The 118,677-nt window shown below is 38.2% G+C and overlaps 4 protein-coding genes across 6 annotated transcripts; 2 read left to right on the top strand and 2 right to left on the bottom strand.

Annotated features, from left to right (window-relative positions):
* Positions 1-1,083: 1,083 nt before the first annotated feature.
* On the top strand, positions 1,084-4,488 carry LOC111193447 (uncharacterized). Its single transcript, XM_049467024.1, has 12 exons — positions 1,084-1,395; positions 1,515-1,556; positions 2,081-2,170; positions 2,305-2,381; positions 2,568-2,646; positions 2,890-2,948; positions 3,043-3,139; positions 3,256-3,321; positions 3,469-3,527; positions 3,641-3,698; positions 4,019-4,084; positions 4,337-4,488. Exons 1-12 carry the CDS (start codon positions 1,357-1,359, stop codon positions 4,442-4,444), a joined length of 840 nt encoding a protein of 279 aa, XP_049322981.1. The 5' UTR covers positions 1,084-1,356; the 3' UTR covers positions 4,445-4,488.
* A 2,375-nt stretch (positions 4,489-6,863) lies between these two features.
* Positions 6,864-45,373, top strand: frrs1a (ferric-chelate reductase 1a). Its single transcript, XM_049467022.1, has 16 exons — positions 6,864-6,946; positions 7,713-7,922; positions 10,639-10,778; positions 11,252-11,346; positions 21,108-21,252; positions 22,370-22,552; positions 23,186-23,284; positions 24,337-24,484; positions 31,203-31,316; positions 34,175-34,290; positions 34,760-34,846; positions 38,242-38,339; positions 40,289-40,347; positions 41,718-41,861; positions 43,048-43,106; positions 44,945-45,373. Exons 1-16 carry the CDS (start codon positions 6,883-6,885, stop codon positions 45,035-45,037), a joined length of 1,854 nt encoding a protein of 617 aa, XP_049322979.1. The 5' UTR covers positions 6,864-6,882; the 3' UTR covers positions 45,038-45,373.
* Positions 45,374-48,090: 2,717 nt separating this feature from the next.
* LOC103028436 (midasin) lies at positions 48,091-61,984 on the bottom strand. The gene is made up of 4 exons (XM_049467021.1): positions 61,679-61,984; positions 51,730-54,484; positions 50,135-50,223; positions 48,091-48,507 (listed from the first exon to the last, which is right to left on the bottom strand). Exons 1-4 carry the CDS (start codon positions 61,793-61,795, stop codon positions 48,415-48,417), a joined length of 3,054 nt encoding a protein of 1,017 aa, XP_049322978.1. The 5' UTR covers positions 61,796-61,984; the 3' UTR covers positions 48,091-48,414.
* A 10,983-nt stretch (positions 61,985-72,967) lies between these two features.
* On the bottom strand, positions 72,968-114,815 carry palmda (palmdelphin a). Of its 3 annotated transcripts, none has more exons than XM_022674557.2 (10): positions 114,739-114,815; positions 102,911-102,962; positions 100,886-100,966; positions 100,127-100,245; positions 93,139-93,253; positions 91,071-91,095; positions 90,823-90,939; positions 88,223-88,734; positions 85,702-86,074; positions 72,968-76,400 (listed from the first exon to the last, which is right to left on the bottom strand). In XM_022674557.2, exons 2-10 carry the CDS (start codon positions 102,953-102,955, stop codon positions 76,357-76,359), a joined length of 1,431 nt encoding a protein of 476 aa, XP_022530278.2. In that variant the 5' UTR covers positions 102,956-102,962; positions 114,739-114,815; the 3' UTR covers positions 72,968-76,356. The 3 variants fall into 3 exon arrangements, with proteins under 3 accessions (XP_022530278.2, XP_049323139.1, XP_049323138.1); XM_049467182.1 differs by lacking the exon at positions 72,968-76,400 and adding an exon at positions 107,997-108,072 and having other exon boundaries at positions 85,203-86,074; positions 114,739-114,803; XM_049467181.1 differs by lacking the exon at positions 72,968-76,400 and having other exon boundaries at positions 85,203-86,074.
* Positions 114,816-118,677: the final 3,862 nt, after the last annotated feature.

The raw sequence follows: 118,677 nt of genomic DNA, 5'->3' as shown, positions 1-118,677 counted from the left end.
TGAACAAGTGTCCTATTCTTTTATCCCAAAATATAAATTATACTATGAAATGTGGAACAAGAGAGTTGACTATTTAAATCTCATTGACTTGCAGCTATGTAACATTCCATCTACTCCTGCATTGATTGCTTTATTTGTTTTATATAATCTGTTTAATTAAACTTTTGTTTATTCTCCTTGGTATGCTATCAATTAATGTTTATTTGTTGAGATATGGTGCAATTTGATGTACATTGCAATTACTTAAAATTAATAAAACAGTTAATAGTAATGTTAGGGGAAAAAACGGCATCAAAGACAAAAGCATAATGATAAATGATGATGATAAATTTGGGATGCAATAGGCTCCCTGTTTCAGCTGTATATATGCCCATTGAAAATGAATGTATTTTAGTACAGTGTACATATATTTAAAAAAAAAACACAATCAGATTTACTCTGGATGGATGGAGAGATTTATCTGGATAGAGGATTTATTGAACAACAATATTTTTATTGGCCCTAAAACACCGCAAAAATGCATTACACAAGTTAATAATAATAAAAACAGAAAATCTCTAATAGAGAGGAGAATACCCACTTTAGAATGGCTCCCGTTTTTTGTGAATTCCAAATGAATAAGTGTATAATGAGAAATTAAGCAAAATCAGATTTTAAAAAGTTTCTTTATTTATTTACTAAAATGTACGAATTTCCTCTGAACAGTAAAATATGTCCAAAGACATATATTAAAAAATTGATGTTTACTATTATTAATTTCTTTTTTAGCCGTTTAGCTCCATTAACCCCAATTCATTTTAGACTCACTCGCGGGCTCCCTCTAGCGGTCATCAGTGATTTTCTGATATAACAGGGGAGACAGGAAGTGGGTAGGCTCTTCATAAAACGGCTCTGGTTCTAATAATTTTTTTTTATATGATATAATTATATATATATTTATATGTTTGTTTTGTTTTTACATTATCAAAAAATGAAGCTGCAGTGAAAATAAAATATTATAAAATATAATAATAATAATAATAATAATAATAATAATAATAATAATAATAATAATAATATGTTTTTTTTTCAGCGCGTGTCCTTTAGCATGAAGATTCGATTTTTGTTTTTATTTGAACTCTTCTGAGCTCGTGAGTGGCAGCGGCAGCAGCAGCGGCAACTCTTCGACGGAAGGACCCTCTACAACTCCTAAACACCAGTTTTCTGTTTTATATTCACTGTTTTAATATCTGTTTTATCTTTAAGTTTCTGTATAATTGTATTATATTTACTGTTTTTCACGTTTTACTAATTAATTGTATTTTATTTTCAGGTGACTGTAGCCGCTGAGGGAGCTCACCCCCATACCGGTCAGGTATGGATCCCTGGTGGAGGAGCAGACCTCTTCCAACGGTGGTGAGTAAACTGGAAACTTCTCACATTTTACACCAAATTCACCCTCAATAAAACTCAGAAAAAAAAACAGAGCTGGATTAGGACTGAAGTTTAAATCAGGGCTTTGTTTTGTTTTTCAGGCGCAAGGAGACTTTTCTTTCAGGACTCGTCCTGTGTCTCCGGTGAGTCTCTATAACTGTTACACCTGCAACCTAAAACTAACTAACTAACTAGCTAACTATTTACCTATCAGTCCCAGTATACTTTACTGTAACCCTTTCAGACCCGCTCAGAGCGCTTATTATAAAACCTCAGATTTACTGATACACACACATTACACAACATTCAACTAAACCAGCTTTAGACTGGGTCAACGCTCATTTCTGAAGAGCCCTAACCTAGGTTATAAGTTAGGGTTAGATAGACAGAGTATATTGTAAAGGACCTAGTGAAATCATTTAACACTTATTTCTATTGTGTATTTTCTTGTTCTTTTTGGATTTAGACTTGAAGGGAAGGTTAGATAAGAAAACTTCTCTCAAAAATATATGTTTTTGATGACCCTATATTTGATCACAAGAAGAGATTCATAACAAATGTGGTTATAATTTTAGGTAAATATTATACATACAATATGAAATTTGGTAATAATAATACTATAAAAATCGAGGCAGTGATGAGCTGACTGACACACAATTGTCTGCAGTGGGAGGGTGAAGAGCCAGCCGCCTGGGAGGAGCCCCCACCGTGTCAGCCCGGGTCCCTCGAGATGCAGCGGAGGGCCCGCATTAAAATGGTGAGAAAAGCACAATAAACAATTAAAGTGTGGTCAAGTATCACAGTCATACATCTCTGTTTTAGCAGCATCACTAATACGTACAGCTCTGCTTTCACTGAATCTCTATTAACATGAAATTTTATTGTTAACAGTGGATAGAAGGTCAGCCGGAGGGACTCCTGCCCACCTCCCACCCAGAGTCTTCATTGCTTTCGACTACACCTGCAAGGTATCACAGCCTCCTTACCTGCCCCTGTACCACCCTGACACCTCCCATTCCCTCTTTCTGATTCTGATTTACCACCCTGACACCTCCCATTCCCTCTTTCTGATTCTGATTTACCACCCTGACACCTCCCATTCCCTCTTTCTGATTCTGATTTACCACCCTGACACCTCCCATTCCCTCTTTCAGGTATGGCTGCAAGACTCTGGTGGCGATTGCGGAGGCAGAACCCTGGAACAGGTTGGACACTACTGGTCCAGTTGCACAGGTAAGAGTTTCTGGTTTATTCTGTATCCTCTCTACCATCTTCCAACGATTGGAGATTTAAAGTTTTTAGGACACACACATACAGTATTCCCTTACACACACACACACACACACACACACACTATACACTTAAAGTATTCAGCTTTCTGCTTCTGTGTGTCTTGCTATCGCTTTACTACTGTAATACTGTTAACTTCCCCACTTTTGGACTCATAAGCAAATATCTTTATCTGTTTTTGGACAGTATCAGGAAGCCCGGATCACGTCCCTCACCACCACCCACCACCCGAAGACATTCAGCCAGTAAGACACTAAACCTTCAGCCACCATCAACACTCAAATAGTCTCTTAAACACCTCACCACCAACAGTAGGACCTCTGTTTTTTCTCATTTCAGGTCAGACGGCCCGATGCTGGTGGCAGAGGCGGATCCTTTTTACAGGCTCGACACCACTGGACCAGTGGCCAGGATTATCCCAGGTCCAGCTGCACAGGTAAGAGTTTGCAGTTAGCTCTATATCCTCTCTATCTCTCTACTATCTTCACACTATTGAATATCTAAAGGTTTTAGGAAACCCATTCGGTTTTTCACCTCTTCCCCTTCTTCTAGGCTGTGGCTGACTTGGAGGATGACAGTGAAGAGGAGGAGTTTCTGGAGCTAGCTCCTATAGCACAGGTCAGTCTGTAATTGTCTTATATTGTTACCTCTTTCTGCTTAGGAATGCCTTGCTGTTCCCTTGCTGCTGTAATACTGTAAATTTTCCCACTGTTGGAATCATAAGCAATTATCTTATCTTATCTTGTTTTATCTATTTTTGGACAGTGGGAGGAAGCAGAGGTAGCATCCCTTACCGCCACCTGCCACACGGAGACATCCAGCCAGTAAGTCACTGCACTTATTAACACATATTAGTCACATCGCCCATCATTAACACGCACATTATTTCTTAACACCTCGCCACCAACATTAAGACCTCAATTTTCTTTCGTCTCAGGTCAGGTGTCGATGTCCTGGTGCTGGATGCAGAGTCTGAGCCAGTGCCAGTTGCACAGGTAATGTTGGGAATTAATCTTGCTGTCAGCTATAGAAGAAGTACCTGCAGTATCAGCTTGTTTAGATATTTTCCATGTATGACCCTGTATCTCATTTAGTAATAATACTTTTTATTTAGTGATATAACTAAACAAGCTTAAGCTTAAAAGTCTTAAGAAGAGGTTTTAAGTACCATTTATATTGTTTCACAAGTATTAAATATTTACGTAATTTCTGCAGTTAAATTATTACGAAGGTGTTTTCACCCTGTCTTTTAAACAGTTATAGGTCTACAGTTCTTTGGTAAACCCCTCTATTTTTTTGACTCTGTCTCTTATAGGCTGAGGGGGATCGGGGCAGCGTGGAGGTCGTGGTGGAGAGCATAGAAACAGCTCCCAAAAACAAGGTCAGAGTTTAGTTTTACCTAAAGCAGCAAACAAAACGAATTCACTTAAAAAAATGTTCAGCACAGAACCATAAATTATGTATACATTGTATGTACAACAAGACAATATTGTAGGCGTATTAATGGGATATTATAGCAATTATATTGTTTGTCTTGTATGTCTCCTGTTCTATTGCATGTCTATGGGATGTATATATCAGAGGGTTTTACACCATGTCTTACTTTATTCTGTATTGTTTGTTTTTTCTGCAGAGAGGATGGCTACAGCGCTGTCAGAGACTCTGGAGGAGCACAGCCTCTACCTTTCTTTCCTGCTGTCCTTACAGGGTCAATAGATATAACAAAAAATGGAGAGGATAGATAGATAAATGGACAGATTAATAGAAAGGGGAGGACAGATCAATAGAAAGGTGGGGGGGCAGATCAATAGAAAGGGAGGGGGTAGATCAATAGATCAATAAAAAGGGGGAGATCAGATCAATAGAAAGGGGGGACAGATCAATAGAAAAGGGAAGGACAAATCAATAGAAAGGGGGGACAGATCAATAGAAGGGGGTGGCAGATCAACAGAAAGGGGGGCAGATCAATGGATCAATAGAAAGGGGGAGGGCAGATCAATAGAAAGGGGGGGACAGATCAATAGAAGGGGGTGGCAGATCAACAGAAAGGGGGGCAGATCAATGGATCAATAGAAAGGGGGAGGGCAGATCAATAGAAAGGGGGGGACAGATCAATAGAAGGGGGTGGCAGATCAACAGAAAGGGGGGCAGATCAATGGATCAATAGAAAGGGGGAGGGCAGATCAATAGAAAGGGGGTGGGCAAATCAATAGATCAATAGAAAGGGGAAGAGCAGATCAATAGAAAGGGGGGGACAGATCAATAGAAGGGGGTGGCAGATCAACAGAAAGGGGGGCAGATCAATGGATCAATAGAAAGGGGGAGGGCAGATCAATAGAAAGGGGGGGACAGATCAATAGAAGGGGGTGGCAGATCAACAGAAAGGGGGGCAGATCAATGGATCAATAGAAAGGGGGAGGGCAGATCAATAGAAAGGGGGTGGGCAAGTCAATAGATCAATAGAAAGGGGAAGAGCAGATCAATAAAAAGGGGAGGGCAGATCAATAAAAATGGGGAGGACAGATCAATAGAAAGGGGTCGACAGATCAGGGCAAATCAATAGATCAATAGAAAGGGGGGAAGATCAATAGATCAATAGAAAGGGGGAGATCAGATCAATAGAAAGGGGGAGGACAGATCAATAGAAAGGGGGAGATCAGATCAATAGAAAGAGGGAGGGCAAATCAATAGAAAGGGGGAGATCAGATCAATAGAAAGGGGGAGGACAGATGAATAGAAAGGGGGAGGACAGATCAATAGAAAGGGGTGGACAGATCAATAGAAAGGGGTGGACAGATCAATAGAAAGGGGGGGACAGATCAATAGAAAGGGCGGGGCAGATCAATAGATCAATAGAAAGGGGGGGACAGATCAATAGAAAGGGGGGGGGCAGATCAATAGATCAATAGAAAGGGGGAGGGCAAATCAATAGAAAGGGGGGAGACAGATCAGTAGAAAGGGGGAGATCAATAGAAAAGGGAAGGAAAGATTGAAAGGGGGTAGATGGGTAGATAAAAAGGATGGATAGATGAATAGAAGGGGGGAGGATAGACAAATAAAAAGGGGGAGGATAGATAGATTACTTTTGCCCATTTTTTTTTTACAGATTTTTGAATAAAGTTTAATTTTAGTTAAAATTTTGAAAAGCTTGTATCATTTTTTCCCACTTCACTATAATGTGCTACTTTGTGTTGTATAAGAGTATAAGAGATCCGAGTCATCCTGTTCATCTTTACTGTAGAAATTTAGTTTTAGATATCCATTTATTACAATTTAATTGCTTAATAATAAATAACTGTGTCCCCAGAGAACAGACACACCTCTCTTCAAAAAATATAGTTAGAAAAATATACACATACATTTTAGATCCAGCATTTAAAATGTCCTTTCACTTCAGTATATAACTATAACATCTAGAAATATCAAATAATCTCAGACCACAGAATGACTAGGCCTACTACTACAAAAAGTATCTCAGCAAGGCAATAACTACAGATAAACAGATTTACAGTTTATTGTGACCTAAATAGGCATGCAATCAATAAGATAATATTTCTAATGTAATTCTATGAATAATCAAATAGTGAAAAGAGCAAATCAAACAAGCTAAGTCAGAAGTAATATGTAGTATATATGAATTAGATGTGGGAGCACCTTCAATCACAACAGGAGCAGAAAGAGTGTCCACCCTCTTTCAAAGTTAAGAAATATTACATTCAGGGTATCTTCAACATTTCTTCACTGAGACCAATAAAATGAAAATGAGCATGAACACGTTCACATTTTATATAAACTAGATACATTTCAGATTAAATTTAAAATGATGCTCTTTCAGTAGACCTGGCCAAAGGTGTAAACACAATGTAACCAGACCCATCTGTGAGGGTTCAGACTTAATTCACTTTAACTAAAGGTACATTCACCATGTCCAGGCTCCTTCATGACTGTGGAAAGATTATATTGTTCAAGGTGAGCAGTGGAGGTGTGTAGAGACAATTAGCATAACCCATAAAATAGACTTACTGTATATAATAATTAAATGATAAATACCTGGAAAAGACACCAACCCATGTGATCTGCTGCTCTTTGTCTCCCTCTTGTGATTATTCTCAGTAAAGGAGAAAAAACTAAGCCCCACCCCGTGCGCGCGCGCGCGCGTGTGTGTGTGTGTGTGACATCATGGTTATGTTCATTGAAGATCTTTACCTGTGCGGAAGAGTTGAGGAGACAGGTGAACATTCAGGTGAGTCCAGAACGCATCACTGCTGCTCTCTATCTTTTCTGTACAGCTAAATCTACAATTATGTTTAAAATATCCTACTTTCTCCACATTTTGCTTTGATCCATGAATTTCCTAGATTATCAACAGAAAGAAATTCATACTTGTTTTTTTTTTTTGTTTGTTTTTGTTTTTTTTCTGGTTCTGGATGCATAATTTCATTATAACAGAATATCATCCCAAGACATATTTGGTGAATATAACGTTTTTCACTATGTCAGTGTACACAGTCATACCAGAATATTATGACCGCTCATCATCTCCACTGATCATATAAGACAGACTGTAGTCCTGTATCTGTTTCTCTGTATATTTTATTATTATTATCCTCCTTTCACACTGAGAGGCTACCACAGAGCAGCTAGCATTATTATTATTATTATTATTATTATTATTATTATTATTATTATTATTATTATTATTATTATTTGGGTGTTGGGTGTTTTTTATTCTCAGCACTGCAGTGATTAGCACTGATTAGCATGGTGGTGGTGTATGAGGTGTTAGTGTGTGTTGAGCTGCTGGTACAGTGAGTGGATCAGATACAGCAGTGCTGCTGGAGTTTTTAAACACTGTGTTCTTCACTCACTCTCCTCCATTCTATTACACACTCTTACCTACAGCTGCTCCACCTTGTAGATGAGGTAATATCTGAATCTGATCAAAAATGATTCTGGCTGGACTGGGATTAATGGTCTTTTGCATCTTTATTCACTGTATTTATCCTCAGATTTCCAAATGGCCCGCACTCATCAAGCAGCAACAGTGCTCTGGACTGCTCTGCTGGTCAGCTGGACAGTCACTGGTTATAAAAATGGAAAAGTGGAGAAAGCCTGTGACACCATGGTCCCAGGACACGGCGGTCATCCCAACACAACCACCAGCCCATACACACTGAATGTGGGCACCAAGACATTCAAGTCTGGCGATCATATAAAAGGTAAATTCAGTAGAACTGAGCTCAAACCCATTTTATTATATACATTCAGCTACTTTAAGGTGCACCCAATGCTGATGTGCAAATGCACAAATACTCAGAGCTTTCTAGTCCCTGTAGAGATGTTTTGCAGGTAGAATGAGACTCTCTGGGCTCACAGTTAAACATGAACCTTTTGGCACTATGTCTAATACTGTTTATGGGCTACAGGGCTGTTAACTCCCTGGCATTAAGCTGTGGAACAGTGGAAGGACTGCGTTCTCTGAGATGATGAAGCGACATTCAATGTGTTTAGATCAGGGGTGTCCAAACTTTTTTTGTTGGGGGCCAGAAGGAGAAATATATTTGAAGTCATGGGCCACAGACTCTAATAAAACAAATAATGAAATACACCACTTTAAATAATACTTTTTTCCTGATTATTTTATTTACACACCATTTTACTTGACTTACTATCTTTATCTTTGACAGTGTTGTGTAAACTAAGATTTTTCAAATTGATGTTTCATTTCATGATGTCTCTTAACATTAAACTCCTTAATTATGGCAACTTTTAGACACTTTTGCCCCGTGTTTGTGCGCTAGAAATGCGCACCCTCTCCTCTTTTAGACTCTTTGGCCCGTTTTTCTGCTCTAGAAATGCGCACTCTCTCCGCTTTTAGACTCTTTGGCCCGTTTTTCTGCGCTAGAAATGCGCACCCTCTCCGCTTTTAGACACTTTTGCCCCTTTTCTGACACCTAGCGTTCAAACTTTGTATCTCACATTACAAAAACCTGCTTAACAGCGGGCCAACTTTCATTCTATTTCTAAAATACCTCACGGGCCGCTCCAAAAAAGAAAACGGGCCGCAAATGGCCCGCGGGCCGTAGTTTGGACACCCCTGGTTTAGATGGAGTGAGTTAGGGAGGCATGTTGCTGAATGCAGTCAAATCCTCACAGCAATGTTCTTAATGAAACTGAAACTGAAAGATCGAGTAGGTTTTATATAAACAGTACAGACAGTTACTCCAACAAAAGCAGGATACACTCTTTTTTTAATATCCTTAATTTTAGAACTAACTATGAATGAAAAAGTGTCCCAATACATTTGTCCATATAGTGCATCTGATGAGGTGCTGTGGTGATTGTCATTCAACACTCTGACTTCACTAACTCTAGCCCTTATCGCTGAAATGCAATCAAATCCTCACAGCAATGCTCACACCAGAGTCTACTAGGAAGCCTTTTATGGACATTAGAGACAGTTACTCAAAAACAGGATAAACTATTTTTAATACACTTGATTTCAGAAGAATGAGCAGGCATCTCAATACTTCTGTTCATTGTGCATTTCTCTTTAAATATTTAATGCATGATAAAGGGTCCAGTTCTTGTGAATGGGGATAGGTTGGGGAATTTTTGGTGAGGTGGGGTGGTGATTATTTATTCAACACTTTTCTTTTTGCTGTATGCAGTCAAATCCTCACAGCAATGCTGCTCAAAACAAAATAACAAAAGCAGAATGAACACTTTTTTATAACCTTGATTTGAGAAGAAACAATGAGCCAGCCTCCCAATTCTTTTGTCCATATACTGTAGCTATACTGGTAGGAAAACGTTTGGGCAAACCTGATGATTATCATGATTTGTTTTTTGCATAAATCATTGGTTGTTCGGATCAAAAGTTTCAGTTAAATATGTCATATAGCAGAAGAACACAGTGATATTTGAAAAGTGAAAATAAGTTCATAGGATTTACAGAAAGTGTGCAATAATTGTTTAAACTAAATTAGGCAGGTGCTTAAATTTTGGGCACCCCAACAGAAAAAAAATACATCAATTTTTATTAGATCCTCCTTTTGCAGAAATAACAGCCTCTAAACTCTTCCTATAGCTTCCACTGAGAGTCTGGCTTTTGGTTGAAGGTATTTTGGATCATTCTTCTTTACAAATCATCTCCAGTTCAGTCAGGTTTGATTCAGGTTTCTGATCATGAACAGCTGCTTTAAATCACACCACAGATTTATAATAATATTCAGGTCTGGGGACTGAGATGATCTGAGATGATCATTCCAGAACGTTGTTCTTGTTTCTCTGCATGAATGTTTTAGTAGATTGTGAGCAGTGTTTAGTGTTTAGTGTTTAGGGTCGTTGTCTTGTTGAAGTATCCAGCCCCGGCGCTTTAACTTTAACTTTCTCACTGATTCTTAAACATCGTTCTCAAGAATCTGCTGATATTGACTGAAATCCATGAGACTCTCAACTTTAACAAGACCATTATGTTGAACAATCTTTGTTTTCAGGTTATTGGAGAGTTTGTTTTGAGGCTCCCATGTTGCCACTTTTCAGAAAAGATGCAAAAAGGAGAAAAAATGGCAAAACTTGCAATTGGCCACCTTAACCCTTTCTCATAATTGGATTCACCTGTGTGAATGTAGGTCAAGGGTCAATGAGATTACCAAACAATTTTTTTGTTCCAGTAAAACGACACGGATGCCCCAAATTTTTGCACCTGCCTAATTTAGTTTACAGAATTATTTCACACGTTCTGTAAATCCTATAAACTTTATTTCGCTTCTCAAATATCACTGTGTTCTTCTGCTATATGATATATTTAACTGAAATTGCTGATCTGAACAACCAATGATTTAGAAAGAAAAATCAGGAAAATGATCAGGGGTGCCCAATCTTTTTTCATACCACTGTATATCTGACTACACAATACCCCAATGTTTCCAGTGAACCTGTCTGGACTTCAGCACTTTGAAGGCTTCCTGATTGAGGCCAGAGATACGGAGGATCCAGCTGGACTTGCTGTCGGCTCCTTCACTCTGATCAGCCCTGAGATCAGCCAGCTTCTGCAATGTCATAGCATCAAGGTTTGCATTACATCCATTTATTTGTATTGTTTACAGAGATTCATGCAATTGTGTAATTACATAATCATGTTGCAGCAGTGCAATGCCTAAAATCATGCAGGTAGCCAGTGTTCACATCAACCATATTACGCTCATGCGCTAAAGAGCATTGCTTCATGTTAAGTTTCGGTTTCATCTTCTCCAGCAACACAGGATCTATCAGGAAGTTCCAGTGGCTGCAGCTGGGCTGAACACTGGAAATGTGTTACAGCTCACTGTAAAAAGATACTTTATAAAAAGGACACTTTATTTGGCCACGGCTACTTTAGTGTGTGACCTTGGTGGAGACTAATGCTTACATTAATGTTCACGTGCTATAGAAACCCATAACACAGCACATTCACCCACTATAAAGCAGTTATTATACACCAGTTCATCAATACACAACAACAGATATCTATCCAGTGTTTGATACAGTCTGTATTTGTGTGAAGGGTTCTGCTGTTAGTCACACCAGCAACACCAAACTGACTGAGGTTGGTGTGGTATGGACCGCCCCCGCTGACGCTCCTCCAACTGTTCACTTCATGTGAGTACAGTAAGATACTACACTACCATCTATTCATAGTGTAAATCAGTCTTTACCAATGTTTAACCAAACCAACCAATTTAAGTGAACATATATGTATAAAATTGCTATCACAATGGTATATTTTGCGTTTTTCACCTTTTTTATATTTAAAAACTTTAAATGTTTTTCTTGTATATGTAAGCCCCCAAACCACTAGGCCCATACAATACCACCCTCTAATAATTCCCAAAGCAATTAAACAAACAACACTACTGCCTAGGGGTAGTAGGTAGTACCAACTGACTCGGTCCCCACTCAGGTTTGGATAAATAATGGTGGATTACCCAAGGTGAAATAAGAGAAAGATGATGACGTTTCACAATGTGTCTTTATTAGAAAATCTTAAAAAAAACAACAACTCGTTTGCTCACATGAATTGACCCAAATCCACAATTGGCAGTGTTAATAAAGGAATTAATTGCCTGGTATCTTGAACGTGGGAAAACTAGTAGTATAATACCCCAAAAGAAAATAAGCAAGAATTTACAAGAGTTTTAAGGGCTCAATTATAACCAAATACTTCAAAAAAATAATATAAATAAAATAGATAACACAACAAACTCAAAATCAAACAAATTCAAAATTAACTTAAAGAAAACACACTCCACCCCAAAAGAGAACCCTCACGACTTGTACCTCAGCTTAGTTAACACGAGATTATAATAATACCACCTCCCACCAGACCCCACACTGTCCAACTGGTTCAATTGAATGTGATGCAATTTTAATTTAAAACAGAATTGGCACTCAAGTCAATTAACGTTTACTACCTTTAAAACCCAATCTTTAATATATTTTACTATTAAAAGTTTCAAGGGGAAGGAAAGAACAATAATTAATTTTCACTGGCCAGGGATACTCCTAAAGAGGAGAAAGCACACCATTAGCACTTTACAGCTCTAAAACTTTTCTTTCATTAAAACTAATTTAAAACATGAACCTACCTATATTCTAAACATTCTATATATCTGCCTTGGAAGGGCTCCACTTCCCTTGTTACTACTGTCCACTACTGGATGTTACTGCTTTAAAACAAAAAAAACAGCCAAATAAGCATGCTGTATGATTTAATTTTACCTGCAGCTCACAAAATAATAAACAGAAACATCAGATACCTGTATCTGGACTTCCACAATGCACACTGGCTCACCGGCATACACAGGGCTGCAGTTCACTACAACATAGGCTCTTATTCCACACTGTAAAACAAGTGCATATTTTTAAAACTAGCCACAAAGGCATACTAGCTTAACTTCACAAAACAGGTTAAAACAATTATTAAATACCTGTATCTGGACTCCCACAATGTGTACCGGATTCACTGGTGCACAACGGCTGACTTCTCCAGCCCTACCACACTCCAAACCAACCGAATGAAGTACCAAAAACGCTGCTCTGAAGTTTCAGCCCTCCGTGCTACCTGCACATATCCCTGGCAGTGAGCCAAAAAGATCGCTGGGCAAGATCCCACGAGCTTTTTAAAAATGGCGGCTGCACGCTTCTAACCAAACGAGAGTTAAACAAAGTCTCACGAGACTTAAACCAAAGCCTGCACGCCTTAAGACATTTGTAGTGCACTACCTCCCTCTACTGGAGAGCCTCAAGAGTACACTGCCAGCTTCACTCACCATAACCCCATTACAGGTTACATCCACCCCCCCTTTAAATGGAACACCGTCCCGGTGTTAACCTATTCTTGCCATGGCCTAAAGTAAGCACCAACTGACAATGAAACTGCTGGGCGAGCTACAGTCCCACTCATTCCACTGTGTAGTCTCCCCACTGATCGAGGAACATTATAAGGATTGGAATGTAGGCCAGCTGTCTTTCTAGTGGTCCGTCTCACCTGAGGGGCTGGTGCATGGCCACCCGATATGCTTGATCTAAGGGGTACTGGCAACTCAGACTCTTCTCTGGATCTCAACCATTGTCCAGCAAGGGGATGCTCCTCCTCACTGCTAGTGCTATCACTCATTGGGGGATTCAAGTGAAGTTGACCTTCCTCCTCACCACTAATAGGGCTACTGCTCCTCAAAGGAAATATTTGACTCTGGCCTTCGTCCTCTTGTTCTGTCGGACAAATGACCAAAGGATGCCCAGGTACCACCTTCAGTTCAGAGCGGTGCAAGTTTTTCTCTGGGCCAGGACTCTCTACAGGGCGGATGGAATACACCCTCCCTTCTCCATCAAGGCTTCGAGTGACACAGTACTTTGTACTGGCCCATACATCTTGAATCTTATTACGACCTAGAAGATGATTCTTTCTGTAGACAACTGTTCCGATTGGAAGAATGTCACTTACTCCAACTTCGTTCTGACGTTTACGTTGAGCCACAGCATTCTCCAGTTGTTTCTTGGCATGAACATAGACAGTGCGAAGGCGTTCTTGGTGATTTTCAATCCACTCTTCTACAGTGCCTTCAGCAAGGTCTTCACCTACTCCTAAAAGGGAGTCTACAGGTAGTCGTGGCTGCCGGCCAAACATAAGCTCATAAGGGGAGTGAGCAGTTGTCTGGTGTACAGTGGTGTTGTATGCAAAAAGGAGTTGGGGTAGGTACTTAGGCCATCTTCTCTTTTGCTCAGATGGAAGGGTACGCAATAAATCATGCATGGTGCGATTAAAACGCTCGCACTGTCCATTTCCTTGCGGGTGATAAGGTGTAGTGCGGCTCTTCTTCACATCGTAGATCTTGCACAAACTCTTCAGAAGGTCGCTTTCGAAGTTTCGGCCCTGGTCAGAATGTATACGCTGGGGAACACCATACACATAAAACCATTTCTCCACTAAAATGTGGGCAACGGTGCTAGCTCGTTGGTCCTGTGTAGGAAAAGCCTGTGTAAACTTGGAAAAGACATCTGTGATCACAAGCACGTTTTCCCTCCCATCACTGGCCCGGTCCATCAAAGTAAAATCAATGGCTATAATCTCCAGCGGCTTGGAAGCTGATAAGTTGCCCATAAATGTTCGTATTTTGGGTTGCCCCATTTTTGCCACCACACAGCGGGAACACTCTTTGCACCAACGTTCAATCTTCTTCCACATATGCGGCCAGAAACACCTCTGTCTTACCAGACTTGCTGTTCTCTCGGCTCCTTGATGGCCATGGTTATCATGGAGGGCAGTCAGAACTTCCTTCTGCAGGCACTCTGGTAACACCAACTGCAAAAATTCTTCCACTCCATCAGGTGTTCTTGTTAGACGGTACAACACACCATCACACTCCCTGAGCTTATTCCATTGACGCACAAGTTCTAGGACTTCTTTTGATTCTTGTGCCCGCTCCCCAGCGGTTGGAAATTTCTGCCTATGCCAATACTGCAGGAATGGCCCAATCACAGGGTCTGCTGATTGTAACCTTTGCAGGTCTGCCTTGGGACGGAGAGGGACAGCATCTATAGTGGATATAGTAGCTTTGGTAGCACCCACCTGCAATGGAATAGAAATCCCAGAGACAGTTTCTTGAAAGGACTGTGGTGTGGGACAAGCTGGTAGTCGAGACAAAGCATCTGCATTGCGATTAGACAAGCCAGGTCGATACTTGATATTGAAATTAAACAAAGCCAATTGTGACACCCACCGTTGTTCCACAGCCCCAAGTTTGGCTGTCTGTAGGTAACTCAGGGGGTTGTTATCTGTGTACACTGTGAACTGTGCACCCAATAAGTACTCTCGGAACTTTTCAGTGACAGCCCACTTCAGGCCAAGCAATTCTAGTTTCATTGAGCTGTAGTTAGACATATTTCTCTCACTGTCCCGCAACCCCCGACTGGCATAAGCTATAGGTCTGCGACCACCCTCTTGATCTTGAGATAACACAGCCCCAAGTCCTCCATGGCTAGCATCAATCTCCAATATAAAGGGTTTTGAAAAGTCAGCATAACCCAGGACAGGTGCACTCACCAGCTTTAGTTTCAGTGTTTCGAAAGCTTCTTCACAAGCATCACTCCAATGCCCCTCCACAGGCTTTGTCTTGACCCTTCTTTTCCCCCCTTGCAGCACTGCCACAAGTCGATGAAGTGGACTGGCATGTTTGGCAAAACCTTCCACAAACCTACGATAGTAGGAGGCAAAACCAAGAAAAGATCTGAGTTGTGTTACTGTCTGGGGACGCTCCCACTCGGACACAGCCTTAATTTTCTCAGGATCAGTTGCCACACCAGCTGACGAGATCACATGCCCCAGATATTTGACCTGAGATTGGAAAAAATGGCACTTAGACAATTTCAGCTTCAGATTATTTTGCTGCAACCGCTTGAGCACAACTTCAAGGCGCTGCAAATGCAAATCAAAAGTGGAGGAGAAAATGACAATGTCATCAAGATACAAAAGTAAGGATTGAAAGCGTTCGTCACCAAATATACGCTCCATCAATCGCTGAAACGTACTTGGAGCATTGCATAATCCAAACGGCATTCGATTAAATTCGAAAAGTCCAAAGGGTGTGCAGAAAGCAGTCTTAGATTTGTCATGTTCAGCCATAGGGACTTGATTATAGCCACTGGCTAAATCCAAAGTTGAAAAGAACCGGGCACCACCTAATGCATCCAATGATTCTTCAATACGGGGAAGGGGATAAGCATCCTTCCGTGTCTTTGAGTTAAGTTGTCTATAATCCACACACAGCCTGATTGTACCATCCCGCTTTTGTACTACCACCACAGGTGAAGAGTAGGGACTGCAACTCGCCCGAATTACCTTACGGTCTAAAAGCTCTTGAATATGACCCTTAACCAAATCATACTGGGAAGGGGGAAGGCGTCTGTATCGTTGTTTAACTGGGGTGTCGTCGATAAGAGGAATCTCATGTTCAATAAGATGGGTACAACCCAACTCTCCCTCATCCTGGCTAAACACAGAGCTATAACGCTGTAAGAGGTCTTTCCCCAGCTGTGACTGTTCAGGAGTAAGAGTAGGCCAAGAACCAACAGTCAAATCAGAAAAATCTTCAGCTACAGCCAAAGACTGCACTGCCACCACCTGTTCAGAACAATGAAAAAGTTCCTCTACCTTGCCAGTTGAAAAGGTAGGCTGCATCTCTACAGCAAACAGCTGACCCAAAGTAACCCTAGGGGGAAGCCAAATATCTCTATGTTCTACATTGACTACTGGGACTGCCACCGAACCTGAGTCAATGGAAAGAAGAGCACGAGACATAAGCAAACCATCTGGCAATGTATGAGCATGTGGCTCGAAAAATGCAGATGACAAAACTGCTCCAAAGTTGTTGTTACACGTTGCTACTACCAACTTAACTGAACCAGCTGGAACCCGCACCGCTGCTCGACCACGAACTGTCACCTGACCCAAACAGCCTGTAGGAGGTAAACACTCCAGGCGATGACACTCAGCCAGTGCTTGTTTCCAAGGCCCACCCACAGACTGGAGCGCAGAGCTCTGAAAGAAGGCAGACCCATGCTCAGAAAACAGTTCAGAATAACAATTATGAATGACATTCATACCCAACAACCCAGGTACCTTGGCTTTCTGCTGTTGGAATGGCAAATCTGTAGAATCCCTTACCACCAACACTCCCATACGTGGTAGCACTTTACCTAAAACTTCAATGTCCAATTCTAAATAGCCAAGATAAGGAATATCTAACCCATTTGCAGCCTTAAGCTGCAACCAATGACAAGCTTTTAATGCCCCACCACCCCTATCCTGGAAGTGTTCACGAAAGGCCTCCTCTGTTATGGTAGTGACCATCGACCCAGTATCTAATAGGCAAGACATAACTACCCCACCCATACTAACCTCAACTACTGGACAGGTGCCAACAAACTTACTAAAACAAGCTGAATTATTTCTAGAGCCCTGAACATTCCCGTCCGATGCCTGGCTCAGGACATCAGCGGGAATTAGTTTTCCGGAAAAGAAGCATCTCTAACTGTAGCCCTAGTCTGTCTGTCTGGTGTACCATTTACAGATGTATTAGATCCCCTATTGGATGCTGAACGTCTTAATCTTGTAGGGCAAGACCTTACCATATGACCAGGCTGTTGACAGTTCAAGCAAATAGGCCGACCATCAAGATGGAAAGGATATGGACGTGTATTTGAGGTCTGCCCCCTACCCACAAAAGCATTAGGCATACTGGGGGAATCTAAACGTTTTAAAATAGCATCAAGCTGAGCTTGCTGATTCTTAAGACACTCCTTTAACTCTAGCAATTCATTACTTTGATGTGCTGGGGCACCGTTATCCACTCTAGGACTATCCATGAACCTCACCTGAGAATCACAAGAATAGACCCTACTCCTTGGAACTACCAGTCGTTCCCCATCTTCCACCCAACGAATAGCCTCCCCACGAATGTCTAAAAGAGAAGCTTCAGGGTTAAGACGCACAAAACGCTTTAATTCTCTTCGAAGTAAACCGTCGCGAACATGTTCTACAAATTGATCCCGAACTAATGAATCAGAGTTTGGGAAACTTTCCGGGCTACTTCGCTTTATGGCCTCCATTAGTGACAGTAAACTATGAGAAAATTCACGAAGAGATTCCCCCTCCAATTGTTTACGCTGAAAGAATTGTTTTTGTAACCCGATGTAAGACTGTGAACACCCAAATATCTCTAACAGAATGGTGAGAATTTTCTCAGGATCGTTCCTGTCACTAACTGGGCGAAACTTAACCTCATTCTTTGCTTCCCCATCCAAATGGTCAAGTAGAAATAAGGCCTGTTCTGGGCGAGACATATAACGTGTTTCCAAGGACCTACGGGCTTCCTCTACCCATTCCTCCACTGGTAGAGAATCTCTGCTATTACCAGAAAATCGAGGACATTTTCTCTCTCTGGGTACATACACATAACGCTCTGGGCCTACTTCACGAATAGGAGGAACACTGCTAGTACTAGGTCCCCTAGGATTTTTAAGCTGATCATTTTCAGTCTGTAACTGTTGGATTTTCTCAGTTAACTGTCTTAACTGCTCTGCCATGTTACCTTCTGTGGTAGACATATGTATACAAAATGAACAAAATAAAATAATTAAACAAACAAAAAAAAATAAATGTGGAAAGGAAATAAGAGAAGAAAAAAAAAAAAAAAGGGTCTTCTTGATGGTCCAACGGCGGACTGCCAACCTTCCCAAAATCAACTACTGTTCCTTCCTTCCCCAAAGGAGTGCCAACTCAAAATATTTAGACCACAAAACTAAAAAAAAACAGTCATCAAATCTCAAATTCACCTTTAGAGACCCTGCCGACTACGCCAAAAATGTAAGCCCCCAAACCACTAGGCCCATACAATACCACCCTCTAATAATTCCCAAAGCAATTAAACAAACAACACTACTGCCTAGGGGTAGTAGGTAGTACCAACTGACTCGGTCCCCACTCAGGTTTGGATAAATAATGGTGGATTACCCAAGGTGAAATAAGAGAAAGATGATGACGTTTCACAATGTGTCTTTATTAGAAAATCTTAAAAAAAACAACAACTCGTTTGCTCACATGAATTGACCCAAATCCACAATTGGCAGTGTTAATAAAGGAATTAATTGCCTGGTATCTTGAACGTGGGAAAACTAGTAGTATAATACCCCAAAAGAAAATAAGCAAGAATTTACAAGAGTTTTAAGGGCTCAATTATAACCAAATACTTCAAAAAAATAATATAAATAAAATAGATAACACAACAAACTCAAAATCAAACAAATTCAAAATTAACTTAAAGAAAACACACTCCACCCCAAAAGAGAACCCTCACGACTTGTACCTCAGCTTAGTTAACACGAGATTATAATAATACCACCTCCCACCAGACCCCACACTGTCCAACTGGTTCAATTGAATGTGATGCAATTTTAATTTAAAACAGAATTGGCACTCAAGTCAATTAACGTTTACTACCTTTAAAACCCAATCTTTAATATATTTTACTATTAAAAGTTTCAAGGGGAAGGAAAGAACAATAATTAATTTTCACTGGCCAGGGATACTCCTAAAGAGGAGAAAGCACACCATTAGCACTTTACAGCTCTAAAACTTTTCTTTCATTAAAACTAATTTAAAACATGAACCTACCTATATTCTAAACATTCTATATATCTGCCTTGGAAGGGCTCCACTTCCCTTGTTACTACTGTCCACTACTGGATGTTACTGCTTTAAAACAAAAAAAACAGCCAAATAAGCATGCTGTATGATTTAATTTTACCTGCAGCTCACAAAATAATAAACAGAAACATCAGATACCTGTATCTGGACTTCCACAATGCACACTGGCTCACCGGCATACACAGGGCTGCAGTTCACTACAACATAGGCTCTTATTCCACACTGTAAAACAAGTGCATATTTTTAAAACTAGCCACAAAGGCATACTAGCTTAACTTCACAAAACAGGTTAAAACAATTATTAAATACCTGTATCTGGACTCCCACAATGTGTACCGGATTCACTGGTGCACAACGGCTGACTTCTCCAGCCCTACCACACTCCAAACCAACCGAATGAAGTACCAAAAACGCTGCTCTGAAGTTTCAGCCCTCCGTGCTACCTGCACATATCCCTGGCAGTGAGCCAAAAAGATCGCTGGGCAAGATCCCACGAGCTTTTTAAAAATGGCGGCTGCACGCTTCTAACCAAACGAGAGTTAAACAAAGTCTCACGAGACTTAAACCAAAGCCTGCACGCCTTAAGACATTTGTAGTGCACTACCTCCCTCTACTGGAGAGCCTCAAGAGTACACTGCCAGCTTCACTCACCATAACCCCATTACAGGTTACATATATCTGTGTGTGGATCTCATTTTTGTAGCTATTGTAAATCTGGCTGTGTACATTGTTTAAAAAATCCAAAATTACTTGGATTATTTTTTTTACATTGATATCCAATAAAAGTTAAGAATGTTTGTTTTTTCTTCTCTGCAGAACATAAGTAGATGGAGACAAAATTAATATCTAAAATTACAAGAGTGTCATGATGAATGAACCAATAGAAATGCTACAGAATTACATGGAATAAAAATCTTTTTTACAGAAACACTATATTACAAATATACTATTTTCCCAAAATATCCGTTCGTCTGCATATTGTTTGGTAGTATAAGGCTTGGATGGAGCTGCTCAGCCATGGAACACCATCCCATTATGCTCTCTAAACCTTACTGTTCTTGGTATAATCTGAAGCTACATGAAGTTTGGAGGTGTGTAGTGATGAACTAATCTGAAGCTACATGAAGTTTGGAGGTGTGTAGTGATGATCTAATCTGAAGCTACATGAAGTTTGGAGGTGTGTAGTGATGAACTAATCTGAAGCTACATGAAGTTTGGAGGTGTGTAGTGATGAACTAATCTGAAGCTACATGAAGTTTGGAGGTGTGTAGTGATGCAGTTTCTCTGCAGAATGTTGGTGAACTCTGTGCACTATACTCCTCAGCATCTACTGACCCCACTCTGTTATTTTACACTGACAGAGTTGTTTTGTTCCACTGTGTTATAATGTCACTGACAGTTGGCTGTGGAATATTTAGTAGTGAGTAGTGAAAGTTTACGACTGGACTTGTTGCACAGGTGCTGCATCCTATCACAGTACCACAGTTCTGAAGTCACTAAGCTCCTGAGAGAGACCCATTCTTTCACTAATGCATGTAGAATCAGTCTGCATGACTAGCTGCTTGATTTTATCCATCTGTGGCCATAGACGTGCTTGGAACCAATTACTTCCATGGTTCAGTGATTTCAGTGATCTTTGTATTTTCTGTGCATGCAGGGCTACAGTGGTGGCTCATTACAGCAACTTCTGGGTCAAGATCCCCAGTCCAGTCATCACTCAGGATGGAGTGACCCCAAATCCAACCACGCCCACTACCTTCACCAGCGCTTCAACTGAGACCACCGCAGTGTTACCCCAACCAGTGAGTCTATAGTTCATGTAGAGTATTTAATACTAAAAGTTAATGGGTATTACACCTCTGCTGATAAATCCAGCTCGATACTAGTTGCTGCTGCTAACTGGTTTTGGCATGTTTAAGCTGGTCTTTGAAGGCCAAGGTGGTAAAAAAGCTGGTTATCCAGGCAAAAACACCCCCTATACTGGTAAGCTAGCTAGTTATCCAGTTCTAGATATAGTGTATGTTGCATTTTATTTCAAATATGCTTGGTTTTGTTTGGTCAACCAGTATGATGTTGCTGGTTATGTAGGTAAAACTGGACGACTGTTGTTTTCTTGGTCACGTTGGTTACACAGGTTGAGCAGCTGGTTCTTCTGGTAATGCTGTTCAATTAACAAGCTTGGTTAAGCTTGGTCTTACTGGTTCTTTAAGTTGGTCAGGAGCTAAGCTGGTCATATAGAATGAATATACAGGGGTTGGACAATGAAACTCAAACACCTGTCATTTTAGCGTGGGAGGTTTAATGGCTAAATTGGAGCAGCCTGGTGGACAATCTTCATTAATTGCACATTGCACCAGTAAGAGCAGAGTGTGAAGGTTCAATTAGCAGGGTAAGAGCACAGTTCTGCTCAAAATATTGCAATGCACACAACATTATGGGTGACATACCAGAGTTCAAAAGAGGACAAATTGTTGGTGAACGTCTTGCTGGAGCATCTGTGACCAAGACAGCAAGTCTTTGTGATGCATCAAGAGCCACGGTATCCAGAGTAATGTCAGTGTACCACCAAAAAGGACGAACCACATCCAACAGGATTAACTGTGGATGCTGTAAGAGGAAGCTGTCTGAAAGGGATGTTCGGGCGCTAACCCGGATTGTATCCAAAAAACATAAAACCACGGCTGATCAAATCACGGCAGAATTCAATGTGCACTTCAACTCTCCTGTTTCCACCAGCCCCAACCCCTGTATATAGTGCAGAGTCAGTCCATATTTTAGAATGGGTATACACAATTCTGGACCAGTTTCCAGTACAATAGTGAATAAATACAGCATCAATAAGGTAATCTATTTGTATTTCATATGCAGTTCTGAATTAAGCTGAATAATGTGTTTTTTTCATTATTCTTTATTCATTAGTTCAGCTCGGACGGTTGTGGTCAGGAGAAATCTTGCCTGTTGGACCCGGTCCACTGCAACCCTGCCACAGATACACACTGCTTCTTCCTGTCCTACAGAACTGAGGGTTCCAGTGTGCAGTTTGAGCTGAGTGGGCCAGCGCCGGGATACGTCTCTTTCGCTCTCTCTGAGGATAAATGGATGGTGAGTGGAAAACAAGACCAAACAAATGTTTGGACACACCTTTTAATTCAGCATTTTTTTTTATTAATTTAAATGAACCCTGATGTCATCCATACTGTGCAGGAACCCATAAGGAATCATGTAGTAACTTAAAAGTGTTAAACAAATAAAAAAAAATACTCTGTGAAGCATTTAGTAGCTGTTTTTAACTTGCGGTTTCTGAGGCTGGTAACTCTGATGAACTTATCCTGTGCAACAAAGAAAACTCTTGCTATTCCTTTTCTGGGGCGGTCCTGATGAGTGCCAGTTCCATCATAACATTTTTGATGGTCTTTCAAAGTTCTTGACATTTATATACAAGTATTTTTTCTTTACTTAGTTAAGTAGTTCTTGCCATAATATGAATTATAACATTACTCAAATAGAGTTATTGACTGTATACCAACCTCTTCACAAATGTACAACTGATGCTCTCAAACACTCATAGTCGCAAAGTGTCTTAGAGTGTCTAGCAGTCAGCTATCTGTCTCCAGGAGGTACTCTATCCAAATGCAGCCTCTGAGATTATTTATATTTTGCGTGTGTACACCCTGCTTGTTACACACACTGTATGTGACACTGCTGTTCCTGTTCTCATGTGTGTTTCTTCTGCAGGGTAATGATGACGTTTATCTGTGTGTAAATGATGGAGGGCGTGTAAGTGTGGAAGCAGCATATGCGACAGGCCGCACTCACCCAGAGATTGCAGATAAGGTGTGTTTTCTACAGTATTTTCAGCTTTTTATGGGCAAATGTATTGAAACAGCTGCTCATGTATTGTTTCTTCTGAAGTTAAGGGTATTAAAAAGAGCTTATACTGATTTTGTTGGAGTAACTGTCTCTACTGTTCAGAGAAGACTTTTTATGTTTTTTTTTATGCTGCAAAATATTATATGTTCAAATGTCTTCAAATAAATGCTGCATTTATCTACAGTACTTTAACCCTCCTGTTATGTTCTGGGTCAAATTGACCCGTTTTAGATTTTAAAGATCTAGGAAATATAAGTAAAAGTATTTTTTCGGTTCGAAACGTTTTCTGCTTGTCTTAATTAGTCTAATAAATATATATGAAAATGGCACATATTTGCAACCACCCCCTGCAAAAACTAAAACTAAAACAACATTGAAGTGTTATGTTTCAATGTTATGTAAACCTATTGTGTTTTATATGCTGGTCTTTTAAAAGTATTTTTTTTTAATGAAAAACTAATTAATAATTCTAATTGAACCATTACGTGTTAGAGGTAAGGAACACCATTGCACAAAATATGAATAGAATTATTAGTAATGGAGTTAGTAATTAAATATTCACACTTGTGGATCACCCTGTGGATTGAATAAATATATTTTGTCATTTGGCACCATGCCTAATGCCAGGCTATAAAGAGGGGTAAATAGCCCCCAGTATTGAGCTGTGGAGCAGTGGAACTGTGTTCTCTGGAATTATGGTGCCGCTCCATTAAATACTTTTGGATAGGATGAGTTGGGGATTTGGGGATGACCTCACTGACCAAACAAAACCCTTATTACTGAATGCAATTAAATTGTCACAGCAATGTTCAACAATTGAATCTGGTAGAAAGTGGTCTCTGGACAGTAGAGCCAGTTACTCCAATAAAAACAGGATCTAGTACTCTTTTTAATCTCCTTGGTATCAGAAGAAGCAATGGATAAGCAGCTGTCCCAATATTTATGTCCATAGTTTAGGTTTAAAACGTGCTCCACATGTATTGAGCTGTGTCTGATGATTATTATGGTCTGTACAGGCTGAGCTGAGTGATGTGGGTTGGAGAGTGGCTGACGGGGTGATTCAGTGCAGGTTTCGTAGAGCCATCAGCATCCCTGAGGATCCACAGCGCTTTAGCCTCAACCACAGTTACTACCTGTTCATTGCACACGGCGCTGCTGAAGACGGTGAGTATAGCTCAGTTGAGGATGTTCTAAAGCAGTGGTTCTTAAAGATTTTAAACTAAAAAAAACGAATCAAATACCACCAAAATGTCATCCACAGGAACATATGCAAACCAACTTAGGGCTAAACGATATGCAGTGCAACAAAAAATGCAATGTGTAACAATGTTGGTCAATATTATTGGCCTGTAGCCTGCTTTTAACTCGGGCTAGCACTACTGGAGCATCATTAGCATTAGCCACTAAGCGCACTAAGAGCTAACTCTTTCACTATTCAGAGGGAAGTATATTGGACTATAGCCTGCGTGTTTACCATATTAAAACATGCTAGCTAATATCGCCCTGTCTTACCGAAACTCTCAGGGTTCTTCAGTGTAGCGCTGCTGGGCGGCATTTACTAGCACTAGCATCTCAAGTCAAGTCAAGTAGTTTTATTGTCAATACTGCATATGTACAGGACATACAGAGAATTGAAATTACGTTACTCTCCTTCCCAATTTTACAGCAAGTACAGATAATAGATATAATAAAGGAGAATGGGAGACACTATGTGTACAATACAGCAGGGACACAAATAGACATACATGAGACAAAAAACAAGGTGCAGTGGTGTGGGGGAGGAATAGATATATAAATATAAGTAAATAAGTAAAAATAGATATATAATTATAAAATAAAAGAGTGGGAGACACTATATGTTCAATACAGCAAGACACAATAAACATACGTAAGACAATAGTGCAATATTGATGGTGATTGAGATGGAATGACAGTAAAAATAGTAAATAACAGTAGTGCAAATACGGTATATGGTATATAGCTTAAGGCTAGTAAAGTGAATGAGTGCGTAAGTCCTTAAAGTTCACAGTTTAATTAAGTGGAATTAAAGTGCGTATTGACAGTGCAAGTATGTCAGTAGTGCAGGTGTTGTGTAGTGCAAGTCCGTTTGGAAGGGACCAGTACTTTGTGCATTGTAGTGCAGAGTTTCAGTACTTTATTAGTGGGGGGGTCAGGATGCTGAGTGAGTGTGTGCTGGGGGCAGGATTGGGATGGGGGGTAGAGCAGGAAGAGAGTTCAGCATCCTCACAGCCTGATGGATGGGGCTGTCTCGCAGTCTGCTGGTCCTCGCCCCGAGACTCCGCAGTCTCCTCCCTAATGGCAGCAGGCTGAAGAAGCTGTGTAGTGGGTGAGAGGGATCTCCTGCCAGACGGAGGGCTTTCCGTGTGAGGCGGGAGCTGTACAAGTCCTGAAGGGAGGGGAGAGAGGTGCCAACAATCTTCTCAGCTGCTCTCACGATGCGCTGGAGGGTCCTGCGGCAGGATGCTGTGCAGGCCCCGTACCACACGGTGAAACAGCTGGTCAGTATGCTCTCGATGGCCCCTCTGTAGAAGGTGGTCATGATGGGGGTGGGGGCTCCAGCTCTTCTCAGCTTGCGGAGAAAGTAGAGACGCTGATTTGCCTTCCTGGCCAGTGACGCTGAGTTGGTGCTCCAGGAGAGGTCCTCTGTGACGTGCACACCCAGTAACTTGGTGCTGCTCACCCTCTCCACAGCAGTTCCGTTGATGAACAGAGGGGTGTGCAGTGTGTGAGTTCTCCTGAAGTCCACAACAATCTCCTTGGTCTTCTCTGTGTTCAGAGAGAGATTGTTGTGTTTGCACCAGGAGGCCAGGCGGCTCACCTCGCTCCTGTAGTGTGACTCATCGTTGTTGCTGATGAGACCCACCACCGTCGTGGTGTCATCCGCAAACTTGACGAAGAGGTTGGAGGTGTGTGCTGGTGTGCAATCGTGGGTCAGCAGAGTGAACAGAAGGGGGCTCAGCACACATCCTTGGGGAGCCCCTGTGTTCAGTGTGGTGATGCTGGATGTGCTGCTGCCTGTGGTCTTCCAGTCAGGAAGTCTAACAGCCAGTTGCACAGTGAAGTGCTCAGCCCCAGACTGTCCAGTTTGTGTATGAGCTGTTGGGGGACGATTGTGTTGAATGCTGAGCTGAAGTCAACAAACAGCATTCTGACGTAGGTGTTCTTCTTGTCTAGGTGTGTGAGGGCTGAGTGGAGAACAGTGGAGATGGCATCATCGGTCGAGCGATTTGACCAATAAGCAAACTGGTAGGGGTCCAGGGAGGGGGGGAGCAAAGACTTGATGTGATGCATGACTAGTCGTTCGAAGCACTTCATGAGGATGGGGGTGAGTGCAACTGGACGATAGTCATTGAAACAGGATGTCGATGCCTTCTTTGGGACAGGGATGATGGTGGTGGCTTTGAAGCATGTGGGAACCACCGCCTGACTCAGAGAGGCTGCGGCTAGTGCTAGCAGTTAACCGCTAATGTTAATGCTAATGCTGCTGCACCCAGCCTTAGTGGAAATCTGGAAATTTAAGCGTAAATCTGTAAATAAATAGAAGCACTTTACTCACCCAAATAAACAATTTTCAGGAAAAATCTTTATAGATTAACATCCAGTGCTCATTTTAGTTTTAAAGAAAATTAGAAAAAAAGAATTACAGTTTTATTTACTTAGCTTAGCTTTATTTAACTTGGTTAGCCCCCCACCACCACCACCCAGTGGTGAGACCTGCTGAATAGAAGGAAAACATGGCTACACCACTGTTCCTTACTGATGTTGCATAATGAACTTTATAATTGTATAAAAATAGACCAGAAAATTGCCGTTCATTGATAGTGGACCTTATAATCCGGCGTGCGAAAAATAGCTAGTTTCATATGGTCTAACCTGGTCTTCAATGTGGGTAAAAAGCTCATCATCCAGATGTAAAAAACATACACTAGGCCAATTACTGTAGAACAATATATAGATACCACAAATATATTGTATCGCTTCGATCTTATCATTTCAATACGCCGTGTCAAACAAAAAATATCTTTATTACTCCACATGGTCACGCTAATCAAATAAATATTCTCTTAATGCGATGAAGAATATTGTCTGTTAAATTCTGACACCAATAAATCCATAACTCCTCACATTTGCTTCTTCAGGAGTGTTTTGTCTTCTTCAGAAACACAGATGCAGTAAAGTATATTAAAGAATCATCTTGTGATATATATTGAGTATCACAGAATCAAAGTATTGTGATATTATAATTAATGTCATTAATTTTGTATTTTGAGATGCTCTGTAAATATTTCAAAAACACTTGAGCTCATAGTTACCCACAATTCTATGCACATGTAACTTTATTATAATTTAAAATTACAATGTATTTTCATTAATAAGATTTTCTCCACAATTCAAAAAGAGTGTTATCTTTCTGTGGTGACATCACCACAAAGCATCTATAGACATTTCCATAGGTGTGGCCAGTAGGCTACTGAGAAGGGGTCTTTACAGAACAGTCCTACCAATGTCCCGCCCCCTTCCTCGACTGCAGCCTAGGCCTTGGAATGCTTCTAGAACCCACCCCTTTCTGCCAGACCAAGCTCATTGTCTCAGACCGCCTTCATTGACCCTTCACAAATGCCCTCTATGGCACCAGAAGCAGAGTGGATTTTTCCACTGGTGTGGCAGAGTTTGACCAACAGCACAATAACACCACATGATCAATAAGAGAGTTATTGATTAACTAGGAAGTGAATCTGACAACTCAGCTACTACTTAGCTACTCGATGTAATGCAGTTGACTGGTCAGTTTCAGCCAAGGCTCTCTGTCAATCATTTATTTCTTAAAGTAGCCCCATGATCTTATGATAATACAGCAGGATAGGGTTTAAAAACAGATCTCTGTGGGGAAAATAAAAATATGAGAATATTAGCACAGGGAGAACTGGTGGAATGGTTGAGACACTCGAGATAGAGGAGACAAATGAGATTAAAATGGATTGGACTGTTTTGCAATTGAAACCTGTGAGGATGGGTTGAGCTACACATCTTACAGGAAAGAGCTATCATAGGGATGCTCTCCTACACTTAAAGTTAACCAGCTCTTGATTTTGGGCATACTTGTTCATGTTAGTCATGCTGTTATACTAGTATTGTCTTGCTGATCATGCACGTCAACCATATTCCCACTTTCTCTTCTGTGGTTTCTATCTGGATAACATATAGGCTAGAAATCACCTTCATTCAGTCTTCTCAGTGAGTTCAGAGAGAGAAAGCCTGGCTGAGGTTAATGGATGAACATTACAGCCCTCCGTTTTAACTGAAGGCCCTGTTTTCATTGCTCAAAGTGTAATGTACGGGTCAGGCTGATCTGGACAGTAAACGTGTCATTTTTATGGCATCCAGCACTGATTACGCTACTGCGCTTCCCAAATGATTCTGAGGATCTGGAAAATTGAACTATATCAGCACATGCTGAGGATACACACCGGCATGCTGGTGATAAATGAGAGCCGGGTCAATGAGTGCACAGACTATAAAACAGTACAGCAATACAGCGCGTGAGCTTGGTTCTGTTTCCTCATACTTAAAGCAGCAGTAATTTGATAAAAATGGACATTTACACACTTTACTCTCTAGTGTAAGAGTTTATCAGTCAAGGTAGGCTTGCCTCTTTAGCTTTATCCTGTGTGCACACAGCAAGTGATAAAAGTGCTTGCTGTGAATGTATCTAACAAGCAGTGGTGTGCAGTGAAGCCCTTCTAACCCTTCAAGAAGGGGTGACAATATGTGCATGTAAATCATAACAAGGCATACATTGTATAAATTAACTAAAATAAAAAAACAGCAACTAATTCAAAAGATTTGTCTATATTTTTCAGTTGCTGCAGGACTCTTATCTGACTGACAGCGGTTCTAACCAATCAAAGCTTTTTAAAATAGTATCTGCCCCCTTGTGTCTGCGTCTATCATAGAATTGCGAAAAACAGATATTGGGTCACATCATATTAAGTAGTCTTTTTTAAAGGCTGTCCTTTAATGTGAAACTAATTCACAATAATAGGCCGTCTGACTGGTGAGTTTTAGTGTGTACTTAATGTTTTGGCTGCTCTGGCATACTGTAGGCATACAAATCACTGTACTTGTAGGAAGAAATGGAAGATAATCGCTACCCACCAATTAGCACGGTTCTAAATAATCACACAATCCCTTTAAACCATGTACTGGTAAATACATGTTAAAAAAATGGGCAAAAGATACACAGTAAATACTGTAGATAAACATATGTTGTCAACAATCAAATCAATATAAAAAATATATATATATTTTTTATTTTATTTTGTTTAATATGGAGATAGTCTTTAATTGCAGCTCTACCAACTGGTAGAAGGCTTGGGAAGGCTTTCTACAAGATTTCAGAGGGTAGGGGGGTTAATGTCAGAACTTCCCCTAAACCAAAGGTCACTAATAGATGGACCGCAGTCCGGGTCCAGGCCTAGGCGTTGTCCAATCCGGACACAAACCGATAAACTACTGAGAAGAATTTAATTCTAATTTTAAAGTTTATTTAAAGCGGCGGAACTTTTCTTGTCTTTACGGTAAATGGGCTTTGCGGCGCAGTGCAAACTCACAGACCAATCACGTGTGCTGTAAGATCACCAAACGCTCTCCTCAGCCAATCAGATCTGAATGCAGATGCGGGAGCGTGGAGCACACATAGGTGAAGTACACAGTGAGAAGCTGCAGCCTGAGAATAAAGCCAGAAAGACTAATTCAGATGGTGCGCACCAGAAAACGAACAGTAATAATATTAAATAAAATAAAACTGACTGTTTTTAAACAAAGCTGATATTCTGGCCAAGTTCAGCAAACATTTCTACATATATTGTACGATTTGTCATTCATGTAATTATCATGACAGGCAGGCTTAAATGTAATATTAATAAAATAAAATAAAATAAATATAGCATTTTAAAATTAAGTTGACATACAGATTCACATTAATAGACTCGATTAGTTGAATTATTGAGGGTGTTTCCATTTATTGTATGATAAGTCAAGAATGTAATTATTATGACAGGCCTATTTAAAATTGAAACATATTGAATAGTATTTGTAATTTGTTTTGCCTTTCAATTGTTCAGTAGACAGGATATAGCTCTGAATCACAACACAAGTTAAAAATGACAACGGTCCGGACCTTGGCCCGACGAAATTTTCTTTAACTAGACCGTCCTGAACTCTAATTAAATACCCCTGCCCTAAACTGTTTCCTCAAAGCTGAAATGCTGAAGCCTTAGGATATTCCTTCACTTTAAACTAGGTGTCTGTAGGAGGCTAAAATCTGAAAAACACCCTCATAACATTATCCCCCCTCAGCCAAATATAAGAGCAGTCAGGCAGGTAACATTGGCATTACTGCCATTCTCCAAACCCGTATTTATCCAACAGTGTCAGAAACCACATTATCAAGTCTAAGTTAACAGAATTTAAACATCATCTCCACATTCTTTGAGGTGGGAGTATGTTAGCACTATGCTAACTGGTGGGGTTTCAGTGTGTCTTAACTGTTAACTACCTTTTTAGCTGTTTTTTGTAATAATCCAGCTTCAGACATTGAACATGACTTGGCTGATTGAATGCATTTTGGATGCAGTGACAAAACTCTGTTTATATCCATAATTTCCTGATTGATGTTGGTTAGCGATTGAATATTCAATGAGATACTGATTTATGACCCAGTCACACAGCGTTTCTCCGGCGTTTAATTGTGCTTAAGTTTTAAACAGGAAATTATTATTGCTGCTGTAGTTATAGACTGTGGTAAAGCGTGCAATAAAACAGCATAACTGTACTAACCTACGTGCATTTCCTGCCTCAGGTCTGATCCATAAACATAAACGTCAGCCCCTCATATCAGCTCAGCGGCAGGCCATTACCGGTCCACCGGAGATAGCAACCGGATCCCGCTCTCCTTTAATGATGAAATATCACGGTAAGCATTTCTTCACCAGTGGAATACACAAACACATGTGCAGGTTTAGGTAGTGATGTAGTTTATAGCAGTTAATGTGTGACATTTGAAGGATTTTCAGCTGCAAAGCTCACATGGATGCATATATGGGATAAAAAAAAATATATATAGAAAAATAGCTTAGAAAAAAGATAAGCTTTATTCCTTTAAGTTAAATCTGGCAACATGTTACTATTCTATACTGAAATTTTAGTAATAATGTTTGCAAGGTATGATATAGGCATGTGCAAAATACATTTTTGTTTCCATAGAAGTGCACATATAATTTCTGGCAATAATTCATTCTAATGTTATTAATTAGATGCATTGGCGTGGGAACCGGGGGATATTAGAAACAGGTGGATTTGTCCCCCCCAAAAATGATATCATTTCGCTCAGCTCAGCTGTACCGCTGTGTATCTCTAAACGCCAATCGTGGAGCTGGTTCAGGGAGAAAGTTCCGCCTCTCAGGAGAAAGAGCCAATCAGCTTGCTGGTTTTGCGCCCCTCGCTGTGAGTTTTAGCAGCAGCTGATATTAAAACTAATCTGTATCTACGGAGATTTTTCTAAAAGAAAGGTAACACAGCTAACCATGTAAACTGTGATGAGATGTTTCTGATAGCTGGTTAAAAAGACGCGTCTCTGAATCAAAACACAGATTAAATCCTTAGTGTGCTTAATAAAATACAGCCTGTGAGTTGGTTAGCTTAATTTAGGAATTAGATAGATAGGGTGTCAGGGTTTAAGAAAAAAAAAACTATTAATGTTCAGCTTGCCCTGATGTGCCTGATCAGCTAATCACTATTTAGGAATGCAGGACTTACTGTAAACTATAATGAACAAAGCAACTAGTTAGCTAGAAGCTGGATGTAGTGGATGGCCAGAATTGAGTAAAGTACGGTGTCTGTAGTTTAAAGCAGTTTCTTAACCCTGGTCTCTGCCCTAAAAATGTGTGTTTTCCATCAGATCCAAGTGTTCAGCTAATAAACTCTTTACTGAGTTTACCTGTCCCTGAGCCCCTATGGAGCATAAATAAATCTTTTATATCCAGCAGTGTATTCGACACATCATATCACCACTTACTTTACTAAGTGCCTTTATATCAGCGAGAGCTCTAGAATATGCATAACAGTGGGAATATGCAGTAAAATATGCAGGAACAGGGTTGAGAAACACTGCTCTAACGTTACTTCTGCCAAAAATCTCTATGAATTGTATCATAAGACACCATCTTATGATACAATGACGGTTCGTTCCACACGCCGTCAGACTTTACAACACACCGCGCTCCCAGTAAACACTAGTTTACTATCTCAGGACTTCATACAAACCTACATACTACTCAGTGTAGCTGTAATGCTTACCGTGTGCAATATCCATCTCACTACGAGTACTGTGATCATCATTTGTGCAATTTATTTAATGTGCAATATTTTTTTTTTCTCACTTTTGTTTTTATCTATTATTTATTTGATATTTATTCACTGTTACTCTTGTGCAATAATACTGGTCCACCCTACCATAATCATATCTCTATGCACTAGATGTATATATATATTTTTTTCTTTTACTATATATAATTTTTTTTAATTCTTTATATATTTTCCTACAATAGGTTTTCTGTATATATAGATTTATCATTATTTGTATTTACCTTTTCCTGACCTGTTTCTCTGTCCTTTACTCTGCACTGCTGTAACATGGTAAATTTCCCCATTGTGGGATTAATAAAGGATTATCTTATCTTATCTTATCTTATCATAAGAAGTGCTTTCAGTAGAAAAAAAATTAAAAGCGCAGGACTCAATGCTAGTATGTTTTTTTAAAAGAGTGGAGAAAATGTAAATATAAAGAATTGACATGCCAATAATAATAATAACCAAATCTGTTATATTATTTTAAATATTAGGTGGTAACTGATCAGATTTTATCATATGTATATAATTTAGACACCGCACGAATATTTTTTTTCTAACAACAGTAAATGTAATGTGGGGTAACATGTTTAGGTTATAAAGTCACCTTTACTTGGATGTAACTAATAATAAACATAATGCAGAAAAAAGGGATTCCACAAATGTTGTTCTATGACACTATACTATAGGGTGGGCTTTGGCTCATATTAGCAAATGTGTCCCCCCAATATCAAACCCGCTTCTACGCCCTTGATTACATGTTACATGTTAAATACTAATATCATTACTAATTCTACAATTATTACTTCTACAATTACCGCAACCACTACTATTACTACTCTCACTACTGCTACTACTACTACTATTACTACTACCACTTTAGTTACTGCTGCTACTTGTACTACTATCATAAGCTACTGCTGCTACTACTACTCCTACTGCTATGACAACTACTACATGATTGCTACTACTACTTCTACCTTTACTACTTTTACTACTACTACTACCACTACTACTGCTCATAATGATCATAATATTTTGCTTCATTATCATTATAGTGGTACATTTGATATAATGTTTTAATACAGTGGTATGAAAAAGTTGGGCACCCCAGATCATTTTCATGATTTTGCTTTATAAATTATTGTTTTTTTTTTGGATCAGCAATTTCAGTGAAATATATAAAAATGATCAGCTTTGGACATCTGTTTCTATTAAAATGTTTGGTATTTAAAACTGAGATTTGAATAATGATATATACAGATATACATATATACAAAAAGATCATATAGTGCCATTAGTCCTCATTTCTCATATGTGTGCATTATTAATTAGTTCATCATAAATACTGTCTCTACACTGAAACCTCACTGATGCTGTCTGGCAGCTGTTCGCTGATCTGCTGTATATGGAAATGTACTGCAGGTGCTCTGATGCTGTTTGCGTGGATGGTGTTGGGAAGCACTGGTATCTTCATGGCAGGCTTCTTCAAACCAGACTGGCCTGAAAAGACCCTGTTTGGACAAAGAATCTGGTTTATGGTATTATATATATATATTTTTAAATATTGATCATATTTATTAGACAATAGACTACACAGGGATATTTTTTTCCAGCTTATTCTTTTGATATTTTTGCTTTTTATTTCCTGTCATGCATTAGTCCACTCTGTTATGGCAAGCTGTATTATTATATTATTAATTGCTGTGATGTCACTGATGTCAAACGTTACTTTCTTTGACAAAACTAATAATTAACAAGAGCTTAATATTTTTATGAAAACTTAAATAGTGTTATGTAACTTTTTAATCTTATAACTACTCAACTAAACCAGGCAGCACTAAAACGTGGCAAAAAAAAAAAAAAAACAGGTCAAAGAAAACTATAAAATGTGGGAAAATTCCTTTAACTGATTGTTAGCTTTCCTTTATATGTGTAATAATATCATTCTATCACATTATATTGATATTGCCCCCTTTATTAAATCTCCTAAAATACTTTCCATTCCAGGTGCATCATAGTCTGATGATGCTGACTGTGATTTTCACATTTGTGGGTTTCATTCTTCCTTTCATCTACAGAGGACACTGGAGTCGGGTAAGAGTTAAAAATATTGTGTCAATCAATAAAAAAATATCTAATTAAGTACATGGTCTGTGATTTATTAAAAATGTGATTTATTAAAAATCTAAATTCATCATATTCATCGCTTTTTGCTAAGAACGTTTTTTAATCCTTTGATGCGCAACAAGGGTCAAAAGTGAACTGGCTAAATTATAATTTTATATATTTTTGCACTAAATTAATTAAATCATTCAGTATTCCTCAATTAACCTGTTTTTAATTATAGTACATCCTTATTTTATTTTATCTTTTTTATTTTTTTAATAAAAGCCCTTTTTTTATCTCAACCCCTCTAATGCACAACATGGGTCAAAAATAACCCATATTCATTTTCTACGGAACTGCATGTATAGCAATAAATTAATTCAGTCCATAGACTGTGTATAACTGGACAGAGCATCGTCTCTTAAAAGTGAAGCCACCACAGGTCGGGCGCCCCCTGCTGTTCGGCTGCAGAAAGCCGTGTAACCCCACCCATCCCCATAGGTTTCAATGGCAAAACAGACAACTTTCAATCACGTTTTTTTCTAATATACTGTAATTCTACCTCCATTATTTTAATGCAACAGCAAGTGTAACCTCTGCTTATATTGTCAAATTTTTATATCCCCACAGAATTCGGTTTTTAAAACTTTATTCGGCTCTATTCAAAAAAGGTGTGGTTATGGTAAAAGGGCTGCTTATGGGCGGGACCAATAACAGACCGTCAGCTCTGCTCCGCCCCGCTCTGCAGTCTGTGACCGCGAGGCAGCCCTCAGGGGCGGGGTTATTCAAATGAGTAGGCGGTCTCTCCACAGCCTTTCTCCCTCCTCTGGTCTCTACTGCGCAGACTCTGGTCTCTGAATCGCCAAAATGGCGGAAGATTTTGGCTTCATTTTCATTGAATGAATGGGAACCGCGACACGACGTCCATCTTTATATACAGTCTATGATTCAGTCATTCAGTATGCAAAGTATTCCTCAATTAAATAGTTTTTAATCATAGTCAAAAAGCAAGTAAGGAAATAAAATAAGAATGTACTATGATTAAAAACATGTTAATTGAGGAATACCTTGGATACTGAATGACTGAATTAATGTATTGCTAAGATATATCATAGAAACACTCAGCCATACAGGAATGCCATTACATAAAAAAGAATGCAGGTCATTTTTGACTCATGTTGCACATTAGAGAGGGTGTGCATATGTTGCGCATCAAAGGGTTCAACTGTACAATTTAATAGTTGAATAGTTCAATTAATGAATAACTGACATAGACTAAAAACTCCCTGTAATAATTATCAGTCAGTAACAGATACAGTAAATATTGTATGGGTCCATTTTTCGTGCACCATGCAGCTTGATTGAGGGCGTGTCAGTGTGTCTTTGCTATCATAACAACAGGAAAAGTACACATTGTGTGGCTCAAAACTCACAAAAGGCATGTACTAATTCTTAATTAATCATGGGTGTGTTTTGGGCGTAACCAATCAGCGTGCATCTTTATTCTCCTGAAAATGGCAAAACACTTATAGAAGATGGTCACACATGGCAGAGGCTACACAAATATGTTTTAAAGAATAACTACATTTTACTAATACATTTCTACATTAATAGCTGAAATATGTTGCTGTGTAATAATGAAATACTGCAGCACCATTTTTTGATCAAAAGTTTACTTAAAATAGAAATAAGTCTGGCTCACAGCTAACAGATTAGCCTGGCTAATCTGTCTTAAAGAGTAAGTCTTCCTAAATATTACTTAAGTACAGAAACACTGCATGATTTATAAGCATTATTAGTGTTTTCCATGGTTGAAGGATAGCCAGTTAAATGCTACGTGTCAAATTTCACTTATTACTTTTATTCCATGCCAGCAGGGGGCTCTGTTTCATTTCAGATCATGAATTGATTCATATGGTGGAGTGTGCGCTGAAGCCACATATTACATACTCAAATCATAGAAAATTCCATTTATGTGTCCCTAATACTGAATACTGTAAGAGGTTGGTCTGTGCGGCCAGCTGCCAGCAGAGGGCGACAGAAAAGAAGCACTGTTACCCACAAAGACTCAAAATCCCAGAAGTCTAAAGGATAATTAGGGCAAACCAACGGCAAATGTGTAAACTGTATTTAAGAAAAGGAACGAAGATAAAAGAAAAGACCTAAAATGATCTTAAAAAAAAATGTCAAAATCAAAAAAGAAATCAAAACACAATATTAAGCAACAGATCTTAAAAGGAAGCAAAAAAGTAGATTTATTGCAGCTAGTTTTTCTGCCCAACCCACCCCATTAAAATGTTTTTGTGAGCCTGAGCTTTCAAGATTTAAACATTTTGCAGTGTTGCGTTTTTTAAACTGCAACACTGAAGAAGCATAGAGCTAGTATATAACAGACATCCCAAATTGCAAAAGTTGATTTCAGGGAGGTTACCCCCGCCCCCCCCCCCCATAAAAAAAAACATAAAAAAAAAAACTTGCACACACACCAAGGGACAACAAAACTTTACATTTATTTTATTTAATTGTATCTTTTTAATAAATTTAGAGTATTCAGAGGTGAAATGAGTTTCAATTTTTTTCTTTTTGGAAGGCCCTGCCTCTGCTTTCCCTACCTCCGCCATGATCTGCTTTCTCTCACTCACTGAACAAATCCCGTCCGGGAGGGGGGAAAAACACTGCCCGCCCACACTAAAAACTGATTGGCTGTCTCACAGACTCTTTGCAGAGAACAGGCCAATCAGAACCCTCTCTGTTTTCTCTCTCTCCTTCCCACACGCGATTAGAGAAAAAAAGTCTGTGGCCTGTGTGCGCGTTTGTGTGCGTTCTGAATTCCGGGAGATTATATGTGACTCGCGGGCATCAGGGAGCCACTACCCAAATGCGGGGGACTCCCGCAGCTTCAGGGAGACTTGGTTTGTCTGATATAATAAAAATATTTATTAAGAACAATAATATAGAACAAATAATATTTTAAGAACATAGCCTCAGTGCAAAACACAAAAACAGCAATACAGTTACGCACTGAACAATCATTAAACTGAAACAGACCAAGAACAATAAGATAAGTTACAATTACTTTTTTTTACTCTAATATAATTAACAATGTCTTCGATTATAAAATACTTTCTAAACAAACCATTTTTTTAAGCGCCTCAAAACACAAAAACAGCAATAAACGGCATCTTTTTGCTGTGGAATGCTAGGAGCATTCCTAGCATTCATTCAACACAATTAAACACAAATTAAAGCTATCTATAGAAGTACAAAGTGTCCTATATATGATCAGTGGAGCTGATAAGATGAGATAAGATAAGATAATTACTATAACACATTGTGAAATGAAGCTGTTTATATGATATTTATATATGTTGTGTTTTGTGCAGGGAGCCAGTGCTCACGCTGGTCTGGGCTGCACTGTGATGTCTCTTACTGTAATACAGCCCATAATGGCTTTCTTCAGACCATCTCCAGACTCATCCCGGTAAATACATTTTCATATATTTACAGCACTGATCACCTGACTGAGCTCTGAAAGCTTGTTTACCTGTGTTTGGCTGCTGCTGCTGTTGGATGTGATATATACTAGAGCATGTTGTAAGAAGGATGTATACAGTCCTTCTTACAACACTTTAAAAAAGATTTAGGCACTGAGGATACCACGTGATTAAGGGTTTCAGGTGTTATTTTGTCTCATTCTTCCTACAAACACGCATTAAAGTGTATAACAGTCATTAATGTGTTGGATCCAAGTGCAGAACAAAATTTAAGTTTTTATTTAAATGTAATATGTTTACCCAGGTATATTTATAATTATTGTTTATTTGATTAAATGTATAAATATGCTTTAATATTATTAATGTTGTAAATTATTGTAATAGAAGAATATAAACTGTGCTTGTGGAGCTTGAAATTGATTCTTTTTTAGATCTTTTTTTGAGATCTCCTTTTTCTGTCTTTTTTTTTTTGTCTTTTTTTTTCTTATACCCTCTGTTACCTCTCACCGTTCAGGAATGTGCAGTTTGACTGGGGTTTAAGTAGAGTGCTGAACTGGTGTGGCTGATTGCCACTGATCACAGCCGGGGATTATGGGAATTGGAGTTTTGGAACCCAGCTCCACTGATTTTTCCCCTCCGATGCCCAGCTCTCCTGCTGGTGGCAAGTGGTGCATGGATGTCCATGTAAAAGATGGTGGTTTTGAAGGCAGCATTCGTTGCTCTAAGATTTTAATGTACATTTCTGCATTAATGCTGCATCAAAAAAGTGTACTGACACAACCTTACACCATTACAGATCTTTTTAGTCTTTAGTCTAGAGCACACAAAAAATATTTCTTCCAAAAGAGGTATCTGGAACATGGATTCTTTTATAAATATTATAAAATATTAATAAATATAAATATTAATAAGTTGAATGCAGTTGAGCAGATGGAGTATAAAATATATGGGGTTCATATTGTCTACAATCAAATAATGTAAAGCATATGCAGGAAACACCTTCATTTTCTTTCTTTTTTTTTTCCAAAGTGTCCCAACTTTGTCTGATTTGAGGTTGTGTTTAATACAATACAATTTACAGTTGGGGCGACACGATTCTCTAAATCCACAATTCGATTTTATTTCCGATTTGATTTGATTCGATTCTCGATTTTCTTTTTTTTTTTTTTTTTTTACAGCAGAGAGGCCTATGCAAGTTTTAGATTAGTCTATGGTCAGTCATTGGTTTGATTAATTAAATTTACAATATCTTATTTCAAAAGGTGGGCTTAATGTAAGTGATGCAAAGTGATACAAGTGATCTGTAATACACCACATTAGGCACTTATGGTCAAATTTAAATAATTTAATTCAGATATATATGTAATGCCATCTAGTGGCTTTTTTTTGGTAGCAGCTGTGTGCACTATTAAAACAGAAATGTGCAACATAACAAAATAAATAATAAAAATAATACAGGAACAGTCATGTACAAAATAATAGAACAATTAGAGCCTGAACAAACTGAACTCTATCCTACTATAACAGTTAAACATGAAAAAAAAGACTCGGTCCCTGAGAATTACAAGTTTTTTTCTATAATAAAGATATATTATTAACTTTATCTGAGAGAAAGATGCTCCTTAAGGTACCAAAACTATTAACATATTTGAGGCTAGACAAAACAACTGTTATTTTTATATTTTCAAGTTTTTCTTTAAGAAGATGAGAATGTCCACATTCTCTGGAGAAAGAGCTGCTCTTTGATCAGTCACAATGTCTGTGGCGTCGGCTACAGTGTGCTGCACCATTTGCGTAGCTTAGAGGGAGGGATCGTCGATCATCTTTTTGACTTCGATGCTCGAGACCATGACATAATTTCGATAAAATATCGAATTCGTGACACTTCTAATGTACAATAAAAACTCATTGTAACATATTTTATGTATTGATTCAGGAGGTGGATATTTAACTGGATGCACAGGGGAGTGGGGAAAACTGCAGAACTCCTTGCAGGTAAAATCGGCTCTGAATTTACTCTACAATTACCTGTATAATTCATCACATCAACATCTTATAAAAGTGAGAGATAAAATATAAAAAAGCATGTAGAAAATTACATTGTAGAAAATATTAAACTTTATTTGCATTTTGCAGAGAGAAATAAGTATTTGATCCCTTACTAACCATTAAGAGTTCTGGCTCCTACAGATCAGTTAGACGCTCCTAATGAACTTATGTCTTAAATTGTCACCTGTATAAAAGACTCCTGTCCACAGACTCAGTTAATCAGTCTGATTCTAACCTCTACAACGTGGGCAAGACCGAAGAGCTTTCTGAGAATATTGGAGACAAGATCATAAACCTAAACTGTTGGTGCACTAGTTAGCAAATGGAAGAAAAACCAAATGACTGTAAATCGACATCGTTCTGAGGCTCCATGCAAAATCTTTTATCCTTGTTAATGGGGAACTTGTTAATGATCTCAAGGGAGCTAGGACCACAGTCACCAAGAAAACTATTGGAAACACATTACGCCATAATGAATTCAAATCCTGCAGTGCCCGCAAGATCCCCCTGCTCAAGGAGGCACATGTTCAGGACCATCTGAAGTTTGCCAACGAACACGTGAGTGAATCTGAGAGTGATTGGGAGAATGTACTGTGATCAGATCAGACAAAAATTGAGCTCTTTGGCATTAAATCAACTCGCCATATTTGGAGGAAGAGAAATGCTGACTATGAGCCAAAGAACACCATCCCCACTGTCAAGCATGGAGGTGGGAACATTATGTGTTGCTGCTAAGGGCACAGTTCCTGGAGTTCCTGGAGGTGCTGAACAATAGTGAAGATACTGTGAAGCTCCAGCTCATCCCAATTAAATAACCTTCTCAGTTCATCAGGTTTAGATCAGGGGATTAATGTGGAGGAATAAGACTTTTTTAACTGTTTACTACATAATTCTATATGTGTCCCTTAATAGTTTTCATGTCTTTAATATTAATGTACCATGTAGAAAATAAACAAAATAAGGAAAAACCTAGAATTTGTCCAAACGTTTGACCAGTATTGTATATATTTAAGATGTTGATGTGATGAATTATACAGGTAATATACAGTACTGTATGTGGAAAAGTGACTTATTTTTTATGTTTTTGCATGTTTATCACTCTAAAATGTTTCAGATCAAGCAAATTTCATTTATTTATAATTAAGTGAGAATAATAACCAAACCTACATGGCCCTTTGTGAAAAATTGTTTGCCAAACAGAAAACCACTGTTTAGCAAAATTTTTAATCATGATTAATCACAGAATATGCTTGTGATTAAAACTATTTTTAATGGATTAACACCATATTAATATATATTTATCCCCTGTTTCACAGGCATTACCATCTCTTATGGGATGCATCAGCAGTCTCTGCTCCTCCCGTTCCCCTGGACCACTGGTGTTTTTGTTGGATTTATAATTTTGGTGATACTTTCGAAGGTGATCCTGTTCGTATACAGAAGAAATATCTGTAAGCCAGGTCAGTGTCGTTAAAGGAGGTTAAAGGTTATTAGATTGATGTGTGCATCATTTCTATATGAGGATATATATTTCTATATGAGCAGAATTAGACAGTGTGAAAATGTGGATATACTGCTATAATCTTCTCATTAGCTCTAGAATATAAAGAAGGAATGCCACTAATGAATGTAAACACCTCAGCATTTAAGTGATATATAGGTGACATATAAACCATAAAAACAATAAATGATTCTGTTGTTTTAGTGCCTAATATAAACATTTCAGTATCTATAATTGATTATTCAGTATCTACTATAAAGACTTTTGTATCTAAAATAAATTAGTGCACATTTACAATGAATGATTCAGTATCAGCTATAAATGATTCAGTGTTTGGTACCATTTCTTCAGTATCTACATTAAATGTGGTCTTTAATAATTATTTGATATCTACAATAAACAAATCAGTATCTAATATAAATGATCAATTTTTTTTAAAATACATGATTTGTTATCTAAAAAATGACTCAAGAGTCAACTATAAATGATTCAGTGTTTGATATCAATACTATAGAGTCCACAGTAAATTTGGTCTTTATTTTTAAATTATATTATATCTATAATAAACAAAGTAGTATCTACTGTAAATAATCCAGTATCTAATCCAGTAATTATTTGGTATCCACCAAAAATGACTCAGAGTCAGTTATAAGTGATTCAGTGTTTGGTATCAATGTTTCCATATCTGCAGTACATTTGGTCTTTATGTGATCTAAAACAAATGATTCAGTATCTACTATACATAATCCAAAAATCTTTCATGAATGATAGAGTTTGTACAATAAATGATTCAGTGTGAACTATAAATGATTCACACTTCAGGTGTTGGGTATCCACGATTCAGAATCTACAATAAATTTGACATTTATTTATTTATTAATTATTATAAATAAATCAGTAATTTCTTTGAGAATAATATGTAACATATGTGGTTTGATGGCAAGGGGTAGAAGTATAGGCCCAAATACAGGCCTTTAGTATATGAATGTGAAATTGGGACTGTATAAGTTGATAAAATATATTACAGCATTCGCAGAACTGCAAAAAAACAGCATAAAATGAAATATTAATTTGTTACCCAGTATTACTTTAATGTAATATGTTTTTAATTTATTAATAATTACATATTTTCTGTTTTTCTGTAGGCGCTGAGCGTCCTGATGAACTGGCCATTCTCTCTGATTCTTCTGTGAGCAAAGGCTGGGTAAGACTGCACTACCAGCACAGCCATATTAATACAGTGTTCACATCACATTTACACTTAACTTAACCTAAGTATAGATGATACATTAGCATGACCAATCAGTATGCTAAATTATAAATCAGGGCATGCTGGGACTAATGTGCTGTTTCAGTAGATTAAGTTCAGTCATATTCAAACAAAGATGCAAATTGGCACTCTTTATTATAAAAAAAAGCATTTTAAAACACATGATATGGGATGTAAAATATATGATTCACTATGTATGAACTGGTAGCTAAATAAATGATTCAGCATATAGTAAATATGATTCAGTATCTGCAATAATTGCTTTAGTAAATTGTATTAATAATTGGCAGTCTGCAATAATTGATTTAGTCTATAGTTTGCATAATTAGTATCTGCAATAATTGATTCAGCATATATTATAAACGATTCAGTACCTACAATCATTTATTCAGTATATATTGTTAATGATTTAGTATCTACAATAGATTCATTATATAGTATAAATTATTCAGTATTCACAATAATTGATTCAGTATACAGTATAAACGATTGGGAGTCTGCAGTAATTGATTCAATAAATTGTATAAATGAGGAATCTCTAATAATTTATTCAGTATATAGTTTGAATAATTGGTATTTGCAATAATTGATTCAGTACACAGTATACATGATTCAGTGTCTACAATCATTTTAGCATATATTGTAAATTATTCAGAATCTGCAATAATTAAATCAGTATATAGTAAAAGAGATTCAGTATCTGCAATAATTGATTCAGTATATAGTATAAATGATTCAGTATCCAAAATAATGGATTCAGTATATAGTATAAATGATTCAGTATCCAAAATAATGGATTCAGTATATAGTATAAATTATTTATTATCGTCAATCATTTATTCAGTATATATTGTAAATGATTTAGTATTTGAAATAATTGCTTCAGTTTATAGTATAAATGATTGGGAGTCTGCAATACTTGATTCAGTATATAGTATGTATGATTCAGTATCTGCAATAATTTATTCTGTATGTAGTACAAGTGATTCAGTATCTAAAATAGATTCAGTATATATTGTAAATGATTCAGTATCTGCAATTATTAATTCAGTACATAGCATAAATGATTCAGTATAAATGAGGAATCTGCAATAATTGATTCAGTATATACTTTGAATAATTGGTATATGCGATAATTATTCAGTACATAGTATAAATGATTCAGTATCTGTACTCATTTATTCCATTGTATATTGATTCAGTATCTACAATAATTGTTTCAGTATATATTGCAAATGATTCTGTATCTGCAATCTTTAAATCAAAACATAAAATCAAAAAATAGTACAAGTGATTCAGTATCTACAGTAATTGATTCAGTATATAGTATAAATTATTCAGTATCTACAATCATTTATTCAGTATATAGTATAAATTATTCAGTATCTACAATCATTTATTCAGTATATATTGTAAATGATTCAGTATCTGCAATAATTGATTCAGTAAACTGTATAAATAAGGAATCTGCAATAATTGATTCAGTATATAGTATGTATGATTCAGTATCTGCAATAATTTATTCTGTATGTAGTACAAGTAATTCCGTACTTACAATAATTGATTCAGTACATATTATAACTAATTCTGTATCCACAATAATTGATTCAGTTTAAAGTAAGAATGATTCTGTACCTTGACCAAATGAATCACTTTTTTAAAATGAATCATTTGGTGTTTAAAATCTTCACAAGTAATTCAGTATCTAGAGCAAATGATTCAGTATTATTTGCTGTGTGTTATTGATAACTCCTCCGCTCTTTTCTCCACAGGACACAAAGTTGAAGGTGGTCATCCTGGCTGCGTTTGTTGGTGTGAACTGCCTGTTCTGTACTGCTCTCCTCTGCTCCATTAGTGCAATATAACACACATTTCAGCACCCAACACTGACCGGTAACGACATCCCAGAACCAAGAACACTCAGCATCTCATAAGAACGACCACAAGACTCCGTTTCAGCAGTTAATATCTCTTTATTTAAGGGATAAATTAATAGATTGCATTGAAAACATGGTGTAAGGAAAATGAATCAAGCTTTATATTAATGTGCCATCTTTCAATTCTGTCACAAAGCATAAATAATAATGAATATTAATGAACATCTACATATACTCCCATTCTATAATTATTCACTGGCAAGAATAAATGATTTTAAGCAGGCAATAATCATGGCTTGGAAACACCAACGTTCAGAAAATCCATAAAGCATAAAACATTTAGTGCAAAAAGCGCAACCATAATTAATAGTAAATATATCTAAAGGATTAACATTGAGGCTCAGTCCAGAAAATAACATTATTAATAATAATAAATAAACAACTACAGTACTTGCACTGACAGTCTGGTAAACATTCACTGGCTTGCTGTGTGTCTGTTTATGTGCTCTGTATTGGGATTTTTACTTATACTCACTTGTGGATATGCACCAATCAGACATAACATTATGACCGCTTCCTTTTTATTCTACAAGTGCTGTGTTTGTTTAGAGTTGGGAACCCCCTTTAGACCTTTAGGGCTTAGACCAACAGCGTCCTGTGGGTGGCTTCCTGTGGGTGGCGTCCTGTGGGTGGCGTCTGCTGCATCTGATTCACTTATACCAGCTCCTGTGGGGTCCTTAGCTTTGAAGAACAGTGTGAAAGGATGATAATAATAAAGTGTGCAGTGAAAAGGATACAGGACTACAGTCTCTAATAAATGATTACAACTGAAACATGTCCTAAACGATCAGTGGAGCTGAAAAAGTAGACCGTGATAATCGGAACAGCGTAAAGAGGAGGAAGTGGTGTTAATGTTATGGCTGATTTGTGTACAGTATCTCTACAGTAACTGTAAACCTATAAGCTGAGGCTCAGACAAATGTCAATACGTATTTAAGGAATGCATTTCATTAAGAACAGCTGGAATTTTAAATAATAAAAATCAGTTTGGCTTCATCGCTTCGTCCTTTTCTTTCCCGGTCTCTGCTCATCTTCAAACGCAATCAGCGATCATATAAATTGTGCTTCGCATCATATTACAAAATTCTTCAAGGAGAAAATATATTATGAAAATACCATCAATGTCCCACGACTCGAAACAGTACATCAAAATATGTAAAAAGATCAACTGCACTGTAAACTGCCACTGCCACGGTGACATCACTCCTTAACACTGTAACACTCACCTCAGAAGAACAGCAGCCAGTCAACACAGCACACTTTACACTCCTAATCATAAAGATGCTACAAAGGGTCTGTTAGTGAAGCTGTAGAAGAACCACTTTTAGATTAAAAGTATTGGCCCATCTGATTATTCAATGAGCCAATGCATGGAGTTAATCAATGTTAGTGGTCAATTTATTATGCTCTATAGTCTGTTCATCATTGGTAGGCATATATATTTTATTATACCCAAAATAATTGCAATAAACAATATTATTGTATTTTTTCATTTTATACCACTAGGCCTGTTACAATAATTGATTATTAATTGCTTATAATTTTTTAAGGACGATATATTGTCCTAGGGTTTATTGTGATAAACTATTTTATTGTAATTTTAACTGGGACATTATTAAATTATTATCCTCTTTTATCTTGTAATATACAAAAACAATACAACAAAATGAAATAAGTCAGGGGTGGCATACGTCAAGGACCTTGTTTTACAGGGTTCTTGCACCATTTTAAAATTTCTTGGGTAGAAAATAATTTATTTTACTGGAAACCAAAACTTAATGTTTACCATTTACTATAATTTTTCCCAGTTTTGTTCATTTTGTTCATAACATTCATAGAGTTCATCTTGCATGAGCTCCTTTGTTGCTTCCTGCACATATGGAAAAATGGAAATGATCAATTAAATAGTAGTGATGATGCTTATAATACCACTACTACTAATATTACTGCTAAACATATATATATATAATAATACTGAAAAACATTAAAGTTTCTTCTCTATAAATATTTTTCTGTGTCCATTTATCATTATCTGATTTGGCCATATCTTTAAAAGTGGTGCCTGAAAACATAAAAACCCACAAAAACAAAACTTGTAAAGCAAGGCCCCAGTGGCAACTAACTCACTGCTAATGTTAGTATGTTAGCCTGTTAGCTAGCTCAGTGCTAATGTTAGCTAGTTCTTCGCTAACCTTAGTTCTCTCCCTGGTAACATTAGCTAACCTGCCGCTAAAGTTAGTATGTTAGCTAGCTCACCACTAATGTTAGCTAGCTTGTTGCTAATGTTAGCTAGCTCTCAGCTAAACTTAGTTCTCTCCTCGGTAATGTAGCTAGCTAACTCATTGCTAAAATTAGTATCTTAGATAGCTCTCCGCTAATGTTTGCTAGCTCTCCATTAACCTTAGTTCTTACCAGGTAACGTTAGCTAACTCGCTCCTAAAGTTAGTATGTTAGCTAGCTCACTACTAATGTTACCTAGCTTGTTGCTAATGTTAGCTAGCTCTCCGCTTACCTTAGTTCTCTCCCTAGTAATGTCAGCCTATTCGCTCCTAAAGTATGATAGATATCTCTCCGCTAACCTCCGTTCTCTCCCTGGATCAGATGTTTACGGTGGGCCACTGTGTTTTCCCACTGGCATTAAACACACCATCTGAAAATGTAATACCTTGAGCAATTTAAGACCTTTATTTCCCAGATTTTAATTTAAGACATTTTAAAACTTTTTAAGGACCCACGGAAACCTTTTAAGCCTCTTAAAAATCTAATAAATATTAAGATTATTCAATTTCTGACATTGGAGCATAAATATTTTTTTATTTATTTAGCCTAAATAAATAAATAAACCATAAAATAAAGCAACTCTTTGTTGATAACAGCTTATAACAGCGTATTCACGTTTTTTTGTTCTGCTTGGTGAGTAAAACACAATTGACAATTGATATTGAGGTCAGCACAATTTAGAAGAAGATAAGAAAAATCATTTTCATATATTGTACGATGAATATATGATGTCATTATCATAACAGGCCTAATCATTGATACATTTCTAACCACTGGACCACATATTATTGCGTTGTCTGATAATGAATCCACTTGTATTATATTCACATGTGTTTATATAAAGACTCATGCTTTTATGAATTTGAAGAATCTTAAGTTGATGGTTCTTATATGACAGTCATTAAACCCTTTGTAGCCTCTTTATTTTTGGAGTGTGTATTTATTAATGTCAGTCTTCAGTTGCGTAAATGGCTGAATGTATGTATATAATTTACTCTGTTTGATTGCTTGGAGCTGTCCTGGGTTCAGTCCGGTTGGTGATTGGTGAAGATTCCTGCTTCCCATCTCTGAGCCAGGGCGCTTTTCCTGCGGACTCCGGTGTAAGGTGCCTCCGGGAACTAAAGGGAAGAGTTTCACCTGTAAAACTGCAGGCAGTTTCCAGTTTCAAGGTGAAATGTGCAGAGTCAGTAGCGAATCAGTAGTCTCTGGGGGAGGGTTAGGGACGGGGTACTACACCTGAAGGTGAAGGTTGGGACAAATTTGGGGTGCACAGGTCTGTATGAATTCACACATAAATTCCTTTCCCGGAATATGTATAATATTTAAAGCCTCGTCACACCCAAAAGACAGGACATTTCTGACTTACTTGTATCAGCCCTTAGAGCTCATATACTAGTGCATCTCAGAAAATGATAGAAAAGTTACTTTACTTCAGCATATTCAGTAAATGTATTACACATAGACTGATCCATTTTAAGTGTTTATTTCTTTTATTGTTTAATATTATGGCTTACAGACAATGCAAACCCAAAAATCAGTGTCTCAGTAAGTTAGAATATAATATAAGACCAATTAGTACTTTTGGCAGTGTGGGCAGTGTGCCAAGTCCTGCTGGAAAATGAAATCCGAATCTCCATAAAAGTTGTCAGCAGAGTAAAGCATGAAGTGCTGTAAGATTCTCCGGGAAAACAAAACTGCACTGACTTGAGTGGACTTGATGTAACACAGTGGACCAACACCAGCAGATGACATGGCTCTTCTAGCTTATTGCTATCTTGGCTACAGAAAACACAGGTGCGCCACTGACTGAATACAACATATCAGTCAGATGTTACAACAGTCAGATGTTCATTGCTACCTTGACAGTGAGTTGTCAACCGGCATGTCCTCAATGCACATACACACCACCACATGTTATACGCACATGGACACGCAGCAGTGCACAAACCCTAGTGCATGCCTTTTGGCAGCTATGCAAACTTTAATATTAACAATAAACAGAATGAATGAGTCTGAACGAACAGGTAAGTTTCCTCTGCTGAGAAGTGTTTAAAAAACAAGATGCACCCTTAAAATAGCAATCTGCCAAAGTCAGAGCGCACCTGGCTACTAAAAGGACACACCCATGATTGGTTAGGAGCATTAGTACATGCCTTTTTTGCGTTTAGAATTTTCAACCATTAAAACAGAAAGCTAGATAATGTAAACTCCCTCCTCTGGTCTCTACTGCGCAGACTCGGGTTTCAGGATCGCCAACATGGAGGAAGATTTTGACTTCATTTTCATTGAAGGAATGGGAATGGCGACACAGCGTCCATCTTTTTTTTACAGTCTCTGGTTTCAGGCACAAAACCGACATTTTTAAAGTTACTTCTCTAAGATGAATCGTTATTAAGAACTTGGATAACATTTAATTCCTGTTAAACATCAGGGTGTGAAAGAGGCTCTAGCGGAATTTAACTAATAGACATCAAACGTCAAAAAAGCTGTAAAATCTGTAACAGCTGGACCTTTCATCTAATTAATGGGATTACAGGGACATTTGGCAATTATGGTATTAACCTTTTGGCCAGAACCAACCAGCACACTTGATTAATAACTTGTGTAACTTTCTGTAGCTCAAAACTCATATTGCCATGTTGCACTGTGTTCAGGGTGGCTACTGGAAAATAAACCTGAGTGTATAATAATGCTGCATTATCCTTAGACTCGAATGAGATATGAATTACAGCATGTAAGAAATACCTTCTGATCACAGGACAAAACAGACCGGTCCATCTTGCGTATCTTAGAAGGGGAGGACGGGGAGGACTTGCATCTGGCTGGTATATCTCCTGCAAAATAATGAATATATATTAGAAGTAGTGAAATACTGGAAAAAAGTTGATATATAATCTCTATAGTCCTCCTAACTGTAAGTATACAGTCATAAGCTGATGGCATGTTTTAAAGTAGCAGAATAAACTATAAGTCAAAAAAAATTGTGGACGCATTCAATAAACGCATTCAGCTATGTGTACCCATTGCTGACACAGATGTGCAAATTGTCCAATAAAAAACATCTCCATAACAGTTACGAAAAATTCCTATTGGTCCATTCATCAAGACATTTTGACACACTGTAAGGGACAGTTTGTGTTCATATTATGTAGTAAACAAGATATGGACAAAAATGGTAATACTCGTTTTTCAATGGACAGTGACGATATGCACACACACACACACACACAGAGCTTGTGTAGTCCCTGTACAGAAGAAATAATGCTTTAAATTGCTACACTATTTGCTAATATAACGAGACACTTACAGTAGATAAAACTACTATAAAAAATGAGTACAACATTCTGTGGAAAGAAACTCTGTTGTGAAGAAATGCTGTAAAGTGATGCATGAGGTGCTTGTGAGGCCCTTAGGTTAGCTTTAGAACCGAGTGGCCTCATATGATACAACCATAAACCATCAGATATGAACTGACTGGAAGTCCTTAGACAAAAGAGTAAGAAATATTTTTGACTTTTTGATAAATACTAATGCATCTAAAAAAAAAAAATAGAAGATCATTAAAAAGTTATACTTAATTTCAGTAATTCAGTTCAAAATGTGAAACTCATATTATATAGAGGTATTGCACACATAGGGATCTATTTTAAGCATTTCTTTCTATTATTGTTGATGATTATGGAATGAAAACCCAAAAATCAGTGTCTCAGAAAATTTTTATATTATTTAAGACCAATTGGTACTTTTAGCAGTGTGGGCAGTGTGCCAAATCCTGCTGGAAAAGGAAATCTGCATCTCTGTAAATGTAGTCAGCATGAAGGACGTAGGAAGCATGAAGTGCTGTAAGATTTCGTGGGAAAACAAAACTGCACTGACTTTAGACTTGATAATAAAACACAGTGGATCAACACCAGCAGATGACATGACTCTCCAAACCATCACTGATTGGTGGACGTGTTTTCCAAAGTCAGTGCAGTTTTGTTTTCCCAGAAAATCTTACAGCACTTTATGCTTCCCTCTGCTGACAACTTTGCAGATTTCATTTTCAAGATGCAGATTTCATTTTCCAGCAGGACTTGACACACTGCCCACACTGCCAGTTGCCCACAGTACCAATTGCTCTTATATATTATTCAAATTTTCTGAGATACTGATTTTTAGGTTTTTAACAGTAAAAAAAATAGAAATCACTTTATGTGTAATACATCTATACAACATGTGTGTTTCACATTTTGAGTTGCTAATAATACATTAACTTTTTCTATTTTTTATTTTCTTTTATTTTGAGATGCACTAGTATATGCAAATTGAAAGTACTTCATTTACTTAAAAACCCAAACCTGGTCTGTCGTAGTTGAAGCTCTCCAGTAAGCTGGGAGACACCAGGACGGTGTCGTACTTCTCTTTGGCATATAACTGCGCCCTCTGTCTCCTGAACTCCTCATCCCTCTGCCTCACCACCTTGATCTCCTGGTCCACCAGGGACTGTGTGCTGTGCGACCTCAGTTTGAAGAAGGGGTTGTTGTGGAAGGTGCTCTCCTGTGTCTCCTGACATGTGGTGCTCAGACAGAACTCTGACGCACTTCGGATGATGAGATTCGACGTTTCCAATATGATGACATTGGTCATTTCTGAGGGCCACTCATGGAACCTGTTTGATCCTGGAGAGAGCAGTCCTTTCCCCCTGTGCCTCGGGCTTGTGGGATATGAATCTGGCTCCAGGATGATGACATTGTTGGCCACCATCTCATGGTAGGATGGTCTCGATGATGGTGAGGCTGTAATGGAGAGAGTTGGGGTTCTTGAACTTGGTGATCTCTGAGACCTGCACCTGTCCTCAGGTGTGTTAAATATTTTTCTGACTTCTTGCTCTGATCTACCTGTCAGCAAGGTGGCTGGTCTAGGTTTGCTTTGTATAGGTTCACCAGAAGATGACCTTGACAGGGCCCGTTCTCGTCTGAAAGATTCTTCTCGCTCCATAGTCTCACGGATCTCTCGTTCGACTGGAGTTTCAGGCTCATCGTAAGGAGACCTGTAGCTTGTGTCGTCCAGCCCTGAGTCTTCCGAGCAAGGGCTAAACTGGGTGTACTGGAAATCACCAAGACTTAAACTGTCAGAGTCTTGGTCTTTCTTAGGGCGTTCTAAGGTACGAACAGGTGTGTACATGTAGTTATGGCCTCCTTGACAAATAGCCTGCTTGATGGGGGTCTGGTGCAACTGGCCCTTGTTCTGTTCTGCCATCTTCTGCCACTGTTGGCGAGCCACCCTGAAGTCCACATGTTCAGTGCTGACATTCTCGCTCTTTGTCTCCTCAATCACGCAGTAGTCTTGAGGCAACCTCTTGTCGAGCTCAGAGGTTGAGGCGGACAATCGCTGCAGGCTATGCTTTGGGTTTTGGTTTGAATCTTCTTCGTCCTCTGGAATCTTTGTTAAACTTCGGTAGTGTATAGAGCCATCAAAAGAAAGGTCCTCTAGTTCACATTCCGTAGGGCATTCTGGCTGTTCCAAGATATCAACGCTATCGATGGTCCCTGTCAGAGCTTCACTTTCAAGTTCCATATTATTCTCCAGTGTTGTATTGCTGTCTTCTTTAGTTGCATCTGCATCTTCTTGATTGTGTGGCTCTTCGCTAGCATCAATTGGATCCAGCCCCACAGCGTCCGCAGTATCCTCTTCATCAACCACAGGAGAAAACATGGACTTCCACTGCTCCTCAGCATCACTGTCTGATGAAACAATGGCCATCTCCACCTGCAGACAGTCGCTCAGATCATCTCTGTCATTGTCATGGCAAGACTCTGTGGAGGCATCTGAGACGGCTAGCTCCTTGATTTGCTGCTCCAACACAGATTCTTGTTCTGGTTTTGGACTCTCCTGCGGATCTTTGTGATCTGTCTCAGTGGCCTCAGCTGTGAATGGATAGTTCTCTTCTTGCTCAATTTTCAGACCTTCTTGCAGGTCTTGGTGTTCTTCCCTGTCGGCATCCAAAGCAGATGCTTCCTTTTCCTCTTGTTCTACTTTCAGACCCTCCAGCAGGTCTTGGTGTTCTTCCTTGTTGTCATTTAAATGGGTTGATGGGTCATTATCTTCTTGTTCTATTTTCAGACCTTCTTGCAGGTCATGGTGATCTTCCATATTGTCATCACAATGGGTTGATGGGTCATTGTCTTCTTGCTCAATTTTTAGACCTTCCTGAAGATCTTGGTGCTCTTTCCCATTGTCATCCAAAGCAGGTGAGTTGTCTTCTTTCGCTATTTGCAGACCATCCTGCAGATCTTGGAGCTCTTTCCCATTGGCACCCAAAGCAGGTGAGTTGTCTTCTTCCACTATTTGCAGACCATCCTGCAGATCCTGGTGCTCTTCCCAATTGGCACCCAAAGCAGGTAAATTGTTGTCTTCTTGCGCAACTTGCAGACCGTCTTGCAGATCTTTGTGCTCTTCCCCATTGGCACCCAAAGCTGATAAGTTGTCTTCTTGCGCTACTTGCAGACCGTCCTGTAGGTTTTGGTTCTCTTCCCCACTGACATTCAAAGGTGTTTGAACTGACTCTGAACTTTCCAATACTTCCTGGTGCTCTGTCCCATTGCCATTCAGTGCAGGTGGATTCTTGTCATTGTCGTCTTCTTCACCTTGCACAGGCTGGTTTTGGGTTTGGTGTTCTGCATCTGGCTCTGGAGACGATGTGGACTCTCTAAGATGTGTTGACTCATTTATATCATTCACCATTTCCGTGATCTCGTCCTGCAAGGGTGTGCTTTTGACGGCTTCCTCGGAACTCGCACTATCATTGGCTACGTCATTGCTTTTGTCCTCGATCACAGTTGGGGAGTTGCTCTTTTCAGTATCCAGGCTTTCGGAGAAAAATGCATTGAAGCAGTCTCTTTCATCCTCCTCACTCCGCTGGCGTTTTTCCTCCTCTGTGTCCCCCAGATCCATTTTATAGTCTTTTACATCAGCCATTTCTGAAAGCTGGCTGGTCTCCATGGTGACAGCCTTGGAGAGGAATTCTTGCTCTTTTTGTTGCTGATTTAAAGAGTCTCTCCTGGCTTCGGTTATTTCATTCCCATTTGGCCTTGTGACACCAGCTGTGGCTCTCTGTGAAAGGAAGATTGAAAAGGATGTGTTTAGGATGAGGAGAGCACACAAGTAGGACAGACGTACTTATCTCAAATCAACACAGGCACCATCTCACTTTGTGACATGAGCATCAGTCAAAACATCTGTTTTATAAGGTATTGGCTGAACAATCCCCAATTGCTCTAAGAGAGTCTATCCCAGATAGCAGGAAGAATCAGCCTGAGTGCATCTAATGGTATAATAGGTCATTATTTATCACTTCAGACTACACATATATCATATTTTCCAGCTGCATCACTTTTTATTTCCTGTCATGCATGCATGCACTCTGTTATGGCCAGCTGCACTACATGAAGAACAATATCAGGGTGGAGAATTTTAGCAAAAATTGACAATTAATGCAAACTTGATTGAGCTAAAGTTGCAGACGTGTTGAATTGTTCATGGTGACTGTTGTAGTTCTGTTTCAAAGTCACCTTTTATTATTTCTATTCATCACAACGGGGTGGACAGCTTAAGCTTTACCTCAGCTAAGTATAAAGACTTATGAAAAACATTAAGTGACATTAATATTATTCAAGTGTCTTCAGTTTCTTTAAAATAAAACAGTATGAAGGTTGTGATGTTAATGATGATGTCAAAGGTGATGTTCTTAAAGGGGTGGGTTTTTTTCCAAAAATGACAGGGTGGACAGGGAATTCTTGGACACGTTTACATAGCTTGATTTTTTTTTTGTGAAATGCAAATAACCAAAAATAATTATACATAATTATACATCAGACAGCAAAGTGGATATGGCAAAACCATCCCACCACATCAAAGTAAACTGTAGAACTGAAGGTTATTGTTTGTCCTCTATATAAGTAATAATAAAATTTATTTTTTTACAGTTTGTATGAAACCGTTTTAACTAAATTTACTAAAACATAATGAAAAGTTAACGAGGTGCACCAACTGTCTTAACGATATTCTTCTACTGCATCATGTCACTTAAAGTTGTGACGTCAGGGCACCAAGTAGTCCAAGTGCTAAGCACTGCGACTGTGATCGAGAGATCGCTGGTTCGAATCCCTTTTATGCAGCTCGCCATCAGCTGCCAGAGCCCTGAGAGAGCACAATTGGGCTTGCTCTTTCTGGGTGGGTAAATGGCGCTCATTAATGGCCCATCATTAATCCTAGGGTGATGTCGACAGGCACAAGGCGTCTGTGAGCTGATGTATCGGAACCGAGCCGCTGCTACTCAGCAATGCTGCATGTCGGAGGTGTGTGCTAGTCTTCACCCTACTTGTGTTCTGGCATCACCAGGGATGGGGATATACAGCTAAGTACCAGCTAAATAAGTGGGACAGTCGGCCTAGCTAAATTGTCAAGCCGCTTCACTCATCATGCTGCAAGACATGGCAGGTGGGTGGAAGTCTTTCATAGAGTAAATCACCATAAGACAGGTTTCAAACTGAACACGGAATCTGTTTAAGTGGGTTGAGAATTCACATTAAAGAGAGTTTCATTGCCCTCAGAGCTGAACACTAAACACGTGAGCACCAGGGACCTCACGTGCACAGTATGTGTCCTAATTAGAGTATATGCACGCAAAACCCAAAACAACACTGCGTATCTATGCTGCAGTATCAGGATATACACATAACAAGCCCGGCATCTTCGCCCAAAGGCTAAATACTGCAGCCCACATTAAGCTTGAAAGGAAAGATATTATTTACATATGATTCAGAAGCTGCTTGAATTTCATTTAGCACATCTGCTATATTCACACTCAAATCAAAATACTGAGAATATGACAACCTCCTTGTTTCTACACTTCCTGTCTATCTTCTACTCTGCTCCACTGATCATATAGGACAGTTTGTAGTTCTATAATTACAGACTGTAGTTCTGTATCAGTTTCTCTGTATACTTTATTATTATTATCCTTCTTTCACCCTGTTCTTTAATGATCAGAACCCCACAGGAGAAAGAGAGAGACCACCACAGAGCAGATATTCTTATTTGGTGCAGTGATTCACTGTAGTGATTAGTGCTGATTAGCATGGTGGTGGTGTATAAGGTGTTAGTGTGTGTTGTGCTGCTGGTATAATGAGTGGATCAGATACAGCAGCAGTGCTGCTTTAGTTTTTAAACACCTCAGTGTCACTGCTGGACTTGAGAGTAGTCCACCAACAACATCCTGTAGGCAGCAATCTGAGGGCAGGGTCATGTGGGCAATGACCTGTGCCCACTGAAGAAAAACTGGAGGATGACCAAAACAAACTGTGCAGCAACAGATAAAAATTTCGGCACATGGCACATGTGGCTCGGCCAATTTCTATATTATACTCTTGGGTTGTTGGCACATTCGTCTTGGGCTGATTCCCATATTATACTCAGCAACTGGTGTGTTGACCAGTCTTCTCAAGTCTCAAGCTTTGAGCGTGTGACACACGCGCCTCAGCGTTCAGAGTTCACACGCTCACACACCACACATGGTATTTCTCACGCTTGCCAATCCATCGGCTGTAAATTATAATGTACTCTCATTGAGCCAATCAGAATATCGATCGCTCTGTTGTTAGGCAGACCTAGTCAAACAGGGTGGAGTTTCAGCCAGAGTGTCAGGCCCGAAGAACTGTCCGATTCGAAAGTTCTGAAACACACGTCGGTGAACAACTGAAGGAGAACGGCGCGCACCCACCACCACTACCCCATCCCCCACCCCCCAATCTCACTCCCACCAAACTTCAAAACTTGCGAGCCCTGGCGAGCGCTGATTGCTATATTGTATTATTGGCAATACAAGGCGCACTTAAAATCCTTAATTTTCCTAAAAATCTTAATTGCGCCTTATAATCCAGAGTGTTAGTTTAGTTCTCTAGCACAAAGGCTGGAGCAGTATTAGCATTAGCCGCTAACCATGCTAAGTGCTAGCGGTTTTGGCAATCAGAGGTGAGTATTATTGACCTGTAGCCTGCTGTTAACCCTGTGTAGCACTGCTGGAGCATTATGGGCACATGCAGAATGGGCTGATTGTTATATTATACTTGTCAACCCATATGTTAGCATAAGCGGCATGTGCTGGATGTGAGCTGAGCATTTGCCCCAGAATCGGACCTAGATTTAAGCAAGCGTAAAGCTAATGCTACTCAGCATCAGCATTGGGTATTCTGTTTAGAAATGACCTAAGTGTTTTTGCCATCTTTATCTCTGAGTCACTTTTTAAATTATGCTTTTGACTTTACTCTTTCTTTACTTCATCTATGCTAAATGCTGAAGCTCAAAAGTGTGCGCTATGAGCTCCACAGAGAAAGAAAAAGAAATAGAGACCATATTGCTCCTTAACTCCAATGACACAATCTCCAAGCTCAAGAATATGTTTCCCTGAGTGTCAGCTTTCACGTGGTGTCAAATTTAAGCAGGAAACAGCAGGAAATGGTTGCTTGGAAACACAGTGGTCTGTGTTTCCAGCGCCTGCGAGGGAAATCCATCCAGCAGTGCTGCTTAATATTAAAGAATAACAAATATCTAAACTATCAGCCAGAGAGTCGCTTCTGTACATCAGCCGGCTCTGACAGGCCTCAGCCTGTTAATCCAACTCGTCGGATTTATGTGGGATAACTGTGAATGAAATAAAATCGAGGCACCAATAAAAAATCATTACACATTACTTGATGGAAAGGGTGGCGTGTCCTCTCCGGATTGAGCGCTGATGATGAGAGGGCATCATTCACCCCAAATACACTCGGCATGTTTTGGAAATCGAGCTTGTTCCGTCTGTCTGGGCAGCTGTCTGTGTCTGGTTCTTGTCTGCCTGTCTGTCTGTCTGTGTAAATGTGAAATCCAATTGAGTTAATCTGGGTTCAAATCCCCATCGCGACCTCCCTTTGACTTTTATTCTGAGGCTAAACCTGCATAACAGAGCTCTGTACAGATCAGGCAACTAAGGACATTTTCACACTTGTCCTGATAAATGAGCATTTGTAGGCTTGTTTGGGGGAAGAGCTCATTACCACTGGTCTGTTTTCACAGACATGGGGATCTCTTTTAGTGATGTATACGTGAGCAGTCAACCGTGCACTACACAGCTTGATTTAGGGCGTATCAGTGTGTCTTTGCTATCGTAACGGCAGGAACAGTATATGTACGGCTTTAAACATGCAAAAGGCATGTACTAATTTTCTTAATCAATCATGAGTGTGATTTGGGTGTAACGTGCAATAAACCAATCATATCATTTAAAAAATTCCCTTTAAGATTCAGGTGTGCTCTGAATTTTTCTGGGGTTATTTCAGAGGCGCAGTTATCTGGACCTGCTTGTTGACGCTTGTTCATTCTGTTCGATGTTGATGCGGCATGGGTTGAATGAATTGTAGGTTGTATTCCGTCAGTGGCTCATCTGTGTTTTTCGTTGCCAAGATAGCAATATGGCTATCAGAATTTTACCTTTTAGCACACCTCATTTCAAGACCACCATGCACAACAGACTGTTGGTGGGGAGTAACATAGCAATGAGCATTACAATGCACCATGTGCACGGTGTGAAATAGAGCCCTAGAACTTATTCCGAACAGTGGATTGATTATGCAATCCTATGCATCACTTTTCTGCATGTGGATTCATAAAAGCTTCTTCTGTTCACTGCTTTTTATTATTTTTATTGAATATCAAGAGCTTTTGGGATGAAAATGCAATCATTCTGGAACGAGAGTAACTCCATAATTACAAAATGATCCAATCACAACTGAATCACCCACTCCAACAATATACTGCACTACACACCATAGGCGGAGTCAAGGTGGGGTCAAGGGGGGGCAACCACCGCCCTGGTGCCCCCATGGTTAAAAAAGCATTGCTTAAAGTGCCTAAAAAGAGGCAAAGTGCCATACTAACTGCTATTGTTGTGGGAAAATACTGATCTAGTGGCTGCTACAGTGCCTCTTCTTGCAATAGATGAGTAAAGATGTGCCTCTAGATAAAATTATTTACGATAATGTGTCCTAGATGCCCATCGATTGATGCCCTTGTGCCCTTCCAGTAGAAAAAGGTGCCATTACGAATTGACTTTTATGACAGTGCCAGTGGAATAAATGTAAAGGGATAAAATGTTCTCCTACAGGTGTGATGAAGTGAAGCACCTTTAGTAGGTGCCCTCACAATGTGATAAGCTGTATTTGGTGGTAAAACACCACATTTAAAACTCATTCCTATTTTTAAAATGCCTCCAAAATCAACACACACTATGTCATGCAGCAGGGGCTTTTTATATTTGCACCACTGCCCCTTGCAACACTGCACAACCACCACTGCAAATACTACACTACATTACGGAAACAAAAGTATTAGAGGAAACCTGCTTATTTATAGATTTGTTCAAAATCAAGGGCATCAAAAATACTTTATTCTGCATTTATTGGAGTGAATGCCTCTACTCTCCGGGGAAGGCTTTCTACTACATTTTGGAGGATAACTAATAGTATAGTAAAAAAAAAATAAAACAAAACCAAAACATACTCCATGAAGCATTTAGATAAGGTTATGGTTTCTAAGGCTGGTTACTCGAATGAACTTATCCTGTACAGCAGAGGAAACTGTCGCTTTTCCTTGTCTGAGTTGTTCCTGATGAGAGCCCGTTTCATCATGACGTTTTTAATAATAATAATAATAATAATAATACATTTTATTTTTATAGTGCTTGACCTCTTTAGTTCACACTAAGAAAAGTAAGTACAGATTTGTACTTAAAGGAGTACAAAGCTTGTCGCTGGGGCTGTACCTTATATTGAGGTACAAAAAAGTACCTTTCAGTGAAAGTCCTTTTTTGTACCCATATTTTTTGTGTCAGTAAATATTATAAACATTATAAACATTATTATCAACTGAATATGGCTCAAACACTTGATGATCCAAAATTGTCTGGCTTTCAAATAAAAAATCTCCAATTAAAATATTTTTTTTGTTTTTTTAGTGCAGTGATACAGAATACTAAATGTACCTTTTGGCTGGTTAAATGGTACAAATTTGTACTTATTGCTGTTACGAATGACTTTGTACTTCTGAGGGAACAAATCTGACCCTGTAAAGACCAATATTGTACCTTTGAGGGTACAATTATGAAGAGTGTACCTTTGAGTACAAAAAAGTACTCATATCGTACCTCTGTTTTCTTAGAGTGTTGAGTAGTTCTTGCTTCTCATAATATGGATTAGAACATTACTCAAATATTCACTATTCACTGTATACCTGTAACTCTACCTCTTCACTGCTTTACAACTGATGCTCTCAAACACATAAAGAGACAAGAAATTCAAGTAATTAAATCTTGCCAGGGTTCAGCACAGCTGTTAACTGAAAGATGAACATTCCAGGTGAATCTACCAAAGTGTGGAAAACATATTCTGGTTTATTTAACACTTTTTTGTTCAATAAATAATTCCATATGTTTTTCCTAATAGTTTGGATGACTTAAGTGTTAATATACAATGCAAAACCTTTAAAAATAATTTTAAAAAACCCACTATATTTAAGGTGTGTCTTCATTTTCCATACTGTTTTATGCTTTTTTTTATTTAGGGTTGGATATGCGTTGATCAGATTACTGAAAAACTATGATGTCCTGCAGTAATCAGATTATAACGTGCACACAAACACACTCCAGGAACCAGGATCAATACAAAAACAACACACTGAGGTTTGAGAACAACCAGCATCATTTCCATACATGAACACACACAATGGAATCTGCCTGTTCTGAATATTCCAATAGAAGGAAGGCATCTCTCTCTCTTTCTCTCTCTCAGCCCACGCCTGCAGAGACTCTTCACCTGCTGGAGCTGAGCCAATCACTGCACTGGGGCACAGTGGGATGCTTGCTGGAATGAGCGGGAGTGAGGGAGGGGGGCAAACATGCTAGAAACACTCCCCCTCAGCCCCCTTTCTTACCCCCACCCCACCACCTCCAACATCATCACCACCACCACCCACCATCCTCCACCCCCACCCCCCTCCCACACCTTTTCTGCTTTCCGCGCTTCGCCTCAATGCAGCGCATCTACCGGAGCAGGTGTGCATGGTGGGTGCATGATGGTGGTTACGTGAACGCGTGCACGCGCGTGTGCACACACACACGCACATACATATACACACACACACGCGCGCACACACACACACTCACAGTACTACACAGAGCTCTGCTGCAGTCTCCTCCTCAGCATCACTGGTACCTACCAGCAGCTTCAGGAACAGCAGCCACACCGAGATCATCTCCAGCCTTTTCCAGCATGCTTCGAGCACGCGCGCGCACAGGGACCACAACCACGAGGCCACGCGCTCGGAGTAACTCATAGAGAGGGGTTTGACTCGGGTAGTCCGGGCTGGGTATCGATCAGTCCGCGGCGGAGGGGTGTGAAGTGGAGCGGAGGGAACGGCTATGGGCAGGAGCGGCAGTGAGCCTGCGCGCGGAAACTGTGCGCAACGGCCAGCAGAGGGCGCGCGGACGCGGTTTCTCTGCTCGGGTGGCCACTTTATTCGAAACACCTACCTTGCGATGCACTGAACCCATGCAGCTGGCATTTTAACGTGGAATCAACGTTGGATTTGGAAAAGTGACTTACTAAATTAGTGCATTTTAATTTTTATATTAAATAATTGCCTACTGTTAAAAACAGTATAATTCAAAATTGATCTAGGGGCATAAAACCAAAAAATAAGGTTTCAGCAAAGGTTGTATTTATAATTATTACTCTATAGGTATAGATAGTATAGATATTAGGGTTTAAAATAATTCTTCCTCAAGTAAAAATGTAAAACACATATTTCTAAAAGCCATAATGACTATAATGTTATATTAAAATGTTAATGTTGATACATTTAGGATTGGCATGAAAACACTCCCACCACCATGTTTAACAGATGAGCTATAATTTTGATTCTAATAAAAACAATTTTGAAACTCTAATAAAACGAAACCTTGATGATTTTTTAATTTTGAATAAAAGTATGTGAACATCAGCTCAGTGATTCAGCTCAGTTTGTCCTGCATGGTTTTCACTAGATTTTTACATCATTGCTCTGAAGATTTGATTGCATTCAGTAACAAGAGTTAGTGTTGGTCATAAAAGTATATAAATGTTGTATAAAGGTCTCTATGATCAGAACCCCGCCTATAATAACAGCCTAGAAGATGTATCACACAACTGAAGAGTAGTAAGGTGGAGCTACAGTGGGTTCTAATAAAGTGAATGTAAAAAGAACAGCTTTACTGGGAAGATTAAACAGAAGCACTGGGTTCACACAGAGGAACAGTCCGTGACAGAAGCCACTTAAAACGCGGACAGATTGAGTCGCCCTCTGGGTGCCTGCACTTTTAGCAGCGGGCAGCTATCGACCGCCTGCCTGTGCCCACGCCCCTTTAGTTACAAAGTCGATTTCCTGACCAAGGTCATTCTCTCTGATGATGAAGATAATGATGATGATGATGATGATGGGTCGCTCGATCAGGAGAGGATTGGTCATGTAGATTCAATCCATCACATTTTTTGAACCACAAAACATAATAATTTAATATAACAGTTATTTACTTGAACTAAATGTAGAATAAATAAAGTATATTGGTTCTCCTTATACTTAATCTGTATACTTTAAAATGGTACAAAATCAGCAAGCGTACAATAAATCAATCAATAACTTAATTATGACAATTTAGATTACTGGTGAAGTCAGTTTAAAATTACTGTATTTATATTATTACAATATGTATTATAGAAAAGCATATGATTGTATAACACATTGGCTATATTACAAAAATTATTTCTACACACTTTTAAATGTGTTTTTAATATCTTTATAATCAGTCACAATTGTATTAGAAGAGTTTTGAAGAATAGTAGTAGAATAATTTTAAACTCACACAGTATTAGAAGTAATTCAGTATAAAAATAATGTCTCCAAAATAACAAAGGAGTTTAAAGCGGCAGTCTGTGAGTTTTGTGGATTATGGGATTTGGAGACCTCTCTGGTGAGAATGTGTAATTGCACAATTGCATGTAAAAGAGTACTTTTAATACAGGTTAATGTCAATAAATTGGTGTGTAAAATAATGTGTTTTTGAGTATAATATCATGTGTTAATTTTGTTCATTTATAAAATAGTGTAAAAAGAAAATGCAGAGAGCAATTGCACCTAACAAACCTAACAGACCACTCTGTTTTAGAACAAATATATATTAGACACTCCAGGGATTGTTGTGCCTCAACACTGATACCATTACTGACAATATTTGTCTTCTCCCGATTCAGGAATTCTAGTGCTACTTTAACTAAAAAACTATTTTGGCACAAATAAAGTATACTTTTTTTTCAAGGCAATGCAGGCTTGGATGTGCCAAACTAATACAGTTAAACTATATTATAAGAGTATCGTATATAACATATGACTACTACTGTTTTATTAAGTGTAACTTGCTATAATTTTATTTACATATTAGAAGTTGTTTAATATGAAGTAATGGTTCCAAAAAGGTTCCAACCATGAAGGAATGAATTATAAATATTATAGCAACGAAGGCCTATTTTCTGGTCTATTTTCAAACATAAGGTGCACAGGTTTATAATGCGCATTATGTGTCACTAGTAAGGATGCCTACATCAACATGAGCAAAAGTGTTGCCATGTTTCCCTTATAATAGGGAATCTGGAGGAGGAGCCTAAAGAAACAAAACTGTAATTTCTTTCAATGAGAAATGAGCACTGAATGTTAATCTAAACAGGTTTCTCTCCTGAAAACTGTTTATTTGGGTGAGTAAAGCCTTTCAGTTGATTTACAGTAAGCTTAAGCTTATTTTGTCTATTTTGTTATTTTCTCTTACTCTTTCTAAAAAATAGCAATTTTAGTCCCAGTACAGTAAAGCACCTGCAAGAAATCCATTGAGAAACACACCTAAAAAATAAGATCTCTTTCAAAGTTCCTTAATTTATTCTTACATTATAACTATATTTATTTGCTCATATTAAGATACAGGCTGATGGTCTACGTGTGCTCCCCTGAACATCCTGGGCATATAAATATATATATATATATATGCAGTTTGCTTTTCCCTTACAAATGTTGTATTATTTACTTCTAGTGTTTAAACATTTTTTTATGATGTTTTAAACCAAATAATATCAGTGAATGACCCGAAAGTGTCCACAGAAACTAAAGCTAGGATGGCACTACTTTATATAGTTTTTATTTTATTGCACATTTCTTAGTACTTACAAGTACTTATTTTGCCTTATTTACCTTATATAGACTAAAAAGTTTACATTTTTATATATATTTTTATAGTTTTCATTGTGTGTCCTAAATAAAAGTGTTTTTCTCATTATTTTGTGGAATAACTCTTTATTGTAATATTTGTTTTATTATAAGCAGCTGAAAATAAATATCTAGTATAGTAAATCAGTTTTGTTATTAGTTGGAATATTATTGGCCATATTGGTCCTGATCAAAATACTCAAATGCATAGGCTGCTCTGACTTTCAGGTTTTTAGTAATCTAAGATATCTTGAGTGTGAATATATTTAAAGTCTATACATTCCAAAAAAGGCAAAAAAAAAAAAAAAAAAAAAAGAAAAAGAAAACAGGCGCTTGGTAAAATTTTGACCAAAACATGATCAGTTACAGGAAAATATAACAATTCTGCTTCCTTTTTTAAATGTTTATATTTTTGAGCAGCCGTATGGGTTCTGGAGTGAAAGAGATCAGGGCATGAGGCTTTCTGATATAATTACTGTGTTATAAGACCTGAAAGAGGAACTGATAAAAACGATGGAAAAACTCACCAATACAGCCTAGGGTTCAAATGGTTAAAGCAACAGTTTGTGAGTTTAGTGAATTTGGAGCCCTCTCTGGTGAGAATGTGTAATTACACAGAGCATGCGGAAGACCACTTAATGTTAATGAATCCATGTGTGACATTCTGTGTTTTTAAGAATGTTGTTTATGTAGAGAGCAATTGCATCCAACAAACCTACCAGACCACCCTGTTTTAGAAAGACGCTCTGAATAATTACTATTTCATAAAATTATTTTGTTCCCTCCCTATTTAGTAATACCACTGCTTTCCATGAAAAAGACACAGTCTTAAGAACTGCTGCTTTAAGTACAATTACTATTTCAGCACAATTCATGGATATCACACTGGTGATAAGCGAGTAGTTTGATGCTTTAAAAGAAGAATAAAACTGACTTTAGCAGAGCAATCCGCTTCTGTGCTTTCTACATAAACCCGGCTGAGCTTTCCCAGGTCCTCTGAATCCCAGAGGCTGGCACAGAAAAAACTCCACTAAAACTTGGCTTCAGTGACAAACAGCAAATGCAGCCACGCTCCCAGGATTACAGCCGACCTACAGAAGTTATTCAGTAAACATCAGGTATTAGCTACAGCTGCTGGGTCTAACGCCAGGATCTGTTTATAGGCATGAGGAAACATATCATTACTCTCACACAAAACCTTGTAGAGTCTCCAAAATGTTCATTTTACAGTAAAAAGTAAAAACCCTAACATATACCGGTAAGAAGGGGCCTATAAGTGTTTTGTTATGAGTGGTGGAAAAGTAACACTGCTCGTCACCCTGAACATATCATCTGCAACATCTATCTAGCTTGTCTTGTTTTTAGTTTTTGCTAATGCTAATTTTAACATTTTCAAATGTTCACCTAGCTGCTAACATTTTGTGAGAAATGTTGTAATAATGTTGTGAATACTCTTCATTTCTGAAAAAAAGTATACACCCATTGCTGACACAGACCATCTATCTAGCTTATCTAGTCCCTGTATAGAAGTACTACCAATAGAAAATATTCTCTTGAACAGATAAACATGATGAACCTTTTTTTTGGCACCATTCCAGCAATCAATTTTATTTAGTAAAACATTCTCTAAATGTTACAATTAACATTCTTAGATAGTTCAATCTGGATATTCTTGGGATGTTTTAATTGAACGTTTTTAAACTTTCTGCTAACGTCACTTTAATCATTTTTAGTTTTGCCAATGCTAATTTTAACGTTTTCAAAATGTTAGTATTTACCTGGCTGCTAACAAAATATGTGAGAAACATTGTAATAATGTTGTGATGCAAACCATTATTATGTCACAGGTTTTCAGAACGTTCTCGGAAACATTATTATTACGATAAAGTTACAGGTCAACCTTTCTGCAACCTTTTCAAAACGTTGCTGAACATTCTTAGAATGTCTTCATTTTTCTGATTCCTGGGATGCCTAATATTTGGCATCCTGGGCTTGGTAGAGGGGTATAAATAAAACCACCATCACTCATAGCAATTCTGTAAATTAAAAAAAAAAGCGTAGTAGAAAGCCAAAGCCATCTCTGGACAGTAAAGACAGTTACTCCACCAGAAGCAGCATAAACTATTTTTAACACCCTTGATTTCAGAAGTAAGAAGGAATGAGGAATGAGTCCCATCACTTTTGTCCTCAAATCTCAATCAAGGACATTGAACAACAAGAAATCCATCACTTCAGTGTTCAGTGTGGAGATCTTTCTCCCTGCTCGCTCTTTACTGACTCAAGCTGTGCTGCTGCTGCCCACACACAAGTGGATTTTATTACAGGCTGGAAACACACACACACACACACACATAATACACACACCTACACACTCTCTACCTTCTGCTTTTCCCTTCTTTCTCAGCTCCCACTCGCTCACACAGAAACTCAGCGCTTGGTGCCACACCGCCTCCAAACAGCTCTACTGACCCATCCTACTAACTACGAGCAAGCAGGAACATCACTGGAGCTTCTGAAGCGCCAAAAGTGTCCCACCTCCAGCTCCTCAGACCCTCAGAGACCCAGCACAGCATGGGACCCTGGGTTTAGGACAGGGGTGTGTGTACTCACCCTCCTCCGTGCTCCTCCGGATGAGGAGTCTTGGTTTGGTTGAATCAGATGGAGCCCGCTTCTGTCTGACGCTCTGTAAGAGAGAGTGTGTGTGTGTGTGTGTGTAGAAGTGTGTGTGAGTGTGTATAAGCATGCGAGTCTGCCAGTGAGTGTGTGTGAGTGTGTGAAAGTGTGTGACCGCAGCCACAGAGTGATACACTCTGATTGAGTGCGTGGGACTCAACCAATGGGAGCACAGCGGCTTTGGTGACAGATGTGGCAGAGTGGCACACACACACATACATACATACATACGGTACACACAGTACACCAACAAACACACACACACACACATACACAGAGAGAGAGAGAGAGATGCTCTATACAGAGGAACGCAGCAAAGCTAAATGGATTCTAGGATACTACATAGACAAAAGTATTGGGACACCTGCTCATTCATAGTTTTTTTTTTTTCCTTTGAAAAAGGATATTAAAAAGAGTTTATCCTGCTTTTGTTGGATTGCTATGAGGATTTGATTGTATTGGATGGAGCTCCAGAGAACACCATTCTAATGCTTCAGAGCTCAGTTCTGGGGGCTTTATGGTCCAGTAGTCCAACTATGGCATTAGACATGATGCCAATAGGTTCATGTTTACCTGTGAGTCCAGAGATTCCTAATTTATTGGCAGTGCTTTGTATATGTGCGAATGAAAATATGATATACTAGTGAATCTAAAAAAAAAACTTTTTTATATATTATATTATATAGATGTATTACACACAGAGTAATCTATTTTAAGCGTTTATTTATTTCATTATTTATGATATATATAGCTAACAGCCAATTAAAACCCAAAAATCAGTGTCTCAGAAAATTTGAATATTATATAAGACCAATTGGTACTTTTGGCAGTGTGGGCAGTGTGCCAAATCCTGCTGGAAAATGAAATCCGCATCTCTATGAAAGTTGTCAGTAGCAGAAGGAAGCATGAAGTGCTGTAAGATTTTGTGGGAAAACAAAACTGCACTGACTTTAGACTTGATAATAAAACACAGTGGATCAACACCAGCATCTGCATCTCTAGCCTTGGCACAAGATAACATAAAAAAGGTCGTACGGTATCCTGCAGCAAATTTACCCACAGATGTTGCAGCTGGACCTGTAGATCCTACTCTACACTTGTAGGCCTCTATAAATGCTTGATTGGTGATTCTTGCTGTGTATAGGTGAGCATTTTTCTGCTAAACAATGCATGTTGGAAGCCCTGACATGAGAGGCAACACATATTGCTGAGCTATTGTTCCTTTGTATCACTTATATAGGTAACCGACTGTCGTATAAGATGCTTCCCAGATCATCACACCTCCACAGCAAAGTCTGAATTGAAGCCATGAAAAACCATGATACCTCCTTACTCAATCTCGATTGGACAAAATGTTTTCTAGTGCACCATAGCAAGTGAGGCGTCGCTAGCAGACAATGTCCTCATCCAAATAGTGCATGCTTCCTCTAATACATGATTTAGACTCCGTTGATACAGCATGCTCAGAGGTAAGCGTAAGATCCCCAGCTTTTATACATGAGCTAACAGATGCCTTTACAGGTCAGTATCACACTACGAGTGATAAGGGGAGAGAGTCCAATCTGTCCACCAAGAGAGAGCATGTCACACCGTGCTCTCTCAGACTCTGGCTGCTGATGGAGAAGGTCTAAGAGGCTTTAAATACACATCCTTCATACACCAGTGCTCTGATTTACTGATAAACTCAGACTAGGTCTTAATCCCGCTCTGTGTGATGACGTCAGCACTGAATTGTGGATGTCCTGCAGTGCAGGGTCAGGTTCTGTAGGGCAGCGGTGCAGACTGAGCCAATCAGCTGTGAGGAACAGGAGTGACATAAGCAGCTGTCCCTCTCACACTGATCCTCTCACACACTTCACTACACACACCTCACCTCCATATCTCCACAGGACACTACATCATTCGCTACAGCCGCATCAGTAAAATACACTATTCATTTATCATTTTTGATACTTTTCATTTTTTTATATAATGATTCATCAATAAGTCTGGCATGATGAATCAACCAAGTGAAAGTTAACAAAATTACTTCAAATAAAAAACCTTCTACTGAAAGTAAAAAACCTTTTTTTCACCATATATATTTTGCATATACAGTTATATACAAAGTTTATACACAAAGGATTGTACAATACTTATTCTATATATTATACTGTATTATACAATGTTACTATATATATGTGGAATTGTATATTTTATGATTTTGAAGTACATTTTAAAATCATTATACATAATTCCAAAATCAAATGTCAAAACAACTTTCATAAATACAGTTACACAGTAAAAGTGCAATTATATATTATATGTTATATATATTTATAAAAACAAAAATAAATATATGTAAAATATATTTCTAAAATACAATGGAAAATATATGAAAATGCCCCAAAAATCTCTTTTTTCTCAATGTACTGTATTATATTTAAAGCAACGCATGTCCATATATTTATTTTAAATATATTTAATATAAATACTATATATTAACTGTCTTAATACGTTTTATATGTATATGTTTATATGAAGAAAAAGTATTTGCCGCCCTATTTTTCAGAATATTAAGATAAAAAAAATAAATAATATTTGCTGAGTAAATATAAAAAGCATTTTTTTATTTCACAGCATCTTAATCAGACTTTAACTAGGCCAGTGCAAAACCTTCATTTAGTGTTTCATTTAGTTTAACAAAGTATGTGTTAGCTTTACATCAGATTTAATGAGACACATGTTACATAGATGGTCTGGGAATTGGGGAAAGTTGGTATTTGGGGGTTAAAGGATATTTGTTACTGTAACATTGAAAAGGATCAATACAGAACAAAAAAAGACAATATAAAAAGAAATACATATAAACACATATAATACTGTTTGCTGTATGCTGTTATTATGCTGTTATTATGTCATTAATGAAGATTTCGTATGGAACCCACAGGTAGCCTCAGTAAAACTCTGACACATACCGTAAAAATGTTTCAAAAAACATTTTTATTGTTTTTTAGTTTTGACTTTATTTTCAAATAGATTCATTGCAATGATTAATTCATCACTTATTTATCTTATAGTAGACATTACATGCACACACATTACATAAACATCAGTTTTAATTCTGCAACAATTCACCAGTCTGTGTATCAAAATGCTGCTACAATGCTACAAGTCAAAAGGCACTAATAAAGAAGTAATAAGTACGGTGGCCGAGAAAGCCCAACGCAGTGCAAATTGAAAAGCGCTGCAAAAGCACAAAACACATCCATCAAAATTACAACACAGGCGCAGCAAATAGAAAAACGCGCTGCAACTAGAACCACAACACAACGGAAGTGAGTCACAACACAACGGAATTTTCCCGGGGGACCTTAAAAGATACTGTACCAGCTAAGCTGCGTCTTCAGTAACGTCTCGGACTTCACTATGTGTACAAAGGACAATAAGTGGCAAACAAGGCGTTTTGTGAAGCAGAACTTTTAATAATATGCACACAACCGTGGTAATCACAGGTAATAAACATAACTTACTTTTCAGAAGCTTGTTTGCCACTTATTGTCCTTTGTACACAGCTGGTACAGCATCTTTTAAGGTCCCCCGGGAAAATTCCGTTGTGTTGTGACTCACTTCCGTTGTGTTGTGGTTCTATTTGCAGCGCTTTTTTCTTTTTGCAGCGCGTTTTTCTATTTGCTGCGCCTGTGTTGTAATTTTGATGGATGTGTTTTGTGCTTTTGCAGCGCTTTTCAATTTGCACTGCGCTGGGCTTTCTCGGCCACCGTAAATAAGGCACTGAAAAGGGAATAGCAAGATAATAATAATAATTAAAATTATAAACACTTATTCAAGCCCATATTTAAACCTCTCCATCCATCCAGTCTCACGCTGAGCATCCTTTAAAACCACGACCAAGAAGGTTTGAGTAGACTGGATCCAGCCCTGGCGCTTGAAGGCCTGACGCTTTTCATTTTCTCTGTGGATTAAACTCCACTTTGTCCGGGATCCAGCTGGAGCGACTCGAGCTCTGCCATTGTTTATCCAGGCGTTGATTTTGATCTGATTACTTTTAACAGTAACACTAATGTGGGTGTGCTGCTGATGTACTCGGACCATCAACAGATTTAAGTTTTCAACAGCCATAACTTTAGAACCACCTGCCTAATAATGTGTGGATCCCCCTAGTGACACCAAAACACCGAACAGCTCTGACCTGTTGAATAAATGTGGGACATCACAATATATTGCAATGTCAAATATAGATGTACTAGTGCATCTAAAAAAAATGAGAAAATCATTGAAAAGTTAATGTATTTCAGTAATTTAGTTTAAATTGTGAAATATATTATATATAATATAATATATTTCATATATATATATATATATATATATATATATATATATATATATATATATATATATATAATATTATAAAGATGTATTAAACACAGAGTGATCTATTTTAAGGGTTTATTTCTTATATTCAGTTTTTCAGAAAATTAGAATAATTAGAAAAAAGACCAATTGGTACTTTTGGCAGTGTGGGCAGTGTGCCAAGTCCTGCTGGAAAATGAAATCCACATCTTCATAAAAGTTGTCAGTAGCAGAGGAAAGCATAAAGTGCTGTAAGATTTTGTGGAAAAAAAAAATTAAAAAACTGCACTGACTTGATAATAAAACACAGTGGATCAACACCAGCAGATGACATGTCTCTCCAAACCATCACTGATTGGTGGAAACTTCAAACTAGATCTCCAGCAGTTTGGACTGTGTGTCTCTGCACTCTTCCTCCAGACTCTGCTCCTTTGATTTACAAATGAAATGTAAAATTTACTGATGATCAGTGATGGTTTAGAGGAGAGACATGTCATCTGCTGGTGTTGATCCACTGTGTTTTATTATCAAGTCTAAAGTCAGTGCAGTTTAGTTTTCCCACAAAATCTTACAGCCCTTCATGCTTCCCTCTGCTACTGACAACTTTTATGGAGATGTGGATTTCATTGTCCAGCAGGACTTGGCACTGTGCCAGCACTGCCAAAAGTACCAGTTGATCTTATGTAATATTGTAATTTTCTGAGATACAGATTTTTGGGTTTTCATTGGCTGTAAGCCAAAATCATCAACAATAAAATAATTAAACAACTACAATAGATCACTCTGTGTGTGATATATCTATATAATATCTGAATTTATGAAATAAAGTTACTTTCCTAATAATATTCGAATTCTTTTTGATGTACTAGTATTTTTTTAAACATAGATGCTATAAACTCCTTAATATAAGATATATGAAAAATATGACTTATTAAAAATGTTTCATTTGTCTACGAGATGCCTTGCTGTCCCATGACTTTTGTTCCATGTCAGTGTAAAGTTATGGTTAAGTCATGTACATGTTAACGCATATACATATACAGCTTTATTTAGAGGATAATACAGAATCACACATACAGTCATATGAAAAAGTTTGGACACCCCTATTAATCTTAATCATTTTTAGTTGTAAATATTTGGGTGTTTGTAACAGCCATTTCAGTTTGATATATCTAATAACTGATGGACACAGTAATATTTCAGGATTGAAATGAGGTTTATTGTACTAACAGAAAATGTGCAATATGCATTAAACCAAAATTTGACCGGTGCAAAAGTATGGGCACCCTTATCATTTTGTTGACCGATGCGACCGATTTTGTGACACCATCTGCAGCAAGATGATGCTGCAGCTCTTTGGAGGTGGTCTGTGGATTGTCCTTGACTGTTCTCACCATTCTTCTTCTCTGCCTTTCTGATATTTTTCTTGACCTGCCACTTCTGGGCTTAACAAGAACTGTCCCTGTGGTCTTCCATTTCCTTACTATGTTCCTCACAGTGGAAACTGACAGGTTAAATCTCTGAGACAACTTTTTGTATCCTTCCCCTGAACAACTATGTTCAACAATCTTTGTTTTAAGATCATTTGAGAGTTGTTTTGATGAGCCCATGATGCCACTCTTCAGAGGAGATTCAAATAGGAGAACAACTTTTGGCCACCTTAAATACCTTTTCTCGTGATTGGATACACCTGGCTATGAAGTTCAAAGCTCAATGAGGTTACCAAACCAATTTTGTGCTTCAGTAAGTCAAACCACTGACAGTATTTAACCCTCCTGTTAAGTTTGGGGTTTAAGTGGACCCATTTTAACATAAAAGCAAAATTGTTTTTGGTAATTTGATCATTTTTGGAGCGTGCCACTTGTTCTGCTGATAATTTTTGATAAATGATCAAATTCAGACTGGTTAGTTTTGGTTTATGATTTATGATGAACCAGTACTGCCGAAACAGATGACCAGATGTGGTCTATATAAGGGGTATAAAGCTTTTAGTATTGAACTGTGCAGCAGTGGAATAACTGTTGTTTTGTGGAATGATAATGGAGCTCTGTCCAATACTTTTGGATGGGATGAGTCAGGGACATCTGACACCCAACATCCTGTCCTCTTACAAACTCTGAAACTTGTCGCTAAAGGCAATCAAATCCCCACAGCAATCTTTTTACTCTACGATCTAGTGGAAAGACTGTTACTCTAACTTAAGCAGGATAAGTGGAGTTATGAATATAACTTAATTTTGGAAGATTGACCCACCATTCTTTACTCCTCCCACTCGCCCTATATAAACCCTCACTTCCTCTCTACCTGTGTGTCTTCTCACCGTCTTCCCTCTTTTTTATTTCTTTCTCTTTCCTTCTCTTTCTGTATCTCTTCTCGTGGGGGGGCTTTAGCTTCACGCTTCCCAGTTCAAGGGTATGGGAAATACTAGCAAAAATATTTTTAATAATACCTCTGGTTTTGGAAAAAAAAATATATGAATGAACAGGTGTCCCAACACTTTTGTCCATTTAGTGTATATGGATGAAATTATATTTGTATATGTTATATGTGGTGATTAAGTGTGTTATGTGTTGGATTTGTCTGTGCGGACAAACACAATAGTATGGAAACGGTCTTAAACACAGTTTATGTCATAAAACTACACATTAACTTTATTTTAATTATTTTAATTGAGCTAAAGAGAATGTTTATGGAGAAAAATCGATTTTTTGGGTAAGAAATTGACTTTTAGGTGGTTATGAAATATTAGCAAAAATCTTTTTAATAATAGCTTTAATTTTGGAAAAAAATATGAATGAACAGGTGTCCCAACACTTTTGTCCATGTAGTGTATATGGACGCAATTATATTTGTATATGTTATATGTGGGGATTAAGTGTGTTATGTGTTGGATTTGTCTGTGTGGACGAAAATAATAGTATGGAAACGGTTTTAAACACAGTTTATGTCATAAAACTACACATTAACTTTATTTTAATTATTTTAATTGAGCTAAAGAGAATGTTCATGGAGAAAGATATATTTTTTATGGTTAGAAATAGACTTTTAGGCACCACTTTAAAATAAGACTACCTTTATAAAGGGTTTATAAATGGTTTACAATTAGTTTATTAATGGTTACTAATTAGGTTCACTATTTGGCAAACAGCAGGTCATTGTTGCCCTTTCTACGTATGTGATATAACTAATTATTAATGTTTTTAAAGCATTTACAACCTAATTAGTAACCATTAATAAACTAATTGTGAACCATTTATAAACCCTTAATAAAGGTAGTGCGATATTCCAGGATTTTGGTACATTTCCTGTCCCACCACTAACATTTCAAATGTACATATCCAAAATATCTAAATGACTATTTTTTTTGTGAACAATGTACTTGTTATAAGACAAACTGTAAAATATGGTGGAAAAATAAGCTCCTTAGATATTATTCAAAAGATCGAATACCTTTGGACCACCTCAAAAAATGGCCGTTTTCTCTTGTCCCACACATTGGGTGACCAACTCCTTTGGCAAATTTAACAATTAAAATAAGCTCTAATTAAATGACTTCCTCTTGTATATTGTTGATCTGCATCTCCTTTACTTATGAAAACAACTTCTTTGGTCTACATTGTTTTGCATGTTACAGTTTTTATGCTATTAAGTTGTGTCCCACAACATGCGCTCAACCCTGTTACCATGAGGAATTTTACCTGCAGAGAAAGAGTTACAAATATTTTGGGCACTACTGGCACAAAGGAAGTGACATCACAAGGACATTTTCTGCCCACATGGCGAGACCAAGAGTAAGTGCTCTAACAATTTTTTCAAAGTTTTTATTCCAAATATGTTTTTGTCCAAATTGTGTGTGTCACTCAGTGAACGCAACCCTGTTACTCATATTGTAATATTGACTAATATTGAGTAGAGTCAAAATTTACTTTATATACTTATAATATAACCATGTTTGTCCTTGATCTTGTATACATAGCTAAATTTTACAGTTAGCATCTGTTCCTGGGGTAAACCACAACTTATATAACCTATATTTGCAACCCTGTTACTCGCAACCCTGTTACTGTAAGTTACCAAATATATTGCATAATCTAATATAAAAAACTGCTTTGATTCCTGAGCTTGACGAATCAAACTTTTTGATATTAAAAAGTCTATTACCGGTATTTAATAAATATATGACTAAAAATGATCAAATTGAAGATCAAATTTTCAGAAGTGACCACCCCTGAAATGGACCAAAATCCTGGAATGTCCCTATAGTCTTATTTTAAAGTGGTACCGACTTTAAGGTGGTTATGCTTGTTCATTTTTGCTGTTCTTCACAGCTGAACAGTTCAATGCTGGGAACATATATCATACCATAAACAGTAGTATCATCACCATCATCATCATATCTCTGTAATAAAATGCACTCTTCTATTCATTCTTTCTTGCTTTATTGATTTCCGCCGGACACTTTTAGAACGCTGCAGCTGGTGGTTCTTCATGAGCTTGTGGTCAGTAATTTTCTTCCATGACCTTTTCTGTGGCCTTTCTGGTCACTCTGGTCACTCCGGTCACTCTGGAATGAACTCCAGCAGGGCCTAGACTCTCTGGCCTCGTTTTTTTCCGCTCCCCTTCTGTGTAGCTGTGAGAAGTGTGAGAGAGAGAGAGAGAGAGAGAGAGAGAGAGAGAGAGAGAGAAAAAAAGCAATCGATTCAGCTCCACCAGCAGGCACTCAGCAGGACACACACTGCGGTGGTGGGGGGACCGGGCCGGGCTGCGCTGGTTCTGTGTAAACCCAGTAACAATATCATTAACTGCACAGGACACAGGGAGGTCATTATTATCCCTGAGCGCTCTCCCCCGGCCCTGTTCTGACCCACTTTCAGAACCTGCTGCCCAGGACAGAGCAGATAATCTGTATTACTGAAGATGCAGGAGATTGCTGCTGTGTTCTGCCTTTAGCTAGCAGTTATTCCTGATTATGTAATCTCCAAAAACTGCTTACGTAAGAGAGTCCTCAGGGCGTATTAAAAGCACCACCATCACCACCAGCAGCACCACCCTGTGCCACCCCAGCTTCTTCAAAGCTTCTTAAGTTTAGAGAAGACACGCAAAGCAAATCAACAGCACACAGCATATAATTCTGTGTTTTTTCATGATTGTAAAAATGTTTTACATTGTAGATTAATACTAAAATCATATACACTATAAAAAAAATATATGGAGTTATTTAGTAGACAAATAATACAGGTTCACTCTCATGTTACTGTTGCTCCTAGTAATTACAATTATCCCAACACTTTTGTCCATGGAAGTAAAATAAGAAAAGATAAAAGATAGAGTGTGTTAAGTCTTGGATTTGTTAGTGTGGAGAAAAATAACGGAAAAGGTAAAGGTTTTAAACACATTTTATATCATAAAACTATACATTAATTTTTTTAACTGAGCTAAAGAGAATGTTTATTGAGAAATATATATATTTTTTTATGGTTAAGCTTTTTTCTGTGCAGTTTTGCTGTCCTTCACAACTGAACAGTTCAATGCTTGCACAGTTCACCATAAAATTCAGTGTTTTTTTCATGATTTAAAAAATGTTTTGCATTGTAGATTAATACTAAAGGCGTATAAACTATTAAAAAAATATGGAATTATTTAGTGAACAAATAATACAGGTTCACTACCGTGTTACTGTTGCTCCTAGTAATTACAATTATCCCAACACTTTTGTCCATGGAAGTAAAATAAGAAAAGATAAAAGATAGAGTGTGTTAAGTCTTGGATTTGTTAGTGTGGAGAAAAATAACGGAAAAGGTAAAGGTTTTAAACACATTTTTATATCAGACAACTAAACATTCACTTTTTTATTATTTTAATTCAGCTAAAGAGAATGTTTATGGAGAAACATATATATATATATTTTTTACACGGTTAAGCTTTTTTTGTGCAGCTGAACAGTTCAATGCTTGCACAGTTCACCATAAAATTCAGTGTTTTTTCATGATTTAAAAAATGTTTTGCATTGTAGATTAATACTAAAATCATATAAACTATTAAAAATATACAGAATTATTCAGTGAACAAATAATACAGGTTCACTACCGTGTTACTGTTGCTCCTAGTAATTACACTTACCTATTTTCCAGCTGCAACAATACATATGATGCTCCTCTATATACTTCATACACCCACATTAGCCTTGCTTACTTTTATTTATTATCTTATTTATTATTATTATTTTTGAACTTTTCAAACTTTTGCCACATTTCAGGCTTCAAACATAAAGATATAAAATTGTAATGTTTTGTGACGAATCAACAACCTGTGGGACACAATCGTGAAGTGGAACAAAATTTATTGTATATATATATTTTATTGTATATATATATATATATATATAGTCGCTTATGGTAAAGTATGTCTTTATCAGTTTTGCACATCGAGAGACTGAAATTTTTGCCCATTCTTCCTTACAAAACAGCTGGAGCTCAGTGAGGTTGTATGGAGAGCGTTGGTTTGTGAACAGCAGTTTTCAGCTCTTTTCACAGATTCTGGATTGGATTCAGGTCTGGACTTTGACTTGAATGTTCTAACACCTGGATACATTAATTTGTGAACCGTTCCCCTGTAGATTTTGCTTTATGTTTTGGATCATTGTCTTGTTGGAAGATAAATCTCCGTCCCAGTCTCAGGTCTATTTGCAGACTCCAACAGGTTTTCTTCCAGAATGGTCCCGTATTTGGCTCCCTCCATCTTCCCATCAATTTTAACCATCTTCCCCTAACTCTGTCCCTGCTTAAGAGAAGCAGTCCCAAACCATGATGCTGCCACCACCATGTTTGACAGTGGGGATGGTGTGTTCAGGGTGATGAGCTCTGTTGCTTTTACGCAAATTGGTTGGTTCGATTTTGGTTTCATCTGACCAGAGCACCTTGTTCCACATGTTTCGTGTGTCTCTCAGGTGGCTTGTGGCAAACTTTAAATGAGTCGAGAAACGACTTTCTTCTTGCCACTCTTCCATAAAGGGCAGATTTGTGCAGTGAACGACTGATTGTTGTCCTATGAACAGTCTTCCACCTCAGCTGTAGATCTCTGCAGTTCATCCAGAGTGATCATGGGCCTCTTGGCTGCATCTCTGATTAGTCTTCTCCTTGTTTGAGCTGAAAGTTTAGAGGGACGGCCAGGTCTTGGTAGATTTGCAGTGTTCTGATACTCCTTCCATTTCAATATGATCACTTGCAAAAAAAAAGCTTGGGAAATCTTTTTGTATCCAAATCCAGCTTTTAACTTCTCCACAACAATATCTTGGCCCTGCCTGGTGAGTTCCTTGGTCTTCATGATGCTTCATGATCACAGAGCTGGTGTATTTATATGGAGACATGATTACACACAGGTGTATTCTATTTATCATCATCAGTCATTTAGATCAACAGTCAACATTGGATCATTCAGAGATCCTCACTGAACATCTGGAGTGAGTTTGCTGCACTGAAAGTAAAGGGACAGAATAATTTTGCCCCACTTTTCAGTTTTTTATTTCTAAAAAAAGTAAAAAATATCCACTTCATGATTGTGTCCCACTTGTTTTTCAACTTTTCAACTTATTTTTCGAAAAGTTACGATTTCATATATTTATGATTAAAGCCTGAAATGTGGCAAAAGGTTGAAAAAATTCAAAGGAGCCGAATACTTTAGCAAGGCACTGTAGCTCTTTATTTTTTGTTGTATTTATTCTTCTAATGTATGTTTGATCATGTGTGCAATATGTACAGTACTGTGACACTGCAATTTCCTTCGGGATCAATAAAGTGCCTAATAAAAACCTTATCTAAACCCCCTAAACCATCAAACTCAATCACAAACAAACCCAATTCTGGTCTAGAACTCCTGAGATGGATTCTCTGCACAGTTTAGTGCTTTTCCTCCTCAATCACACCGGATTCACTCAATCGCTCTCTCACGGCCAGGTTCAGCGGGAGTGTGAGATCAGGGAACTCTGCCCTCTGTTACTTAACCCTCTACTAGAAAGGGTAAGAGTGTGAGAGAATGTAAGAGAGTGTAATTGTGTGTGTGTGTGTGTATGTGTGTGTGTGCTCCACACTGCAGAGTGTTTCTCAGAGTTAAGCTGAGTGACAGTGAGCTGTGTGGGAGTGCACGGCCCATTTAAACCCAACATCCAGCCACCCACAGAACAGCTCCACAATTAGGCTGCCAATTTCACGCTGCAGTTTATATACCGGCTACAGATCTAAACGCAGTTATTATAGAGCAGGGATTAAGTATGCTCCTCTGAATATACAGCGGGCGGGTTTATATGATATGATATATGATATGATCACCCAGAAATATATTCTCAGATTTACCTAAAATAAGCTTCTCTCACCAGAAATGATCAAACTCCCAGATAATTTAGTAGTTTTATTACTTTTTCCAACAAACAATCTTTATTAAATTACTACAATTATTCATGGGACCAGTTGTAAGGATGGAAAGATGAACTCTGTCCGTTCTGTCAACTCTGTTACTGTCATCTCTGTTACTGCATCAACGTACTGTTACTGTGTGCATTCTATTATAGTGACAACTCAGTTACTGTGACAATCCTGTTACTGTCATCTCTGTTACTGTGTCAATACTTACTGTCAACTCTGTTACTGTATCCACTCTGAAACTGTCAAGTGTTACTGTTTCAACACTTACTGTGTCAAATCTATTACTGTATCAACACTGTTACTGTGCCAACTCTGTAACTGTCAACTCTGTTATTGTCATAACTCTTACTGCATCCACTCTGTTACTGTGCCAACTCTGTAACTGTCAACTCTGTTACTGTCAACACTGTTACTATGTCAACTCTGTTACTTTGTCAACTCTGTTACTGTATCAACTCTGTTACCGTGTCAACTCTGTTACTATATCAACTTTGTAACTGTGTCAATACTTACTGTTAACTATGTTACTTTGTCAACTCTGTTACTGTCAATTCTGTTACTATTTGTCAACTCTGTTACTGTGTCAACTCTGTTACTGTATCAACTCTATTACTGTATTAACTCTAACTGTGACAGTTCTGTTAATTTGTCAACTCTGTTACTATGTCAATACTTACTGTCAACTCTGTAACTGTATCAACACTGTTACTGTCAACTCTGTTACTGTATCAACTCTGTTATTGTGTCAACGCTGTTATTGTCAGCACTGTAACTGTCAACTCTGTTCTTATGTCAACTCTATTGCTGTGTCAACTCTGTTACTGTATCAATACTTAATGAGTCAACTCTGTTACTGTAATAATACTTCAACTCTTTTACTATCACCTCTATTAATGTGTCAACTCTGTTACTGTATCAACACTGTAACTGTCAATTCTGTTACTATTTGTCAACTCTTACTGTATCAACTCTATTACTGTATTAACTTTAACTGTGTCAATTCTGTTAATGTGTCAACTCTGTAACTGTAGCAACACTGTTACTGTCAACTCTGTAACTGTATCAACACTGTTACTGTCAGCTCTGTTACTGTATCAACTCTGTTACTGTCAACTCTGTTATTGTATCCACTCTCTTATTGTCAACACTGTAACTGTCAACTCTGTTCTTATGTCAACTCTATTACTGTGTCAACTCTGTTACTGTATCAATACTTACTGAGTCAACTCTGTTACTGTCACCTCTATCAATGTGTCAGCTCTGTTACTGTGTCAACTCTGTTATTGTATCAACTCTGTTATTGTCAACACTGTAACTGTCAACTCTGTTCTTATGTCAACTCTATTACTGTGTCAACTCTGTTATTGTATCAACACTTACTGAGTCAACTCTGTTACTGTCAACTCTGTTACTGTGTCAACTCTGTTACTGTCTCAGTACTTACTGTCATCTCTGTAACTGTCAACTTTGTTACTGTGAGCACTGTAGCTCTGATACTGTCAAAACATACTGATAACAGTTTACTGTGTAAAAATGTATTAGTCTTTATATTTATTATAGAAAGTTAAGGTGGTAAAAATCCCCAGTAGTTGATTCATCCAGTTATTGTTCTGATGATGCTTAACTGAACTATTTAATTTTGAATATTATAAACACATTAATTTGAGTTTATTAGAAACCCACACAAACTCACACACATGCAGGAAGCACAATATTTGCAATATTTGCATGTAATAAAGAAAGCAGCAATATGAACAGTCAGTTAAATATCTGAGCAGATGGTAAGTTGCCGTGTTAACTGCTGCAGCACAGAGAGGACAGTGTGAGCGAGAGGATGAGCAAACTGCCTAAAGAAACAGATCATTACATTAATATGTGGGGATGAAATCTCACGTTTTGGCAGATTAATCTAGAACCTAGAACTGAAAATTCAGTTCAGTCAATTCAGTTCAGTTCAGTTCAGTTCTATGTAGAGGAATTAATGCAAACTGAAAAGCAAACACTAGGGCGGAAAAATGTAAATACAATCCACAAGATGCATGAAATGTTGTTGAACTCTTAAGGATTTTAAGGAGGTTTGTGTGCAATTCTGAAACAAATTCAGCGTCTGGTTTCGAAAATGTAAATTATTGTATATTGTTTTTTAATAAAGAGATTATTTTAAATTGTTGTGTGACTCCAAATCCCATCTATGCTTTTAAAATATATATTTTTTATAATAAATCCATAATATCTAAGTTAAAATACACATTTTAGTTGTGTCCCTGGGTTTCACTCAGTCCTGGTACACATTACACCGTAACACATCACCCCATCTGAAACATCTGGAACATTCTACATACTACAGTTACATCTACAACAGGAAGTGACATCAACTGGTTCTTCTGAAGATCATGGGAAAACAAAAATGAAGGTCCCTCATTTGTTTTACTGTATATTTCATCTCAACACTCTGTTCTGTTACCTAAATTATTCTTAGATTCTTATTGGTTTATTTTTTAAAATGCAAATGTCCTCGTGCTATTAGCATAGCTGTCATTTAGCTATTTTTCATGTTTTTTGCTAATTATATGCTAAAAACAAAACCCAGTCCTGTTATTTCAGTCCTGTTACTCATAACATAAAAAGTAACAGAACTGAGTGCCAGTAATGGGAGTGAGTGCCAGTAACAGGAGTGAGTTTATTGAATTGATTTGTTAATATAAACCACTTTTTATAATTCTGTTTGCTTCATCATTTATTCATTTGTTTAATAAATTGCATTATAAAAAAAGATCCATTTTAGCTTTGGGTCTTCTTGAAAAGATAAAATTTGCTTTGCATTTTTTTTTTTAGAAAAATACAATGCGCATGCATATATAGTGATTTATATATTTTTTGTAATAAATATCAATTATTTGAACATGCAGTCAAACCATTCATTTAAAATTTAAACACTTTCTTGAGAGAAAAATATAGGAATTAGTAGTCTTGCTTTTAAACATACTTTTAAAATACCACGTGAGTTCTGGTAACAGGACTGAGGAAAATTTAACATTGTGAAATCTTGTACATTTTCCCATGTTAGTGTTTTTTTTTTAATTTAGCGCTAATTTCTCTCTATAGCTCAGCCTAAAATACAGCAGTGCAGAAAATGACTGTGGTTCATTTTTGTGCCACAAGGGCGAGACAAAGCACACACAAGATCTCTACAGTGTTCTGTATTTACTCACTTACTTTACACTTTTAGTCTGATACCAATTAATACCAAGGACAATGTACTGAAACTAATGAAATACCTGCTGAAATCCTTCTATTGAATACAAAAAGTTTTTTAAGATTTTTACATTAAAAACAGTTCAATAAGTACATATAACAAGAAGACAGCAACCAATCCTCATAGCAATGCACCAACATTTAGTAAAAGCCTTGAATATATGAACAGTATTGACAGTTACACCAACAAAAGCAGAATAGTCATGCCCATCTGTAATACCTTTCTGGAAAAGTATTACTGAACATTTATGTAAAATCACAAATGTTAATATACACTTTCTCCAAGACTAATGATTTTAGGTGACACCTCTGTATGTAAACTTGACAAAGTATTAGCTAAAATGATTTTATCCTCTGAAATAACAGGCAAGAAAAAAAATATAAAAAAAATTACTTTCTTGGAAAGAGTCACAGCCGCCCTCTCTAACTGTATGGAAAAAAATTATTGGAAAATGTTTTGATGGAATGAAAATATAAATGATACTATGAAATGTTGGACAAAGCAGTAGAATATTTAAATCTGACCGACTTACAGCTGTGTAATATTTCTTATACATCAGTTTTTATTTCTTTATTAATTTTATAGAATCTTTGTGCTTATAACAATGGTGCTTATTATCTTTGGTGTGCTACCAACAACTGTTTGTCCGTTTGTTTGTTGAGATTGATTAAACAAATACATTAATAGAAAAAGAAAAGCAGAATAAACTCTTTCTGACATGTTGTGATACTGCATGTTTTGTTTGGAGATATGTATATATATATATATATATATGCGCAGGGCTGGACAATATGGTCAAAGCTTTTTTTTTTTTTTTTTACAAATTATTACAAAGTATACTTTATTTTAGTCGATACAATATAATTCTGAGACATCACAATATTACATTATTTAAAGACATTTTCATGACACACTGTTTTTTTCAATTGTTTTTAATGATCTGACACAGACAAAATGCATATGCCATTCAAATACTCTTTCATACTTTAATAGACTAATTTTTATTTATTTAGTTTTTATTGAACTTCATCAAATTAAACAGTGCTAATTAGACTCGCTGTAATGAAATGTACATTTGGGCCAGTGTTCTTTAAGCACTGATAATATCCTCAATATTCTCATTAAAGTACAGGTGCATCTCAGAAAATTAGAATATCATTGAAAAGACCAGCAGATGACAAAAGTTAGTATCACAGAAAATTTTTATATTATATAAGATCAACTGGTACTTTTGGCACTTCATGCTTCCCTTTGCTGACAACTTTTATGGAGATACGGATTTCCCTTTCCAGCAGGACTTGGCACACTGCCCACACTGCAAAAATACAAGTTGGTCTAATATAATATTATAACAATAATATAATATATAACAGGGGTCACCAACCTTTTTGAACCTGAGAGCTACTTCTTGGGTACCAATTAATGCGAAGGGCTACCAGTTTGATACACACTCATGAAATTACAACTTTTCTCAATTTACCTTTAATTATATGTTGTTATTAATAATATATGTAATATATTAATAATAATATTACATATTATATTACATTATATTGTATAATATATAAACTATAGGCTATCTCTAAGCTAATATTAATCTAATATAATCTAAAATTACACCACTGCAACTGTGATTAAAAAAAAAAAAAAAGAATAGCAACAAAAAATGCTATTTTTAGACCAGGTCTGCGGGCTACTCATAAGGTCCTTGCGGGCTACCTGGTGCCCGCGGGCACCATGTTGGTGACCCCTGATATATAATAACAATTTTTGAAATAAAATAAATAAACTCTTAAAATAGATCACTCTGTGTTTAATACATCTATATAATATATGAGTTTCACATTTTGAACTGAATTACTGAAATAAAGTAACTTTTCAATATTCTATTTTTTGAAATGCACTAGTATGTTGTCAATAAGATAAAGAACAATTATCACAATATGATAAAATACCGTCATATTGCCCAGCTCTACGTATTCAGCAATGGCAGGCTAGCTGTTTGCTACATCACCCGTCGCAAAAAGCATTAAACTGACAGGATGGATTGTTGGTTAATACACAGAAGAACACAAGAGGAAGTCAAGTCAGTCATGTTGAAGATAAGCTGCAGCCGTTAGTTGAGTTAGGAGTTGAGGAAAAAAAGACTCCAGTTCGAGTTAGCATGCTAGAGTTAGCAAAGGAAGAGTCACTGAAGTGCTACATCAGCATGCAGCATCGCTTGTGCTTTCCTTTGAGCTTTGTGCTCTTTTTGCTACCTTTGGCGCCCCCTGTGGCTTGGAGCTGGTGCTGGGATGCGTTGTTGGCGTTGCAGTTCTGGTGGCTCTGGTGGGGACGGGCACTGTGGCCTTCCTCTTCATCCCCGATGACGACGAGCTCGGCCCGGACGGAGCCCTCGTAGCTGTCGGTACCTTCTCCATCCGCAGTCTGATAGCCCATGAAGATCATGGTGACGGGCTCGTCTGAAGGCAGGGCGTTCAGCACGCTGATTCTGGAGTCGGTGCTGTAGGCTGAGGTCGGCCTGAGGTTCTGATCCTGATCCATGTGATGAGTTCCTCTGTGGGGGTCTTGGGGGTTGTAGAACGGGCCGTGACTGTGTTGCCTCATTTCTCCGTGCACTGTAAAACATTCCTGTAAAATATGAACAAATTACAACAAGTAAGATATTGTGTATTGGTAAATAATATTTTGAAAATATTTTTTTGTCAAATCAGTGCTGAACAATATTTTGCTCAATACAATATCATTCCAATATCAATATACAGAGTATAAAAGCCAGTATAAAAGCTGGGCAGTATCGGGAAAATACTATAATACCATATGTACCAAGGCAATGGACACTATTTATTGTAATGTATCAACACAGACAAATCCAATACAAATAAATGGGGATATTTGTAATCCTAATTGTGTCAATTCTGACTTTAAAAAGTAGGTCTGTATGATAAATTCTACCATTTAACGATAAACACAAAAAATGCTGGAATAACTATGTCACGTCTGGTGCTGTTAGCTCCTCTGTCCCTTCCACACCAAGCTCTAACGGAGGTTCTCAGGTCAACAACTACACTACCCAGAATGCACCACCCGCTGACATCACGCACTCACCTGATCACGTGACACCTCACCTGCTTCCTCCAGGAAGTCCCGAATACTGATTACTGGCACTATAAAGGTGCACGCCAAACAGACTACCACGCCGCGTATTGTAGGTTCTCCTCTTTACAAAGCGTTACTTTATCTCTTGTCTCAGTTTACTTTGTGTATGACCTTGCTTTTGTTTTCTCGACGCCGATTATTGCCTTTGCCTCTGATACTGGATTGTTTGTGTATGACCTGGACTGTGTTTTCACTACTGCCTCTTGGATAACCTCTGATACTGGATTGCTCGTGTATGAACTCTGGACTGGTTATCGTTTCTGGTATGGTTTTGCCTTCATTACTCTGTTTACTGGTGATCACCCATTTCTCTGTATCGACTCTGGTTACATCTGTTTATTCTTATAATAAACACATTTTGATTTTATCAGTATCTGCACGTGTCTGCCATTCTGTACATACCATGACAAACTATGTGAATGACGTCAAAGCCAAACTACATTAAACTGGTACACTAAGGTAGAGTGAGGATACAGAGGCAGTGTGTAAAGTAGAGCAAAAATGTGAGGTAAAGGGAGGTAGAGGATGGCAGAGTGAGGTAGAGTGCGGAAGGTGAATTGAGGTAGAGTGACGCAGAGCGAAATAATGCAAGGAATAGAGAGGCTGAGTGAGGTAGGTGTGGTAGATTGAGGTAGAGTGAAGTAGAGCAAGTCAGTGTGAGGTAGAACCATAGACTGTATATAAATATGGACAGGAAGTCCCCATTCACTCTCATTACGGCATTTTAAAGCCAAAATATGGCCAAAATGAAGCTGCCATCTTGCATGCGCTTGCACAGTAGAGGCAAATTGGAGCCAGAACTGGCGCGGCAGAGGTGGGAGGTGGGGCTGTGTGACTGCGTGCCCAAACCCCGCCCTCCCCCTTAATTTCTCTTTGCATTTCACAGTCATTTTCACCAAACAAGTTACTTAACTTAGCTGACCTGAGTTGGCTAACCTATTTAACTAGTTAGCTAGCATTAAGTACCTAACACTAGGTTAAAACTAAGTACCTAACTTAGATACTAAAATTAGAGAGAAGAACGAAGTATAGTATACTAATGAATTGATGGAGGGAAATTATTCACTTACTGAAAAAACTGCAGAAAACATTTCCCTGAGGTCCTGTTACAACAGTTAACTGCTGAACAAGCCATTGCTTTACTTCAGAAATGTCATTTTTAACAGTAAAATCCGAATGTCCGAAAGATCTGACTGTGAGCTCCTCGACTGAGCCACAGTGGCGGTGCGCGTTTAGGCTCTCAGGCGACCTGTCAATCAACTTGCCCTCAGCTGTCAATCACCACATCGCCACACCCCTTTAAATATCATGGAATAACTCATATAAAACATATTAACTGTAATAAAAACCCTGGGAGTTATTAACACAGGAGGGGGGCTTGCAGAATGTACAGAACCCAACTTCCAAAAAAAAATCCTGGATGTGTAATTTTAGATTAAATATTCCGCCCACTCTCATTCAGTTGAATGGAAATAAGTGGGGTTATAATTATGGAGCCAGCCACCAGAGGGCGTAAGAGACGTAGTGGCTTCACTTTTTTTCAACACCTGTCGTGCTGTCCATACTTACATACTACAGTCTATGGGTAGGACCAAATAACTCAAGAAACAAGCACAGTACCTCATCTCCGTAACTGTTCCCATTGCTGGTGTAATACCCCGGTTCCCCGTCAGCGTAGTGGTGGAACATGTGTGCGGGTGGGTGGTGGTCCTGCCCAGGGTAATGCACTTCACCGTCGCAGTATATCAGCTCAGGCCACGTCAGCCCATCCGCACTGAGCGGCTCGGGGAGGTAGCCATTAGCGTACTGGTCTTGGTGGGGCTTGCCCAGAGGTGAGGGTGAGCGGTTGTAGTTCATGCTGAATGGAGGATCCTTGCTCTCCTGGAGTCGCTTCTTCTTTTCCGTGGCCTGACGGAGGAGTTCCTCCACTTCCGTAGGACTGAGCTCGTCCACTCCGTTGGCTCCAGGCTGGATGGCATCCGAGCGGAGGGCATAAACAGATTTGCGCCCGTCGTCGTACACCTTGATGCCCCTGTTCTGGAGCTCTTGGGTGGATACGGTGGAGGTGGAGATGACGCGGCTTTCGCCTGTACGTAGGTCCTTCTGGACGTTGATTTCCATGGCGAATAAGGCTGTTATGTGTAAAAAGGGAAAAAGAATAGGTGTAATGAGAGAATGCCATGGTGAAGAGTGAGCAACATGGAGCAACAATGCATTGTGCTGTATTTTGCACAGTTAAATAGCATGTAATCATGTCCACAGATAGATAAAAGTTGGACAGTATTGTGGCTAGGACTAATTTAATGAGAGTCTATATAAAAAAAGAAATATATATATATACACAGATGCACAAGCTATATGTCTAAACGTTTGCATTTATTCAGGAGCTTTAAGTTGCAGCAAATGCTGACACATACAGGGGTTGGACAATGAAACTGAAACACCTGGTTTTAGATCACAATAATTTATTGTGGTGACGGACAGTTCTGGTGGAAACATTGAGGTGCACATTGAATTCTGCCGTGATTTGATCAGCCGTGGTTTTATGTTTTTTGGATACAATCCGGATTAACACCCGAACATCCCTTTCAGACAGCTTCCTCTTACAGCGTCCACAGTTAATCCTGTTGGATGTGGTTGGTCCTTCTTGGTCGTATGCTGACATTACCCTGGATACTGTGGCTCTTGATACATCACAAAGACTTGCTGTCTTGGTCACAGATGGACCAGCAAGACGTGCACCAACAATTTGTCCTCTTTTGAACTCTGGTATGTCACCTGTAATGTTGTGTGCATTGCAATATTTTGAGCAGAACTGTGCTATTACCCTGCTAATTGAACCTTCACACTCTGCTCTTACTGGTGCAATGTGCAATTAATGAAGATTGGACACCAGGCTGCTCCACTTTAGCCATGAAACCTCCCACACTAAAATGACAGGTGTTTCAGTTTCATTGTCCAACCAATGTAAGTACAAATGCACACACACCAGAAAATTGGAACTCTATAGAGCAGATAAGCAAACATTTAACCACTGGTGCCGTGCTTAATGCCAAGTCTGGGCTATAAAGAGGGGTATAAAGACCCCCATTATTGAGCTGTGTAGCATTGCAGTAACTGTGTTCTCTCCAAGTAAACTTTTGAATGGGATTTGAGGGAGTTGAGGGCTTGGGGATGAGGTGAGTAATCATGATCCAACATCCTGACCTCAATAATGCAGCTCTTGTAGGTGATGTGTTTAAAAATCCTCACAGCAATACTTCATACAAATCTAGTAGAGAGTTTTCCATGGACAGTAGTGACAGTTACTCCAACAAAAATAGGATAAACTCTTTTTGGTACCCTTAATTTCAGTGAATGAACAGCTTCTGTCCATATTGTGTATATCCCTTTCAATAAATACAGTACCAGTCAAAATTTGGACACACATATTCAATCAATGTTTTTATTTTCAGTTTTTTCCTACATTGTAAATGAATACTGAAGTCATCCAGACTATAAAGGAACATATAAGGAATCATTTAGTAACTTAAAAGTGTTAAACAAACCAAAATACTCTGTGAAGCATTTAGATGTCTCTAATGTGGGGTGCTGTTAACTTGCATTTTCTAAAGGCTTTTCCTTTCCTGGGTTGGTCCTGATGAGTGCCAGTTTCATCAGAGTTTAATTTTTGATGGTCTTTGCGACTGCACTTGAAGACACTGTACTTTTAGAGTTCTTGAAATTTTTCAGATTGACCAATAGATCAAACACATTAAGAGGAAAGAAATTCAAGTAATTAACTCTTGATGAGTTCATCAGCACAGCTGTTAACTGAAAGCTGAACATTCCAGCTGACTGAGAAAATTCTGTACAAAATGTGCAAATTTGCCATCTAAACAAGAGGTACTACTTTGAATAATCTGATACTAAAAACATATTCTGGTTTGTTTAAAAAAAAAATTGTTTACCAAATAATTCCATATGTTTTTTTCTTCATAGTTTGGATTACTTTAGTATTAATCTACAATGTAGAACATTTTTAAATTTAATCGAAATTTAAGGTGTGTCCAAACTTTAACTTTCACTCTATATTTTGGTGATAATTGGAGACACCCCTTGCATTCAACCCCACAAATGCTATGTTTACTATACAAAGATATTTTATCAACTGCTTCTCATCCATATTTAGAGTTAATAATTGAAAAATACCATACCGACACTCAGTAAATCCTCTTTACCTGGTTTGTTTTGGTCATTTTTGGAGTCTTGGTCACTTGGAGTGGACAGTTTCCTCCGGTTTAGAGGTGTGTGTGATGTCTTTGTGTCTTGAAGTCCTGAGTAACTGTGGATGGGTTCTAAAGGAATAAAATAATGAAACCACTATAAGAGAAACTAAGCAGTATTAGACCGTTAAATCGAATAAATGTAAATATTTAAGTGGGTCTATGTGTGCATTTACCATAGAAGGATACAGTATTGTCTTTACCTGATTTGAAGTTTTCATTTGCTGCCTGTAATGGAACACAATATTTAGGTTTAGGTTAAGAGTTGGACACAAGCCAGAGGAATATGTCATGTTATAATTGTGATCACACTGACTCCAACTGCTAAACACACCCACCACCTACCCACCATCCACCCACCCACCATCTGACTGAACAATCTGCTGCAGTTTGCCTTAAAATATAAAGAATATTCAATGAATATAATTCAGTTTATCAGTGTAACATTCCTCAGACATATAGGCATCTTCTCTGGCCATTTTATTAGAAACCCCTCTGTTATAGATTCAACTCTCCACATGAATAATGAACTTATAAAGTGAGCTTATAAATACATAGAGGGAGCTGTTCCTAATAAAGTGGCCAGTGAGTGGGAGCACAATGTACTGTAGGTGTTTCTAATAAAGTGGCCAGAGAGTGGAAGCACAGAGTGCTGTAGTAGGTGTTTCTAATAAAGTGGCCAGTGAGTGGAAGCAGAAGGTACTGTAGTAGGTGTTTCTAATAAAGTGGCCAGTGAGCGGAAGCAGAAGGTACTGTAGTAGGTGTTTCTAATAAAGTGGCCAGTGAGCGGAAGCAGAAGGTACTGTAGTTGGTGTTTCTAATAAAGTGGCCAGTGAGCGGAAGCAGAAGGTACTGTAGTAGGTGTTTCTAATAAAGTGGCCAGTGAGTGGAAGCACAAGGTACTGTAGTAGGTGTTTCTAATAAAGTGGCCAGTGAGTGGAAGCAGAAGGTACTGTAGTAGGTGTTTCTAATAAAGTGGCCAGTAAGTGGAAGCAGAAGGTACTGTAGTAGGTGTTTCTAATAAAGTGTCCAGAGAGTGGAAGCACAAGGTACTGTAGTGGGTGTTTCTAATAAAGTGTCCAGTGAGTGGAAGCAGAAGGTACAGTAGTAGGTGTTTCTAATAAAGTGGCCAGTAAGTGGAAGCAGAAGGTACTGTAGTAGGTGTTTCTAATAAAGTGTCCAGAGAGTGGAAGCACAAGGTACTGTAGTGGGTGTTTCTAATAAAGTGTCCAGAGAGTGGAAGCAGAAGGTACAGTAGTAGGTGTTTCTAATAAAGTGGCCAGTGAGTGGAAGCACAAGGTACAGTATTAAGTGTTTCTAATAAAGTGGCCAGTGAGTGGAAGCACAAGGCACTGTAGTAGGTGTTTCTAATAAAGTGGCCAGTGAGTGGAAGCAGAAGGTACTGTAGTAGGTGTTTCTAATAAAGTGTCCAGAGAGTGGAAGCAGAAGGTACTGTAGTAGGTGTTTCTAATAAAGTGTCCAGAGAGTGGAAGCAGAAGGTACTGTAGTAGGTGTTTCTAATAAAGTGTCCAGAGTGGAAGCAGAAGGTACTGTAGTAGGTGTTTCTAATAAAGTGGCCACAGTGAGTGGAAGCAGAAGGTACAGTAGTAGGTGTTTCTAATAAAGTGGCCAGAGAGTGGAAGCAGAAAGTACTGTAGTAGGTGTTTCTAATAAATTGGCCAGAGCGTAGAAGAAGTAATTGTTTCTAATAAAGTGGCCAGACAGTGGCAGCATAAGGTACTGTAGTAGGTGTTTCTAATAAAGTGGCCAGTGAGTGGAAGCACAAGGTACTGTAGTAGGTGTTTCTAATAAAGTGGCCAGAGAGTGGAAGCAGAAAGTACTGTAGTAGGTGTTTCTAATAAATTGGCCAGAGCGTAGAAGAAGTAGGTGTTTCTAATAAAGTGGCCAATAAGTGGAAGCACAAGGTACTGTAGTAGGTGTTTCTAATAAAGTGGCCAGAGAGTGGAAGCAGAAAGTACTGTAGTAGGTGTTTCTAATAAATTGGCCAGAGCGTAGAAGAAGTAGGTGTTTCTAATAAAGTGGCCAGACAGTGGCAGCATAAGGTACTGTAGTAGATGTTTCTAATAAAGTGGCCAGGGAGTGGAAGCAGAAGGTACTGTAGTAGGTGTTTCTAATAAAGTGGCCACAGTGAGTGGAAGCAGAAGGTAATGTAGTAGGTGTTTCTAATAAAGTGGCCAGTGAGTGGAAGCAGAAGGTACTGTAGTAGGTGTTTCTAATAAAGTGGCCAGTGAGTGGAAGTGTTCAGGGTACCTTAATTATGTCCTCTGTAGATTTCTCAATGGCTTTCAGTCTCTTCAGAATTAGGCCTTCGTTTGTGGAAATATTGAGCTCTTCTCTCTCCAGAGCCTCGATTTCTTTCTCTATCCTACAGAACAAAGGAGAACATTGGTCATGAGAAGGCAGATGATTAGCCATAACATTAAAACCAGGTAAAGCAAATAAATTTGATCATTTGGTTCTAGTGGCTCCTGTAACTGGGTGGTATACATTGACTGACCTTCATTTCTTAAAGTATGTTTTTTTCTTTACTTAGTTGAGTAGTTCTTGCCATAATATGGATTAGAACATTACTCAAATAGAGCTATTCACTGAAAAAAAATTGTGAGAAAAAAGTGAGATCTCTTTCCCCAAACAATATTATTTACCTTTAGTGCTTCAAACATATTTATATGATGTTTCAAACCAAATAATATCAGTAAATAAAGACTCAAAAGTGTCCACAGAAAAAGTGTGAAACCTGCTTTACTCAAAATAAAGCTAGGTATGGTGTGCGCACTACTTTATATAGTTTTTAATTTACTTGCACATTTTTACTAAGTAGTTATTTCGCACTAAACATTTTTATTTATATAGACTAAAAAGTTGACATTTTTGTATCTAGTTTTCTTTGTGTGTCCTGATTAAAATACTGAAAGGCATAGGCTGCACTGAGTTTCAGGTTTTTAGTATCTACATGTATCCTAGAGGTGTGATTATCAAGACAAATAATTCTGCCTGATGCTCTTCATGTATTTTATCAAAGTAATAATTAATAAGCCATGTAATTAATTATTATCATCAATATTCTTATGCTTTCAACTCATAAACACTCTAGACTAAACATTTTTGAAAATATATCTTAGGTGTGAATATATTTAAAGTCTATACATTCAAAAATAAGTAAAAAAAAAATCAGGCGCTTGGTAAAATTTTGACCAAAACATGATCAGTTTCAGGAAAATATAACAATTCTGCTTCCGTTTACATTTTAAATGATTATATTTTTGAGCAGCTGTATGTCTTCAGGAGTAAAAAAGCTAATAGCATGTGTCTGTCTGATAGAATTAATATTGTGTTATAAGACCTGAAAGAGAGAGAACTGGCAAAAACAGGGAAAAAAAAACAGCACAACAGCCTAGTTCAAACAGGTTCAAAGGGTTAATGTTTATCTACAATGTAGAAAATACATTAAATAAAGTAATAACTGTGAGTTTGTCACGGATACCCAGGCAGGTAGACGAGGAGGCGGACACAAGTGCAGGTAAGAGCGATATAAATAATTTATTAAATAAATAACAAATAAACAATGAAACAAGAAACAAGTAAACACTTAACAAAGATAAACAAATAACCAAAAACCAAAACAACCCAGTGAAACTAGAGAACATAAACTAAGTCAACAAGAGATAATAATAATAACAAAAATAAACAAGGAATATATATATATAAGAAAATTAACGAGGAACAGAATAAGTACTAAACTAAATAAGGCAGGGATATATACAGGGAACATATTTACACAGCAAAAACAACAAGAAGCTAAACACTAAGCAGGGAACTAGGGAGCGACGAATGAAACAATGGATAAAAAAAAACAGGAAACTAGAAATAAACAGAAAAACACAGAATAGGGAGCAAGGGAAACAAACTATGAATAAACACTGAACTAGGGCTATAGCAACACAGAAACGCGGAGAGACAGACAACAGAGGAAGGTGCAAAGACCGACGGAGACAGTGGCAGAGGAGAGCTATTTAAAGAAACAGGAAACACACTATAATTAGAAACACCTGGGGAAGGGGCGGAGCTACAAATGAGACACAGGTGGAAAAGTACTGAGACGGGAGACACAGGGGAGCACAGGTCACGTGGGGAAGACACACAGAGACACGAGACGAGGCCAAGACGTGACAGAAGCCTCCCCCTAAACGCGCAGCTCCCGAGGCGCGTAAAAACGAACCCTGGGGGCTGGCGGCGGGGAGAGGCCGGGGAAAACAAGAGACTACACCGGGGACTGAAACGGAGACAGGACAGAGGACAGAGACTGGACGGGAGACTGAACGGGGAACTGAACAAGAGACGGAGACTGGACGGGGAACGGAGACCGGACAGGGAACTGGACGGTGGACAGAGACAGAACAGGGGACAGAGGCTGGACAGGGAACTGGACGGTGGACGGAGACTGAACAGGAGACTGGACATGAAACGGGACAGGAGACTGGACGGGACTGGACATGGGAACAGGGACAAGGACATTAACAGGGACAGAAACTAACACTGTAACTGGGACGGGAACAGAGACAGAGACAGACACGGGTACAGGGACATAAACAGAGACAGGGACCAAAACAGGGAGAGACATGGGGACCAGAAAGACGGGTGGGTGCCCAGGACTGGCAAATGTCTGAGGGGAAGTCCAAGGAGCCAGCCTGGGTACAGTACAGGGGACAAAGTCAGGGGACCTCGGTGTCTGCCTGGGTACATGGGACCTGGGACGAAACACAGTTCCGGGAGCTGGTGCTGGCGGCGCGGCGACTCTGGCAGCGGGAGCTGGTGCTGGCGGCGCGGCGACTCTGGCAGCGGGAGCTGACACGGAGGCTTGAACAGCTGGAGCAGACACGGAGGCTTGAACAGCTGGAGCAGACATGGAGGCTTGAACAGTTGGAGCAGACATGGAGGCTTGAACAGCTGGAGCAGACACAGAGGCTTGAAATGCTTCAGCAGACACGGAGGCTGGAGCAGCTTCAGCAGACACGGAGGAAGGAGCAGCTTCTGCAGACACGGAGGCTTGAGCAGCTTCTGCAGACACGGAGGCTTGAGCAGCTTCTGCAGACACGGAGGCTTGAGCAGCTTCTGCAGACACGGAGGCTTGAGCAGCTTCTGCAGACACGGAGGCTTGAGCAGCTTCTGCAGACACAGAGGCTTGAGCAGCTTCTGCAGACACGGAGGCTTGAGCAGCTTCTGCAGACACGGAGGCTTGTGCAGCTTCTGCAGACACGGAGGTTTGAGCAGCTTCTGCAGATACGGAGGCTTGTGCAGCTTCTGCAGACACGGAGGCTTGAGCAGCTTCTGCAGACACGGAGGCTGGAGCAGCTTCTGCAGACACGGCAGGAGTCCGGGGGCGTGGCTCAGCAGCCGAAGACACCTCGGAGATGGGCGTGGCCACCAAGAGAATTTCGGAGCTGGGTGTGTGCAGATCCAGCGGAGCAGCAGCAGGGCTTGAGACTGCGGGTGGAACAAAAACCCAGACCGGAGCTGCAGCTTCGCCGGCAGAGTCCACAGTAGGCAGCGCAGGGCTGCTGGTAGAGGCCGCTGCGGGGAAAGTCACTGACCGCGGCTGGTTCGCCGCGGTAATAATCCCGGAGCACGGCTGAGTCACCGCGGAGAGAGTCACAGAGCGAGACTGGATTGCAGCGGCGGAATCCAGCTCTGCAGCCGCCATGAAAGCCGGCTCCTTCGCCTGAGGAGCTTGCGCTGCAGCTGTCGCAAAAACCCGAGCCGGATTTTTACTCTCTCCGGCTGAGTCCAGCGTGGGGAAAGTCTCTGCTCGCGGCTGGCTCGCCGGGTTGGAGGTCCTGTAGCGCGGTTCGGCAGCAACCGCGGGGAACACGGGGCGTGGTTCGACTGCCATCGCCGAAGTCACGGAGCGCGGCGTCTCGGCTGCGGGCTTCCCAGAGCGCGGCGTCCCGGCCGCGAGCTTCACGGAGCTCGCCGTCTCGGCCGCGAGAGTCACGGACCGCGGCTCGGCCGCGGGCTTCACGGAGCGCGGCGGCTTGGCCGCGAGAGTCACGGGAGTTGGGATGGCCTTAGGAGCTGTGCGGCCGAGAGCCGGGAAGAGCACCGCCCCTGGGGGGAACGGCAATGGAGTGCGGGCTGGTGCAGGGTAGAGCTCCTCTTCGTCCTCGGAGCTGCTGGGAGCTCACCCAAGAAAGTCCCACGGATCCCGCTCCTTGAGCCTCGGGTACACGGAGGCACCGAGGCTAACCGCACCAACCCTTAGCGCCCCCCCCCAAGAAAATCCTCCTCGGAAAAGGGCTCCTTTTCAGGCTGGCGGGACCCCTTAGAACGCTTGCCCCGAGGCCTGCGGCGTCCATGAGGCCTCGAGGTTTCCTGCGCCGGGATCCCGCCTGGAGTACGGCGAATCGCCATCCTGGTGCCAGTCCACGCAGAACCTGCTGTGTCCATGTTTGGTCGGTCTTTCTGTCACGGATACCCAGGCAGGTCAACGAGGAGGCGGACACAAGTGCAGGTAAGAGCGATATAAATAATTTATTAAATAAATAACAAATAAACAATGAAACAAGAAACAAGTAAACACTTAACAAAGATAAACGAATAACCAAAAACCAAAACAACCCAGTGAAACTAGAGAACATAAACTAAGTCAACAAGAGATAATAATAATAACAAAAATAAACAAGGAATATATATATATAAGAAAATCAACGAGGAACAGAATAAGTACTAAACTAAATAAGGCAGGGATATATACAGGGAACATATTTACACAGCAAAAACAACAAGAAGCTAAACACTAAGCAGGGAACTAGAAATAAACAGAAAAACACAGAATAGGGAGCAAGGGAAACAAACTATGAATAAACACTGAACTAGGGCTATAGCAACACAGAAACGCGGAGAGACAGACAACAGAGGAAGGTGCAAAGACCGACGGAGACAGTGGCAGAGGAGAGCTATTTAAAGAAACAGGAAACACACTATAATTAGAAACACCTGGGGAAGGGGCGGAGCTACAAATGAGACACAGGTGGAAAAGTACTGAGACGGGAGACACAGGGGAGCACAGGTCACGTGGGGAAGACACACAGAGACACGAGACGAGGCCAAGACGTGACAGAGTTGTCCAATGTTTGCTATTCCAACAGGGCAATGCTAGTCCATATATTTTGCCATGCATGCTAAATATATGCCATGCTATGCCTTGACCAGCTGCATCACCAGACCTATCCCTGATTGACAATGTGTGAGATGATATTGGATGCTTTACCAACACTCTATCACTCTACCCCTACCAGAAAATCTGTAGGAACGTTGTGAGGATATTGGAGGACAGCACACCATTAAGAACCTCTACAACTTTATATGCAGAGACATCTGGCATGTTCTGTTGCACATGTATTACACTTATGACTTATGTGTAGCTCAATACATATGGGCAATATCAGCCTATATGTAATTAATCAATTTTAGTTCCTGCTAACATTTATCTTCATTCAGAAAAGCATTACAATGCCACACCTCCTTCTGGGTACAGCTATTTCTTTGACAATGAGTGTAGAAATGAACACACACACACACACACACACACTGGGCATCGGTTCAGCATTACCGCATTACTGGCACTGTTTTCTTCACCCTTCACACACAACCTCATCAGCCTGGCATTTACTAACAGAGTGGGATGAGCTGAGGGTGGCACCGTCCCAAAGGACAAGCAACAGCTGGCAGTCCGCTGGCAGGAGGCTGCCCGTAAGCCGCGGTATTTAATAGCAGAAAATATTTGCTGATGCTGAATGATTTCACTCTCGCTGGAGTGAGATACGCCCAGCGTGGCCTTTAGCGTCTTATCACCACTCTCAGTCATTTCACAGACTCATCGTGAACGCGGCAGTGCCAGCGCGTGCCAGCTCCCGGATTGCTCGAGCAGAGTGCAACAGCTTTCTAAATATGGGAGGCTTTTTCACATCACTGCAACTTGCACATCTATTGCCTCATGCTTCAGTCTCATTGGCTGGATTTGAAGGAAGCAATGCTGAGGCACAGAGCAGGAAAACACTGCAGTCATCTCAACACCTTTATCAGCAACAAGCAGACGACCGGCTGCTGTGCCAAAAGTATTCAGACACCTGTTTGTTCATTGTTTCTGTTGAAATCAAGATATTAAAAAAAGATTTTATACTGTTTCTGTTGGAGTAACTGTTGTAACTGCTGTTGATTGTATTCAGAACCAAAAATATTGGATGAAGCCACATCAATTCAGATAGCTTATGCCATATCTTGTTAATTTTAGGCATAGTGCCAACCATGTTCATGCTCAAGAGAGTCCTACTGTACTGGCAATTACTCTTGACAATACAATACAACAATACAAGCTGTGTCAGCAAGGAGAAAGGGTGTCCACAAAAACATTTTGACCTACAGTACCAGTCAAACATTTAAAAACATCTAACATTCAGTGTATTTTAAAATGTTCTGCATTGCAGATCAATATTGGAGTCATCCGAACTATGAAGAAAAACATGGAATTATTTAGTAAATAAAAAATTGAACAACTTTTATATTTTAGATTCTTCAAAGTAGCACCACTTGCTTAAATGACAGCTTTGCACATCTCTGCTGGATTTTCTCAGTCAGCTTTATGAGGTAGAGTCACCTGGAATGTTCAGCTTTCAGTTAACAGCTGTGCTGAACTGGTCAAGAGTTAATTACTTGAATTTCCTGTCTCTTAATAAAGTGTTTGAGAGCATCAGTTGTAAAGTAGTGAAGAGGTAGAGTTACAGGTATACAGTGAATAGTGAATATTTGAGTAATGTTCTAATCCAGATTATGGCAAGAACTACTCAAATATGTAATGCAAAGTGCAGCAGTCACAAAAAAGACTATCAAAAATGTTAAGATGATGAAACTGGCTCTCATCAGGACCGCTCATCAGAGATACCAGCCTCAGAAACCACAGGTTAATAAAGTATTTTGGTTTGTTTAACACGTTTAAGTTACTTCATGATTTATCATGTGTTCCTTCATAGTCTGGATGACTTCAGTATTCATTTACAGTGTAGAAAAAAAAAATAAAAACACTAAATGAGTAGGTGTGTCTTGTACTTGATTTGGTTTAGTGAGCACGCTAAATTACTCACTAAAATCTTCACTTCTAGCTGCAGTATAGCATGCACATATGCTTTCACAAACACCTGAGAGATTTTCCAAAAGCACCACATAAGAGTCCTCTTGGGCCTACCTGTGAATGTTGCGCTGCAGTAGTTTGGCCTGTTGAGCGTCTTCCTGAGCTTTCTGAGACTCCTGACCACTCTCAGCACTCGCTCCATCCATCAGCCAAAGATCCCGCATGGACTTTTTCTGTTTGATGTGAAAATTAACACATACACCCTAAATTATTTCTTATTCTCAAGTCAAATTAATTTAAGCAATTACAACTGAACTGCAAAAAATATTGTTTCATCATTGCTATCACAATGTGTGCAATGTGCAATAGTCATACCTGTGCTTATCTGTCTTTCATTAAATTAAATCATCATGCTAAACTTCATGCTAAACCTTGCTTGATAAGGGGTGGGACAATATATCGATATTATATTGATTATATCATATTGTATGGACACATGGTGCCAAATATAGATATTTTTATTGAAGTAATATTTTATTGACTAATGTTTTTTGCTTCATTACTCCACATGGTGGCGCTATAATCAGGGTAAACGTGCAGTGAAGATTATTGGTTGTTAAATTTGTGAAATCTGTGAATCTGACACCAATAAATCTTAACCCAGATGATGTAAAGTATCATAGAGAATTTTCTTGTGATATATCGAGTATCAGAAAATCACAGTATCGTGATATCATTGTTATTATTGTGGGGACTGTATTGTGATAATTTCGTATCAAGGGATGCCCTGTGATTCCCACACGTAATTCCTATCTATTGTCATCTTTCTTAAAACTAAACAGTTGAAGCATTTCTATCGACAAGGCCGGTCACCTTAAAGTGCTGGAGTTTTAATTTCTCTCTGTCAATCTCCAGCCGCTTTGAAGCGATGTCCTCCTGTATTTTTCTTTTGTCCTGCAGAAACGTGTCAAAACAGTTTTCAAATACAGACCAGTTCTCATAGTAAATATACATAATGTGTTAAAAACTACACTGTCTGATTAAATGACAATAAAAACATGGAAACTTTGGTTCCATAAAAGGTGGGTTGAGTTTACAGCACAACCTAAAGGACCAGAAGTAAAGTGAATTTTCCATTGCATGCTCAATTTGTCTCAGTTCCATTAAGTTTCTGTACTTGTGGTCCAGCAGTGCTGCCACTATGAACGGGAGATTGCTGGTTTGAATCCCGTTCATGCAACTTGCCATCAGCTCCCTGAGCCCTGAGAGAGCACATATGGTCTTGCTCTCTCTGGGTGGGTAGATGAAGCTCTTTCCCCTCATCACTTCTAGGGTGATGTCGATCAGCACAAGGCATCTGTGAGCTGATGTATCAGAACCGAGTCGCTGCGCTTTCCTCTGAACTCCCTAATGCTGCATCTGCAGCAGTTCGAAAAGAGGTGGAGTCTGACTTCACATGTGTAGAAAGAAGCATGTGCTAGTCGTCACCCTCCTTGTTTTGTGGCATCACCTGTGATGCAGGATATACAGCTGACTAGCTGATTAGCTGGGAGAAAATGAGAAAATTTTAACTTAAATATAAATAAATTACATTACTGGAACTCAGCTCTGTTTACAGCTGAGAAGAACAAAAGCTACTGTGGTTCAGTTTAACCCTTGTGTGGTGTTCGGGTCTGTGGGACCCGTTTTCATTTTTCATCAAATGATACAAAAAATATATTTTTTCTAACTCAAACTCATTGGCATTGGCTCATTATTTGTGAAAAACATATATCAAAACACATTTTCGATAAACACACACTGTACATCCACCACGCCCCCCTACACATTTATATTACATATAAATGTGTATGTTTGGCCAGGGGCTAATAAACATTGCTTCATTTGTAAATTTGAAAATAAACAAATTTTCTACCCATATCTTGAGTATAATTCATTTTCTTTTACATTTTATAAAAAAAGAGTAGCACTTTTTAAAAGAAATGTAACATAAGAAAGGTAAAGGGCAAATATTAACCATGTAAGCTGTTTATATTGCTTGCAATTTAGGTGAAGCGAGCATGTGTAAAGCATTTTAATGTAAAATTGCTTAATTTTGCTGAATTAAATACAAGTAACAAAGTAAACGAGTAACAAAAATATGAACACCACACAAGGGTTAAGTACCAACTTGCTGCAAGAGAGAGCAGGCATGAACTGGTGAAATACGAAAAAAGTTTTAAATGCTATTCTGAATAAAAAAAGCTACAACTGAGTCCAGCACTAAATGTAACTGCACTAAAGTTAGCTTAATGGCTAACAGCTAATTAGATCACAGGGTCTATTTTAAGATAATATCAGACAAAAAACAGCTGACACTATAATTACCACATGAACAATAATCGCATTATTGATTAAATAGCTAGTTATCTATCTGACAGTACAACTACAACTCAGCTACTCCATGTAAATCAGACGACTGGTCTGTTCCAGCCAAAGCTGCCTGTCAATCATTTAATTCTTAAGTGTAACTTAAGAATTTCTGGGGGAAATAAAAATGTGGAAAAATAAATGCTGGATTTGTTGAGACACTAAAGATGGAGAGACATTTTAGAGGAGAAAAAATTGACAAAAAGGGGTGGGACTATTTTGTAATTAAAAACATATGAGGATAGGTGGAGCTACGCATCCACGTTAGACCTGTAGAGGTTTTAATGTTGTGCTGTTGTCTTCTACAGTCACTGGTCTGATTGAAAAGCATTATAGTATTATATATTTTGTGCACTGCATATTTTCTATATCATATTCATCGAACAGCCATTACATTAAAACCAATGACATGAAAAAAAAAAGGGTGGCTGATCCATGTAAAAGCACTACTGTAACTCTACACTACCACATACTACACGACTACTTTACCGTGATGGCTTGAAGGCGCTCTTTTAGCAGCTCCGCTTCTTCCATCCTGACTCTGGAAAGACAACAAAATATATACAATTTACCACATAAACATTTTTAATTTATTAATAAGGATGTGCATTTGCGAGAACACAAACAGGAGGAGTGAGGGTGTGTCTGAATACATCACATTTGTTTTGCTATGAGATGCTGGTGCTCTAGCGCAGAAAAGATCATATACAGAACATTTAATCATTGTTTGACAAAATTAATATTAATTGAACTTAAACAAACATTATGGAGACTATTCATAGCTTTACAGGAAAGAAACATATAAATTGGTCTAGATATTACACTTCACACTTTTTTTATTGATTGACCTGATATTGTTGTTTTAACAAATACAATATTAAGAGCACAAATGGGAGAAGGGAGGTGTGGCTAAAATCTTTTGGGTAAGCAGAAAAAGACCGTATACCACAGTCATACTGACCCACACTCATCTATTTGTAGTTTTGTCATCCCTCCTCCCTTCCATTTTAGTTGTGAGACCATTCTGCATTTCCTCCAGGAAACACTTTTTTTGTATCATATGTCCTGTCGTTTTTACAGGCCGCCCGGTGATGAAGGATCATGTATGTTTATGTAGGTCAGACTTCAGGAGCTGAAACTGATACAGATACAGATCTACTGCAGCGACTGTACATAGATCACCAGTGCCGTCCTCACTGCCACGCCAGGAATAGCTCTGCTGGGGGGTCCGACGCACAGATTTGCCAAAAATAATGTGCCTCGCAGGGTTTGATTGCGGGTGTGTGCGGGTGGGTGACCTCCACACACACTGCTGGCTTTCACTGACAACCAGGTCAGCCTGAGGCTAGAGCTCACGACCATCCATCACTCAGCTTTCAGATCAGTGCACTGCAGCAGATCAGCCAGACCCAAACATCAGTAGTGCTAATGAGTGCACACCTCTCCATCTACAGCCCATAATATATCATTAAACCATTAACTTTCAGTGTGTAAAGCCCAAGCTAAACACCTCTTTACACTTTTCTACACCTTTATCACCAACAACAAGCTCTACAATACAGAGCTACTATATTCACTAATACCACTTATAACTTTACTACTCTACACAACAGAAGCCTTATTATGTTCACCATGACCTTTATCATCACCAACAAGCTCTACAATACAGAGTTACTATGTTCACTAATACCACTTACAGCTTTACTACTGCACACAACACAAGCCTTATATTCACCATGACCTTTATCACCAACAACAAGCTCTACAATACAGAGCTACTATATTCACTAATACCACTTACAGCTTTACTGTACACAACACAAGCCTTATTATGTTCACCATGACCTTTATCATCACCAACAAGCTCTACAATACAGAGTTACTATGTTCACTAATACCACTTACAGCTTTACTACTCTACACAACACAAGCCTTATTATGTTCACCATGACCTTTATCATCACCAACAAGCTCTACAATACAGAGTTACTATGTTCACTAATACCACTTACAGCTTTACTACTCTACACAACACAAGCCTTATTATGTTCACCATGACCTTTATCATCACCAACAAGCTCTACAATACAGAGTTACTATGTTCACTAATACCACTTACAACTTTACTACTCTACACAACACAAGCCTTATTATGTTCACCATGACCTTTATCATCACCAACAAGCTCTACAATACAGAGTTACTATGTTCACTAATACCACTTACAGCTTTACTACTGTACACAACACAATCCTTATGTTCACCATGACCTTTATCATCACCAACAAGCTCTACAATACAGAGTTACTATATTCACTAATACCACTTACAACTTTACTACTGCACACAACACAAGCCTTATTTATGTTCACCATGACCTTTATCATCACCAACAAGCTCTACAATACAGAGTTACTATGTTCACTAATACCACTTACAGCTTTACTACTGTACACAACACAATCCTTATGTTCACCATGACCTTTATCATCACCAACAAGCTCTACAATACAGAGTTACTATATTCACTAATACCACTTACAGCTTTACTGTACACAACACAAGCCTTATATTCACCATGACCTTTATCACCAACAACAAGCTCTACAATACAGAGTTACTATATTCACTAATACCACTTACAGCTTTACTGTACACAACACAAGCCTTATATTCACCATGACCTTTATCACCAACAACAAGCTCTACAATACAGAGTTACTATATTCACTAATACCACTCACAACTTTACTACTGCACACAACACAAGCCTTATTTATGTTCACCATGACCTTTATCACCAACAACAAGCTCTACAATACAGAGTTTCTATATTCACTAATACCACTCACAACTTTACTGTACACAACACAAGCCTTATTTATGTTCACCATGACCTTTATCGCCAACAACAAGCTCTAAGATACAGAGCTACTATATTCACTAATACCACTTACAGCTTTACTGAAATTTACATTTTTCTTTATGCCTCTGCTAAAGCCTAAAGTGCAGTTCAGTTCAAAGGCAAGACTAAGCAGCTCCATGGAGAAATGCCAGCAGGGGGCTCAGTGTTTCAGTGACCCTCCGTCTCCTATTACTTCTCTTTACTTTCCATGAAAAGTGAGGCAGACTCCAGCCGTCTCGTCTCCGTCCATCTGCTGACTCAACCCAGCGCATCTGCTCCACACATAACAGCTCACAGCCTGGATACTGAAGAGCAGCGCACCTTCAGCTGCTCCCACGCTCAGATTATTCACATGCGCTCAGATAACGTCAATCAACACATTTACACTGAATATGGAATCTTCTTATGTGTGTGTGTGTGTGTGTCATAAACCGCCCTTGTACATACACAATCAAGCATAACATTATGGCCTTGTTTCTACACCAGTTATTCATCTTATCAGCTCCTCTGATCATATGGGAACATTTTGTAGTTTTCCAATGACAGGCTGTAGTTCTGTATCTGTTTCTTTGCATACTTAATTACAGTGGTAAATAAAAAAGGTAAGGGCACCCCTGATAATTTTCATGATTTTTCTTTATAAATCATTGGTTGTTCAAAACAGCAATTTCAGTTAAATATATCATATAGCAGATGAACACAGTGATATTTGAGAAGTGAAATAAAGTTTTTAAGATTTACAGAAAGTGTGCAATAATTCTTTAAATTCTTTGACATATTTTATCTGTCAGTTTTGGAAAACCACAGGCACAGTTCTAGTTAAGACCACAAGACAGTCATAGTCAACCACAACCACAGACCTCCAGAGCTCCAAACACCAACATCATCATCTTGCTGCAGATGGTTCAACTATTCAGCACATTTTGCACAAGGAGAGGATGTATGGGAGAGAAATGCAGAAGAAGCCTTTTCTAATTACACGCCACAAACAGAGTCGCTTGAGGTATGCTAAAGCTAAAGCACATTTAAACAAGCCAGCTTCATTTTGAAATAAATTTCTGTGAACTAATGAAACTATAATTGAGTTAATTGGAGGACGGTTATTTATGCATAGAGGAAAAAGACCACAGCATTCCAAGATAAACACTTTACTGCTCCCCACAGTAAAATCTGGTGGTGGTTCATCATGCTGTGGGGCTGTGTGATCAGTGCAGGTACTGGGAATCTTGTTAAAGTTGAGGGTCTCATGGATTCCAGTCAATATCAGCAGATTCTTGAGAACAATGTTTAAGAATCAGTGAGAAAGTTAAAGTTAAAGTGCTGGGGCTGGATACTTCAACAAGACAACGACCCTAAACACTAAACACTGCTCACAATCTACTAAAGCATTCATGCAGAGAAACAAGTACAACATTCTGGAATGATCATCTCAGATCATCTCAGTCTCCAGACCTGAATATTATTATAAATCTGTGGTGTGATTTAAAGCAGCTGTTCATGATCAGAAATCATCAAACCTGACTGAACTGGAGATGATTTGAATGTTTTGTAAAGAAGAATGATCCAAAATATCTTCAGCCAGATGCCAGACTCTCATTGGAAGCTGTAGGAAGAGTTTAGAGGCTGTTATTTCTGCAAAAGAAGGAACCACTAAATATTGATGCTTTTTTTCTGTTGGGTTGCTCAAATTTAGGCACCTGCCTAATTTTGATTAAATAATTATTGCACACTTTCTGTAAATCCTATAAACTTCATTTCACTTCTTAAATATCACTGTGTTCATCTAGGTAGTGTAGAAGATAGTAGAAGATAGAAATGTAAAGCTCCAGTTTAGAGGACACAGCTACAGAGGGATGAGCAAGCTAACCCTGCCGTTTCCTACATTCCTGCAGCCCTGAGCCAGATCTAAGAATAGTGGGCCACCCAGAGCTCCAGCCCCAGAGGAGCCCCACTGAGTGACCCCGTCTACCTCATCCCTGAGAACTGTCAACAGGTGACGTCATCTCTCACGCCGGGCGTTACGGGCTTCACGCTGTCCGAAACACAGGGACACACAGTGACACGACACATTCCTACAGAACACATATCTAACCTTATTACCAGTCTATAGAGAATCTCAGATTTCACACTGACACTAATAGAGCTGGGGATCAACACTGATTTACAGAATCCAATCAATTCTGATTCTTTCAGACCTGAATTCTGTTCTATGCTGGAAATATTTCCTAAGCATTTGTTTTTTTTTTAAGTGTTCTACATCACATAATATTAGTGAAAACAAATATATTTTTAAAGTCCACTTCAATTGAAGCATCTGTTTGACATTTTTCTTTTATATTTAATATTGACCTAACTGTTCTAAAACACATAAAATGAGTAAAAACAACCTCTTACTTTGTTTCCTTTCCTCCAGTGCTGCTGTTTTTTTTTTCTAGTGCAGTGGGCGGGGCTAAGATACTGTTCCAATAGCTTGTAAACTTTTACATTGACTAGCACTTGGACTAGTCTCATGGACAACAGGTATCAAATAGTGTTATGCACAACAGAACATTTTAAATGTGACGCCAGACAGATAGGATTGACGCACGCCGAGTAAAAGGTAAAGACGGGTTTATTTACAGAGTTGGAAACAGAATAACACAGCCAGAGAACAGGTTGAACAACACTCACACTCGAAGCAGGAATCGTAGTACAGAAAACAGTCCAAGATCCAAAGCCAGATAGACAGTCCGATAATTCAACAAATCTGATAAGGGCAAAGACAAAAGGCAAAATCCGTAATACAGAAAAAAGGGTCATAACAAAGGGGCAGACAGAAAAGGGTTTGGAATAACGCTCAGTACGCAACATGAGTCGGCACTACCTCGCAAAGTACGGACGCTGACTGAAGCCTATATATACAAAACCTAGAATTACTATGAACCGGAACTTCCTAGAATACAGGTGACTCTGAACGGGTGGAGCGTAACGCGATTGGGTGAGGGTGAGCGGCTGACGGTGACGTCATCGCCAGTGGGATTTTGGGAAATAGAGTTCGGGTGTGTGAGAGGAGAGCCTAGAGACGTGACATTTAAAACAAAAGAAAACAGATGATGTCCATTGTAATGAACGCTGGGTCTGAAAGTTTGAATTCGATTTGATGTTGATTAATTTAGAAATATTTTAGGTAAAAGAAATTCCCAAAGAACTAGGTCTTTCACAATAATTATTTTGTGTGAACAATGATATATTGTCCCAGAAATAATTGCAATAAACAATATTATTGTCATGTTAAAACATTGTCATGTTTAATGCCTGTCAGGTGCAGCAAGAATGCACAAGAACCAACACTGAACACAGACACAAAAGGGCTATATATACACAGAAGGAGACAGGAAACACGTGGGGACAAGTAACAAAGGGGCGGAGCTACAAATGAACACAGGTGAGAGCACAGAGGACAGGGGCAGAGACACGGGAGGAACACACAGGGCCAAGTGCAGGGAAAAGATACATAGACAGACAAGACAATACCCCTAAGAAATTATAATTTAATAGCATAATAACACAATTACATAGTTTGAAAGAGTAATGAACTTTGTAATGCTTAAGAATATTTAGACATTTTAATTAAATGGCACATTTAAAAACATTAAAATACATAAAAATACATTGTTTTTAAAGTCGACATTTCAGCCAGTCACATGATTGTAACCTTCTCACTTAGATATAATAAAACATAATGAGCAATATTAGGCCGAGCAGGAACGACTGTGTTCAAATCTTTTATATTGATAATATAATTACTGTGAGAGGCCTATACAGTATTTTATATAAATACAATAATCAAATAAAATAAAATTTGTGTTTTTAAATAAACATACTGAGTCATTTACATAATGGGTCCTTGTCTATAGGTCAAATTATTTAGCTTGTGTCCATATATTGTACGATAAAATAATAGATTAAATGTAATTATCTTTAGAGGCCAAGAGTAAACTAATAATAAAAATATTCCAAATCATCAGGGTTTACCAGGAGAATTAACGCACGACAGGTACATTAATGTTTTTTATTATTACTATTATTTAATGTATCCACAACACAACAACATTATACATGGAATGTACACACAGTGTAACTTCAATTACAGCAAAAGATGTTAAAATGCTTTGAATTTATTATTAAAAAAAAAAGTTTGTATTGTTTTTTTTATCTGAATTCCTATGCTGAGAAGCATTGAACACAGCGGATGTTTGCACCTTTATCTTAGTCAGAGCGTACCTATCTCTTAAGGGAAATGGTAATTGATATGCTGATTGGTTTATTGCATGTTACGCATAAAACACATCCATGATTAATTAACAGAATTAGTACATGCCTTTTGTGCATTTCCAGCTGCGCAAGGTGTACTTTTTCTGTAGCTAAGACAGCAAAGACACATCAACACACCCTTAAAGAAACTAATGAATGACGTGAGTAAAGAACGAGCCAGTTCTGCCAGTGTTTCCCAAAGAGCTTCGCAAAATGTTCAAATAGATTGTAGCATTAATATAGTTAATTTTGTTTGTTAATTTAGTCATATGTGTTATTATGTATGTTCCTTTATGTGTAAATATATTAACAAAGTTCTTAGCGTTACGAAGCTTTCGGGAAACCCATCTCTGAACAGTTGACTGCTCACTTTAAGATTGCTAAAAACAGGGCCCATCATGTTTATCTAGTCTAGCAGGCTTTAGTAACATTAAGAATAAAATGGAAAAGAAAAAATAAAACTGCAGAATGTTTTGGGACTGCTGGTCTATGGTTGCAGCTGCTCTCCGCCTCTGCAGATGAATGATTATAACACACGAGAAAAACAGGCTAAGATCGATCTAAAGTTTTTATGAATCGATAAGAGATCATTTGAATGAAGATTGATTTGAACTGAAAAACTGCGCCTGCGCAGATCTCCAAAGCAAGGAAGAGATTTCCCACTAGCATGCTGACTCTCCTCCACTCCTCCACAACCAGGAAGCTGATTGGCTTTGTCCTGGAATGGGCTCTATGATTAGCGTTAGGAGAAATCCCATTCATCCAGCGGTCAGTGGCCTGTCTCCTCAGTAATAAGGTCTCTGTTAGAGCACTGGGTCACCAAGGACACCGTTGTTGGCTGCCAAAAGATCTCCACAGATCTCCACAGTATGTGCCTAAAACCAAAATCTCAGTTTCTACTCTTTTTAAGCTCAGCAGGATCTCATGTCTCATTTTTGTCTAATGCTATTTTTCCTATGCATTTTTAGCAGTAATCACTAACACTAATTACTAAAACTAAGTACACACAACTTTTCACTTCTACTTCTTAAATTTTCACACAATTATCTGAACTTTCTACTCCTTGCATTTTAAAAATAGCCTCGTTACTCCTATTTCACTTCAGCTTGTTTTCATTCCGACTTCTCATTGTTCAAAAAAAAAAAAACCTATCCAGATAAATCTCTCCATCCAGATAGAGTGAATCTGATTGTGATTGGATGAGAAGTATAAACATATACCATTCCGACTCCCTATTGGTTTATACTGTGATCCATCACACCAGCACACGCCCAACCCCCCCCCCCCCCCCCCCCCTTACACACACACACACACACACACTCCAGCAAGAACATAGCAGACATATGTAAACTCCAGTCCAACTAAGCTTTAACTTTAATATATTTACACTCTACTAAAATACATTCTTGGGGAACAGCCTAGTGCATCCCAATTAATATTATCAACATTAACATTTTAATAATATTACATTATAGTCATTGTGCCTTTTAGAAAAATATGTTTTGGGGAGGGGGGGTAGTGCACTATAGGACTATAGGGCACAGACTAAGCTTCTGTCTTAGTGGCATTTCCCCCCCTATTTTACATTCTTTTTACTTTTAAACTAAAAAGTAGTTTTAAAAGCAGTACTTTTACACTTTTACTTAAAGAGTAAAAAGCTTGAGATGATATTTCAGCTTCTACAGAAGTATTTTAAACTCTAGTATCTGTACTTCTACCTACAGAGTAATGAATGGGAATACTTTTCACACCTTTTTAACAGTGTGATAGCGGTAAAAATACTGCTTTATTTGAACGGATAAATCAGTGTAACTGCCTGTGTGTGTACTGTACGCTCCACAGCACAGCTCCACATGGTCAGCACGGCTCCTCACTCAGTTCTGTGTGAGAAGACGTTTGGTCTAATCTGCTCTAATCTGATCAGCACTGCCTTCAGCACCAAATCTCCTGCGGCATCTGCTCCCACAGCAACAACACAGCCGGCAGCTCTCAGCTATTGTGAACAGTCATAAACACACAGCCGTTACTGTTTCAGTGAGTGTTTTAGTGAGGAAGTGCTAAGAGCACTAATATGATCAAAAGCAGGGGTGTCCAAACTTTTTTTGTTGGGGGCCAGAAGAAGAAATATATTTTAAGTCACGGGCCACAGACTCTGTAATAAAACAAATAATGAAATATACCACTTTAAATAATACTTTTTTCCTGATTATTTCATTATTATTTTTTATTTTTTTCATTTAGAAATGCGCACTCTCTACGCTTTTAGACTCTTTTGCCCCGTTTTTCTGCGCTAGAAATGCGCACCCTCTCCGCTTTTAGACTCTTTGGCCCGATTTTTGGCGCTAGAAATGCGCACTCTCTCCGCTTTTAGACTCTTTGGCCCGTTTTTGACACCTAGCGTTCAAACTTTGAATCTCACATTATCAAAACCTGCTTAACAGCCGGAAAACTTTCATTCTATTTCTAAAATACCTTGCGGGCCGCTCCAAAAAAAGGAAACGGGCCGCAAATGGCCCGCACGCCGTAGTTTGGACACCCCTGATCAAAACAGTCGATCTGTACAATTAATCAATTAGTTACTGCACTAATAAAAAGGCTAATGCAGCAGAGGAGGCCAATGCTAATGCTAAGAAGGCTAATACTAACCTGCTACTATACAAACAGTAAACAGAAAACAGCAGCACCATGAACCTATGGTAAAGTGGGTGAAAGGGCTGCAGTCCAGGCTCCTGACAACATTGAGAATACAATCAAACGTCTGCAAAACACTGAAATCCAGCTTAATCAATACAAAACATTTTACAAAAGCTCATACTGTACATAGATTTTAAATATACTGTATATTACTTTTATTAGAAAATATGAAAATGTAGATACATTTGTCATATTTGTTGGAAAAATTTATGTGGCATTTAGGCTTCATATATGTAAGATTGGCCCATTTTTAAATCGGGTACATATTTATATATGTGTAATATACAGCACTGGAAAAAATTAACAGAGCATTTCAGTTTCTGAATCAGTTTTTCTGATTTTGCTATTTATAGGTATATGTTTCAATAAAATGAACATTATTGTTTTATTCTATTCCCAAATTTCAAATTGTAATTTAAAGCATTTATTTGCAGAACATTTTAAATGGCTGAAATAACAAAAAATAATAATGCAAAGAAAACATGTTCAAATTCATAAAGTTTTAAGAGTTCAAAAATCAATATTTGGTGGAACAACACTGGGTTTTAATCACAGTTTTCATGCATCTTGGCATCATGTTCTCCTCCACTAGTCTTACACACTGCTTTTTGGATAACTTTATGGCACTTCTCTTGCAAAACTTTAAGCAGTTCAACTTGGTTTGATAGCTTGTGATCATCCATCTTCCATCCATCTTGATTATATTCCAGAGGTTTTTAATTTGGTAAAATCAAAGAAACTCATCATTTTAAGTGGTCTCTTATTTTTTCCAGAGCTGTATATACAGTATTTTTAACAATGTGTGAAAACTGTAGCTGTGCAAAATCCTAATCAGTCTAAAACAAGGCAATATAAATGAAATATATTCATATTTCACGAAATTTGAACAGAGAGTTTGTCTGTTAAAATGATGTACTAAAACTAAAAATCAACAAATATGGAGAGACATATATATATGTAGTTATACATAAGACCATACTTTTATTTACCTATCACCTATATGCAATATATTGTTTCTTGATCATTATCACACTGTGTGCATGTGCATTATTTACACTGCAGGACATGCAATGCTATGTACAGCCAATTTCAATTAATGCTATGAAATTTATATGAACATTTTATTTTAAAAAGATAATATATTATTTTGTTTCATCTGTCAAGGATCATTTATTTCTCATATAAACACAGAGATAACCAGAAATTATTAAGCTGGATTTTTAACCTATACTGAAATTTGTGTGTATATACAGCAGAAACAAATATATATATATATATTACAATTTATGTGTTTTTTTCTAATATTGTACAGCCCTAATTTATATATACATAAATATACATATATATATATATACGTGGAAATATAACCGTTCCAAACATATATTATATATTATATATATATATATAAACAACATTTGGTCTATTGTGTGAACAATAGCTTGTCATTATTCTGATTTTGTATAAAATAATAAGTATATAAGTAATGCAACAAAAACTCTACCGAAATACTAAAGTGCTGAATATTTATATTTATGTATATATACTATTGTGTCTGTCCAAGAAAAACAAGTATCTTCAATTTTTAAATTACCACATAATTTTAATTTATTATTATTTCTCCAAAATGACCTGAAATAAACAGTTTTTATATTGATTTCATTGAAACTTAAGAAGGTTTTATCTCTGTCCTTTAAAGTAGTAGCTGTTTTAGAGATACTTGTTTTCACAATTGGACAGTAACGCTAAATAGTGCAAACATAAACAATTATACAAAAAAATATATATACCCCCACAATAAATACAAGAAAGAATACTCGTGTTATCAGGATATGGATTTTTTTTGTTTAAAAAAACGTAAAAAAAAAAAAAAATACAAGGATATTATTGTGTATGATATACAATATTGCACATGGCTAATACATATTATTTAATTTTATTCTATTTTGTGCCTATATTTCATAAATTCCATATGGAAACATCAGTATCAGTATATACTTATAAAGGGTTATCAGTGTATTATCTCAAAAAACATGCTATAAAATGATCACAAGTGTAGGAATAAAATCCCTATACATTAACACATAACACAGTAGATGATATTAAACTGTACACCTAAACAGATTAGCAGTCCTGGGTGTGAGTGTGAACTCCCATTTCTACAAGTCATTTAATCTGCTGGATCCTGGGGTGCAAACCTTCTAATAGTGAGACTTCTGCATGCTTAGCATTAACAGATTAGATGAGCCCCTGGAGGGGAAATTACAGCGCTCTGCTTTAATTACATGCACTCATAATAAACTGCTGTAATAAACTGTACTGCTGCTGCTGCTGTGGATAAGCGTGAAAGAGCTGACCACACTAAAACCCCCCAGACTAAAGCAGTGCACTTCTAGTGAAGTCTAGTGAAGAAAGCACAAGCTCTTACCAGCTGTCTGAGGCCTAAACACGAGGAGGAGCTGAAGAAAGTTGGAGCCTTCAGAGAGCTCTAATACTACTTGGCTGCTTACTAGGGTGGTGTGGGCATGTGCAGTGGGCGGAGAGACCTGTTGTGATTGACACTCCAGTGCTCCAATCAGAAAGGAGTGCACTTTTCTTTCTTTCTGAACGACCACGCCCCCCAAAGATATGATAAGATACAATCCTAGACCATGTGAACTGTGTGACCCTGGTCCATTCACAAACATTTAGTACATTTAGTACATTTGGTACATTTGGTACATTTGTCTCATACGATTAATTCTTATTTACGCCAATCAGACATAAGATTAGAACCACTGACCACTGGTGAAGAGAATAACATTGCTGATCTGGATCCTGAGATACCTGTTCAAACCCTAGAGGACAAAAAAGTAGATTAAAATAGTGTAAACTAAGCATTATCATGCTCATTATCAACAGGGCTCAATATTAGCCCCACTGCTTTTCTCCCTGTAAGCATGGAATTTCTTTTCACTGCTATGCAGACGATTGTCAAATCTATGTGCCACTAAAGAAAAAAGATAAGTGCTCTATCGAACCTCTGTTAAAATGTCTTGAGGACATAAAAGCATGGTTGGCGGGTAACTTTCTTAAGCTAAACGAAGATAAGACAGAAGTGATGGTCTTCGGTGGCACCACTGGGACCCAACCTGTAGATCTAGGTTCTTTGGCTCAGTATACTAAACCTATCATTACAAATCTGGGAGTAAAAATGAACCCAGATCTTAAGCTGGACACTCAAATCAAAGCAGTGGTAAAATCAAGCTTTTTTTCACTTGAGACAGCTGGCCAAAGTAAAATCTGTTGTCCCAAAACACAGTTTGAGACAGTAATCCATGCCTTTGTTACCACCCGGTTGGATTACTGTAACTCACTGTATACAGGAGTTAGAGGCTTCTCTCTTGCCCGGTTACAATCTGTACAAAATGCAGCAGCACGGCTTTTAACTGGCACACGTAAATATGAGCACATTTCCCCCATTTTAGTCTCACTCCACTGGTTGCCCATTTATTTTAGGATTCATTTTAAAATCCTTTTATTTACTTTTAAATCTCTAAATGGTCTAGCACCACCCTACCTTTCAGAGCTGCTACACACCTACAAGCCCACACGCTCGCTCAGGTCAGCTGACCAACTGTTTCTTAGTGTCCCAAAAACCAAATACAAGTTTAGAGGGGACCGTGCCTTCGCTGTAGTGGCACCTAGGTTATGGAATAGCTTGCCCCTGCACATTAGACAGGCCTCCACACTATCCAGTTTTAAATCGCTTCTTAAAACCTACCTCTTCTCCTTAGCCTTTGATACCTAGAGTGTTTATTGTATTGATTGTTGTATGTACCTATTTCTATTTTGAATATTCTTTTATTTTTATGTACAGCACTTTGTCCTTTCTTCGAAAGTGTTAAAGTGCTATATAAATAAAGGTGGATTGGATTGGATTGGATATAGTGCACTAAAGTGTTCTTGTAGCCACTTTATTAATCAACAGTATATTTAAAGAGTGCTAAAATGTAACAACTTTTTTTGGACTTCTTATTATACTTTAATTATATAAAAATAGCACAAAAGTCTTACTTAAATTGTCCTAAGTGTACTTAACTGTACTAAAATGGAACTATTTTAAATAAGTAACATATAAACTACTTCATGTATGTAACCCCATATTTTAAATATGCTTACAGTAAAATTATAATACATTTAATAAATATTTGAACTGTATCACAATTTATTATACACTGAGTATATTAGAAATGTACTAGGATTGATGTTAAATATATTTACAGTATAAATATGCTTCTTGTTCCTGTCTTTTGTAAGTAGCACACTTCTAGTATACTTTGTTGGGCATAAAAAAATATTTTTATATCCTGTACTACAATTTTTAGCATGTTACAAATGTACATTATTTTTAAAAATCAATCAATCAATCAATAAATTCAACCTTTACTTTGACTCGGAGGTACATTGAGGGAAAACCCTCATTTTCAATGTAGCCGAGCATTTACAAAAACAGGGATTGACATGACAAAGAAAATAATAGCTTAATATTCAAAATTCTAATTTAAAAATAACAGTAAACTAAATATAAAAAATAGATTAATAATAATATAATTAGGATAAAAAATAATAATATAAATATTGTAATAATATAAATATTGTATAATATAAATAATAATAATAATAATAATAATAAAGCTTAGTTTAATTGATAAGAAATTAAGATTAAAAGAATATAAGATTAATACTACAAAAATTAGTTAAAATTAAGCTAAAACTAACTTTTACATAATACAATAAAAATACAAATAAATAAATGAACTAAAAAAATAAATAAAAGCAATAATAATAAAAATAATAATAGTAATAGTAATAAAAAAAATCTAAATAAATGTAGTAACTTAATTTACTTTCTAAAAAGTTACATGATACGTTGTACTTTACTTAAACTACTGTTACAGTTGTTTTTAACACATTTTGCTAAAAATGTACAAAAGTATATTTGGAAAGAAGTATTTTAGAAGTATACTGAATTACATTTAACTAAAAGTGTACTTCATAAGAGTGGATTTTTTTAATACACTATATTGTACTTTTTAAAAAGTTTGATCAAAGGTTACTTTCAAACATTTGATGAAAGCATTATATTAATGTACTTTTAATATATTTTATTAACTATTAATTATTTATTAACTATTTATTAACTATTAAGTATTGGCTAATTCTACATGTTATTAGTGTATAATTGGCAGCAGTTCTATGTGATCTATGTGAGTTTGGCAAGGTTATGGCTGTGCTGGAGTTTATTGAGTTAATAAAGTCACTAATAGACCAAGATGTGTACTATATTCTAAAGTGAAGTTCTGTTCGAATTAGCTAATAGTTTATACTTAATAATCTGCTTAACAGGGTGCTAACATAACTGTTTATTGTGCACTATAAGAACTAATACATCCATTATTAATCATTTTCATTTCCATTTCATAACAGACCGCTAATTAAGAACCAATAACACTTACACAGAATAAAACCTAATAAGTAGTGAATAAATAATTTACAAATGTGTAATTAAGGCTTTATTAAGCAAATAATAAGACATTAAAAGCCGCCTAATTTGTGTGTTAATACCAGTTAAAATTATTTTAAAAATGAAGAACACAGTTTTTTTTCTTTACACAACATGGCTTAACCACACTGACACGCACAGAATGATCCTCTTCCAGAGCAGAAAAACACTGTAATAAATCATCTTGACCTGCAGAAGCTCACAGGGTCCAGTCAAGGGTCAGCCGCTGTGTATATTTACATGGCCTGTGAAAAAGGAGGTTGGCAACCGGATGTGACATTCCTAAAGTAGCCTCTAATGAAGGACGTGTAGGAAAATATTGTTTATTCACATCTTCTCCAAACTTCGGATAATCTTTCACTGTCAAATTAATTCTCCTCTTTGCATCTTTTCTCAAGAGCAACAACATGGAAGCCTCAAAACACACAACTCTCAAATAACCTGAAAACAAAGATTGTTCAACATCATGGTTTAGAGGAAGGAAACAAAAAGCTCAAATCTCAGAGATTTCAGCTGCAGTTTCCACTGTGAGGAACAGAGTGAGGAAATGGAAGAACCACAGACACAGTTCTAGTTAAGACCCAAAGAACAATCTCAGATAAGCAGAGGAGAAGGATGGAGAGAACAGTCATAGTCAACCTACAGACATCCAAACACCTGTGCATCGTTCACTATTCACTATTCAGCGCACTTTACACAAGGAGAGGCTATATGGAAGAGAAATGCAGAAGAAGTCTTTTCTGAGCACACGCCACAAACAGAGTCGCTTGAGGTATGCTAAAGTTAAAGCACATTTAGACAAACCAGCTTCATTTTGGAATA

The sequence above is a fragment of the Astyanax mexicanus genome, chromosome 18, assembly GCF_023375975.1.
Source record: "Astyanax mexicanus isolate ESR-SI-001 chromosome 18, AstMex3_surface, whole genome shotgun sequence".
NCBI lineage: Eukaryota > Metazoa > Chordata > Actinopteri > Characiformes > Acestrorhamphidae > Astyanax > Astyanax mexicanus.
This window is presented reverse-complemented; position numbering and strand designations above follow the sequence as displayed.

What these genes read in the sequence shown, in the direction of transcription:
- LOC111193447 (XM_049467024.1), top strand. Translation starts at nt 1,357, where the DNA reads ATGGATCCCTGGTGGAGGAGCAGACCTCTTCCAACGGTG. An exon ending in CTTTCGACTACACCTGCAAG is followed by an intron (nt 2,382 to 2,567) that starts GTATCACAGCCT and finishes TCCCTCTTTCAG; the next exon opens with GTATGGCTGCAAGACTCTGG. An exon ending in AGCCAGTGCCAGTTGCACAG is followed by an intron (nt 3,699 to 4,018) that starts GTAATGTTGGGA and finishes TGTCTCTTATAG; the next exon opens with GCTGAGGGGGATCGGGGCAG.
- frrs1a (XM_049467022.1), top strand. Translation starts at nt 6,883, where the DNA reads ATGGTTATGTTCATTGAAGATCTTTACCTGTGCGGAAGAGTTGAGGAG. An exon ending in CCGCAGTGTTACCCCAACCA is followed by an intron (nt 21,253 to 22,369) that starts GTGAGTCTATAG and finishes TTTATTCATTAG; the next exon opens with TTCAGCTCGGACGGTTGTGG. An exon ending in CCATCTCCAGACTCATCCCG is followed by an intron (nt 38,340 to 40,288) that starts GTAAATACATTT and finishes GTATTGATTCAG; the next exon opens with GAGGTGGATATTTAACTGGA.
- LOC103028436 (XM_049467021.1), bottom strand. Translation starts at nt 61,795, where the DNA reads ATGAGTTACTCCGAGCGCGTGGCCTCGTGGTTGTGGTCCCTGTGCGCG. An exon ending in TGCTGTTCCTGAAGCTGCTG is followed by an intron (nt 54,485 to 61,678) that starts GTAGGTACCAGT and finishes TTCCTTTCACAG; the next exon opens with AGAGCCACAGCTGGTGTCAC. An exon ending in CTTCAACTACGACAGACCAG is followed by an intron (nt 50,224 to 51,729) that starts GTTTGGGTTTTT and finishes ATTATTTTGCAG; the next exon opens with GAGATATACCAGCCAGATGC.
- palmda (XM_049467181.1), bottom strand. Translation starts at nt 102,955, where the DNA reads ATGGAAGAAGCGGAGCTGCTAAAAGAGCGCCTTCAAGCCATCACG. An exon ending in TAAAACTCCAGCACTTTAAG is followed by an intron (nt 100,246 to 100,885) that starts GTGACCGGCCTT and finishes CACATCAAACAG; the next exon opens with AAAAAGTCCATGCGGGATCT. An exon ending in AAATGACCAAAACAAACCAG is followed by an intron (nt 88,735 to 90,822) that starts GTAAAGAGGATT and finishes TACACATAACAG; the next exon opens with CCTTATTCGCCATGGAAATC.